This window comes from Apteryx mantelli, chromosome 2 (genome assembly GCF_036417845.1).
Source record: "Apteryx mantelli isolate bAptMan1 chromosome 2, bAptMan1.hap1, whole genome shotgun sequence".
Classification (NCBI taxonomy): domain Eukaryota; kingdom Metazoa; phylum Chordata; class Aves; order Apterygiformes; family Apterygidae; genus Apteryx; species Apteryx mantelli.
This window is the reverse complement of record NC_089979.1, coordinates 169984328-170125436: the sequence shown is the minus strand read 5'-3', so window position 1 is coordinate 170125436 and position 141109 is coordinate 169984328. Positions and strand designations below refer to the sequence as shown.

At 46.0% G+C, this 141109-nt stretch overlaps 1 protein-coding gene across 1 annotated transcript; it reads left to right on the top strand.

Annotated features, from left to right (window-relative positions):
- Positions 1-37328: 37328 nt before the first annotated feature.
- On the top strand, positions 37329-124905 carry WNT3A (Wnt family member 3A). The gene is made up of 4 exons (XM_013946461.2): positions 37329-37399; positions 87531-87772; positions 120815-121080; positions 124426-124905. Exons 1-4 carry the CDS (start codon positions 37329-37331, stop codon positions 124903-124905), a joined length of 1059 nt encoding a protein of 352 aa, XP_013801915.1.
- Positions 124906-141109: the final 16204 nt, after the last annotated feature.

The window sequence follows — 141109 nt, the reverse complement described above, 5'->3', positions numbered from 1 at the left end:
AGCTCCTTTAGGCAACCCCAGGGCATGCTTTGGCATCGGTAGAAAACCTGCCCGTGTCGTTCCCCCAACCCCGGCCCTGCCATCTCGCTCCTGCAAGGCGCTCCCGGCTACTGGGCAAACTGGTGAGCACCCAGTGAGGTCCCAGGAGAGGGTGCTGGCCCTGGCCTGGCACCTGCTCCCGCAGATGGGACATCCTCAGGCAGCGTAAGTGGCCGCTGCTGCTCCGTCAGGCTCTTCCCAGGCCCGTTAGACCACAGGGAAACGTGGAAGGTGACTTCAAGCGTTCCTGCTCCGTGACTCAGCTCTCGAGCTGCTCCCCGGGCTCAGCCTGTGCGCCGGAGCCACCAAGGCTTCCCCACCCCAGAGGAGCCCTCGCCTTTCTCGCTAGCGTTTTTTCTGCAAAGCAGCTTGGCTCCTCTCCCGCGTGGGGTTCTCCTGCCCTTCCTATCGCCCTGCTCCGTGTGCTTTCCTCTGCGGGCAGCCCCTGTTCGAAAGCCGAGTGCCAGCAGCTTCGGCTCCGACAAGTGAGGGCTCACCGAGGTCTTGCAGTGTGAACCAAACCTCTCCAATTCGGTGACTCCAGCTCAGCGGGGCCGTTGAGTCATAGGAGTCCGAGAGGGAAGGAAAATACCCATGAGGTCATCTGGTTCATCCCTGGCTGCCGGTTCTGCATGGGTTCCCCATCGGATATTTGGCACTCGCTCCTAGACTAGAGGAACTCAAGCGAGGAGGCAAGAGGTGGGGACCTCCCAAGGCTTGGTCTCCTTTGGGCAGCTGAGGCTGTGCCCGGGACAGCTGAGAAGCCTTCGGCCTCCTTTCCTCCGGGCAGATCGCCTCGGAGACAAGCCACTCACATTTCCCTTCCTCGGTTTCCTTAATTAGAAGTGGGCACGGCATTTCTCTGCCCTCCGGATACAGCCTGAAATAACAGGCAAGGCGTGGGAGCGCTGCCCGCCCGTGGATAGTCGTTTCTTCCACCGGCTCAGGGATCACACCGTTCAAGTTCCCCCTGCCTCCGCTGCCTGCATTTCCATTTGCTCTTTTTTCACTGTCATGTGGACTCCCAGGGTGTTTCCTCCTCCTAGTAATCATACGTGGGCTCAAAGCCAGGTTCTCACTTCTTTTCCGTCGGGCCTGGATGCAGCTAGAGTCACCCCGGGGACAGCTCTGAACTTCAGTCATCCTGCCCAGTCCAGGGCTTGGGATGGTGCAAATAACTGCAGATGAGGAGCAGCGTGTCCCTGGCCCCCCTGGCCCCACTCTTGCCCTGTGTCTCCATGGCCTCTTTTTCCCCACCACACTTTGCAAAAAGGCTGTCCCCTGCCCCCAGAAGATGGGGGGCCACCAGGTTTGTCCCCTGAGGTCTATCTGCCCCGGGGTCCATGCCAGACTCACAGGGTTACACCTGTTGAGTTTTTGCATGTTCTATGATTCTGCCCCCAAAATGAGTTGTTCTTGTGGAATCAAGCCAGTGACGAAGCTGCCACAGGACAGACCCCAAGCAGGGCCTCTCGCACCAAACCTCAATAAGCAAGAGGTTTCCCTAACCCCCATTCCCATCAGAGATCCCCTCTTTTAACTGATTACAGGACCCATATTAAAATACCTTGAAAGAGACTTAACCAACAGGTCCCAATAGGCATCTGTTACACGGCAGCTAAATCTTATTAAGCGTTAGCAAGCACCTTACTCCTGGACTATGGTAACAGGCTCACGCAGATCCTTTCTGAGCATTGCCAGCTCTCGGTATAATCAGGCAATCTCATAAAATATGTTTACAAGGGGCCCCAGGAGGTCACCTAGTCCAGCCCCCCCCTCCACGGCAGGAGCTGCTCCTTTATAATTATTTAATTTCTTCAGAGCTGTTGTTAATCGTGCCACAAAGAGAAGGGGGATAGGAAACTTTTCAGCTTTCCTGAGGCCCCTCTAGAATTGCATGTCCCTTTCATGCAAGAAGAGCAAGAGGTGATCTTTAAGAGCATTCACCTCTCATTTCTGCTCCACATTCCCCATATTCCACCATCCCCTAGTTTAAGAAGGTACCACTTGGGAGTTAAGTTGAAGGAAGGACCGAGCTCATGACTTTTTTGTTTTAAGTGAGCTCAGGGTGGCTGCACACACTTCCCCCAAGAGGCATACGACCACCACGTGTAGGCACAGAGATGCTCGTGGCTGGTTAATGCCGATGTGTCCTTTGCAAGGACGGTCAGCCCACAGGCCTTCTGCAGGGCACTCCCAGGCTCCTGCCTGCCAACCCACTGTCAGGCAGGTTGGCCAGCCCACCTAAACCCCAAAGCCATCTTTACAAACCTTGACCTGCTGGGTCTGCCAGTGCCCTGACACTTTTGCTCCTGGTCTCTGGGGGGACCTGCAATGGCATTGATCAACCCAGCAGCTATGCAGGCTCCCAAGAAAATCCGAGTTAGGGCAGTCCAACCAAAAGGAGCTCAACAGGCTCCCGTTTGCCTTGTCCAAGTCTCTGCTCTTCACAGATCTCTCCTTTCTGGAGACATTTTGGTCTTTATAGGGATCAGCTGCCTGTCAGCCCATCTCCGATTCTGCCCCACAAGCAGCATGGGCCCAACCTTCTCCCAACAAGGCTCATTTCCAGAGCAGGGTGAGCCTGACCCCAGGCCACTTGGCTCTTAAAGAGCTGGACCAGTCTCTTACACCCCTGTGTCAAGACTTCTCAAAGGCCTCTTCCCATGCCCGCATGTGATGGAGGGACGTATCCACAGCAGGCTGGGTATGAGGGTGTGATCATGATAGATGGGCTCAATCATGCTATGCGCTGATATTATGTGTGTGTGTGAAACAAGGTGTTTTCAAATGTTTTGCTTTTTAATTGCTCTCCATCATTAAGAAAACAGAATCATAAATTATCTCACACTCTTTGAAAGCCCAGTAAATGCTTCCCTTAAGATCCAATCGTTCCTCTCTGGCAGCAAAGGGGACCTCTCTTTGCTGATGTTTCCAAGAGCTGGGGAAGTGATTTAAAAAACATTGAAAAATGGTAATTTTGCCTCCCGCTTCTGTGCATGTGTCTACTGTTCTGTGCTCTGCTCTTGCAAAGGTTTTTCTTCTTATGCCTGAGTACACGAGTACTGTTAAAATCGCCCTTCTGAGGAAATCCAAACAAATTGTCCTTAATGTGGGCACCTTTCTCCTAGTGATTTCACGGGGAATCAGAGACTTTATAATCTGGGCCAGAGTGATTTTTAATGCAATTAGTCCCACTGTAAAATAAGGTCCTTATTGTCTTTATGACAATCAGACATGCTAGGAATGAATGTGTTTTTGTTATATAGAGCTGCAGGAGGTATCTTGTGGGTCTGAAGGAACAGTGCCAAGCAAGCAGACTCTTTTCACATTCTGACGTAGCCCATGCTGTAAATCACAGCGATTTACCGGCCATTATTGAAGGTGTTTAGTGAAAGCTTGGTTCCTTAGGAAAATCAGCAACCAGATAGAAGAGGGAGACATAAATTCATGCACTTTTGAGGGAGACCTCCCCGTGGGAGCTCAGCAGCTCTTCTGAGCACCATTTGCGTGGTGCCAGCCCTGAACCAGCCCGTGGCCATGCTGCTTTCAAACTGGAGGTGGTAGAGGGAGCAATGAGAGGAGGGTAAATTGGGAAATTGAGGTAGTGCATGTGTGGGAGGCCTTAGGGCACCTGAAGGTGAAGCGAGGGTTACTGCAGTGGGCAGATGTCAGGACGCCGGCTGCAGATCCATAGGAAATCAGGCCTCGTTAGCTCTGCTCTCATGGCACCTCTTGTTTACCTCATCCTTAGGGTGACAGGTGCCCGAGGTAACCTATTCCTCTATCTTTAAGGTCACCCACCTTGCCTGTATATCTTAGGGACTGACAGCAATGACCAGGGATATGACCAAGTCAGGGGTCTTTGACCTTGAACATATATTAAACCGGTTAACCAAAGGACATGTGAGAGACCCTGAGAGTGGAAAGGGGAGATATGATAGTGTGGGAAAGAAAGGGAAAGGAGCAAAAAAAGCAAAGAAAGAAAGAAAGAGGGACAGGATCACAGAGATTGCGTTCCTGGAGCCCAGCTGGGCCCTGTTACTGTGTCCCTGGCTGGGGTCACTGCTGTCACCTTGGAGAGGGGTTCAGAGAACCCCATAATGGAGCAAACTGCCCCAACAGGAAATTACTTCAAATCTCTAGAAATTAATTTTCAGCCAATGTCTTGTGACATGCACTGAATCCATTTTCTAGCCATCTTAGTCTGTCTGTGAATATTTCCCTCTACAGCATCCTCACTGAATTCTTCTGAGCTCTTTTCAGCTGTGATTTTCTTGTGATGAAAATTTCCTCTGATTAATCATCGCTCTTAAAAAAGACAAAAATCTTCTTATCAGTTCCTAGTTTCTCATCTCCGTTTCATCTGGGGTCTCTCCTTGCTGGTAAAGGACAAGTTATAGCATCTGCTTTTCCTAGACTCCATTTGTGCATATGGGTTGCAGCATGGGGCCAGACGTGGCTGAGACTGGCTGGTGTGTATTGAATGTCGGTGCCTGCACATGGGAAGCGAGGGAGGGAGCTTGCTGTTGGTCGGGGTTGTGGATCCTGGCTGTGGATCCAGTTCCCTCCATTGGCTCCATTGAGAAGGGATAAGAGATGCTGGATCAGTTTTTAACACGGCAGAGAACAAGGAGACATAATAGTAGTGGATGAGGAACAGATCTGGGTAGTGTCTTTTTGGTTTGGTTTTTTATTTTTAATGAATAGTGAATTTTCTGGAAATGGAGATTCGGGAGGGACAGAAGGTATTCACAAATTCATGTTGAAATTGCGTGGGCATTTCCCTGCAATATCCTCCATGCAGGTCCAAAATGCTGACAGATTTCCTTGGACATTTCCAAATCTGACCTTTTTGTTTGAAAATGACATACTGTGTTTAAAACAAAACATTCCTATGTGGAAAGCGAAGGCAGTGAAGGAAGGAGTGAAATGCCCTCAGAAGGGAACGCCACCCATAACTGAGCTCAAATGGACTTTTATGAGCTGAGCCAAAAGGACATTTTCTGTTCTCCGATTTCGTTTTTGCTAAAAGCCTGGAAAAAACCCTTTGGTCTTTCCAGTCTACCTGGACTTACTTCTGTCACCACTTTCCAGACCCCATTTTTGGGGTTCAATCACTCTCTGGCTGTCACTCAGAAGAGCCACCTCCCTTCACCCCATGCTGGGACCATTCTGATTTGCACGGAGGGGCCAAAAACATTACCCCAAACCATTCAACACCAGCACTTAGATGGCAGACACCTCCCCAGAGACCTGTCCTCCTATGCTCCTCCATCCTTGGAGGCAGATGCATTTATTTAAGCAAAGGGGAAAAGTGCTGTTCCTTGGTCCCACTATGCCCTGTTGGAAACGCTGAAGCAGGAAGAAGCAGCCGTTGGTTGTTTTTAAGCAGCTCTGGGCAGCTTCTCCGAAACTGTTGACAGTTGCAGTGGCTCAGAATGGTGGAATATTTCTAGGAGAACTACTGGAGGGTCATTTCCCGAGTCCTGCGCCGCCGCCGTCTATTCAAGTTGTATGCCCTAGCTAACAAGCCCATCCTATTGAATGCCGAAGCAGAAGGGATCCAGCCAACAGATCTGGCAACCTGTCAGCTGCAAAACAGCCAGAAACAAACTGAGCAAAAATATTTTTGTAGTCACAATATCAAGCCCACCCATCGAACGTGTGTCGGGTATTTTCCAGGACTGCTGAAAACTCTCTCTTTGCTTTTATTTTTAGATGAAAGGTGATTTCGGTCATGTTATTTCACTTTTTGGCCATTTCATGCTAATAAAAGGGTTTTATTTAACAGTGTTTAGCTTTCTTTTACATCAGGGGGAAACAGGCTTATGATTTATTGCTGTAACTGAAATGCCATTGTCTTGAAGGTTGCCATCTGTCTGGTCTTCAGCCAGAGAGTCCAGCAACGGGGTATTTTTACCTGCGTTGGTGTATGCTTAGGCTGCCAGATTTTTGACTAATGAGCCCACTGCTGAAGGGTGTTTTCCATGAGTCCCTGCTCCCATGAGCAAACTGAACATTTTGAAAAAAACTTCAGGCCCACTCAAGCTCAAGAAGATCATGGTCGCTGGGCTGGTCAGCTGTGATGCTTCCAGACAGGTATTTGGCAAAACACAGAAACCCTTAGTGGGATATAGCTCATGGACCCAGATCCCTCAATTTAGAGGTCTCCCATGAAGGTGCCCCATGTCAGCTGAGCACCTGAGCCCCCACTACAGTCTGAACACAGGTGTCTGGTGCCACTGAGCTGGCCTCAGGACATCCATGTGGGACTGGTAGATACGACGCAGAAGCTAAGGGAGACCTGTGTTTTCTGGAGCAGCAGCTGAAGGCCAGCAGGACACCCTAGGACATCCCAAATGTCACCTGATGGCCATGCTTGGATGAATGAATCTCACCCAATTAACTGCAGGGAGTATCTCCATTGGCTGTAAAGGGAGCTCAGACACACAGGTTGCCTGTAAACATGTACATGTTCCTGGGGTTAGGACTGCCCAAGTGAGAGAGTACAGGATCATGCCTGCTGTGCTACCTTTCAGCTGCCAGTCTTGGTTTCTGTCCACTTGCTCAAAGTTTAATGCCCCCCTATACAGCTGGAGTGATGAAATAATCATTTTGCAATGTGCCAGCTACTACTGAGGCTCTCGCAAATCTTTTACCAGCCCACCACATCTCTGAAATTCTTTACCACTTCTTTCCATCTAAATAACAGAGAGAATAAAAATGCCAAATCTCGGGAGGAAACTCTCTCCTGAGGAAATTCCAAATCTCAATTTTGAGCTAGCTGGTGCAGCTGGGGTGGTCTCTAAATGCAGCTGTTGCAATGACACAGAGCTGAACTGTGTGGTATCTTCATATTTAGGCATTCAGACACCTTTTGATGGTGGCACACCATCATGATGACCAAGGATGGTGATACCATGGACTGATTGATCCAGTGTAAGCCCTTACAAGCACACCACCAGGCTGAGCAATGCTGGCTTATTGTTTGCTTCTGTTCCCTTCTTTCTCTGCAGCCCATTGCCTTCTGTCTTCGACTGCAAGCTCTTTACCTGATGTAGCCAGCTCAAGGGACAGCCTGAAGCCCTGTTGTCTCTCAGTACCCAGCTTTGCATGTCCACAGTGTTCTTGCAGCCAGGCTGAACCTGGCCAAATCTCAAATCATAGGAAGACCCCAGGGTTGACCGGTTGGTGCCTGTGATGCGACATTACTGCATGGGCAGACTGGGTAGTTGGTAAGCAGAGCACTGAAGAGCAGGGGCCGTCCAATTGATAAGCTGTCATTTAAGTGCGGCCTATAGGGCAGGGTACTCATCCTAGACATACCAAGAGAGTCACTCCAGAGCTGGCCCTAAATCAAACAGCTGGCATATAATGTTTGATTAATCCATCCAATCCTCAAGTGGGATTCATTGGATTACATGTAGATGTCTACAGTGTAAATACCTCCATCTGAGCTAGACATTCACTGCAGGTTCCTTGTATAGTTATTGGAGATCTTGCCAATATATGCAACGGGATCTACAGGGCAATTTTTCTCCCCTTAGGCATCTCAGCTTTCATCCTCGTCAGTGGAGAACTAATCAGTACAATCCGTATGTGGGAATCAGTTGTCTTAACACAGGCATCTTGTGCCATTTGAGAGGACCTAGAGTATCCAAGATACCAACATATGATTGGCAGATATGACCCAGGTCCTACTGGATCGACAGCTGTAGGCCACACAGGACTGACTGAGATAACACCTCCAGAGCCAGAGTCCTGAAGGCCAGAGCTTGAGAGCCAAAATACACTTAGTTTCTTACAGAGTAACTTTGGCAGAATATTGGCAAGGAGGCCCAGGAACACAATAGAAAGCACAATAACCCAAGCTCCGCCTGACACTGAGATCCTGAGCACTCTAGGGACTTAAAGCATCTTGCAAAATGCTCCTTTAGCCTCCGAAGCTGCAATACTGTGTGAGTGCAGAGTATCCACTGCCTGAGCTCAAGCTGAATGTGCGCTTAACTGTAGCTGTTCATGTCTTTGAAGGACAAGCATGTGTCAGGTTGACATGGAGCCAGGCCAAATTTCTCACCTAAAAGACAGGGGGCAGGGGGAATTGCTGGAAATGCTCCAGCCAGTCTGCAATTTGGGAGGAAAGTATCGATAGTACAGTATAGAAAGTATAGATATGTTCAATACATAGAAATGTTTGCCCTCATTTCTTTCAAATAGATGTTTTGTTAAGTTTCAATTCAAATGTTGAACTTGCGTGGTTTTGTCACTCTCCTCCTTCACAGGCTCAAAACAGATCTCTTGTTTTCTGTTTGCATCTTTAGAATACTAAATATCTTTGGCAATCTGACTCTCAGATACCTTTCAGCCTCCCAGACTCAGTTCTGCCTTTGGGGAACTTCCTATTTCAGTATGCCCTGAAACCTTGTGATATACTAAGGAATATGCCACATACCCAACCTGATTACCAAACTGAAGGAGAAAAAAAAGAAAAGGTATATCTTCCCATCCCAATATCTAGACTTTGTGTCACACTGTGACGTTGATGACACCCTGATGGAAGAGATTCCCCCATCATATCATCACATCACTAGTTTTTTCTTCTCTTTTGAAACAAGAGAGGCAGCAAATTCAGTTCTTCTAATTTCCAGCACCAGCTCCAAGGCAAATGACAGGTAAAAAGTACTGGACGACTGAACATGCATACAGCAAAAACACAGGAGCGATGGTTTGGCTGGGAATGCACCTGACAGACAAGGCAATGATGGTATGCGATGCAGGGATTAGCTAGTAATGATAAGCCAGAAAAGAATGATTGATTCTGCCCCATGCAAGGACTGATGGGTGTTTGGCCAATGCCTCCTGATGAGTAGATCGGTGTACTTCAAAGACCACTGATTTCGGACATAGCATTCTGCATCCCCCGCAAAGCAGCACGGGGACACGTCGTGTGCCAACAGACGCACCCTCTACCCATGGTCAGCAAATGCAGGGGTGAAAAATGAATGGCGGCTATTAAGCCTCCTGGGGCTTGATTCAGCGTACGGGTTCTGGCAGTATTTGTGTCCAAAGTCAACAGAGTGCACATGAAAATGTGGGGAGCACCGGTCTGGGGCACTCGATTGGTGGAACGAGAGCCAGAACTGAGCCATTACATAGCAATAAGCGCAGAGGTCTGTCGGCAGCGGCGCTGACGGGATGGACAAGTCGGGGTGCTTTCTGTATGGGACCCATTGTTCAGCAAACGAGAGGTCCTTCCTATTTGGTTAATGGGTCAGCAAACTCTGTTGCTTTAATGGTTAATCATCTACTTACATTGTTCAACAAGTAAACCCACTCAGATAATGCTCCTTACCTACAGTTCATGTGACAGCCTGACTTCCCAGCTGGGAGCAGGGAAAGTATTTGACACTGGGAGAATGAGAGAGAAGAAAAATATTCAGGCTCTGAGGCTCCGACTTTGAATTTGTGGAAACATTTGGAGCAATAATGTATACATGCATACAATCATAGATGTACGCACATGCAGAAATGTTTGTGTGTATGAACAGACACACACAGAGCTACAAAAAATAAATGTTTCAACCCCAAACCATTTTTCCAACAATTAAACTGACCACAAACTATCAGCTAGCAGACAAATGCCTGCAAGTTTACATGCAAAACTCACTCCAGCCTCTTCTAAGTAGCAAGACAGGCAGCGGGCCGTGACCATTTAGGAATTCAGAGTCTCCAGTAGTATCTCTTGTTATGGTTATTTAAACAGCTCCAGAGTTTTGGATGCCAAACTCGTACTTCCCACCCCTGCACCCTGTGCTGTCTGAACAGATCCAGCAGAGATGTTGTAGACCTCAGTCAGGTGGCGAAGTCCTAATCCCAAGTGTCCTTGATTTGCTGGTGTCATTTTGGAGGTGTCACTTGCTTGGACAATTTTAATACAATGAATACACAGGTATTTTGGGTCTCGGAAGCATCTGGAGTAATCCAGATGAGCTGTCAGAGGTTGTCAGAGTCAAGGCAGGCATCACCAAGTACAATTTTCTGATTTAGTATGTTCATGCTGTCAAACTGCATAGTCACTTCTCGACCTTAAAATTTCTGTCTTTATGTGACAAAGACAATTATGGACCTTAGCTGGTTGAGGATAATGATGATTCACACCCCTCTACCCTAATTTGACAGGCGTTTAATTCTACGTGTAGCCTAAACAGGGCACCGAGCCCCCCTCTCAAGATGGTCACTTCCAGAGCATAGTCTATCCCTTCCTAAAATAGGACTCTAAGAGCCACCAACGCCCAGTATGCCCAGGACACACCCTTTAAAACCGCCCTCAGTATATTTCCATCTCCTTTGGTGGGATGCAATGACTTCCCTGTCTGCTAAAGCACACAGCCTGTCAACCTACGGCCAGGAAAACCTAGCCACTAGATGAAAAAAGACACATCTCAGACAAAAAGGGCTAACAGACCAGACAAAAGACTCCCAAAGGCGATCTTGAAATGCTTGTGACTCAGTGTGGTCAATACACTTCAAGTCCACTTAGGAACAACAGCCTTGACTTCATGTCATCATCTCTAGGATGGTAAGAGGTAATAGCAGAAGGGTCTACAAACACTCGGAGTGTTTGTTCCTGCCCTGCGGATACTTGTCACTTTGGAATTACTTCCAGCCTTTCAGGACACGGATGTGCAACCTTTGAAGTAAAGGTCCCCTTCACGTCCGGAGAGGCGCGCCAACACCTCAGCATCGCCGGCTTTCTTAGTTGTGAAGCAGTGAACGTTGCACCGGACAACGGGGCAAGGTCACGGTGGCAAGGCTGGGGCAGGAGATCAGCGGTAGAAGTTAGTCCTCCTCACCAGGAACAAAATGCATTTAACTCGCATCCTAATGATGGGGGGCATGGGACAGTCTGTCGTTTCCCCAGGGGAAGTAGGTTGAGATAATCACTAAAGGAGTTGACCGCCCCAGCTGACGTAGTATTGCTGCTCTGGGTTCAGACACGAGTCCTTGTGCCAGGTCCCGGCACATGCTGCACGGTGGATTCAGAGAGGGGAGCCCAGTTATTCCAGGTAACTAAGGGATTAGAGGGTAGCCTTATGCCTTCTTCCCCCTAATTCATCCTCCCTCTTCCCTCCTAGCCATGAGGCAGAGCCCTAACCTCTGTACTCCTGAATTTGGCCTGTTTGGCCTCAGAATCGTCTCTTCATTCCAGGGCAATCCCCCCATATCCTCCCTGGTGAAAACAACTCTCAGGCTTTCAGCTGCTTCAAGGAAGAAGGTGATCCCTCTAGAGAAGGTCACAGGACCGCAACCGAGATGAAAAGAGGTCTCAAAAAAGGACCCACGAGGGGCAACAGAGGAATAGACTTGCTTGGTGTAGGGGAGGCTGAGAGGAGATGGGGTCAGCATATCCACTGCTTGGAAAGGGAGGGAATAACCTGTTCATCTAGAGGAAAAGAAACAGCCGACTGCGAATGCAGTGACACAGGCTGAAGTTAAACATTAGTGCAACTCGTCTGCAGGGCCAGACTGGCAGCCGCACGGACCAGGCTGAAACGTGAAGGAGTCACTTATAAAACACCAGTCTGGGCCTCTGACCTCAGACACCTGAGGACATCCAGCTAAATGTCCTGGTGCCCCGTGACCTAAAACTTCCCCGCTAACAAAGGTGAATAAATTAGTTCAACAAGCAATACTTTATTCAAGGGGGGGAAAGACAAAGCTAGAAAGATAGAAAAGCAGGAGAACACACAAAATGCCTCCCAAACACAAAAAGATAACCTATGTAAGATAAGCATGGCTTAGGTCTGCCTGTTGGTCCCCCTCCCCATTTTAGCCCTGCTCCTCTCCATCCGATACCAGCCCAGCCTTTTGGACCTTCTCCCCATGGAGGACACCTGTGATGAGCGAGTTTCTTGGTCTTTTAAGCCTTGGCTACCAGGCTTACATTAAGAAATAATTTTTAACTGGAAAGTCAGTGAAAGACTGGAAACAACCTGTCTCTAGAGGTATTTAAGAGCAAGGCAAGCATATTGCTGCCAAGGGTGCTTTAGGCAGATGTGGTCCTGTCTTGGGGCAGGGCAAAAGGGTTGGTGAAATCCCCAAGGCCCCTTTCCAGCCTGGCCATGTTACAGCTTTGTAAGAGCCACCCTCGTCTTTTCGCAAAGACCCTAACTCACGAAATTCAGTTCAAATTCACATTTCATCTCATTTCCTGGTGATGAGGTCTGAAAGGTAAGGAAAAAAATATGAAATTGAGCCATGCGTCAGTCATTGGGTGAAGCTCCACAGATATCAGTTCTCGACGATTCCCTTCTGAAGGCCTGCTGCTTGCCTATAGCAAATGGTCATACTTGATAGCTTCCTACGCACCTGCTTGGCAAACGCCACTTGTGCTCTGAGACAGTGGCAGCTCTGCTCGCCTCCAGCCGGCTTAAGAAGCTGTGCCATTAAAACCTGCGACACCTCCGGGGCTGTCCAGCTCGCAGGGCATCTTGGTGATTTACTCCAGCCCCTGCAGCTACACACGCAGCACGTGGCAAAGCAAAAGACCAAAACAGCAGCAAACTTGCAAATGGAGTGTTTTCCACGCCAGTGTCTGGCTGTTACTGTGCCAGTGATTCGGGTTCGACATGTCTGCTTGATGCTTTGCAGCTTGGCTAGTTTGCAGATCGCTTGGCCATGCTTCTGCCTGAACCGTACAGGCTGGTCCTGCAATGTTCATGCTTGGCCTTTTCCCATCTGTAGCATGCTGAAGCTCAGACTAAACTCATACCCAAGAAAACAATGCAGAGGTGGAGATCCAGCTCCAGGCCCCAGTTACCAGATACCCACCTGCTTGGCTGTTTTCTTCTCTTTGTCAGTCCACCCAGTTGCTGTGCAAAGCCAAGCTTTGCTTTGACATGCCCTGAGAAATGCCACAGAAGAAAGGGAAAATCACAGTCCTATGGAGGTGAAAAGCACTCACGTGGTTCAGGGCCTTGGCGAGGGCATAGAAACTTTGGGTTCAAATTCTGTTTGTGCCACAGGCTTTCTGCATGACTTTGGGCAAGCTGGTGATTTCCGTGGCAGATGATTCATTTCACCTATCACAAGGAGCGAGATTCAGCTTGCACATTACAGCGCCTAGATTTAGGCGCCTACATGCAAAGGCACAACTCAGTCACTTAAACACAAGCACCTAGTTCCAACTGAAAGGCTCTACGGGATCCCCCACTGGCCTCCAGCTGCCGTCCCATGTGAATGCAGGTGCCCCCATGCTCACATGGACGTCTTGAATGACCCAGGGGTGTCTCAAAGAGCACTTGAGACCTACACTTAGGCAACTGAGTTGAGCCTCAGGGTCTCCATGCGAGTGGACATCTGAGCTCCCACTATAATCGGCGGAGATCTGGTCCATGGCGACTGTGGAGCGGTTCAGCCAGCCGCGGGCAGGTGTCTCTGAGTGAGCTGAACTGCAGATTTCTCAGTGAGTTGTTGCGTGCCAGCTGAGCTGTGGGTATGGTCTGTGCCTGTCTCCTGCTCCCACTGGCCGTGGGGTAGAGCAGCCTGGACTGATGTCGGATGTCGGCTACCGTGGCATTTGCAGCAGTCACGGAGCACGTGGGTAGGTCCACAAGTGGCAGGCTAACTTACGCATCCTTGCCTGATGCCCTTGAATGGAGAAGCCAGTTTTGATCTTGGAAGGAGCCACAAAACAGACTCGCTGTGTGTTCTGCCTTGGCATCCTTCCCAGCCTGCCAGGGAGGTTATGGGAGTCCTGATCACTAATTTCCAGTTTTCTTTCAGGCCTGTCCTTCGTCTTCTGGCTTGGGTGGCTCGGTGCCGGGTTTCTGAAGGCGAGCTGTCAGGAACACGTTCTGGCATGTGCACTGCAGAAGCTGGACGCTAGGGCCTGTTTCTTTGCGTTGCTCAGAAACAGATTCATACCACAACAGCAGACCGTGTGCAGAGTCACAGGCTGAGTAGTTTGCTTGGGAACATTTGTCCAAGTTTCTCATTTTTGCATGGAACTAGCTCTGTGTGTGTATGTGCCTGGAGAAAGGGATCAGTTTGTATATATATGTACATGTGCATGTATGTGTATAAGTATGCAATTATTTGCTAGGGACTGTTCTCTTCCGACTGAACTCTGAGGAAAACATAATTATTGAGAAAATAATATAGTTCTCTTTTGTCTTTGATTATCAGTAATGCCTGACTTCCCACATGGGCACTTCTGAATGTTTCACAAAGGTCACAGTGCTTTTCCTTGTTTTACAAACAGGGAAAATGAGTCACACCTTACTGGACTGTAGGCCACCTCGCTGCCTGGTCAGTGCTCGTAGCATTAGGATGCATTGCTCCGAGCTGTGCAAAGCTATCGGTGCTTGGGCAGATCCTGCCAGGGATCCGGCAGCTGCACCTGCTGGAGACGGCTGCCCCAGCTTTGCCCCTTGCAGCAGCCCTCAAGCAGCCCGAGGCAGCAATAGGAGACAAAGCAGATCAAGAAAGGCACCTGCAGGTGTGTAATCTCCTACTCACACTCTCTGCTCTGCTCAGAAGCGGATTCGGCCTTCAGTAATTAGACATCAAACTGCAGACCTGCCCCAGATCCTCAACAGTGTTGGGGCTGGCCAGCAATGGCTGGACCCCTCTTATATTTCAGTTCTGGCAGCCAACATACTCTCAAAATGTGGACGATCCAGGACACATAGGTGTTGGCTTGACTCTGGAATACCTTTCCTGAAGGTAAGACCTTTGGGGCGAGGAGACACCTTCAGCTGCATGTATACAGCTACGATACATGTAAAATATACCTATGCTAGGAGATAAAATAGAGCCAGAGTCCAGGTTCAAGTGCTGCCCTACAACCATCCACCTTGGCCTTGTTAGTACCTTCCCCAGACAGTTTTATCCTGTGCTGGAAAACACAGTCCAAGAGACCGCCTGGGCCAGGAGCCAGTTTGGGGCAGCCACTGTTTAGAGTGGGGAGACCATTCAGGTATATGGACATACTCTGTGCCACACTGCTCGTCTCAGATGAAGATAACATGCTCCAGCTTGTTTAATTTAGTAGCACAGATATTGCAACGAGGTCCCAGCTCAGGCTCAGGTTGCTGGGCCTGTCGCAAATGGGGGCAGCATCACGGCCAACCTGGCATATGTAAGTTCAAAATGAGGCATGACATTTTTCAGTCACTGCAGGAGTTTTCATGTGATGTTGGTACTTCAGCTCTGTGTTGTGCCATCCGCATGTACAAGGCCTCGCAGGTACACAGACAGTAGAGATGAGTTTTCTCAGACCCTCTCAGAACTCCTGGGTGCAGGGTTCACCCTAAATTCCTCCTGGATCTGGTTCCCCATCGCCCCCCTGCCTTTCCCTGCTCTGTTTCGGTTGTTGCTACACCCAAATGCTGAGCGGATGGGAAGGAATCTGCTCTTCACCTTTGCCTTGCAGAGCTGCCTCCCCAGTGTCAGGGCACCCCACTGGGAGCCTGCACGGGTGCCTGGTGGGTGGAGGAGAAGGCACAGCTGCCAGCACTCAAGGGCATTTCGGCACCTGCAAGTGTGCGCGTGTGTGTGTGTGAGCATGCAAACCACTCCTGGCCTGTAAATCATTGTCGGCGCTCACACATATTAGGCCATAGTTCAGGGACTAACCAATGAAGCATCCACTCTCCAACATACCATTGCACCCCTGATTTATGAGCAGTTGCAGCACAACGCTCCCAGGACTGTTCCTCCTGCAGGCTCAGGGGTGCATCAGGCTGTAGGGGACCAGACATCTTCAGGTGCTCCCATGGGAGAGACGAAATGCATCCTTGTCACCTTTGGATGCCTCGCACAGGGAAGATGCTGATTTCACCAGTGGTGCCAGTGGGAGTGGGGACAAGTATCTGCTTCCCTTTGGAGACTTGGCCCTCAGACCTTCAAGACCTTCATAGACAGGATGGGTGGAAACATAAGGGAAACAACTGTGGTTAGGTAATGGGCTGTTGTCGGAGTCAGGACTATCTGCTGCTAGGCCTGCTCTCTCCATACCTTTCCTCATCATTTTTTGTCATCTTAGCCATGTTCTGGTATCACTGTGGACCCACGGGGCAGAGCAGACCTGGGTGTGACTTCCCCAGCTATCTGGAGCCAGTGTGATGGCATGACTGTCAAAGAATTATAGTGTGCACCTGCAGTGTCTGCCAAGAGCGAGTCCAAAATGTTTCTCAGCACCCACTTGACCACTACGTGACTGTGCTCTCATTCTTGTCATTAGTGTGGGTAAGACATGGGCAAAACACAGTACACCACGGTCTGTCAGCCGTATGCCCGGAGTCTTGTTTGGGTTATCTGCCAGGAGACTTTACGTTTCTTAAACACAGTGTTGATTCTTTAATGAGAGCTGGAGCCAGGCAAACAGCAATGTGGATGGAAAACACAAAGATCACCATGTTCACCTTGCATAAGCCTCTCTTAATCCCCTTCTTAACCTTTTTATCAGCCTAGGTCTTCTCTCTCCTCTGTCCCTGCATTCTTTCTGCATCCCACCTCCAGGCAAAATAAGCATCTTCCATCCATCTCCCCATGTCTGTTCTCACCCCCATACTCAACTAGAGACCTCCTGAGATCCCTCCCAGCCTGAATTATTCTGTGATTAGCAGACAGGGGTACAACAGGGTTTCCACAACACTGTGATGGTGGAAGAAAAGGACTAGACTGGATGTCTCGCTAGGTCTGTGCCTTCCCATGTTCACAGGATCAGTGCAGCAGTTAGGCTTCCTGCAGAGAGGAGTCTGTGTGCCCTTTGCTCCCTTCACTGCAGCATGTTAAAAAGCCAAAGGCATGTGCAGCCTCCAAGGGCATGTTTCTGCTGGCCTATGCTGTCAGGCAGGTAAAAGCAATTCTCATCTATCTTACCCACTTGCTTTAAATCCTCAAAAGTATGTATGAGTTGGCAAAGGTTTGCTGGCACTTTTAGTACAGGCTGGACCTAGTCCATCCTTCCTTCAGGTCCTGTCTTTAAGCGAAGCCGTTCTGAAATTTGGGAGGGCTCATGCAATTGCAAGTTGCAGCAGAGTCTGGGACTGGCGGGCCAAGCTGAAAAGCACTGAAATAGGCCCACAAGGGTAAATGCTGTTATAATGAATGAAGGTTTAGCTGCTGAAGGGAGTCTTGATGCTGAAAATGTCTAGCCTTGTAGTCTTGGCCAGAAGCAATAGTAGGAGCCTTTAGCCACTAAAAGAGCCTGTGAAGAGGCTGGGGGGAGAATCGGTTGGCCTTTAGTCAGGAAACAGGACAAGGGGAGTAATGAAGAGAACTAGGATAATACGATATTCACTGTGGTGCAAAGTTTGGGTGTTTTCTCCCTGAGAAGCCCTAGGCTGGGATTTCCAGAGAAAGAGTGGGAATAAGTCTCTTCTTATTTTTGGCAGCCAGGAAGACTCTTATCTCCAGATGGTGGAAGGGATTCTCTGAAACTTCACCTTTCCCCATCTGAAGGAGCAAATGCAGATTGCTCCTGCAGGAGGGGAGAGTTTCCTCAGCTGAACATTAAACTAAATTGCTAGTGCGCTGAAGTTTGCAGAGACTTATGGTATTGATACGATGCCTGGTCTAGTAGGGACCCATTCCTGCACGCGTATAAAAATGGTGTATGTTTTTTCTCCTGTTGTCCATATGTGTTTGGGTGTTCTTGGGCAGGACTCGTGTCTCTGAATGTGTCTGTGCAGGACCCCGTAAAGGTCTGAGCAATGCCACATTGCCAGTGCTACTAGTGAGAGTTAAATCACATGGGCTGAGCGATTTAAAGTCATCCCTGCACTCAAGGAACGGCTTTCTGACAACGCCTGGTGTTAGCCCTCAAGCAATACCACTCCATCACTCTGTAGGCAATGGAGAGGTCTCCTAGGCCATCTTGTCCAGCTGAACTCTCCTTTCTGATGGCCACTGTGTGTAATCTCTGTGTGATCTTCCTTGGTGACACCATACTCCTCCGTCTTGCTGTGATTTCCAAGTAACAAGGGTGAGCGTGAGGTCTATGCCATGAATGGACTCAAGGCTGGAAATAAAAACACTTTTGCAAGCGTGACTGGCAGTATCCTTATAAAAATATAGGACTAGCACTCACCTGCGCTGCTGGATTATGGCAAGGTGACTCAGACATGCCCTAGGTTAAAACTGAAGCTGACTGGGCTCTTCTTTGATGTTTTTTTACAAGACATAAGCAACAATTCAAAGGTCCAAACAACGAAATCCACCCACCTGTTGGTAGCTAGCAGGCCAGAGCAAGTCAAAGCACTACTTTATTCCACTCAGCCATCACATCATGTCTAAGGGCAATTCATCAGCAGAAGAATTCTGCTGTGGGTGTCTTTATTTCTAATTCTTACATGAAGTATGTTGAGGTCTTTGTGCACATGGGAGTGTCTTTTGAAGCTGGAATAGAAGGGAAGCTCATATCTTCCTCTCCAGCTAGTGCTTCTCCATTTTCCCCACTTCTCCAGATATGGGAGAACTGGGATTTTCCACCATAGTGATGGATTCACTGCTGGTCTTAGATGCCAGCTGGGGAGTCCTGTGATTCCTTGTTGCATTGGGAAAGAGCATCTGACTGCTTCAAAGTACCTTGAGTCACTAAATGTTTAATAGCTTAAGTTTCTCAGCAGGCAGATAACTACATTATCTCATAATTCATTTCATAACTACATACATTTCATAACTACATACACTTCATAACTACATACATAGGAAGCCTTCATGCCAAGCACACAGGAACCAGCTCCCTGTGGGCCCTGGGAAAACCTGCTCTGGTGGACTTGAAGGTAGTCAAGTAGGTGTGGAAATGGCCCCATCTATTGGCCGTAGAACTGGTCCTGAGCACAGTGACCTTCAAACCATGCTGAAAACATGCAAAACTGCTCATCTACCACTGGATAGTCCTTAGTCTCCTGCTTCTCCCGTGATCTCTGTGGGCTTCTCCAAGCATGACCCCCATCATGTGCAGGAATAAGCACACCTGTACTGTACATCTCCAGTAGTTAACTGCAAGTGCAAAGATAAATAGCAATCAACCGTAGAATTGGCCTTGTTATGCCATGTTGAATATACTTACGTCAGATGCTTTTCTCCTTAAGAAAGCAGGCCTTTGTGATTAGGGAATGCGGGGAGAAAGAAGAGGTGGCTTTTTAATATATCCACAAGCAAGGAATCCACCCTGCAGCGTCTGTGTGGACTCCAGAAGCTGGAGGGAAGAGGACAGGGTTAAATCCATCCCAGCCATAACAGCAGTGCTACTGATCCCTGTAGGGCCTGGAATTAGCACACTGCCGACAAGACGTAGCACCGGAAAGGCCTGGAGAGGATCTGTTTGGCAAGAGCTGAGGAAAGGGGAACGGAGCAGCGGGGAGTGTCTGAAACAGCTGAAAGCTTGCAAGCGCGTGGAAATCAGTAGGAATGCCTCGCGCCTGGGGGCCGGGGAGCTGAGTGCCGGCTGAAGGGCTGGTCTGTTCCCGTCTGCCGCTCTCGCCAGCCACCCTAGCTGTTGGCACGCAGGGTCTGTTTTGTCAGCGCGGCTCAGGAGGCTGCCAGCGATCAGCCAGGAAAGCTACTCGTCTCCTCCGTCTCTTCCTAGCTGGAGCCTCTGGCATAGCCCAGGCAGCCCAGCCCCTCTCCCCAGCATTAAGTGTCCTTTAGACCATCTAGACCAGGATGGGAATCACCCATCTGTTCTCTTGCATTAACAACAAGGGAGGTAGCAGCTCCCAGATGCAGGGAGGGGATCTGGGATGTGAGGCATTCCTTACATAGGAAGAGATGCGGGTCTCCAGGACCTGGGCTCCAGCCAGCTGGGAATAAAGCTACACTTGTGTTTTCAATAAGCCAGTAACCCACAAGGCCTCTGGGAGTGTCTTCAGGAGCAGCTTTATCCCAAGCTCAGGAGTCTGGAAGCTCCATGGGACGTGTTGGGATGCACCTGTTCCCATACGGCGCTCTCGTGGAGAACCAGTGCCATCTTCTGGCAAAGAAGGGCTTTCCCAGGGCTGAGCATGGGTTTAGGTGAGGAACGCTCTGGCCTCCTCCAACTCCATAAAGCAGCAGCACAGGGTCTGCAGATCTCGGGCTGATCCATTTGTGATAGTAGTTTTAAGGTTGCTTCTGGCAAAGAGGTGGCAAGAGCCTCCACAAGATGCACCAACATTGTTTGCAACACCTGGCCCTGGATTGCGACTGCATTTTGCTAGGCTCTGTGCAAATATAGAATAAAAGACCGTCCCTACCTGGAAGAGCTGGAAATGAACCCCTTTTCTAAGTCCTTGCCATATTATGTGATTATACCATATTGTTCTAGCTCAGTTTTTGGCTTCTCAGAGACAATGTGATGCGGAGCAATAGCACAGACTCACTTCAGTTTTCATCCTTTCTGGATGAATTATCCAGACAAGACGGTGTAATAGTAATTTCAGCCCCTTTTTGCTAATCCACTTCCCCACAGGTTTTTGAGAGTGAAACTGAAATATGGGGTCTGAAAAGTGGCTTGGGACCACGCTAAAGCAACTAATCTCGTGGGACCCTGAGGATGAATACCTGGGCAATAGATCTCTTAAATCACAGCCCCTCCTAGCAGTGGCTCCCATTTACACTCCAGAAGGCAGCACTTTGAATGCATTTTATGACTTGGAAGGTCTGGTAGGTGAAACCTTTGGATGCACCTATGAGGCTCAGCTCTAGCGTGATCCAAAGGGACAACTGTAGGAGCTGAAAAAGTGCTAGGTACATAGAGCCCTTAATTCACCCTCTCTGTGGGGTGGGACATCTCCAGTTGGGTGCAGATAGCTACTGTGTAAACATCTACAATTAAATCTGAGCATCAGCAGCGAGTGAGCCCATACTGCTGTTGGAGTCCAGGGTATGCTTCAGTCATCTGTAGGCAGACAACTACAACCAGTGAGATGAATATCGCCTCAGAAATGCGCATTTCTCTCTGCAAAGAGAGTCAAGGGGGCCATCAGATGTATGCACCTGTGCTGTCACACCTGAAATTAGAGGAGATGAATCTCAGTCCAGCTTGCGCTGGGTATGAGTGACTAGTCCAAGCCCCCTTAGATGGTGGCTACTAAGGGATGTTTAGTGAAGCCCACATTCCCTTCCTATCTGCCCCACAAATGGCAAATCGGTGCACAATTAAACATTTCTGCAGATGCAACCAGAAATGAGCTTCACATGCACCTACACATAGGCTTAGGGACCTTGTGCTGAGGCTGACTGGTTTTCCTCACTCCCATGACACCTTACAATCGCCCCGGAGAAAAGTTTGCTGGAGCTGTGAGCTGCTTCGTGGTCACTAGATGGCAGTGACTGTTTACATTTGGCAGCTCTCAACAGGCAAGGGGCACCCAGGGGCGAGAAGAAACCAGTGCAACTTGGAGCAAAGACCACTGAGTGAGGACATTTAGGTGGGCTGTGGGAACAGACACTGACTAGTGACACACCGGGACAAGCTACCTAGTGAGACGAAAAAGCTCCTTCTTTGATGGTTAAGAGCAAGGCTGGATCAACACATCAGTGCGAGTTGGAGCTGGAGGCTTTGCTCTCCTTCCCACATCTCTGTCCACGGATACCACCAATAGAAGCAATAGCACTGCTGGCAAGAGTGACCTGCTGGCCCACTTAGTACTTGTATTAGGAGTCACTATTGGCTAGATGGATTTCACTTCGCTTCAGCACAGGACGCTGGGATCCCGGCAGCAGTTTAGACCTTGAGTGTGCACCTTTAGACCTCCCTGTCTGACCCAGAAGCTCTGACAGCAGATGAAATGGAGTGACCCAAGCTCAATCAGTCTTTCTGTGGCACAGGAGACAGAGGCTGAGCAATCCTGTTTCCTTGAGGGTCACGGGTTCAAATCCTTAACATGGAGGTCTAACCTCTTGGTTGGCCTCTCTCCAGTACAGGAATCATATCCAGAGCCACGGATGTGTAAAACCCATGTGGAGAATCACCCATCTGTTCTCTTGCATTAGCAACAAGGGAGGTAGCAGCTCCCAGATTATTTTGCTGGTGATCCTTTTTCCTTCTATAAATTCCACATCTTTAATCACTTTCTGGACAGGTTTGTGGCTAATAGTTTGGGACCCGCTCACTAAAATATTGCAGTACTGTTCTAGACACTAAGTGTAAGATGGTCTCACACTTCTGAAGCCCAAGGACAAGGTTTGCAATACACCATTCACCAATGAAACTCACTGCTGCAAGATACTGAGACAAGACAACTGACAATAATTTAATTCAGTACCAAAATGAGTTGCACATTTCTCCTCATAACAAGAGCATAGGAAGTGTAACAGCAAATGCCACCAAACAAACAAACAAGCATTTTGACAAGGAGAGAAGCACTCTCATTCCGGGACAGAAAGCAACCTGCAAGGAATCCTGCAGTCATCTCTCACAAAATCTTTCCCTAGGAGAGTCCTTAATTGAGCACAGTTTGTAGCTGGCTATGAAATGAAATAGGCACCTAATCTGATCAATTATGGTTGGCCCAATGGTTACATTCTCGCCACTTATGCTTATCTCCTGAGGTATAAAAGCCTCCAGTGATGCAAGGAAACCCTGGAGATCCTGGGCCTCAGGACAAGGAGGTACCTACCTCTCCATGGTTAACCACCACTTTGACATCTTTGAAGAGCTGGGTCTCAGGTGCTAAAGCAACATCAGGTCATGGGGCTTTGCCTTTCTGTTTGAATACCAAGCATCAGTGGAGACTGCACGTGTCACCTCCTGAGTTTGTTCTCGACCCCTCGGCTGCCATAGGTCCTTCCAGCTCTACAAGGAGTGGCTTTCCTCGGCAACCACGAATGGGCCTTGTGGCGCTTGTGAAAGTACAAAGGGCTAGAAGAAGAGAAGATGTTGTCCACGATGTTGTCCAAAGGGCCCTGGGGGATGGAGGGGAGGTGGGAAGGAAGGGGGCTGCTCTCCATGGGCAGTACTGCCCTCCCTTCTGCCAGGGGAGCGCTGTAAGCCCGGCGATCCCATGGCAGTGGCCGATGCCATGTGGAGAACACTCAGGGAAGGAAAAGAGTATTTTCAAAATATTCTTTTTTTGGACATTAACAAAACATTTATCCCATTGTCTATTTTGTTGTTGAAAAAACCTAAGAGAGCTGGAATTTTAGAAAAATCATCAAAACCCAAATAGAGGTTGCAAAAAGCACTCAAGTTGTTTCACAGAGTAAGGCCGTAATTGTGGCCTGGACTGGAGATATTCTATCCTTGGAGATATTCAAAGCCATCTGGACACGGTCCTGGGCAGCCTGCTCTAGGTGACCCTGCTTGAGCGGGGGGGTTGAACTAGATGATCCCTAAAGGTCCCTTCCAACCTCAACCGTTCTGTGATTCTTAAAAACAAACAGTTTCACAGTTTCTAGATAACAGGTGCAATGGAAGCAAAAGTTTAAATACCTCTAGAGACCTCTAAGGAGACCCCCCAAAAAAGAGACTCCAAGCCATGCCAAAGGTATTGTTACAGCATTTCTCCAGAGCTTAATTTGGAATCATTGACTTACCAGTACATAAAACTGCTTTTTCATTTCTGCTGGGAAATGATTTTTTTGTGTGTGTGTGAATCCTGCTAAATGCTTGTGCTGTCTTGTGGCAGTGAGTTCCTCAGTTTAATCATTAGCTATGTATATACAAGCGTCTGCTTTTACTGTTTTTAATTTCGCTGCTTTTAATTCCATTGGGCTGGTATGATGAGTCAGAACAAATTATAGCTTCTTGACTGATTCCTGTCCTGTTCATTTTGTTGTACGTCTCTTACTCACCACCTCTTGGCAATGAAACCCTGATATTTTTAATCTGTTCCTCCTCTTCTCTCTTTTTTTTTTTTCTTTTTTTTTTTTTTGACAGAGGATAACTAGAACTGAACAGTTTTGATGTTCAGGTGATGGTACTCCCAATACTATTTTCTCTTTCTTCCTAAATATACTCTTACCCCCTTTCTCTTTTTTTTAGATCATTCCTGCACAGGCAGCTCCATGGTGAGGACAACAGTTTTTTTGGGGGCGGTTGCAGTCGCTGGAAAGTCCCTGCATGGTGACGATCAACCTTGGTTCTCCAAAGGCAAAATCACCTGCTACCTGCACTGGGAGTTATCAGCCAGTCTGCTAGCTAATGGCCTAGCTTGCTTGATGCTAATCAAAGCCCCAGTTAGCCTGAACCATCACTAGATTTTTACCACTTAGTTACCACCTCTGTGAGCTATATTTCAACTAATATATTGAATGTTTGATTTGAATGGCTCCTTCTTCCTCCATCTCCTTTACCAGGAGACAGGCTTTTTTTCTCCTGCCCAGACATTTTTACCTTTCCTTTTCCATGTCCTTCTAATATCTTCATTTTTCCATCTCCTTCAGCAGAGATCAGCATGTACTTTTTGATTTTGCTAGCCTTTTCTCCTGGACTGACCTGTTCCTCTGCAACAGGGGTCCAACACTTCTTCCATGAACTGTGCTTCTTCTGGGCTCTGAGAAGTCTATCCCACGTTTCTTGGTCCATGCCGAAGAGAGATGGCAGACCACCAGCTCACATACCGGATGACGCAGAAACCTTGGAAATGTTCAAGGAGCCTTTTCTAACCTTTGTTGACTGAAATTATCCCAGGGTCCCAGGGAGGAGATGTGGCGTTGCATCTGTTCAGGCATCCCATCAGTGATTAACTGCAGGGAATGAGCAATGCTGGCCCCACTCCACAGGCCCTTAACAGGTCCATGATGGACAAGAGCATTGTGAAGGGTTGGCAGGAGAACCCAAAAGGTCGCGTTTAAAGTAGGTTCACATGAATTGCTGTGATGTTTGAATGATGGTGCAAAGCTCATGTGAGCATGTTTCCTCTGACCATCCAGGCTAACGCTACATTTCAGACCCCACACAGGTCCAAGACACCTCTCATTTCCTGCAAACCCCATACTGGAATAGGAGGAATTGTCACCTACCTCTCCCTTACTTAAATACCTATCATGCCTTTTCCTCAGCTGTAACCTTACACTGGGAAATACCCATGGTAGCTTTAAACAAGATCATTGGGGCCATTGCTTTAGGGCATTTTCCAACTGTTTAACTGAGAGGAGAGCTTCCTTGTGTCAAATATCCTAGAACTCATGGCCCCTTGTATCCAAGGGAGCTTCAGAGTTTGTTATGTTCAAAAACTGTGCAGAAAGTTTCAGGTAGATTTTGGCCATGGAGGTGTGAAGAAAAGGCAGGCTGGATAATGTGGTTGTTTGTCCTATCCCACCAGCAGCTCCCCCCCCACCTTCCCTTAACTGGCTGCACAGACCTACTGGGGCCTTATTCCAATTGCCACCCACCTCCCACTCTGCAAAAGAACTTCAAGAAGATACTAGGATTGCAAAGAAATGATGGGAGCTACAGCTGACAGCGCAACAGCATGGGGCCTCACCTGCGCTCCAGAGTATTTCACGTGAAAATAAATTTGTGCTTAAAATAAAGATGTTAATACACAAAATTTTGTTTTCTTTTTGACCAGTCTTGCCTACTGCTTCTGAATATAGCTACCACTTACTGCATTTCATGCACTGCTTCTGAATGTTTCCCCATCTTAAGTTAGCAAATATCTCAATATTTGATGGAGATTTGTTTTTTTTCTTCTTAACACGCTAGCTTCTGGAGTCGTTCTATTTTGTGCAAACGTATAGCAAATTCCATGGTGTACAAAATATTTTGAAAATATCTTCCCAGACTATTTTTGAAGTACAGAAACTAGAAAGCAACTCATGACTCCAAATATATTTGCTTTCTTAAAACCTTAGAGTTCTGGGAGGAGGAAACAGAGGCAGAAAGAGCTGACTCCTGAGGTCTGGAGTGCCAGTGGTTTATTGCTCAATGTCTTCTGAATTTGCAGGTTCAGACTTGCATGGCTTTAGCCCCAAGGAGTCCACGAAAGGAGAAAGCAGGGTGAGGAGAGGATGAGGAAGCATCTCAAGAGAGGACTCAGCAGCCTGCTGGCCATGAGGGTTTTCCAAACAGGTTGCCTGAAGAGCTCCCTCCTTTCCACTGCTTCTCCAGGCAGGCAGCACTGCTAGGCAGGATTGCAGCTGTGTCCCAGGATTGTGAGCAGAGCACTCTCTTTTCCAGGAATTGCAGGTTTGGGGATGATGGGCCAGATTCCACCTCCATGAAAGCCAGGACTTTTGAACGGATCCAAATATCCCCCAAGCAGAGCCCTTTCCTATCACAGGGCCGTGACCATAAGGTACCTCTCCCCTCTGGGAAGTCCTGCCTGAAACCCATGTATCAGGGCCAGGAAGAACTGCTGGGAGCTCAGCAGCTCCCATGAGCGAGAATTAGTGGGGCCCACTGCAGGCCCCAGATTTTGCCTTTGGAGGGTAGAGCCAGAGAGAGATTATAGCCCCTTTTTCTTGGGGGGGGGGGGGGGGGGAAGTCTCACAGATGCCAATGGGGCCAAGCCCTGCAGTTGCTACTCCCTTCTTATTCCACCGAAGCCAATGGGATTTCTGGGAGGATCGAAGCCAAGTAGGGCTGTTCGGAGGCAAAGTTCTTCAAGTCCTGTGATTTCCTTGCCATTCCCATGAACAAACCGACTCCAGCAGGGCCAGGCTCTGCGCTCTTGCTGAATCCAGCCAAATACAACCCACATTAAGGGAGTTGCTCTACATTCATATTGAAAAGCTGCTGCTTGCCAACGTTGTGTGCCTTAAACTTCTGGTATTAAACTCCTGAGCAGTGGCCTGGGGAAAGGACTGTGTTGAGGAATATGTTCATGCAGTGCCTGGCACTGGGGGGTTCTGGCTCATGCCTGGGGTTTTTAAGGGCTCCTACAAGACTTATAAAGGGCTGTAATGCATTTGAAGTCTGGTTTCCTTGGGAAACGTGGTTTAGTTGATTATGGTGTGTGTCTCTATCCGCTCATTTCCTCCCCTCCAACTTCTGAACCCCTTGGCCAATCCCAGTCAAATTTGGCAGACAGATAAAAGTTTTGAAGAGATTCAGTTGTATGAAAATAAGTCTACAGGTCCCCTCCTTTCCCCCAGGAGAGAAGGGCTGCAATGTGAGCTCAACCTTTATTAGACACTAGAGAGCCTACATAGGAAGGAGGAAGGCATGGGGGGGCACCAAGCATCATTGATTCCCATTTCCCACTGAACTACTTGCCGTTTAAGCCACTTTGCTTGATGTGTTGTCCAAATGCCCTGGTCTTGGAAATGACCTTTTAAACCAGTGTGAAGAATGGTAGGGATTTTGGTCCTGCATACACAAGGATGTCGGCAAGCCAAAGTGATGCAGCAGTCTGGTCCCTGCTATCACCATGCTCCAAAGCCGTCGGGAGAAATCTCTCCCAAGGGTGTCCACACCGCATTTAACACAGCCCTGTCCTGGAGCACAGCCTTTCCTTGCATGAAGCATCCCATGTGTTTTGCAGGAGGGTCTGCAGACCCACGCTCTGATTTTCTGCCTGCGCGCGGTCTTTGCCATTGCAAAATGGGTGCAAAGAACCCACCACAGCTCCGACGCGCAGCGTTTTGCACGATTTTGACCCGCTTTGATGCTGGGCGAGAAACCATCTGCAGGTGTCACTCCTGCACACAGAGTAAATGCGCTCGAAGAAAGTCCGGGACAGGTGGCCACCCGGCAACTGCATTAAGACATCATAACTTTGACTAATTTGTAAACAGTCTGAAAGAACATCCACCCTCCCTCGAAGGGGGAGAACTGTCTCTTTAAACCCTGGGGATATGACCTCTTGTCCTCTCTGTTTATAAGAAGGAAAAGGAAAAAAAAAAAAGAAAGAAAGAAAGGAGGGAGAAAGAGAGAGAAAGTCGGACTTGCTGCCTTGTTAAAATCTCCCCCACCACCACCACCACCAGCTTTTGTGATGAAAATGGCAAGGAACAGCCACTGCTGCTCCTCCAGCGCTCGCTTTTCTCTCTTTGTCATTCAGGCTTTGCAAGGGAGAGCTCCTGTCTGTTTATCAACTTGCATCCCTTGTCAACACCTCACTTGGCTGAGGTTTTCACACCTTGGTGGAGTTTTGTTTTGCTGCTCCTCCCCCCCTTTTAACTTTCTCAGCCAAATCTGTCTTTTTTTTCTTCGCCTTCCCTGAGAGGCAGCAGATCTTTTCTTCTCATCACTTTTGGAAGAATGCATTTTCTCCCGTTGAAAGAACACTTTTTCTCCTTTTGGACACATGCATTTTCTCTGCTACCAGTATCTCTCACAGCAAAAAATAGCAGTCACCCAGCCCTGTCCACCCTCTTTCCAGTGAGAGCAATTTTTGGTGTGTGTGAGAGATATCACTGCCTTATTTCATTATCACCCACTGCATGGCAAAGCTCTGAACTGGCTCATCAGCCCTCAAGGACTGGCACCCAAAGCTAACAGATTGCGTGACAACTTTGCCACTGTGATATATGATATAAAACTGATATAAATAACTGATGCCAAATAAGCAGATAATCTAAAAATCTTGCTGCTCTTCACTTTTAAAGCACCTCAAAAAAGGATTTAGGGACCTCAACCAGGGTGCTATTGCAATAGTAAGCAGCAGCAGGAGTGCCAGTCTGGGAGATGCGCCTATGTTTTCAGATTGTACCCTACATTCTCAGTTGCTGTTTTTAATATATCTTAATTACCCTTGTTCTTTGCCTGAAGAGAAGACACTCCAGTCTGGGTGGTTTTTCAGACCGGAGCTCGTCAGCAGCATAGAGAAATCCCTGTTTAAAATGCATATTGATTTGCAAGCATAAGACCGAATCCCAACAGTCATGTAGACAGATAGCATCACTTGTTTTTCAAAGAGTGATATTATGACTGAATTCACAAAGGGATACAACTCTGAATCTGCTTTCAATTTTAATTTTTTCTTTTATTTTCACCTGCAGCGGGAGTGTGGTTAGCCCTTTGAAACGGAGTGATTTGAATGGTATTTTAGAATGAGATTAGAAAATTCCAAAATTACTATCTCAGTGGTTCCATAAATAACTGTCCCTGCTATTTATCTTTCTGTTCCACAAACACTGTTTTTTGCTCTCTTGTTTTTCCTTAATCCAACATATAACCCCAAATTATCATTTCTATAAAGTGGGATTGGATGGAGCAGAGAAAAGAAATTGTAATTTTAAAGCCCAGTATGGATTTGGAGGGACTCTTTCCAAACAGCTTGATTTTTCACACCTTGCTTGACTTTAACTTTTTGGATTTGGGCACCTGGCTGAAGGTAGCTGTCTAGGCTCTCTCTGCAGTTAATGAAAGGGAAGTGGGAGGTGGAAAACAAGGACCTCCAAAGGACATTTCATTCCTCCAGTCGAAGGCACATCACTTCCAAGGGCACGAGTTCCCATTCGTTGTGCACCATCAGCACGTTGAGTACATGCAGTTTCACTTTTAGATGCTGAAACTTCAGGAGAGGGATGTGTCCAGAAAGGGCTGCAGGATTTGGCCCCACAAGCAGAAATACCAGACCCTGAAATGTTTCTCTCAAAGTGAACAGCTGATTTTTATTACTCTCTTAGACAAGTATCATTGTACTCAGTTATTAGCATTTAACTCTGCTATGTCCTATGAATAGTTATTTATATACATAATAGCAGGTTTGGGTCCTTAGAGATTATCAGTTTCCACTGCTGATTAATAGGCTTTTATCTGAGTCTGGCCTAGAGAAATTCCACACAGCAAACACACGTTACACACATAGGGCTCAGGTTATGAATACATTTATTGAATTGGAGTCAGAGTCCTTAGGGGCAATTTTACAATGATCAGGTCCTTCAGTTCTCATTTGAGGTTATTTCCTCTGGGAACCTGTAGCACTCAACCTACTTGGAAAAGCAGAAATGGTCCTTATGTGCACAAGGACATAAGTTTGCCTTCAAATGGTCAGACCTAATTACAAAATCTTTTTGATCACCTTGTCAAGTGCAACACCACAGAGCCCCACCGCACTTGGACAGCCCCTTGCCCCACCGGTCCCAGAGACACCACGCATATCCTGGATCTACCTTACTGTCAAAAGAAGCAGAATAGGGTTGGTGTCATTGATGGGCACATTTTCTGGAATAACGAATTGTTTTTTCCCAAGTCTCTTCAGTGAGGAAGAATCCACCTTGTCCTTCATGGCAGTCGTTTGTCAGAGGATGGTCTCCACCAAGTGACTTTGCAATGAGTAAGCAAATGCTGGTGGAGGCCATCCAGAAAAGTCTTCCTCGCTGTCAGTAAATGGACCTACTGAATAAAGCACTGATACCTCTTGCCAGAGGGCTTGTGAGAGGCTCTGGAGAAGATGCTTGAAGGTGACAAACTCAGTGGGGCTGAGGAGGAAGCGACAGTAAAATGAAATGAAATGTTTCCCTGAAAGTAGACAGGTAACAGCTTCCTGCCCAGCATGGATGAATTTGATGCTCACTTCTTGGCTGCTACTGCTGCTATTCAGTAAATAAAGTGGGTATTGATGGAGACCTGGATAGGTATGTACAGTTCCCTTCTGTTGCCATTTACAATGAGGAGAGATCTGGGTGAAGCTCCTATTATTTCTAGGCACTACCGTCACTCTCAGAAGACCTTGTCCCTACCTATGTACTCTTTTCCAGGAGGGTTTAGCAGGGCAAGAAGGCAGGAGACAAGAGGTGCTGGAGTCTCCACTTACCCGTTTCCATCGAGTAGATGATAAGAAAATAGGATGGCTGCACAGTCCCAGAGCACTGATCCCTCCTGAGCATTGTATGGAGAAGACAAGAGAAGACGTAGCACCCACAGTTCATCCCCCCCACCTTCCCAGGCAAGACCATGCTGTCCTTCTGTCCACCAGGCCTCCCTGATACCCAGCCATGAATATAGAGACAAGCCCCGTCCCCACTTCAGGCTCTGCCAACTATTCTCAGGCAAGGAAAGACCACAGCCCTGGTGCTACAGACCCCTGTGCACTGGCTGAATTTCTGGGCCATGTTTTTTTTCCCTCCAGATTTGTTCTCCTGCTGTACCACTAGGTGGGCCAAAGTTACACCAGTGAGAGTCCTACCTCACCTGCAGGAGAGAGGCAAGGCAGGTGCCTGGCTGATCCCTGCCAGCCAGGGGACAGCCAGCTGAGGACCAGAAGATGGAGGGAGGAAACAGAGAAAGGTGTCAGAGAGAGATGAGTTTCAGCCTGAACCTTGTGGTCATTCAAGCCCTGGCAGGAGAAGTCTCCTGTCCTAAAGAAGTGACCATCTCAGGGAGAGCAACCCAGCTGGGAAGTTACATATGCCAGTGAAGTGGCAAACACAAAGTCACATCACAGCTCAGTGGCAAAGCCAAGAGCAGAGCCCCAATCACCAGTTCAAGGCCTGGCCTTACCACTTGCTGCCTTTCTAAACTACCATTATTATTGGCCAGAGCACACTCATCAAAGCCTAGCATGGAAGAAACCTATTCAGCACAGTACCAGCAGGCACAGCTGGAGGCAAAAACAACATGAGAGGGGAACCCACCTCACAAGAACGTTTTTCTTCACTCCACATGAGGTGACAGAAGGTCCCGTGTATAAAACTCCAGAGGACCTGAGCATCGCCCACGACTGTGCACTGGCCTATGCCTGCAAAAGGTCTGGCACATTGCATTACAGCTCTTTGGAAGCTCATCCTCCTTTAAAAAGAATGGCCATGCTCCATACCTATTCCTTTTCATTATTCCCTTGGGGAGATACCAATTCTGGACCTTCTGCACTCAGCCATCCCACATTTCTCTTACAAGCACTGTGATCAGAAGACAACTTCTCCATTATCTTTTTATAGAGATGGTTTGATGGGAAGCCAGAAGCAACCAAAATCCCAGTCTGCCATTGGCATAGAATAACCTGGCCAGATGGCAGCCATATCCAAAGATGTTTTAGCCAGTGGCAAATATACTCCGCCTCTTTGCAGGTGGAATATAGGGGACATTAGAGATATCTTGACCTACAGGGTTGAGACTTCTGCCCTGAATGTGCTCCTGGCTTATTCATTGCTCTCAGTGCCTCTTTAGATCCCAGAGAACAGGCAATGGCCTGTAGGCATCTCACCTAACTTCAACCATCTGAAGATTAGCCACCAAGTCTAAACTAGACACCTAATAGAGAGAAATGCAACTCCAGAAGCGATTCACCCCACCTACCGTAGACAACCATCTTCAGGTGGGCTGAGTTGCTCACGTCTCCATTGCTCCATTGACCACAGAGGGAGCCACGGTTTCATAACTAGGATTTAGGCAGCTAGAGTCAGGGCAGGTGAAACCCACGCTGTTAGTATATTTGGTGCATTTCTAAAACCCTCTCCACCTCAAATATTAGCTGGTCCAACCTCTGCTTCCAGATGGCAGTGACCTTGAATTTCTACAGTAAAACCAGCTGGCCACAGAGAAGAGAAGACATCAATCCAGAAGTAAGATCCATCCTTTCCTCAGTTCTGCTACAGAATCACATCAAGAGCTAGTTGTTACCCATCTTCTGCTTCATTCTCCCCATCTGTAAATCACAGAGATCAATATTTACCTGTCTAGTCACTATTTATACTGCTGTAACACCCAGTCAAGACACACGGATGACACGGATAATGGAAGAACTCAGTCCTTAGGGACCTTAAAAGCCAGAGAGGCAAAATGAAAGAGGGAGGCAGAATGACATGCCACAAGTCAACAGACCCATGGCAAAGCCGGGGATGTGCATCCAAGGCCTCCAGAATCTCACCAGTAATGAGCTTTTCTGACCATCAGTGAGGAGGGGAGGTTTAGTCCTCACAGTGCGTTTTGGAATCTGGGCTGGGAAGTGCAAGGGAAGGAAGCGGTTGAACGGGTTGGTTCCCAATCTCTATCACAGTGAACAGTGGGTGAACAGTGGGTTTGAGACAAAGCAACTCCTAAATGCTATTGGGGTTCCTCAGCAGAGATGGCTTTAGGGTAGGTGGAATACACAGCTGCCTGCTGGGCATTTGCTGGTCCTGCCATTAGCATAAAGTGCTGGGCTGGGGGCTTCTTGTCATGGAATGAAAAATAGGCTGTGGCTTCTTCACGCTGCTGTGGTGGCTGTATCCAACCATGGAGACCACTATGTCCAGAGAGGCATATTCGGAGTAGCCAGTGAGTAAATTTTCAAACAGGGAAGGTTCATCATCTTCCAGCAAGAACTGGTTCCCAGGGGCCATTGCCAAAAGCAGATAATGAATTCAATTTCCCTAGTGGAATTTCAAATATTAAAGAGGAAAGGGGCAGAATTGCACTTTTGTCCTCCACCAAAAAATAAGCAAAGCCTTCTGCCCTGAGGGAGCTTTCCTTGGCTTTGTGTTTGTTGTCAGTGAGGATGGTCTCTCCCATCGTGCTGCCATATCAAATGTTCTCCATGTAAGGAAGAGGGGGAAGACGAGCAAGAGAAGTGACACACAGAATATTTGAGATGTGTGACAGACTGTGCTGCACCCATCTGCCTGCCTTCCTGTCTGTCTGGATCCCTCCAAACCTTCTCTCCTTACCCCTAATTTCTTTACATAGAGTTGTCTGGGGTGGAAGCGCCCTGGACAAGTCATTTTTTGAATATGGAGGAGCACAGCTGTTCCCTCTTGTGACTAACTGCACAGTGAAGCAGTCATGTTTCTAAATCCAGCTCTGTTCGCTCACTCAAGTGGGCCCTGAAGATGCCAGCTGGGCTATCCCCATGAGTAAGCAAGAGAGGACCAGCTTGCAATGCCTTAGGAAGGCACTCCGACCCCATTACTATGAGGCCTGCTCCGTGTCCTCTCCGTCCCCACTCCCATGCCAGCTTGACAACTGAAGCTACCCGTGTCCTTTCACAGCAGGCTCAGAGGGCAAAGGAGCCTGTCCTCATGGCTGTGAGTGTTGGCAAGAGTTTACTCTCCCCTTTGACAGTCAGGACCTTCAGCTCCCAGGAAGGTCATGAACCAAAAGTGGCGGCTGCTTTGCTAGCATAATGCTGGGCATGGTAGAAAGCCTGTGCAAGACAGCCCGTGGGTCCACCAGAACGGAGATTTGCTTTCTACCAGCCAAGGATCCACAACTCTGGAAGCTGGACTTTTCTCAAAACTTCTTTCTGGATGCTGTTAAAAGAAAAAAAAAGAAAAAAAAAGAGCAGTGCCAAGAGCAAAGAAGCCAAGGAGATGTTGAGCTCAGCCCACCAAGGGCCAGATCCTGCCCATTGCAAAGGGTATATCTGCATGCATGCATGCATGCATGAAAGTTTGGGAGAGCTGAGGAAGGGATGAACCCTGTGGAAACCGATCGACCAGCGTGGACGAATTTAGCCAGGTTTTAATATCAGGCCCTAAACTCAACTGTCAGGAGAAAACACTGCTGATTTGGCCAGCCCAATACAAACAGTCCCACATCCATAAAGCCCATGGAAGCCTTTTTATTGACTCTAATGGACTGCAAAATCTGGCCCTTAGGAGGCTCCGGTTCAAAGGTAACGTTGCTAATAGATAACTAACCTACAGTAGCGTTCCTAACTCTGCACATGTCTATTTACACACCCGACTACCTTTTTGTGAGCGTAATTAAAAGCAGTCGGCGTCAGAATCAGCAGCGATGCTGCCTGCTGGAGAAGTGAATACGATCGTGCTTGTGCGTGCGTGCGTGTGTGCGCGCCTATGACAAAGTGGATTATCTCCATCCTCCCCAAATAGCAGCTGCAGAGCTAAGAGGAAAAGGGAGAGTGGCTGAATTTGTACCTCCAGGTGAAGTTGCCTGGTGCTTCCTGCTGGGAGGGGCAGAGGCTCTGGGGGATGTTTAAACCTCTGCCCCGAGACAAAAGGCTGGAAGATGAGCCGGACCCCGGGGAGGGATGTGTGTTCAGCCCCTTCCTCCCCCTCCGCCTCCGGTCGGCGTGGCCCCGGGACCCCGGCGCTGGCGTGTCGGGGATTGCGCGCGCGCGCGTGTGTGTTCCCGTCTGCCGTGTGAGCAATTGCACTTGAAAAGACAGAAGAAATCCCCTCCTTTTGAAAGTCTCGGCGTTTGGTTCTTTCCAGTAATGCTATAATTGGATGGGATTTTCTCTAATACGGAGGGAAAGTCCTTAAGATGATTTTTCACACGCCGCCGCCGCCGCCACCACCACCCTCCTCTTCTCTCCCCTCGTCCTACCTTACGCGGTGAAACTCTCCGGCCCCTTTGGCTCCCCCGGGGAAAGGAGCCGGTAAAGGGGGGGTGGCATTAATGCACTGGATGCGATTGCAGCCCCGACGCCGCGGGGACTCGCTTGGAGAGCCACGAGGAGCATCGGTGCCTGCCCTGGAAGCAGCGAGCAGCCGCTCGGATCGACTCGAGCTCGGCTGCACGGGGCGATTACATCTCGGAGCCCTTGCCAGCGCTCACATTTGCAATCACTTGTCATCCAACCCTAAAGAAAATAATCAGGGCCCGACCCCTGCCAAATTCCCAGTGATTTAAATATCCCCGGATGAACTGCGTTTCCAGCATAATTTCACTAGAACGGATATCTCTCTCCATCTAGCTAAGCACAAACACATCTCTCTCTACATATATATGCATATAAAGCTGTGTGGGGATGTGTAAATAGAAATATTGCCTACTCAGGGAAAACAGACAGGCAATTCGTAAGGAGAAAGAAAAGGCATTTTGATTTGAGTTAATGCAAAAGTTACGAGCTTTTCTCCAACAAAATCGTTAAAAATTGTACTTCTGTTTGTCCCACGGGAGCCACAGAAATTTTCCCGTTCAAAGACAAAATAAAAGAAAGCAAATAAATAATAATAAATAAATAAAACAAATTGCATCCAGTTCTCTCTTTGCTTAAAAAAAAAAAAAAAAAAGGCCATCAAAAAGCAGCAAAAATCCAACAGGCAGCAGCCGCAACAACAACAAAAAAAAATCATGGCAAAGAGAGTCGTCGCTATTATTCCAAGGAGAAAATATCTCTTAGCTAGTCCAGTGCCTCCAACCCCTCGTTTTCTCCTCTCCAGACCCCCTTCAAGCTACCCAGGGCAAGGGGAAAGCCTGTCAGCTGGGCGATGCTCGCCCGCAGATGCAGCAAGCTTTAAACAATATGTTGCAGAGGAGCAGCAAATCCAACTGCTCGCCCAGGCTCAAGGACCTACATCTTTATAATAATTCTAATTATGATCGCTTTGGGGACTTCTGCCCCGCGGAAAACCCGCAGTTTTTGGAAGGGCGCGATCCACCCTGGCTCACCCCCCACCACCACCGCTGAAAGGAGAGAAACGGTTGCAATATGTAGAGAGAGAAATTTAAAAAAGAGATCAATTACTGGTGCCCCGTGGGGTGGATCTGGTGGATGAAGTCGTTTGCAGCGGTGCGGTCGCAAACGCCGGGCTGTGACTCCTGCAAATTGCGATGAGCTGGAGGAGCCTCATTGAAATTTGCCTGGAAGAGGTTGATTTCTTTGCAGATGTCTTCACTGGAGCTCTGGGATATCTGGCTGGTCGGACTGGTGGGGAAGGGGTGTGCGTGGCCGTGTGTGTGCGTGTGTGTGTGTGCGTGGCTGTGGCTGTGTGTGTGCATGCGTGTGTGTGTGTGTAAATCCTCTTTTTTTTTAATGAAAAAAGGAGGAAAAAAAAAAGACTCAACAGAAAGTTTCTAGAAAGTTAGTCTGAATGCATCCCAGCCGTCGCCGTGAGGAAAAGGGGATTTTAGAAGAAGACAGAATGGCGAAAAGGAGCGGGTCGACAAAATAATAATTAAAAAAAAAAAACCTTCACACTTTTTTTTTTTTTTTTTTTTTTGCATTTTAGTAGCTTCGACCCAGGGAGTGAAATCCGGGCAGGTTGTTATAGCTACCCAAATCCACAGGGGTCCCCCCTGTCTATTTAAACCCCCTAAATCTTCCTTCCCCTTTTTAAAACTACATTTTATCCCTTGGCTTGTGGGCCAACGTGCCCCCTAATGAGTATTAAAACACTATCTCCTTGCAATTAGCTCATTCCTGACTTCGCGCTCCTGATTGACAGAACAAGCCAAAGCATCAGAATTCTCCCTTTGGCAATAAGTGCTGATTGGGTCCTTTTTAAGAGAGCTACTTCAAACTTTTTTTTTTTTTTTTTTTTTAATATTTGCCTTCAGTGTCTTGGCTGAGAGAAGAGTTTTTTACCTCTCTGAGATTTTTTTTTTCCTTGAGAGTAGTAGAGGAAGCAAGAGAGGATTTACCTGGTCGGGTTGAGTTCACTTCATTTGACTTTTTTTTTTTTCTTAAATTATTGTTATTATTATTATTAAAATAATCATCCTGCCTCAGAAGAAAGGAAGGTTTTGGCAACTCTGGTTAAAAAAAAAAAAAAAGAAAGACAACTTTTCATCAATGGCCTCTTTTGGATATTTCCTGTTTCTTTGTGGGTTGAGTCAGGCTCTGTCAAGTTACCCAATCTGGTGGTAAGTTTTATTCTTCTTCGTGTTTTTTTTTTCTCTCATTTTCATTTATTTTTCCCCTCCTCTGTTTTCTCTGCAACCCCTGCGCTTAAGATGACTCGAAATTCTCCTTTCGTTGCCACTCAGCTAAAGAGGTGGGATTGTTCCAGCGCCAGCAAGTTCTTAGAACCTGCATTTCACCTCTTTTATTTATGCATTCGCTTTGTTTATTTTGACTGGGTTATACCTGCGCTCTCCTTCTCCTACTGTAAAGGAGAGAGAGAGAGCGAGCGAGCGCGATCGGAAAGTTATTTATTTATTTTTTTTTTGGAAAAAAAAAGCGCTTTGATCCTCTCCTGCGAAGAACAAAAGGCGCTGCCTGAATTAAAGAGATAATGATACAAGTTGACATGAGCATTTCAAGGTGATTTCGAGCTAGTCAGGTGGAAGGAAGCGGGCGGCGGGGGGGGGGGGGGGGAAGAAGAAGGATGAAAACTTTTTTTTTTTTCCCCTTCGCTTTAAGGAATATTATTTAAAAAAAAAAAAAAAAAGGAGAAAGAGAGAGAGAGACGGGAGAGAAAGGAGGTGAGACGGGACGGTGCAACCCGGGCGGGTTATGTAAAGGCAGGGCGGGGAGCGGCGCAGCGCGCAGCGCAGGGGCCGCGGGAGCGCAGCGCGCAGCGGGCGCGCAGGGCGACGGGGACCCGCGCTCCCCCCCCCCACCCCCGGGCCCGGACCCCCCCGGCCCGGCCCGGCCCGGCCCAGCGCGCTTTTTGCCGCGGCTGAGGCTCCTTTTCCGCGCTGCGCCCTACGCCTTTAAGAGCCTTTTCGCTCTCCCCCACAAAAAGCAAATGGTGCTGGGCAAGGCATGTAACTGCAAGACCTGCTGTAATTACCGCGGGTAGGTAATTGGGCTGCGGGGAGCCCGCGCGCAGCTCTGCGAGCAGCTCCTGGGGCCGGCGCGCAGGAGCCGCGGGCGGCGCAGCGCAGCGCAGCGCAGCCCCAGCCCGGCGGCCCCGGGGCGCAGCGCCGAGCACCGGCTGCCGGGGCCGGGGGGGGGGGGGGAGGTTTAGACCCGGCTTTGGGTGCGCAGCGAGCTCGCCGGCTCGCTGCGGACCCAGCGCACGGCGTAAATCCCTCCCCCCCCCCCAAAAAAAAAAAACAAAAAAAAAATCCAAAAAAACTCCCCCCAAAATAATCATCCTAAACAAAAGGCGCATCGAGTATCTCGTTCCGCTGCGGCTAAGGAGAGCGGCCGGGCGGCGGGTTTCGGGTGGGTATCGGCAGCGAGTGGGCCGCGGCGCGGGGCCGGTTGGCAGGGCCGGGCGCGTGGGTCGCCGCGCGCGGCCCGGCGGTGCGGAGGTGAAGGGTGTTGGAGGCAGGCTCTTCAGCTATGCCAGGTATGTCTGCGAGCAGGGAATGCGCTGGGATGGGAGAAAGGTAATAAAATGCAAATGTGTTCTTGGGAAGACAGGCAGAAAGAGCACCTGGACTGGGAGTCATTAAAAAGCAATCTTTTATTCACAGCCCCGATCTAACTTATAATTAGAAACTCCGGTTGCATTCCTGATTGGAGAAGGAAACGCATTCCACCGATACCGACATAAATATTCCCTTGTCACCGGCGCAGGGGCGAGTGGGGCTGCTGGCGCAGGAGAAGCCCAGCCATCCGCGGCCGAAAGCCGGCCGGCACCTGGAGACCCCTTGTCCCGCTCCAGCGGGAGCCGGGGAGGGGGGAAAAGGCAGGGAGAGGAGGTGGTGGTGGAAGGGGGACCCGAGCGGTGGCAGGAGCTCTCACGGCAGTCCTGGGCGTCAGGTGTGCGCGGGGGGGACTGCGGGGCGACTCTTGCTTTTCCCCAACCTGGTGCCGAGCAGCGGTTTAGACATTTCTCTTGCAAAGAGCGCGAGCCCCCTTAGGCCATGGAAATGCAAAGGAGGTTTTGGCTGGGGTGGGGGAGACGCTGGGCACTCCTATATTGGCCGCCTAAATCTCCCCCCCTCCACTCACCCCCCTTTCCCTTTTTATTTATCCTCCAGCAAGGTATAAACCCATCGCCACCCCCCACGGCAGGGGAGACCCGGGACTGGGGTGCCAGCAGGTCGGACAGCCCCGGCGGCCGCGAGCCGGGGACTAGCGCAGGGGTCCCGCGGCCCCGCCGGGTGCATGTCACAAAATCCAAAAATCCGGAGTGCCTTTTCTTTTTCGCTTAGTCGAGATGTGCTCTGGAAGGAGAGCCTGCTTGCAAACTAACTGATTTAGCAAATCGATCGCACTACTTTATTTTATATTAGTTGCTTCTTCCTTCTTTTTTGGACGGGACTGGAGAGAGGGCCAGAAATTTGTTTAGTCCGCTAGTGCAGGCAACAAACATATCGTTTCAACCCTCTCTGTTTAAGACTCCCCCGCTACGTTTCCTGGTAGCTACTTGACCACTTACAGCAGAAAATCTGTAATTAACCTTCCCCAAACTGTGTCGTTCCCGCTCCCCCCCCCCCCAAATAATAGTTTCTAATTAAAATGTTAAGCCCATCCTAATGCATGCAGAGCTACGGATAACTTGCATTGCTTTCAGCTTCGAAACAGTCTGATCACCCAGAAAAAGCAGGGGCTGAGAAAAGTTAGAGTTTGGTTAATTTTTCTCCAAAAAGAGAGAAATCAGGGGAAACATATAGCGTGTATTTGGGGAAGGGGGCAAGTGGGCACGCATCTGTTACTGTAATTTCTGTCTGCCTCGAAACAGAGCTCTTTTCTTGTCCGAGCGAGCTATTTCGGTTGTTATTCCCACCAGAGCGTAGGGGCACCTGCTTAAAATTGGGACACGCATTCACGCCGCAGTGCTGGGTGGCCTCGGCACAGACACACACGCGTGGCCGGGCAGTAAAAAGTTCAGGGAAGAAAAAGGGAAAAGATCCCACAGGGCGGCTGTGCTCTCGCGCGGTGTCCGAATGCTTTCCACCGAGCAGCAAAAACAGGGGGGAAAAAAGTTCTTAAAAAGCTTCTCAAAAGAAAGAAAATCCCTAGGTCGCGTATTTATAGAAAGGGACAAAATAGGCTTTAAAAATAGCTGTTTAAAAATAATAAACGCAGAGGGCACCGGTAGCCGTCGGGACCGAGGTGACAAGTTTCTGAGAACAGGCTGGTGTGATTTATTGTGGTTTAATAACCCCACAGGACCTTCTCCAGCGCAGCGTTGGGCTGTTTGACCTAAAGGAGCCGCTGGCAGCGGCAGCAGGCCGTTATACACCCGGGGCTTCAGCCGCTAAAGACTGGCAGCAAAAAGATTTTGGGTTTTGGGTTGGTTTTTTTTGAATATTAGTGATTTTTTTTTTTTTTTTAAGAAGAGACTGGGTGAGGGGAGGATTAGGAGACTTCAGAAGGAAGACTGACAATTTTGTGAGCGGAGGGGGTTAGGTTTAAGCAGCCCCCCTGCCCTGTCGGGGTTTTTGGCCCAGGCGGTGTCATAGTTGTTGTATGAACAGAAATAAAACTTTCCGGCTTCCTTGCGCTGCCTTGGCTGGGGGGCTGCCTGGGTGCACGCGCAATGGAAAACCCATTTTATTTTATTTTCTAATCAGTGGTTTGAGGCCTGGCTTGGTCTGAGGATAGCCAGGGAGTTCAGAAATGATTCAGAGGGTTTGATTTAGGAGGAAAAAGCAGCAACAGGAGTGAACACAGAGCTCCAGTACTGCGAGTTTTAATACACAGAGACCCGGGAGGCTGGTGAAAGGAGAGATGGTCCATGCAGGAGGGGGTTGCTGAGCCGAATCCCAAAGCATGGGATTGCACAGAGGCTGTAGGAGGCTTACGGCCAGGGAGGTCCTCGTGCGACGGCGTGGGCCTGGCTGGTCCCCTTGGGTACCAACGGGATCCTTGCAATCAACCCTGGCTGATGTAGAAGTGCGCGCTGTGGGCCACCCTGCTCCAAACCCATGCCTGGAGGCTTGGTAGGATGAAGATGGCGTGGGCTGGTCTGCCCATGGGCCACCGAAGGTGTTGCTGGATGCCCCACACCAGAAACGGAACCAAAAATATGTGCAATAGCACAAGGGACTGGTGGGTGAGATGCTCTTGAGCCACCGGGCATGAGTCCTGGTATCTCCTCACAAAGGGCAATTCCTCCTGTCACATCTGCTGTAACACATATGTCACATCTCCAGGGGGTTGGGGCAGGATCAGCCCCATAATACACTGGGTAATGAGATGGGCAATAACCGATAGATAGCGACAGAAAGGAAGGAGCGCAGCTGGAGATGCCAGGCTGGCATTTGGAAAGCGGACATGAGAGACGTGTTTTAGGAATATTTTCCTAGCTGTGGCCTGTGTGAGGCTGCAGGAAATTTTAGCTTTTTATTGTTTTTTTCCCCAAGACTGATCACGGAGGCTCTATGGGTTGAATCATCCATATAGGACAAGACTGGGCAAAGCCCTCGATGTCCTGCAGTAGGCACTCACAGCCCCTGAGGACTGGCCAGTGTGATCTAGCAGCTCTTTCCATCCTTATTTCTTGTGATTTGGGGAATGCAGGAGCATGGGAGTGGGATGGGAGGGAAGTCTTGCCAAGGGAAGGAGAAGGGAGCCCGTGGCATCACTCTGGTTATCCGCAGGTGCGACGCCTGCACGTACCCCACATCAAGTGAGAAGAGGGGCGCACAAGTGAAGTGCTGGCTCGTGCCCCGGTTGAGGTCTCCCCTGGGATCCGACCCCCTCAGGGCTGCTGGAACGGCTCCCGATCCACGCTGGCAGGGGTGAACGCCAAGATGGGCTCTTGATCTCACGAGCAACGCAGTGCTCCTCGGTTGCGAATCCGAGAGAACCGAGCTGAGTCTTGGCAGGCTCCTCGCTTGAAAAACCTCCATTTAGGTTTGGCAGAGAGTGAGCGTGTTAAGTGAGAGATGATCATCCCTTGTTAGCTAGGAGGGAGGCAGAGCCGTGGAAGGTCACCCAAGGGACAGCGTGAGCCGCGTGTGTTGGCATCGGAGCTCCCAAAGCAATCTCCAGAGCTCTGAAGTACGTATTGCATCTACCCGCTCCTCTGCTCCATTAGCCAGAGCTGAGGATTTTGACAGGTCAGAGGCGGTGGCGTTCATCTGCGCTTCCTCTACCGCTGCAGCGGGTTGCAGCGTGATGTCAAGCAGCTGTGGTGCTCCTCTGTAGAGACGGCAGCATTTCGGCCTGACGGGATGTAATTCCTCTACATGCACCCCCTCCCACCCTTGCCCCAAGGTTTAGGAATTGCTTTTATATACGTTATATACATATATATATTACAACCCTATCTTACATGGCCCTGTTTTGCCAGGCACTGCATAAACACAGAGTGGGATATCCAGCCTGTGAGAAAAGCTGATGTTTTAGCCTATTTTCAGGTACCAACTCCTCCACCAGCCTGGATTTTCTCAACCACAGCATGGATGATTTACATCCAAGCAGCAGTAGGGATGGAAGGCAACTGGGGCTGAAGGGATCTTGCTGTGTAGATGTAAACAGTAAGAAACAGCCATAGCCTGGTCCATGCTTAGGGTGCAACGTGCAAAGGGTAAAGGAAATATTCTCCCATCTCCATTTCTCATGGTGAGTTTGGAGAAGCAAATCCTAATGGTATTTATGTTGCTCCTAACATAGTCCAGGCATGGAGAAGCTGTGCCAGCGAGATTAAGTGGCTGGACCAAGGTCACACGAGAAGCTTCTGTCATGGCAGGCCTTGACAATTTTGCGAGGAGTTAGGAAGAGTGCAGCCCATGTTTCAAACGTGAGGAGGACTGGGACTCTCCCACACAAAAAGTCATCTACTCCCTTAGATTTTAGCCTGCAAACTGTGTTGCCTCATTGCTTATTCATGGCTTTTTTTCCTTTCAATTTTAAGATAACTTCATTAGATGTACTAACCTGAAAGCCAGCAACTTGGTATTCAGAGCATTGAACAAAGGCACAAAACAAGCATTTTCTAACCAAGATTTAAAAAAGTGAACTATTTTGCCCCCCCCTAAGGCAACCACTTTTCAGATAGCCCCAGAGGCAAAACGTGTCCCTTACAGATGCTTGAACACCTCTAAGTGTTCAAAGTTTTTCAGGTAGGATGTCTTACTAATACGGCTTGAGCTCTGATATGTGCCCAGGGAGGAAGAGGATGTTTTTTATTCCCACTTTGCAGCTAGGTAAGCAGAGACAGAAGAATTCAAAGGCCCTGCCCAGGGCCTTGCGATGAGCCTGTGGCAGGGTTGGGTGTAGCATCGAGATGCTTGGACGTCTGGTTCACAGAGGGGAGGCAGTTTTTCCTGCTTTCTAAAGACCTTTCTACATCAATCCCATGCCCCAGCTTGATTTCCTGAGTGCTGGTGCAATGTACAGTACCGGAGCAGGGTAAAGAGGCGACTGCTTCAGGGGCAGGCGATGTTAATGAAGTAGGTGGGTCCCGTTCTCCTCTCTGAACTCCTGTGCCTCCTTGATGAGCCATTTCACTTGTGCACCGTCATCTTTTTTAGAGACTCAGCTCTACAGCTAGGCCTGCTGCAGGTAACACCGTTGGCAAGGGGAAATGGCCACAGCCCTGCTTCCTGTTTTGCTACAAAAGCCATTTTGGCCGTCCGCTCTAAAGGGTCAGGCTGGAGGAGCCTTGACTTTTGCTGTGAGTCCGTGGCACCTCCTAGATGAGGAAAGCCAAGGAGTTGCTGTCTCCTCTCCCTGGAGGCACCAGGAGGAGCAAGCCCGACTCGCTGCTGTCTCCATCCCAGATCTAGGGCATCCCTTTTCCCCTCACATCCCCGCTTCTAGTGGGCCAACTCTGCTCCAGCGGAGGCCACCACTGCTGCATCACTTCTGCTCTTCCAGGCAGGGACGGCCAGTCTCACCTCCATATCGCATCTCCAGGGCTTAGCACCGGTATAAAGCAGGCCGTTCTGAGCTGTGCCCCGAGCTGCTCTTTGGTTCCCGTGTCCTGCCCAAGTCCTTGTGAGGAGCAGATGTTTTTGCTTCGTGTTTACAGGAATGCAAGAAAAGCCGACCGGGACAAGCGTGTGTCAATACGCCTGCTTCCCCCTCACTTAGCATCAGCGTCCTTCCGCGAAAGGTACCCACACTCGTATTCCTTGAGTGCATGATTCAAATAACCCGGCCGTATTTCAAAGGACTTTATTGGGCATAATGACAGCACTTAACAAACATTGCACAAGTGTGTCACAGGGGGAATCCTCCGGGCTCTGAGTCACTGGCGCTCCGTTTGGACAGCTGAGTTTTACATGGTGCGTTTAACATGCTGAGTCCACAGTCTCAACCCCAGGGCCTCCTGCAAGCAGGGATGGACTGCCACCCACCAAAGATGATGTCAAAATCCCCTTGCTGGAGCAGGGCTGGGCTTATGTCCTTTCTTGGGATCCCAAACGAAACCCCACAGGGCCAAAGAGCGCAGGCTGGAAGAGGGAGGTGAAGCTCCTGAAGGTCTGGAGATCATTGCTGCAGAGAAGGAGAAGGGCCTTTAGGGTTAAAATAGGCACCCAGTGAGGTCCATGAGAGCCAACGTAGTTCAGTGTGTCTAAACACTGAAGGGAGATGAATACTAAGGAAAGTCTGTAAGGGTAGGAACCCTCCCATGACATTCATAACTTCCAGGGCTTTGCTAGATCGGGACCAGGGTTAGTCTTGCAGAAAAGCCACTCCTGACACTGTCTGTGCAAAACATTTTCATATAACCTGGGTCATTTGTAATGTTTTTCATCCCTTCTGTCCTTTTCAAAGTGGCAAAGCTTGCTTCAAGTGCTGTTATAATGTTAGTACGTGTAAAAATTCAGCTGATCATCAATTCACTGCAAATTCTACAAGTGCTTTCAAAAAAAACAAAAATGGGAGGGGGGAAGAACCGATACATTAACTACCTTGTTTTGAACTCCTAACATAGGGCACTGCTTTTAAAAACAGCCTTTAAACCAGGGGAGAGCATTATGCATCACAAAGACGTCATTTGTCTCTTTTCCTTGTCACCTGCATATTCAAAGTCCCCTGCCGGCTTGGATGTTGCTGATACCCAGAGAGTGTTTTGCATTTGTAGAGCCTGTGCCATCAAAGGGGTTCAAGGTGCCTTTGGTCTCCTCCTCACAGTTTCTGTCCTGGTGTAAATAATAGTCAATGATGCTTTATATTGGCATAGTGGTAATTCTTAGCAGGGATGCTGTTACTCTTCCCCAACATACTTATTCCCCTTCCCACACCACACTGGTGTGAGATGCTTTAATCCTATTGCATCTTTGCCCTCTCTTAGACTACACTAACAAGGTCATGTCATAGCATGTGAACTGGTTCCCCTCAACATCCCAGGCCTGTGTTTTGCAAGGCATAGCAGAGCCGTTTCCTCTTTCCGTAGTTTCTAGGTGTGTTGGAGAAGATTTGCCTTGGATGCTCAGAAAGTGCCTTAGGGCTACCTCAAGCTCAAAGCATGGGCAACCCTCACATTTCTAGCTTGGCCTTGTGTCTATCACAGGTTATGGAAGCTCTCCTCCTCCCCATACATCTATCCTGGTGTTTGGTTTAAGCGTGTCTTCCAGAAAGGCATCTAGTCCCGAAATGAAGACACCCAGGTTTCCAGTCAGGTGCCCACACATAGGTGTCTGCTTCCATTTAATATGCCTGCTGGCATCCTAGTTGTCCTCACAGGGCTAGCAGATATGGTACAGGATCTGCTGATGATATATTTCTTTCAGGAGAGGCTGCTGGAGGCCAATCAAGAAAACCCCACAGCATCCCAGTGGCTCTAGATGCCTATCTACCAGCAACTGGGTGAAGCCTTGGGGTGGAATTCATTTTACCCGTTATGTCTGCAGTTAGGTGTCTCCATCCAAGGCAGTCGCACTTGGCTCCTTTGTAGTCAATGGGGAGAAATGGGCACTTTCATGCAGTGTGATTCATGTTTACTATTTTAGATGTCTACATTTAGATGAAACAGGGCCCTTCACTCCTTTGACTGAGCTTGGCTGGTTAAACCCTCTGTGACTACGGAGGAGTTGAAGCACCTAGCTCGGACAGAGATACCACCACCGCAGGCATCCAGGTTTAGTCAGAGTATTCCCAGGACAGGGATTCCCCTTTGAAAATTTGCTTTTTCACCTAATCCCTAGCTGTTAAAATATGAGCTTAATTTCTAATTCCCATTTCCTGGCATGGTTTCACATGGTTAAAATCAAGTCACGGACTTTTGCTCTGTCCTCTTACTGTATTTTAAAGAGCTCTTTAATGCACAGTGCTCATTTGCCTACTGGAATGGGTGCAGCTGTGGTATGAATGATACTGTGCTATTGCAGGACACTCATGCCATCCAGGTTGGTACTGAAAAGGTAGCTGTAGCCTCCAGACCACCTCTCGACTCAGCAAATCCACACCAGCTTATTTTTTGTCGTGTCTCAGCATACTTGCAGAAAGCCTAAGGAACTTGAGTATTTTGCAGCTTTCTCTGTATATAAAATACTCTGTATTTAGTCCTGCCTCTAAACCAGCGCGCTCTGGAGCACAAGTGCATCTTCCTCATGCTTGCCACCCTCAGCTGCCAAGCACAGCCACAGTCTCCCAGCATCTTCCAACCACATCCACCCATCATTGACTCAAGCTTGTAATAAGGCTTCATCTCTAAACTCAAAATTATAAAACGGTTTTCTTGCTTGCCTATAGCACGGAGAATATGAGAAAGGGCAGAGGCCATCTCTGCTACAACCAAGCCTGTGAAATGAAGCCACACAGCACTGAACAGAGCAGGAGTTTCTCCTGCTTCCAAAAGGGTGCACCTTGTCTAATAGAGATATTTACTAAGGGGTGGGAAGGCAGGAATAAAACTCCTTGAACAGTTGCCAAGCCTACCATTCAGTTTGTCCCTCTGCGCCCAGAATAACAACAATAGCGCCTGTTGCTAGACAATGTTGTGCAGTGTGACAGAAAGCAACTCTAAATCCTTGCAGCCTGAGGGACACACTTAAGGGAACATTTCTATTTTTTCCCAAGATTGCAGTTAGCTTGGAGGAAATGGGGCAGTCTAAGCTCTTGCTGGACAGGTAAGGCCCCCTCCGAAGCCACATGAAGACTGGCAAGACACCAGTGGGCATCACATAAGGTTTGTAGAATTAACTGGGAGACCAGTGTTTCATAAAGGCAGAAAAATCTGGTTAATACTGGGATTTGGGAGATCTAAGTTTGACTCCTGTCCCTTCTGGAGGAAGAATTCTCTCTTAACTTTAGCAGTCTTTATCCAGGTTTCCTTTACAGTTATTGGGCAGAAAAAGGATGCAACTGAACTGATATATATTAGATATTTACTTTTGGATGAGGTGAATCACATCCCAGCTGTGCCAGTTTTCTCACCATTGCCTGCAATAGGATCCTGTATAACTAGGTCAGGTGAAGATATGTCTATTTAAATAGATGAACCCAGCTCCTTTTCTCACTTCGAATAAGATCTTAAAGGCAAGGTGCATCTAGGCATTTAATGATCCACCTAGACATGTAGAATGCTAAAATAGGAGGCTTCAATTGGAAGACCCTTTTGAAAATCCCAGTGGGCATTGCTCTACGTCTTTAGGCACTGAATTACGTTTAAAAATCTGTCACTCAGGTTCCTGGTGTTTTGCTCCCTGTTTGTATAAAGGAGGTGAGCAAAAATCCCGTATCTCAGAAGGGTGGTCGAAGGTGTTCCTTATGGCTTTCTGCATGCTCTTCCATGGGAAGAGCAGACCTGATGCGTTTGCTGTGAAACAATTTGCCTTACCAGGTGAGCTGCATAACTCACCTGATTCTGCATACTGTGGGGTTGCTGCCGCTCTTTGTGGGTTTGCTTTGTGATATCAGTGGAGAGCCATTCTGGAGGCCCTGGGGAGCAGCTGCTGGAGAGTGGCTCTTCTGAAAGTGTACAGATGCTGAGAATTTGGGCTAAGGATATTAGGAAGTATGCACTGATATAGTCTATTTTCTTCCAGTAGTGAGGGATCCTGTCTTCTGAGGGAGTGTTTGAGTGGAAGAGGCAGTCCAGCGTAGCCCATTCACAGAAATAGTCTCGTACAAAGAGTGTGCTGATTTTTTTGAAGGCCTTGATACGCTCTCATTCACAAATAGTGTGAATCTGTGGAGGAGGAAGCTTGGGCTTGGGACCAGTTTTGATGCCATGTTAGCAGAAGCATGGTTTGGTTACCATCTGGAAAGATTTGTTGGTGGAAATGCTCAGACAACATGATAAGAGACTAAGTGGAAAAGAACAGACGGAGAAAAAAAGTGCAAGGAAGTTTAGACTTATGACTCTCACTTATATGCCTCAGACTCATTAATTGAGTGAATTGCTGCAATCTGATCAATTAACTGGTTTTACAGAGCTGCCCCTTGACAGTGGAATTGCAATACCCTTAGCTCATTCTGAACGGGAGAGAAAGTGGATTAGCTTTGTTGCATTTATTAAAGTGCTTATTTCTCTTCACATGCCGTCAAGAGAACATAAGGTGAGCAGCACAAATATAGCCGTCTGACTATTAGGCATCTTAGGTTAGTTGAGGTGAATCCCACTGTGAGTTTGCAGTAATAGGCATGACAACTTCTACTATCATTAAATCATTCAGTCCAGAGATCATCTCATCCATCCTCATGTACCCCAGGCTGGATTAAATATACCTAAATCACAGTTATGAAAAAGTAATGGGTATACAAGGTACCTAGCACCAAGTCATCACTAACAATAATAGCAACTGGAGATGAAAGGAATTTATTGGATCACAGTCCTTTTCTAACAGGACAGGTCATGGATATTAGTGGGATGATTAAAAAACCTAAAAGCCGCTAACAACAGAAGACCAGGGCACAGTGGGATCAAGTTTTTGCCTGAAAGAGTATACAGCCCAGACAGATGTGGCAAACAACTGAGTTGAAAGAGAACAGATAAGAGACATTAGCAGAAGATTGGGAATCAGACAGGGAAATGTTAATTCAGTGGCCACTGAAATCCTTGGTGCAACTTGCCCACAGGCATGTGGGAAGTCTGCAATAGAAACAGACACTGAGTCCTGCTGATGCAATGTGTGGTCTTGGTCCCCTCCTGAAGGAAAGGGTGAAGCTCAGTCATAACACAAGGCAGTGTGTTGTCAGCACAGCTTTCTTACAGCTCTAATAAAATTATAACTTAGCTGTAATGGCTACCAGAAGATTTTCCAAACTGTGGTGTGGAAACTGCTTTCAAGGGTTATGTAGTCCAGCATATATTTACAGCCACGAATGGTGGTAACTGCTGGTGGTGGTGCCTATTGCCTCTGATAGTGGTACTCAGCCAGAATAATTTCAGAACTACTGGCCTACACACAGGCTCCAGGAAATAGGGTGATCTAGGCCCTTTTATGGATCCTTGCATGGAAGAGCCCAATCTTGTCCATTTTTAGTATAAGAAGGGTAGGACAATATGCAAGATCTTGACTGTCCAATGAATTGCAGACTCCTCGATAAAACCAGGGGAAAAAAGATAGCCCAGTGGCTAAAGCACATGCTTAGGACATGGGACCTCTAGCTCATATCCCTTCTCTGCCCTCCACTATTTGGATGACCTTCAGCAGAGGTTCCTCTCTGTGCCTCTATTTCTGATCTATAAAACTGAGATAAAAAACATTGCCCTGCATCACATAGAGGCTGTAATTTCACTAAATACCATGAAGAATTTAAGTACAGAAGGCCAGTAAGGCTAAAATTGCCTTGGTGATCTGCACAGATGAGAATCAGACAGCTGGAAAACCAGGAAAGGCAGTCTACTATGGTCTATGGCACAAGTGGGCTGCTCACATACCATTTCAATGTGCAGCACGAGGTCACTGAGCAGAACCTGAGGTATAGTAGGAAAGGCTGTGCTGGAATTACCTTTGACTCACTGTTTCTAAAAACACTGTGGGTGAGGATATTAGCCAGGGCATCTGGACACTCGTGAGTCAGTACGACAGAGAGCGTGCGTGATGAGTTTTGGTTCATTCACTCTATTGCAGAGATGTATATAATGCCTACACGCTGCAGCCATGCTGAGCAGGATTCATCATAGTCCATCTCAGAGCTGGGCATCTCATCTGAGCTAGTCATCTAAGTGCCCTTTCTAGTCAATGAATGAAGACTGACACTTCCTCACCGTGATTCATCAGGCCTATCTTTGATGCCAATCTTAGGATGCAATGACTCTCTCTCCATAGGAGCTGATCTCCCTGTGTTGGTGATCAGGAGAACCTAGATGACTAGTTAGATGCCTGGCTTCTAAACGAATAAGGTTAGGTCAAATGCTCAAACTCCATCAAGCCCAAATCCCTAGGCTAATCCTGAGCAGAGCTGTGGGACTCCATGGGTAATGAATTTACATTTCTGGAAAAGTCTGTCCATTCCACTTTTCTATGGTGCTAGTCTACAACACAAAGGCTCATTCAAGAAAAGAGCTCTTGGAGAGACATTACTCATTAAAGATATAGTCATTTGGACTAATATTTGGAAACAGTAAAGAACTGCCAGGCAAAGGTAAAGTGACACAGTCCACCTTCAAGGCCAATCACAATTTTGAAACCACCATAACAAGAGTCCCCATACTGTCTTCTTCTGAGCCTGTTGGCAGCTGGTGATTAGAAAGTAGCTTTGATTTTTTTTTTCCATATCTTTTCTCTTTTAAATAAATAAATGAGTGTCATGTTTGTGAGTAAGAGCTTACACACATAATCCTCTTTTTTGAGAAAATGGAAGGCAAATAAGAAGGTTTTATTTTTTCTAGAAAAAAAGAGATCATGTGCCTTTTAAGCCAGGCTTGGCATTTCTAGGGTTCCACTGACCTTGTTATTACAAAAAGACCTGTAAAAATTTCTTCACATAGTTGTGCTGTCTAGTTCTCAAATTCCTGGATTGTAGCGCTTACTGTGAATTCTGCAGAGTTTGGCTTATCTTAAATTTCCTTCATCTTAAAGAGGTCAGGAAAGATTTTCTAAACTGCCTAAATATCAGGTCTGTCCACAGTTTTTTGCTATTAAAACTGTCTGGGTGCTAAGATAGGCATGAACTTACCCTTATGCTAACTTGGACATTATTATTAATATGAACAGATTGATACATGAATATTAGATGGAGACAATTTAGGTGTAATTTTCTGTCAGTGTTGGACCCCTTCCTTGTGAAATTCAGGCCTTTCCAAAGTGTGTTTAAAATGCAGATGTGCAGTTGTGGGGGGAGAGCTTGTGCTAAGGGACTGATGTCCTTCAGGGCATGCGCTTGGTGGGGATTAGGCAGGAGAGCACCAGAGGCTTTGCTAGGCTGGGGGCAGGGAGGGACTCGGGATCTCAGACATGCTGCTCCTCTGCTCTATCTCTTACAGACGGGCGTCTGCAGGAACCAAGGCTTAAGCAACCCCGCTGGCTGTTTGTCCCTCTAGTGATGTTTGAACCCGTTGGCCAAGTGAGCAAACGTTTGGCAGAGGTTCTCAGGGATATTTGATAACCACAAGCCTCACAAAAACTGGACAGCTAAGTAGAGGGGAGATGTCACTGGTGCCCTTGCAGAGGGAGAGCCTGCAGTGCAAGCATGCGTGTGTGTGCATGCGTGCGTGTGTGTTCGTGCACACACGTGTGTGTGCGATGTTCTCTGGACATCAGAGAATCCACGCAGGAGGATGACGGGGAAGCCAGCACTCCCTGCTTTCAGGGCCCACAGAACAATTCCTTGCTCTGTTTTTTCCTCCCTTCATCTTCTGCTTCTTCCCCCTTCTTTTGCATTTTGACCCCCCCCCCCTTTCCCACTTTTCTCTCTGGATATCCTCTCTGTGTCCCTCCAGTGTGGCAGCATTATTGTCTCCATTGGGTTTCTTCTGTGATGAAAGGGGCAGATGCAGAAACTGGGGAAGGACATCAGGACAGGGTTTGAAGACAAAGGCTTTCATGTAGGGCTTTTGACTGTTTCTTGACTCAGTACGTTTCAGTGCATCAGACTCCTTGCACTGGGACACGCAATTTGTGAGAGGAAGGAGGACAGGAGTGGGACATACCACAAATCTCGTGATAGACATATTGCATCGCTGAACTGAGGAGGCGATGAAGTGAATGAACCTTCTCGTGAGGCTTAAAGAGGGTGGAGAATTCGACTTTTGGGGAGACTCTTGCTTTCCATACACAGCTTGTCTCCCACACCAGGACAAGACATACCACGTGTCCCTCGTGTGGGAGATACCCAACAGTACAGCTTGGCATTGCAGGCATTTTGGTAGAGGGTCATGAGACAGAGTGAGTGAAGCTCACCAAGACTGCTAGAGCAACAGGCCAGTTCATGTTTTGTGGGTGCAGGAGCAAGAGAGTTGCAGAAGTGCACCCGCCTCTCTGGTGGAGCAGTATTAGCAGCTCCCAGTGACACCTCCCAGAAAAGTGCAGATAACTACTTTGAGGATTTTTTGGAGCAAATAAATATCTATTATCCTGGAAAACGATTGTATACATATGTAATCTATATGTGTATGTATATGTATGTATGTGTATAGATAGGAACATGCATACATGCTTACATACATATACACTCTGCTCCTTAGCCTTGGCTTCTAATCCAAAGACAGGTGGAAATCTTCCCTGGACTCTAACAGACTTTGGAGCAATCTCTTTGTCTCGTGTCTTAGACTCTAAGCTCCATTAGGTCTTGATCCTGCAAGTTGCTTCACACTTTGATTCGGGGCCAGGGAGGTGCTGCTTAGCCTTGTGTTTATCCTTAAATATCTGGGCCATTCTGCTCATTTTGTATGCACAGGCACCAAGCTGGGTCACACAGTTTGAGATCAAGCCCGAGAGCAGGCAGAGTCTTTCCTGTGTTGGGCTGATACATAGCACGTTATTATACATGCTATCAAGGACATACGGTAATAATGTATGTAAATTACAGACATATCTCTCAGTCCCATCTCCTATCCCATTGCAGGAGTGAGAGGGAACCCAGTTAAGGCTTGTATATATCTGACAACATGTAGCAAAACTTGGCTAGGAGCAAGATGGGGTTTTGGGACGTGCAAAGGCAGCATTGCAGAACTTTTGTGCATATCCTAATGGGCTTCAGCATTTGCAAAATCCATCCATATACCACCTATCCTGATCTGCACCCAGGTCTTACAGGTGTTAAGTCAAGAGCTTCTGCTCTGAGCTCCAGATGCTTCTGGCTGAGTCCCCAGTGTTGGCGAAGACTCAATCAATGTGAATAATTGATTTGGTAGTTCTGTGGAACAGAATAATCTGTTGGCTACTGTGTGCTACTGAGATTTAAGAAACTTGGGTTCAAAACCCTCCTTCAAATCAAGCAGAGGAAACTTATGAAGCTCATTTTCCCATACAATGGGTGAGTGCCCTAAACCACTAAGCTGCTGACTATGAGTATAAAGGGGACATTGCGTCCTCTAACTTCACTTTGGGAATGGTACCTGAGGGGATGGGCACATGAACAAATTACCACGAGGTAAGTTAGGGTGTGAACTAATAAGATGCCAGTTTTTCTGTGGTAACTGCCCGTGTGAATGCTCTTACCCTGCAATAAATACAGGATGGTTCATATATACCAGGGGGTAAGAACGTTCACATGGGTGTTCACATGGCTCACACCCTGGTTTAACTCCCGGTAACTTGGGTCTGTGCCTCTAACCTCAGTATCCTGGAAAAAAAAAATCAAACTTTTCTGTTTTAGAAAAGCCCCAAATCTTCCATTTCTACATTTCTGATTACAGTTATTTTAATGCATTTTCAGCTTGCCAAAAATGATTTGCCATATTTGACTCAACTGCACTGTTTTTGCAGAGAAAGGCTCATTCTGAGAGCCTTGCAGCCAATTTTAGCCAACATGGGCAGATAGTCTACTGACACTTCACAAGCTTTGCCTGCCTCGTAGTCAGAGACCTTCTGGGCACTGACATGATATTAATATGCCTGTTTCTCACAGCCAGCCTCTGAGCCTTGAAGAGGTCTAAACATGTGGAGATATGAAGTTAGGCACATGATACAATATTTAGCCATGGGGAGAAAAGGAGGTCTGGTTGTGAGATGAGCAGTGCTTGTGGGTTGCTTTGAGGTCACCCAGTGCCTGGCGCTCTTTCACGCACATCCCATAGGTCTGGGAAATGGCCACAAAGGACGGCAGCAGCTCCAAAGAGAAGTCCTTGATTTTGCTACTTGGCACACTTGGTCTGAGAGCCTTTCAGGGTTACAAAGATAGACAACTGTGTCTGGGAGCAGGCTGAGTGTAACTGTGCATGGGCCCAAGTGACTGAATGAGGAAAAACGTCTTTAAAACATTCCAGGAACTGGATTCAACATTCCAGTCAAAAAGCACTTGCTTTTGGGGTGGAACCTTTTCTCATGATCGCAAAGGTTGGCTGACGCATGCTATCTTGTTTAGGCATCTCCTTGCAAGTTAAATTGGGAAGACTCAACTCATCCATGAGGTAGCATTCCACCAACGTGGGACACCCCTGTTTGAAAACAGGGCTTGCTCAAAAGTATGAGGAAATCTTCTGTGTCCAAGCATACAAAGAGTTGTGTCCTTACTTTCTATTGGGTGACAGCACACTCCCCTACAAATCTTTGTGGATGGAATTCATCTCACTTAATTTTAGCCATATAATGCTTAAATATCTAGGCCAATCATCTTACCTCCCTCTAGAAAGAGATGGGCATCTTCCATAGGCAGTTCATCCTTCCTGAGATAGGTATCTTTGGTGGATGTGATGAGTCACTGTCTGGAGTTGCTTCTCTTTCTCCATCCACTCTAGAAACAGCCTAGACACCTAGCTAAAGTTGGGAGGTATGACCAAGTGCTTGAACACCCAACTGATGTCATTGATGTGAGGCCAGTTGGTGTCTGGAAAGTTTTTATTCCTATTTTAGGAGTGGCTGATCAGTAACTTCTCTCAGAGGCCTTACATGTTTGTCAGATTCTTGACCTTCCTTGGTGATATTGCCAGGAGACAAGAAGTAAAAGGCCCAAATCCTCTCTGGTGCAAACAGCACAGCTTTTCCAATTTGGGCATGTGCAGAAGCTGAGGCTGATACTGCTTTGCGGAGTTATTTCACGAAAAGAAAAAGCCTGCCATTAAAAAATGAAAACTGAATGGGAAGGCAGGTCTACTCCAAATGCCGAATAGTCCTCAGAAAGAAAGGAAAATGACCTCTCCTGCCAAGGCACCTGAGTTTTGTCTTCTGTCTTGAGGTAGAAACAGAATCTGACAGGCTTTAGCTTGGGGTTGAACAACAGGATGTTAATCAGGCCAATAGCTTAACAAGATTCAAGAGAATTTGTTAGAGAGTTTTTCAAGAGAATATTTACAGAGAGATTACAAATATTCAGGACTGTCTTAATTAAGGGCAATAAGTATTTTGGGAGCAAACTAAACCTTTTATTTCAGGGCTTAAGGCAATTTCTGGCTATTGGAGACCAAAATGAGATACATGCAAGGAAACAATATTCCACATATGTCTTGTCCTCTGGAGCAGCTAGTTCTGGTCACTCTAGGAAAGTGATACTCATCTGAGGTCCGGTAATTCCCCTCTTTCTATAGAGCTGGAGCATTGTTACCAGCCCAGTGTGTAAAGTGCTGCTCATTCATGGTTGCATGGGGGCAGTAAGATTGTTGCAGTGGAAAGAAAAGCAATATTCGTCATTGCAACTTTCAGAAGGTCACTGATGCTTTGCAGATGGCAAATGACCCAGTATAACTTTGACAATGTTTTGGTGAATTATTGGGCTGAGTTGCCACCAGTAAGTGCTAATCAAGCTGAAAGGTGATTTTTAATCCTCTCTCAACTCTCTTGAGTTTTTTGTGGCTCACAAGAGGTGTAGGATTCATCTTATCAAACCTTTGCCATCTAAAATTAGACATGAAGTTTATGACTATCATGTAGGCTCCCTTTGTAGGGACAAACTACTCCAAAAGGCAATTCAGCCCACCTATCTTAGACACCTATCTTAAGACAAAACGACTAGCCCTATTGAGGTGCTGATCTCTCTGTAATAATGACGGAGGGGGCCTAGACCATAGCCTTAACTATATGAATAACTTTTAGATGATTAAAGAGAGATGAGATGAATTCCACTGTAGGAGACCACTTTGGTTTGAGCATTGGCTTCTACCATGAGAATGCATGAGACTTCAGTTCTGTTGAATCTAGAGGCTTTGGCAAATCCAGTGAAGTCCTGCAGCCTTGAGAACCTGTTTAAAGCTGAAATGGTGTGAACTGGCATGACTTTATAGCCTAGAGGATGGGGACCACAGCTGACAATATCACAGCAACAGTATTACAGTGCAGAGATGAAATATAAGGTCATTGTGGCTGAGGAAGCTACGGAAGCTGCTTGCAAAGTGTTATGACTTGAGAAGTTTTCTAGTATCTACATGTCTTTTCAAAGTCTAATTGTGCTAACACTATAGCAACCCTGACTCCGGGGAAGTTTTTAACCAAGCTATGAATCTCTGGAAGCTTCCTTCTTGCTTTGCTTCAAACCTCCACAGTGAGAAAGTCTCTGTCTCCAGACTGATTTCATAAGCATAAACCTTGGCATTTCATTAGGCTTTTGTGGCTGCGTAATCAGATGAGGCAACCTGGAAACTAGGAGATTTCCTCAGAACATCCTGAGCAAATGAGAGATGTTATTGCAACTAACATGGCTTTGCAGAGTATGGACCTGGGCTCCATTGACCAGCATTTTTTCTATAACAACTGTCCTATTCTTATTGTTATCACAAAAGTGATAACATTTGCATTTCTAAGTAAATTCAAAATTTCAGCTTTGCAAAATTTAAACAAAATGGACCTCATTTTTGTCTACTTGAAATATTCATCTACTTTTCAACAACTCTGTGATGTCCGAATACTTTTCCCTTCACTTATTTTCTGCCCTTTGTGTTGTGTTTCACCTAGCATTTAAGAAACTCTTTCATTTGTTGCTACAGTAGAATTCACACATATGCATTGCTTAGGAAGTCCAAGGCAGTGGCAATGGTAGCCAGTTCAGCCTTTTAGCATAACATGGGTCTAGCATTTCCAAGGTTTTCTTATGGATGCTGGAGAGTCTGGTCCCAGAGGTGGCTGGAGACCCCTGCAGTCCTAGATAGTTAAGGTGTACTTGCAAAATACTTTGTGTGCAATGGGTACTGTAAAGCCAGAATTAGAGTTATTAGACATGTCATTTTTGTATGCTTGAAAAGCAGCCATTTTTCTGAAAAAGTGACTTATTTGGCACAAAAATATGTATTGTGCTCTTCAGAAGGAACGTGGGCTCTATTGTATGTAATAATTCCCATATCACAGTGAACTCTGGGGAAGGCTTCAGCTCACAGACTAAGGCATATAAACCTTGATTAAGTTTTCCCATACGTATGCATCTAGAGCCATTTGGGATGCCCTGAGATATTCAAGACATCACCACAAGTCTGGCAGATGTGATATGAGACCTACAAGAGATCCACGCCTTTCTGGAACAGTAACTGACTGGGATACCCTAAGGGATCTCGAATGGCACTAGACACCTGTGTTTAGGCAGCTGAATTGCAATGTAAGATTTAGACAACTCTTTTACATGTAGATGTCTACATGTATGTGTCTCAGTCTGTGAACTGAGTCCCATCCTGGGAAACTTTAGCATTAGCTGACTGATGTTTCAATGCATTTGAAAGCAATAGAAACTTGCTAAAGAGCAAGTTCCCTGGTGAAATTTTCCTTACACCTATTTTGACATCTTTGGTACTAAGAAGTTGGTAATCTTTTAGGACTGTCTAGAAAATAAACATGTGGGTCTTCCAGATCTTAACAGTTAGATTTGTAGCTATTTGACACAGAGTATCTGTTAATGTTTTAATCTGGAGAAGCATTCCGGATTTTAGGTTTTTGATTGTGGCCACTGTTAGGTACTTACCTTTGTGCAAAATAGAAGTATTCAGACAAATATGGACTGAGGCCCACCATGTCGTAGTACCTCCCAGCAGAGAGGGGTATCTGTGTGACTGCTCCCTCTCCTTAATCCAACTTTTAGTCATTTCTGTACTGCTTGAGGCTTTAGTTGAAATTAGAATCCAAGTCTAAGAGTTTGCCTGTGCATGGAAGTTATAGCAAATTAAACTCGTGATCAAGTTTCTGCGGTATAACAAGTTACCACACATCAGCTGACCCTTGGTAACTGTCTGTGTGTTCACTCTTAGCCTGCAGCAAGTGAGGTAATTAGACTTTGCTTACCCACAATAAAAAAGGGTTAATTTAAATCACATTCACTAGCATTTGCTGTAGGCTAGGAATCCACATACGTAGGATTGCTGTGGGTCAACCAGCACATAGTAATTTAAGCTTCACTAACTTGACCATGAGATTGAACCCTAAGTGGAGATTTGAATTTTTCATGCAATGATGTCTGTGTGCTGACTCCTTCAGGAGGCACTCTAGGATGTCCATGTTTAGACATCTGCAAGAGACATCCACTTTGGACTCCTTCATAGTCAACAAAGAGGAGAAATGGATGTTTCTAGGGAGCCATTTGTCTCATCCTAAGGATTTTTTTTTTAAAAAAAGGGACATATGAACTGTGCCCTAGAAGGGCCTATTTCCTTTCATTGCTGGAAAGGAAATCTGGATGACTTGCTCGAATGTAAACCTCTACATTCCAGATGTCATCAGCTGGACAAATGAATCCCACCTCCCAGTGCACACTGAGAGATCAATTTTGTTGCAGGCACATAAGCATCTAGTGCCATCTGAGTGGCCTCCACCTGCCTCTCCAGAAGGTCTCAGGTCTCCCAAAAGTCCTGTGTCATATCTGCCAATCCCAGAAGAGTATCTCAGAAATGTCATCTCAAATGAATAGAGCCCTAAGTGTGAAGTGACTTATCCCCTTTCAGAGAAGAACAAGTTACTTTTCACAAAGACATTCTTAAGAGAGATTATCCAAGCACACATAATGTTGACTATCTGTACTCAGAGTTAGTGAGGAATAGATAGCACTCAATATATTTACCATCCAGGTTGTTATGCAAAGACATCTTATGTAGGTAAATCATTAGTGATCTGTATACACATTCTATAGTGTATATGATGACTCAGAGAACTGGAGAGTCTCTGCATCGCGCAGAGAATCCTATCTTCTCTCAAGCCATAATAATAGGGGAATTGGTCAAATTCCAAGGTAGCTGAGTACCTGAGTCAAATAGAGATGAACAGAGAGCGTGAGAGTCATACGAATAATGAACTGACCAAGTATTTTTTTAAAATCAGTATCTTTCAAAGGCTTGTACAGTGCTGCAAGTTGCCTTCCCTTAACACAGATAGCCCTTTCCATAATCCATAATCCTAAGCAAAGAAAAAAAGGAGGACTTTAATCCTATGCTGAATGTAGGGAATTTTGGAACTGAGCATTAATTATCCTCACTAAGAGTTTGATACCATTGACTAAACATAGGTGTCTAGAGCTATTTGAGATCTCCATGGAGTCCAGGTGCTGCTTCAGAAGGGAATAGGTCTTCCATAAGTCCCATATCATATCCACAAGCCTTGTGTAGGCATCTCTGATACTCAAAGGACTCTTGCATAGAGATATTTAGGCAAATCAATTGATTCCTGAGCTTCAGATTCAGACATTTGAATTGGGGTTTCTACAATATAGGCATATATGCCTAAGCTAGTTATCTGAGTCCCACTACAGTTATGGAGATTTAAGGTTCAATATAGTTACCTACACATGGATGTGCAGTGCCTTTGGGGATGCTCTATGTTATCTGAGGTATCCATATGTATTATATGCCACAGGACCTATGAGAAAGTCATGCCCTTGGAGTGGTAACAGAAGAGCAACTAGGATATACTCTAGGGCATATCAGCATCTACATAGACATTTAGTGTCCCTTCTAACAGCCCATGGCATTCAAGACACCCAAAGGAGCCTGGCAGATATGATACAAGACCTGTGGGAGATGTCTGAATGGCAGGTTGGAGCCAGGTGGTTACTGTAAAGCATCTCATATGACATTCAACACACTTATGCTTAAGCAATTGAATCCCATCCTGAGAGTTCAATATGTGATAAACTAAGGGGGGGGGAGGGGAAAAACAAGATAGTTTCATGCAGGTCAATACAATTTATCCAAAAAAAGCAGTTGTTAATAGGCTTGTTTCAGAACATGTTTCCCAGGAAAAGGTGGTAATATGTAAAATAATGTTATCTGAAGTATGTGGAGTAATGCACATTTATCCTGGTAATGGGTAGTTCAGAGGCAAGACATGGCACCCTTGACTGTTAGAGAACATCCTGGCAGTCTTATTGACCATGGAGTCAGTGGGACCAAATATGGAAGAAAAGAAGAATAAACCGTCCTCCCGTGTTTTGGTTCCGTTCATTTGGATCAGGTTTAGCCTATGTTCAGGGAAGGGGAGGTTTACTTTGCCAGTGGATCTGTGGTGATGAAAGACTAACACAGTTTCCAAGAACTAGTAATCTAGCACCAGTCACAAATTTTAAATTGACTTTAAATTCTTTTCACTTTGAAGAGACATCCAGTATTACTGTTTGAGAACTGTGTCTAATTACTATAGAAGAATAAAACAACTAAGATCCTGTTAGTCTTACCTGGAAGGAATAGTTGCACTGTGTCACATCATAGAATAATCTTGATTTTACTGCCACAGCAGCTAAACTGAAGTTGAAGACAAGTGGATTATCAAGCATTTAATTTCACTTACGATAAAAAAATGCGTCACCAGACTGAATGCAATCTAGTCACTGTGGCTTGACAAGTCACCAGCCATCAGCAGAAGTGCAAAGCCTCCTGGTATACATGACCTCAACTCAATCTAATTTCGAGGTGAAAGGAAGAGATTTAAACGTATGTCTCCCCTCCCAGCCGGCGCAAGCTAAGAGCGCTCTCATGGACAGTTGGAGCAGCTCCGCTGGCAGGCAGAAACTTGTCAATTACTTGATCTCATTCATTGTGTGCCAATACCTCACTTCTTGTCACCTTGGTGAGTAAACAGAGGGAGGTAGAGCCCCTGCCTCCACGTTTATGAAAAGTGTTGCCATGTCAACATGCACAACTTCACGTAGATACGAGTGAATAGATCAGCTACGCACAGGCATGCATCCGTAAGCCCAAATGTGAAATGCAAGGTGACGGGAAAGAAGAACCCGCATGATCCGGTGCACTGAGCCCTTCAATTGAATTGATGTGATGTTATGGCTCCAAAAAAAGTGCACCTGGACTACTGTATTTCATCCCATGCTCATGCCAGGAAGATCTTGACAAACTGGAGGGTGTTCAAAGAGCCAGAGGGCTGGAAGGACTGATGCTGATGAGCAAAGATTAACAAGTACTAATCCAGGCCAAATAAGGATATGATAACAGTTCTCAGATATTTGTCAGGTGTATATAGTAAAGGAAAGTAAGGAGGAATCTACATGGTACCAGTGGACATAACTAGAAGTAGGGAAGAAAGGGGAATATCAATTAAATATCAAGGGAAAGTGGGGATCCCCTCAGCAGGGATTAATATCAGGGAAAGCAATTTGTCTAATTTCCTGAAAATGTGGGAATGTAGAGGAGTGTTTTGGAAATGGTGGAAGCACCATCATTTGACTTATTTAATATGATCTCAGGCAAGACCATGGAGAATTTGCACCAAGATCTCCATTTTAGGAAGAGGGTAGATGGAACCAGGGTAAATTAGCAATTTTTTATGGAATTCAGTGGAGGCTTATCTTCAGCTGCTGTAAATCACTATAGCTCCACTGACTTCGGTGGTGCTGTTCCAAATACCCTAAGACATAGAAGAGGTTACTGAAGAGCTGGAATGGAGGATCTGGTTTTGCAGACATGAATCTTTTTTACTCAACCTGAGGACTTGGTCATTCACCTTTTTAGATATAAAGTGGTGAAATTGCCAATCCATGGCTTTGTCTACCAGATGTAACAAAGTGTGTAAACTCATAATTTCCCATTGACTCCAAACATTTGTTTTGAGCAGGCCCATGTGTCTTCACAGTGTTAATCATGAAATATATCTTCTATCCCAATAAGTAATAGTATTCCACAAATGGGATTTTTATCACCTATGTTATATTAACTCAGATGCGGTGTGTTGAATTGCCTCTTGGAAGTGCCTTTCCTTCCATCAAATCTAGTAAACTGGATGATTAGGTGAGACTAGATATCTGTGGTTTGGATGGCTAACATTAGGTGAGACGGATCCTACCTGAACTGCAAATGAGCATTTGAGAAGCATTAGAGTATGCAACAACACACTATAATTTGTCAGAGAGCTTACGGTTAATGCTTTACTCTAGATTTTCATAAGTGAAAATGAAGTGATCTATTTCCCCTTGCTAGAGTAGGGCCTAGATATTCCCGTCTTTTGGACACACCCTCAGTGAGATGGTCATTTTCTCCACTTCCCAGGCTTGATGAGGGTGTAAGGGCTGCACCTACATAAGATGTAAAAAGGCAAAGACCATTAGCATCAAGACTGTTAAGGCAGTGTGCTGCTGCTCTCTTTTGCATCCTGCTAAAATGTTTGGCAACCAGCATTCCCATGCTATGAAAGAGCTGGCATTAAAGGATAGGATCCTCACAGAAGATGTAAAATGGTCAACAGAATGGATATATATGGGGCAAAGAGTCAGAGCTGAGCAACTTGGCTAGAGACAGATAAGAGGAAGGGAATATGTAACTTCGAAATTCATCTTTGGGGTCCCCAAGACTGTGCTGAAGTTCCAGTATCCTATTAGCTGTGGAGTTGCCATCAATGCTTAAATCTCTGTGTAAATGCACAGGTATGCAGCTGGAAGGAAGGAGGAATGGTTTTGTCAGCACAGTTAAAATGGGGTAGGTATCTTGAGAGACAGACTGGCTGCTAAATGCCTTTAAGGACTTGAGTCCTAGTTTTCTGAGAGTCCATGGAGTGCTGCTGTTTGACACTACCTGAGGATCTGTCTTCCCTCAGCACTGATAGAAATCATTGGATTTCAGCAGTGTTGTCATGTTACATTATGTACTGCTCCAAAATGCCTTGGGATGAGATTTATACAGAAAGCTGCAGAGGACAGTCTAGATGAATTATGTCTGCAGTGAGTTCCTTCCAGCTGAGACAAGCTCAGGAGCAGAATCTCACTCTTCCCATCCAGCTGGCGGCCAAAAACATGAACAGAATCCTCCCCACCCCTTCTCCCAGCATTGGCTGGACTTCATGGCTTATGTGCACGTTGCACGGAGACCCTCATGGTCCTTAGGCAGTAACTCTATTAGGTGAGTCAAAAATGGAGCCTCCACCCCGTTGGCCAAGCTGTGCTGAACTTGTCTCAGCTGGAAGTCACTGTTTGCATATTTTACCATAGCTACTGAAATATGATTGATTCCAGGCTGAGGCGTGACATGCAGGTTCCTAGTTCATATAAGCAAATTTGCCTAGTGAATTTGGATTGTCTCCCAGCTGCTGAGTTATCCAACAGATATATATTTTTTCTTCACCTTAGTGATGTTGTATTCCAGGATTTGGGGAACACTAGCAGCCAAGAACTCAGACACCCAACATTTGGGTCTGAAGTAATCCTTTCGCTCAGTGTTGACCCATCAATCCAATTTAACTGACCTAATACCTCCTCTCGCAGCCTGAGGTAGAGATTGTGTTAGGAGCATGGCAAGAATTTTGCCATGCACCAGCATTCCCCAGATTCTTGGGTCATTAAACAGCTCTGAGAAGTTCCAAGGTTATTATCAATTATGCTAGTATCTAGATTAGTCCCTGCTCTGTCACCATATCAGTAACAGAGTCATAAAGTTGGCCTTTGTGATTCTTATCTCCTCACTTTGATCAACCCTCTGAATCTTGATAGCGTGCTATGTTGATCTTGTCTACACAGTATGGGTATCCAACAGCAGTTAGCAAACAGAATCTATGCATGGGACAGTGTGTAAAAAGATGGAAGGATCCATGACTGGGATCCTCCTTTGTTTTTGCCAAAGTCCTGGTAAGACTCTGAAGCCATCCCTTGCCAGGAGATAATGCTTTCACTGAAAGCAGATTGAGGTGATGAGAATGAAGTGATTAGAAATGAAGTGATTAGAATGAAGGGAACATCTTTTGAGTAACATGCAAAGTACCTTTTGATCTCCATTCTTCAGAAGTTGAGCTCCTGCTCCCTGGGTCAGATGAGGACAGCCTGTTTTGGATTTGTTTCTCTTGGGACAGTGGATAGGACAGCTGTAGACACCTGAATCTGGCCTTTCTCCCAAGGGACAGCTGAACCACATGATTCCTCACCTGTCTCTGTTTGTGAAAAAGAGAAGGAATAACAGAAATGCAACCTCAGGACTGACCTTCCAAAAAATTAGGGTGCTTGAATTAGCTACTTCAGTGGGTCCTTTTCATGTATGCTTTAGGAATAGAAACAGTACCGCCCAACTGGTTTCAAAGGGGAGCTGATAAGAGAAGACACAAGAGTATGTAGGCCACAAGCAACAGTGGATAAAGAGAGTTAAGTGAATATGAGGGCTGAGGACTCTTATCCTTGCCTCATTTGTGTGAGTACTTTGAAGGTCAGTGTCTGCTCAGGGCTCTTGCCCTCAGCTCTGGGAGAACTAGATCTTAGGCAACCATGGGCCTCTTCTGGTCTGAGTTCCCTGAGCTGCTACTTATTTGTACTTTGCAGACTGAATTTGGCCTATGTGCCATCAGTGGAGAAACCACTCTAATAGAAAGAATAGGTGAAAACATATCAGTTAAAATATACATTCAGCAAAGACACAAACAGGTCACCTAGTACTCCCACTTCCTAACCCCGCCTACTCTATAATGCTTCTGTTTGGGCTCCCCTTTGAGCCAGCTTTAACCAGCTGCAGAGGCAGAAGTTTTTTAGAGGTCTCTACTCAGCGGTAGTCTTTGTACTAGTGTGGATCAGGCTATGGGTCAAGCTCCCTCTAACAGAAGTGCGTGGTGTGCCCACCTTTGCCTATGACTGCTAAAACCTCCCCATGGGTCTTTGCTGACTTAGAAGAAACAGTATACAAGTTATGAATGAAATCTTTAAGGAGATGATTACTGTTAGTTAAATAAAGCTCAATATAGATTTATTGCAAGTTTTACCTGAACCAGTGATTTTTTTTTTAATGTGTTTAATTCTTTTTTAACATTTGGTGGTTTTTCAGTTTCACCAGACTTTTAAATTATGAAAGCCTTGATTTAAAATACAATGGCAATTTCTTTGGGGTAGGGTCACCTCAAACATCTTTCTTTCTAAATGCTGTAGCATAGCCATTACAACACCTAATACAGGAAAACTTGGGTCATGCCTAGAGTTACTCATTTTTATTGCACTAAACCTAATTCTTTCTCCATGAAAGCTTTGGTTCAGCCAAGCACTTAACCACATATTTAAGCACCTGAGCCATGCTGTCCTTACATACTTGCTTAGGTCTCAGAATCACAGAATCACAGAATGGTTGAGGTTGGAAGGGACCTCCAGAGATCATCTAAGTCCAACCCCGCTGCTCAAGCAGGGTCACCTAGAACATGTTGCACAGGATCGCGTCCAGGTGGGTTTTGAATATCTCCAGAGAAGGAGACTCCACAACCTCTCTGGGTAACCTGGTCCAGTGTTCTGTCACCCTCACGGTAAAAATGTTTTTCCTCCTATTCAGATGGAATTTTCTGTGTTTCAGTTTGCGCCCGTTGCCTCGCATCCTGTCGCTGGGCACCACTGAAAAGAGTCTGGCCCCATCACCTTGACACCCTCCCTTTAGATATCTATATGCATTCATAACATCCCCTCTCAGTCTTCTCTTCTCCAGGCTGAACAGGCCCATAGCTTGGTTAGGCCATTGGGTAAATCAGGACCAAAGACAACTTGAGAGTCAGAGAAGGAAATTACCAGCTTCCTACCATATGCCATCTGCAGTAAAGTGGGTTGAATGGGGAAAAAAAGGAAAAAGAAAGAAAGAAAAATCCACCAGTAGTCAGAGAAGGCTCTGCTTGAGCAGTAGAAAAGAGCCCCTTTTGGTGTTGTTCTGAAGGCAGCAAGGACAAAATTTTTGAATGAGGCAGGGAGGTTCTTATATAGAAGTGAAAGCCTCTCCCACCCAAAATAGTGCTCCTAGGTGCCACATTGACATCACCAGAGTTGGAAGTCAGGTTTGCATACTGTATCATAGCTTCTGTTAAACAGCAGATTAGAGACTGAGATATGATGTACATCTTCCTGGCCCACCTGGAAGAGCATTTGTTCAATGATCCATCAGGTATCTTCTATTCTTATGCTCCTGTGGCTGACATGAGTATTTATGAGTATTTACAGTTTACCATTGTAATATGGCTTATTCATTAATAATCCATACATCTATGTGTTCATGGCTTTTAATTCCTTGAATACCTGGTTATTTTCAAGAATATATATGGCAATATTTTTCCCAATTTGCAGATCAGAAATTGAGGCAAACCAAAATACATGATTTGTCTCAAGTCCCACAGAGGATCTTTTGTGCAATGAGCTGTTGAATCCATAGTCCTTAAGTCCTAGACTTATACCTTAATGACTATACCATTTTCTCTAGTAATTAAAGTTAGTCACGGATATAATTGATCCATGTGCATGCTGGAAGGATTAATATCTTAATCTATTATCTAATGTCAGCTCCATTAAGGACAGGTTCATAAATCACCAGTCTTTTGGTGTTGAAGGTTCTCCATCTAAAGCAAGAGGGCTGTGAAGCTTCATTAGTCACTGCTTGTGAAGTTCCTATCTGTGCTTAATCCAGAGGTGGGAACCTGAAATTATCAGTCTTACAGTAAAACACAAACTGAGGAAAATCTGCTGCAGTTCTGATTGGTAGTGTTTGATGATTAAAAATATGATTCATCCAAAAACAACCCACGCCTTTTAGTCTGTTCCCAGAGCTCTGGCGCCAACCAAATTCTGGGTACCGAAGAGACAATTCTGTCCTGTCACAGCAAGCAGCATATAAATTGCAGCAGGGCAATTCCTTTTCTTCTGCTAACACAGGGTGTCTTTCATAAGAAGACCCAAACTGAGTAGAGTAGCACATACAGGGAGAATCTCGGGTGCAAAATCCTTTTTTGAGCAGGATGCCACAGGACAATGGAACGGAGAAACCACAGCTGAGATGTTCCCAAACAGCATTTTAGTTTAGGGCCTCTGCTGATAAGTGATTAGAGGCTCTAAACAAAAAGCTGGTGCTAAAAGGATCAACAAGCAAAGTCAGTGCTGAGTGGGAGCAATTTGCTAGTGAGAATCAACATCCTTATTCCTGTAAGGCTGAAGAAAGCTAGTAATTTCAAGACATAAATCCCTTTAAGGCTTGCCACATCCTGGTTCCAACCAACGTTGGGACGGGTTATGCTTAAAGCAGGAGGGGCAGCATTGTAAAGTCATGATCTTATCCAACTCTCATCTATCCAGCTATTTATATGGTTGCAGATATATTACATCCCATTGTGTAAGGCAGATCTTGGTACTCAACCCTTCGAGAGCTTATGGTGAATGCTCCTCAGATGAGAGAATTTTATAGCACTTGGTGATAGGGGACTTTATGGCCCGAAGCCATAGACCATCTTGGGCCTGATCGTGTCAGATTCCTTACCCAAAACAATAATGAGATTGAGTCATTGGGTGGGAAGCCTTCAAGGAAATCTAAGTATAGTTCTGTCTCTTTAGGATCATTATGACCATGATTTCTGAGAATTACACTCAGTCACTCCTTCATCAGGTCTAATAACTTGCGTTTGAGCTACAGCATTTAGAAAGATGTTTGAGGTGGCATTTTCTGAAGGTCCTATAGTCCACATACAGGTGACTTTTCTTAGACCTTAAAGGACCTTGTAGGTGCATACTATGGCATCTGAGATCAAGAAAGTAATGAATAGCTCAGTTCAACACTCTAGCTCTCTATGAATCACTGGAAAGAAGCTTTGGTAATATTCAAAGCATCTCCTTTATGTGATCAGCTTCAATCCTGTTTCCACTTCTCATCATTGTCTGTAAAGGGAGGAATGATGTAGCAGCTTTGGACTGGTGTGAATCATTCATTGCTCTCCCAAATTTAGACGCCAGAGTACATATTGCTGACCCTCTAAGGTGCTGCAGTAAATTACCTGAATCCAACATGTGTGACTTGGACATACAAGTGCCACAATTTTCACTGTGGCTTGTATGGTATTTTAGGAGGTTCTGCTCTCCCTCTGTCTTGAGAAAGGAAGTCAAGCAATGAAGACTCTGCCACATCCATTAGCAATTGGTCTTAGTAATTACAATGACCCTTGCTGGCACAGATATGCTCAGTAGCTCCAAGTGTGGGTTTTCCAAGTTCTTACTGCTGCTGGTAGATGAATCTTGTTACTGCTTTGTCTGATGCATTAAAGACACCTCTGACATCTGAAATTCTTCTTTTTGGTGTTTTCAGACTGTGAGCAGGTCTTTGTAATTAACTAAATAAGCTGACCCTTTAACAATTCTCTCCCTCATAAGACAAAATGAGGACGGTCCCTCACTATACTCTTTGCACCTCCCTGAACCTTCTGCAACTTTTCAAACATCTGGACACAGTATTTCAGTAATGTCCTCACCAGCACTGTGTGCAGAAGTTATATTCTCCTCTTCTGTGCTCACTGTCTTAGCCAGACCGCTGTTGCTGGTTTCACATCCAGGGAGTCCATCGCCCAAATCCCTGCATCCCCTTGGAGCCAGGACGCAGCTTATGTTACCCCTGCAAGCCTGACTTGGCATCTGGGGCACAAAGGTGGCTTTACATGGACGCATCTGATTCCTCACTTTGTATTGCTGCCATGTTCGTATCTGTCACTCCCACCTCCCCAGCGCTTGAGTATCCTACAGGCTTTCAGTAGTGATGCTATGCTTATTTTGGACCATTGGCAAGAAAGTTAAATAGCACTGAGATGATCTCAGAGAATCTCCGTTAGAAACAGCCCCACCTGATGACAATGCCTTAGCAGAATGATACCGGAGCACTATCAGCTCTGCGTCTATTTATTATGTGCTATATTTATCCCATGTATTACCACTCTGAATTCTTTATTCACTATTATTGTTTATATTCTGACAAGAATGTTATATCAATAGAATCACTTTTCTCACTCCTGTTTAAGAATAACATTTAAAAATTGTATGAAATTAATTTACAATATAACTGTTTACTACCACTAATATATTACAGATCTTTAATTCTCTGTGGATTCAGTCTTGTATCATCCACTTCACTTTTTGGACTACTAACAGATTTGCAGTTATCCATTTGTTCTTTAGCAATGCCAGTAGTTTCCTAAACAATTTTGCATTCTCTTGTATTCCATCGTCAGTTCAAGATTTATTACAAATGTTAACAGCAGTGGTCCAGAAATATCCTAGATTCCCTTCATCCTTTATCTGTTTAATTATTTATCTGGCTAATATATTGTTAGAGACTATATATGTATGTTTGTGTGTGTAAATATCTCTATACATTCCCTAATAGCTCCCTGGGAACACTAGCAGCCATGGGTTTTTCGCTGTGACTTTAGCTTCCCTTATCAGTTTTCTGCCTTACGTAGTTCTAATTTATGTTCATAATTTCCCACTCCTCACATTGCTTATGAGTGCACATAACAACTGAGTGAGCCTGAGATTCTGTGAACTGATGGGTGACTTTAAAACCATCCCATGGGATTTCAGATGCATTGTCATTTTTATAAGAGCTGAGGTGTTTGCTTTGGGGAATTACATTCATTTTACCTAAACTTCTCATGACACTCCACCTGGACAGACTTTTTTTTTTCCCCCCCCCTTCCTGTCCTAAACTGTAGTTCAGTGGTCCTGTGTCACATCTGATGTAGGGAGATTAAATTATTTTTCCTGTATACAGCTAGGACCGGATTCATCACAAACCTGGAGTCATTCCATAAAAGCCTAATGGTTTGCTCCACTTTCATTAAGAACAGAATTTAGCCCATTATATTTGGAAATCATTGATCCAGACAAAATCCATGCAATTTTAACTGTTCCCCTAAAACACTTTCAGAAGAAATTTAGACCCTTCCCAGTCTCTCTCAGTCAATCTTTTGTCATCTCACATCTGACCTTTCAAGATCTTTCCACTTATTTATTAATTGCAATACATTAGCAGTTGCCAGTTCCAAGGAAGAGGAAAGACTCATTGTCCTGAGCACCGTATGCGCATATAGTGAGAGACAGTCCCTGCCCTGAAGCACTTCAAGCCTAATCTAAAGAGACAGGAAAAAAGGTGGATGAAATGAAGAATTATTAGTATGGCACTATGCTAGCAACTCCTTACCCCAGATCCCTGGCAACTTTCCAGCCCCAAAAGGGACATGACTGTAGATGTCTCTTCTCAAGGTCACCAATGCGGCAAGAATAATGCCAGTTTTGTGGTGGAATGCTGATTTTGCCACTGAGGAGGGATTTGCTGGGTATTTGGCACAGTTGGAGCAGAGCTCCATCGGTGAAGAGGAAATGCAGTTATGCAATGGTAATAGCAGTGATCGGATCTGAATGCGGCTGTTGAAGGTTCTTGCACTGCTATTTCAAAAGATCCACATTTCTACAGCTGGGAAAGTCAAGGGAACATTCCCCTTCTTCCTGCCGAGATTTGACATGTGTGGACACAGACGAGGAGAGAGGTTTGCTTAGGCAAGGCACCAGTGCTGACTCCTGCTATTCTGCAAACTGCTCTTCATTTTCTACTCGCTTCTCCTCCTACCTTGTTCCTGGCCCCTCTTCTCTGCTCCGTTCACCCCTTCATGTCCTGCCTGACACGCAGACCGTGAGCTTTCTGCAGTAGGAACCAACTTCTTGACATTTCTCCATAAAGCTCTTAATACAATGGAAGCCTAATCTCAGACTCAAGTTCAAGGCGTAATAGTAACAATTATTGTTATTATAATAATAACGATGGAAAGATTTAGAGAAAGCAGGAAAAAAAAAATGTTGCTAACAGCAAGAAAAGATTAGCCTGATCCTGGAAAGAGGTGTGTATCAGCAACTTTTATTTGTCAGATAGCCTTGCTCTTCTAGCATAGTACGTCATTAGAGACAAGGAGCTCCAGTTGTGCTCCGGGATGGCGCGTGTGCTAGGGGCTGTGCGGACAATGAGGTGCAGCTGCAAAAAAAGGTGCAGGGAGCTGCTTTACCTAAATGTAGGTGCACATAAAGCTCGGGAACTGACTGCAAGCGTGCGTCCAGGTTCATCAGCAGAGGGTGGCCTAGACCTCGTGTAGACGGAGGTCGGTGTTTGGCCACTTACTGGTATGTAGCACGGGGTTAACAGCCAACATGGGCAGGTAGGGCTTTCTCCCTCTCCCTTGTTTCTCCTGAGCACACCAGATAAATAGCTCGAGGTGAAGGCCTGCACATTCTTTATGAAGCAAAACGTGCTGTCGGTGTAAGGAGGCGAATCTGTGGCCCGGGGCACCATGTGCAATGTAATGTGTCTCGAGTCCCTTGCACGGGCTTGTTTGAAATATGTGTCAATAACACAAGCAGCAGCAGCTCGCTGCTCAGAAAGTAAAAGGAGGTTAGCGTTGCGGGGAGCTCAGGGGAAAGCCGAATTGCGGGGGGGGGGAGGTCCCCGTCCTACTCCGCGAGCCACCTTAAACGGTGCAGACCTTCCCCTCCTCCCCACCACAGACTCCCTCTTCAGTTGGTGAGATCACCCTCATTAAAGTGAACACCCGGCAGAAGCACTTCCAGGAGAGATTTGCTTGCAAAATCATTTTCAGCAGAAAGCATAAATGATCTCTTGCAGAGAGTAAGTGAAGCCTCTAATTATTCTTTTTACGGAATCAGACCAAACCCAGATTAATACTGGGGAGGTGGGGAGGCTGACTGCCTTCACCTCCTTGCCTCTTATTCTAGATGAGCTTCAGGTCCGGATGATTTCAGTGGAGTCATCTTAGCGCACGCAGGGCCTGTGTCCGGCAGGCCATGTCCCCTTTCCACAAATCTCTGCACTGCAGTCCAGGGTTGCCACCACTGCCACAACCATTTGGCTTCAGCACAGGTAGCAGCTCTTACCAGTGACGGTGGTTAGCCACTGGAGCGCATCCCTGGGGGAACTGGTAAATTCCCCGTCTCTGTCTATCTTCACGTCAAGACCGGGTACCCTTCTGAAGGAGGTGACTCAGCCAAACAAAAGCTATGGGGTTTGCTGCAGGTGGATCTAGTGTGTGAAATGCAATGTCCAGTGATAGAGAAAAGTTGAGCTAATGGGTGGCCTAGCTTGGAAATACATGAGCTGATAAACCAGTAAGATTAAAATACTGTTGAAGAGAAACTCATAAGAGCCTATTCTGCTCCTTAAGAGTTTCGGAAGAGTTCCTAGACTTTTGTGATTATCTCTCACCAGTTTCCCTGTCCCAGTTTAAAAAAGCTATCCTGCAAGGAAAGTGAAGGGAAAGGTCCTGAATCTTCAGTTCATAACTTTGTGTCACACAGAGATTCCCTGAATATCTGTTCTGGCCTGGGCTACCGTGGGAATCGCTGTATTTGGGTCTTTGTTACTGTATTTGCTGCATTTCCCCAGGAGGAGGCTCCTGCCCCGCTGCAATCCCCTTTCTCCTCTCAGCAAGTCTCTCTGGAGCTCCTCTAGAACCGGGTCTTTGCTTGACTGAAGGGTTTGGTATGGGCAAATACAAACCTCCTGTTTATCACTTGACACCACAAGCCTGAGTTCAGGGTGGATTCATGTCCTTAAAAGCCTGCGATGTCAGAAATTCACATCTGAGCTATTACTCTTTTGTAGCTGATGGAGGCCAGCACATGACTTAACTTCATCTAGAAATAGATATCTAAACTAGGCCAGATGACTCACGTCTAAATTGTGCCCTTTTCTCTCCATTGACTATTTGGAAATGTAGGATGATTATTTCAGGTCTACGCCATAGACTTCTACAGGTAGGTGAGATGAGTGCCAGTTCAGTGGACCACATTTAGGCACCCAGTTGTGTTGTTGATTCCCTACGGAGTCTGAGACATTCGTATAGGATGGATGGCAGCTGCGACACAGGCCCTTCAGAAGACCTGGTGCAGCAGCTGGAAGCCAGGTAGGATCCCCAAAGGTAACTGGAAGGCTGTGAGATGCCTGTTTGTGGGCAACCACCCTAACCCTCCCATGTCTTGAAGTACTGCCCAAGGTTTTGGAAATTTGGCCCGCCTAGTTCTGAACTTCTGATTTCCAAATATTCTTAGTCAATATTAGTAGCAAAAAAAGATGTAAGAAGGAGTTCCTTGAGGGCGTTCAAAGTTTTTGATCAATGCTTGGGTGCACTAGAATGGAGAAATTTTAAATCTTACCTCCACGGACAGAGATGTGTCAATAGGTGTGTCTCTGCGTGTGTACACGTAGAAAGAAAGGAAAGGGAACAGAAGACAGAAAACATCTGATGGTGGGATCAAGGATAAATAAGTACTTGTGTTCGTGGTTTTACTTGCATTGCCATGTTCAGCCTTGCAGTCCAACAGGCCACAGCAGTTAAGGCCTTAGTAGTTTGTTCCCTCCAAAGAAAGTGTTCTCTTTGCCCTCTTAGTTAGTTATAAATGGGGTAATGTCCTGTAGCTGGAGTGCTTAGAAACTTTTAAAGGCCAGGCATCCTCATGCTGTCAAGTGTCCAGGCATTCTTGTTTTGTGTAAAATACCTGATCCTTTTTAATTCCTGGTAAACTCTGAACCTTAATGATAATTTGTGAAAATGAATTACATTAATTAATTAGTTGAACATTGTACAAAATAATTTCTTGCAAATTGTAAAACCCAGAGATGTGCAGGGCCTTCTAAGGTAGTAGTTGTAACCTCTGAGTAGCACTTAAGAAGTTCTTCTTGTAAAAATCCATGAAAAATGAACTTTCTCTTTTTCAGGCAATGTGGAGAGTTGGAAATTTCTTTATTTCTAAATCAGTATGAGTTGCTAAAATTCTGAGTAACTCAATTAAATATTTCAAACCAGTCAAAACAAATCCTTTGGATTTCAACTTTTTAAGATTCTACTGCATGCAAGAATATAATAAATAATCATAGAAGTTGTTTCAAAGTGGAAAATGCAGAAAATAGGCTACTTGCATTACAACAAATTTCTTCATTATTTTTAATTGAAAAATAAAACTTTAGCAAAGCGGATGTCTTAACCTCATTGTGGAAATATTTTCAGGTGGAAGATTGTTCCACTAGGAAGGAGCAAATAGGATCTACTCCCCCAGCATGGGAAAGCCAGGAACTGAGGAGAGCAAGCAGTCCGGTGCATTGCTCCTGCAGTTCTCCAGTGAGGCAGAGCACAGGAAACTGTTTTATGAATGGGAACAGCTTCTTGGCAAGCAGAGAGCTCCTGCTGCAGAGGGCTGAGTGGTCTCTGTGGCTCACTACATCTACTAAGGCTCTTTAGAACCAAGAAATGTCCACAGGTTCCACGTGAGATCCATGGGGCAATTTGATTTTCTCCAGTGGAGCTTCCTTCCCACAGGCTCCCATTGTCACTGTTCAGATCTCCTGAGAAACCTAATTATTAACATTGCATAATCCCGCAGATACATCAGTGCCTCGGTTCTGCGGGTAACGAGAAGAAATCCAAGCTGGAAGGAATCCATCTGTTAAGCTGAGTGACCCTGCAGCTTTATTATTATTATTATGAAGAGGAGGGCCCATCTCTGGTTTCTAAAGTAAACACAGGAGGTGTCTTGGCAGAGGAACCTGCAACAGAAAGCTGGGATTGCGTTCCCGAATTCTTGGCTGCTTCCCTTGCTGCATGTCAAAGCTGGTATCTTTGCCTAATAGTGATCACCCCTCTACTAGCTGATCACTATCTGGCAGGCTGTCTGCATTTCCCCAACCGCTTTCAGAAAGAAATCATTAAGGCAATGCGGAGCGGTCTGGAGGTGCGGCTCTTGGCTGCTGACACCCCGTAGAAGTCATTCTGCAGGAGGTTCCCGATCCCCAGCACTGAGTTACCCTAATAAACCATGGCAGAGGAGCCCACTGCTATGGCTGTGGCTCTTCACCCAACACCTTATTTCATCCCCCGCGTCGGAGATTTGCATAGTTTCTCCTGCTCCAAGGACAACTCCCTGCCCTCTTGCTTTCCTCCGAATCCTACCCCTCCTACACGCTTCCTCTCATCCAAGTTTCTTCCCCATTCATCAGCCTGACCACCATCAATCTTTATTCAGCTAGGCACTGAGTCACCCGTCACGCTGAGAATTGACTAGGCTGGAGAAGAGTTACGTTTTTCCGAGGAACATCAGGGCACCGCATCCGCTGAGTCACTTGGAGAAGAGGCTCTTTGAGCCACGGCTCCCGGTGTGCGAACACCAAACCCTAGCAGGTTTGGGGAGAGGAGCCTGGAGAGCACACCTCAGCCCTTCCCTCTGTGGTCTCGTGCCGTACACATGGTGCTGTAATTCTCCATCGGTGTTGCAGGAAATCAGGCTGGGACTGTTGCTTAGTCGCTTAACAAACTGGAGGAGTTTTACACCCAAATCACCCACTTTCGACAAGAGATCTGGAGACCCTTGGAGTAGGTGGCCTGTTGCTTAAGAGTCCACAGAAGATGGCTAAGGAAAGCAAGCTGATTATGAATAGATTCATATTACTTGTACAGGGCTTCCCATCTCAGAAAAGATTATTAGACACTGACCAAGGTCAGCCTAGGAAGTTGTGGCGTTTCACTTAGCGGCCCAAGAAAATTAAGCTGACATCCGTGCCTGTTCCATTCACATCAGAATAATTTGGGAGGCTAAAGGAACCCCAGTACTTCCATTTCAGCAGACAGGATTTATCTAAAAGAGTGATAAAAGTCAGAGCTGCAGAGTGAATGGAATTTTTCTCTTCTTTTTCTGCATCAGGTTTTTATTGCCATCATTATTCTTTTTGTTGCCAAAGATGAGCTCCACAAAGATTTTTTTTTTTTCCTCTCTCAGAGAATATACAAATGCCAGGACATACACTGGCATTTTTCCTTTACCTTTGAGCGACTCATCAGTCTGTGCCTTCTTAATTTTATCTAGATCTAGCCAAAACATGTCAAAAAGCCATGAGGGTTTTTTTCCAATGCAAAATAATTTCTTTGTAAAAATACCCAGTTTGGGGGAGGGGAGGGGCTGCTCCAAGAATTGCAGTTCCATTAAAAAAAAAAAAAAGTTAGTTCCATAAGTAGCAAACAAAACCCCAAATTTGAGAATTTGTATCTCATAGCTAGATCCTCTCAAGTCTTGCAAGGGTTGAGCTCTAACTAAGGCTTTTCCTTGGGTTGGTGTGTTCCTGGCGGCCTTCCCCAGTGTGGATTCTCTGTTGTCTAGCAGTGGGTGATCTTTTGCTGCAGCCTTCCCAAAGAGGGGGGAAGCAGAAGCTTAGGAGGTCTCTGCCCTCGGCTGCTGTCATGTTCTCATGAAGCTCTCACGGTGTCTAGCATGTATGAACTGTTCCAGTACATTCCAAAAAAAAGACTCACAAGCAGATGCATGGACTAGCACATAGGTACGACACATGGTAGTATATCTTACTTCCGCTGGAAACCTAGATAAATTGTGTGGAGAACACAGTATTGGGTTTGCTTGCTTGCTTGAGCTGGTACTTTTAAGCGCATGATTTTGTTGCTGCAATTTTTTCTTAGAAGAAAAATGCAGTCCTAAGAAAGTTCAATGTATTTTTTTTTTGAGGAGAGAAGTTTTTGTTTCCTGACCAACTCTTGCACCCCTTTTTCTCCTGTTTGTTTGGACCAAGATCCAAATTCTTGTTTGTCCTAAATCCATCCTGCGTACAGAAATGGCCCTCAAAGAGGGCATAAGGTGTATTCACACCTATGCAGAGACTTTGGGACAGTGCAGAGTTGATTTAGTATTAATCAGTCCTGGAGCCTTTCAGAGAGATTGAATGAAAGCAGTACTGTGACATTTCAGACCAGAAGAGGAGCAGACTCTGTGATGAATCCATGATGAATGGATGATATGAAAGGAAGCACAACCATAATTTATTGCAAAGTAGTTAAATGGTATTTTGATGGATAGTACAACTAGATTAAAAGCTCTTTGTGTGGGTTTTTTTTTTTTTTTGGTCAGTTCAGTAGTTCAAAATGAAAGCACCTTTTTTCATGTTTGGAAAGTCAAGCATTTATAGGAATATCATTCCAAGTAGATCATAACTTCTTTTTCCACAGGAATCAAAACATTTCATTTCAATTTTGAGCTTCTGAGGATTTTAAAATAAATGTAAAAGATATTTACACAAAGTAAAATCTTATGCAAAACAACCCCCCATAAAACTGTATTTTGGGAACCTTCAGAAAAAATGTACCTTTTTCTGAGTGCTTGGCAAATGTGGCAAGCTCCATACACGTGCAAAATGCTCAGGAGTTGTCAGAGTTCATTTTTTTAAGTATATTAAATACATTTTTTCATTGGGAAATGGATTCATGCAAAAAAAATTGTGCCCAGCTCTAACTGGCAGTTTCAGCAGAGCAGATGAACAAGTCTAGGAGAGCCGGTCTTCTGCTCTTCCACAGATGATCAGGATTCAGATGCAGTGACAATATATGGGTAAAAATGGCAAAATTCCTGTTGCAACTGGAGCTGTTCTGCAAGTCTGAAAAGGAAACGATCCCTGAAAAGGCTCAATCAAAACTTCTAATTCATTATTGGTAATTAAAAAAAACACATGCAGCTGTAACAAAAAGTTGCTCACTAAATGCCTTGGTGCAAGGAAAGTATTTAAACACAAGCTCAGTTTTAAACATGTGCAGTGTTAACCTGAAGCATAGACTGAAACACTTTTCTAAATCAAGGCTTCTTGCACTTCCCTTAACAGTATTTTATGACCAGAACAAAAAGTAGCTACAGGATTTATTAAAGGGAGAAGGGGAAAGAAAAAAGAGAGAGAGTGCAAAAGGAAGGAAAAACAAAGAGGAGGAAACTTTATGGCTCCGTAAACAGCTGTAAGCAATGTCTCTGGTCGGGTCAGACCGGTCTGAGTTGACAAGGCAGTGTCTCCAATTATATAGCATGCTGTAGCCTGTAAAAATGAAATCAATTTGTTATTTTTCTGGGAGAACATTATAGCGTGAGTTCACACATTTGATGAGCCTGATGACTCAGTTAAAGCCAAAGAAGGAGCTTGCAGACGTGTGTGTGTGTGTGTGTGTGTCTGTGTTCAGCGTGACCAAATGCATCTTCAAAAGACAACTTTGGAGGAAAAGGGCAAGAAATATGTGTGTCTCTGTGCATTAGAAGACTGGGTAGGACCCTGAAAACCATGCTGTTCACACAGGGTTACCTAAACACACTGTTAATGAAGAAAAATGACAGACCTTCACATCCATGGTTCTCATTTCAAAATTAGCTTCAACGCTAAGTAGTTTCAGGATAAAATTCCCCCAAGCACTTAAGCATTAAGCAATTTAGAAGCCCAAATCCAATCTTCGCAAGCATCTTAGGTCTTTGAGCCCAGTCCTCAAAGGTATTTAGCACTGCCATAGCTCAGAACGGACCTCAGTTCAGGGGGATGAACATTAATGAGAGGTTTGAAACCACAGTACATAATTTATATTGCTGATCATTTAAAATAGGTTCAGGTCTGGATGCTCTGGGAGGTGGGCAAATTAGAAGGGATAAGACCAGCCACACTCCTAATTACTATTGAAATTCATAGTAGGAGTCTAAATATCTTTAAAGACTGCAGGCAAAGTCATTTTTGAAAACAGGACATAGGCTCCTGTCTCAGTTCGGCACTTTTCAAGTATTTGCCTAATATGTTGCCTTCTCTTTTCCTTCCATCCCTCCAGTTTCGCACAACTGACACAGCACATCTGGCCTATTTCCATCTAAAATGTGTTTCCAATGCCCAAGATATATGAGCATTATTCCGGGTATAAACAGGCAGATTCTCTTCCAGGCCAGCCAATCTTTGCATTGCAAACACACATACATACATACTTTCCATTTGTCATGAAACCCTGACATATTGTAGGCTGGGAGAAGTCACAAGTAAGGCAGCAAAGGTGTTTACATGAAACTTTAAATTACTCTTCTTTCATTTGCAAGTAACTGTTGTTCCTCATCCCAGGTAAATTTGTCCATCAGCAATATCATTAGATGAGTTCATTATAACCACGAGATTTACAGCTCTCATAAACTGCAGTGTAGGTGGCAGATTAAAATGTTAAGGCTTATACATCTCTAATACCCTGTACGGAGATCCTGGCAAATTTTACAAGATAAATGGAGATGGATGGAGGCAGCTCTCAGCAGGGAGACCTCCGTGCAGAAGCCCCGGATGTAGGATGTGGTGTGGAAACAATATCAGGGTCTCTGTGTTCTTGAGCCAGGCTTGAAAATAATGGTTTGAGGGGCCATTATTCTGCTGGATGGGTTGTTTTTCTGATGGCATGTGTAACAGAAGAGTTAATTGCCTAGGGTAATTAAAGAGTTCCTGAGACTTTTTGCAAGCAACTGGGTTGTTAATACTCGTATTCTATTCTGTTCTATTCTATTCTGTAGATCCTAGGGGAAGACAAAGTCAAAGAAACTGGTCTTGCACTTAGAGTGGAAGGTGCTGAGTGTTGTGGTGTGCCTTAGTTCCTGTGGGAATTAACTGTCCTGGCCAAAACTCAACTCGGATAATTATACACAGCTGTCTTAGCATCCACTTGAAGTTACCATCAAGTCTGCTATTTTCCAATTCCAGACCCAAACTGTTGCTGTGTGTTGTAAATAAGCTGCCATACTCTTCATTATAGGTAGCTGCCTTCTGCTGCTCAGCAAAGACTTCCCTTGGTGCCTTCTTGCCAGCTTTGCAGGGATTTCTGAGATTCAGCTAAAATGGGTGAGATTCCTGGTTCCTAGCTTTAGCTAGCTAAAAACAAGGCGTCTAGTTTATGCTCCTCACCCAAGCTTCTCTACAGCCAGTGCAGCCTCCTAGGCATCTCCAGTGATTCAACCCACCTATCTGAGGCACCTATCTTAGGGTAGGCTGAATTGCCCTCTGGAGGTGCTGATCTCGCTCCACGGACTCTAGTAGACAGCTACCTTGGCCAGGATGCCTCACTTTTAAATGGTCAGAGTCGGGTGAGAGGAGTCCCACGCTTAGAGATCCTCTGATGAAAGGTACTAGAGAAATATAATGCTGCATCATCAGCAGCAGCATTATTATTAATGCAGGGCAAGGGTGAGGGAATTATACATGGGAGAAGAGTTACTTCCATGCCTGTGTGTTTGCAGGATCAGACCCAGCTACAAAATTATGTGCATACTTTATGGGCTAGAACAGAAAAAGAATTTAAATATAGCTCTTATGCTCTACTTTAAGATGAAAGAACAGATATCTAAGAACAGAAGTGAAAAGAACAGTAAATTTCATAGTTTTCAGTCCTTTTTTCAAGACTTAAAAAAAAAACAATCTGGAAGGACAGACACCTGCACAGTGAATTTTAGCTGACTCACAAGAGACTTAGATTTCTTAGTTCTTTTTGTGGACCTCTTAGAAATAATCTGTGGATATCTAAAAGCTCAGAGACCAGAAGTTGAAGACTCGCTAGAATCAATTGCACAGACACTTATAATTTCTGAACTACAATATGCCACTTCTGGGTTTACTGGTAGAGAGCTAAGGCCTTTACTGGGCAATAGAGAACTAAAAAGTCCAGACTGAAAAATACTTTTTCCTGATAATCAGTTACTTGATTCATGTCTTCTAGAGCTAATCCAATCACTTTATTGATGTGTGTTACGGTGGTTTTCAGTTCTTCAAGATTTCAGCTAAAACATTTTGAACTAAAACAGTAATTAAAATTTTTATTATAGCTCACGTTTTGTGATTGTTTGGGTTTGGGGTATGGTTTTAATGCTACAGAAGAAAATAAAATCCACTTAGTAAGGACATTAGTTAGCAGAATGATTCCATTTTCCATTTAAAAAGATGGGATTTGACATTTTCCCTTCCCTTTCTTTTCCACCCCTTCCCTTCCCTTCTAAAATTTCTCCAGGTTTTATTTTCATTTTATTGTGAAGCTAGAAAAATAATCACAATATATTCTAAAATATTTATATTTTCTGGTAAAAAAAAAATGCCATTAAGTGAATGCAAATTATTAATTTTTCTAAGTCCACCAACCTGACCTCTGAGCTGGTGGTTCGAGTCTCTGCAGGAGGGTTTCAGGGAGACTGATGTATGTTACGGGAATGGAAAAGAAGACGCAGTAGGCTCAATGACCTCTCCTAAGCATGGTCTCTACCTCTGATGAGGTTGAGATGCTCTGGGATGTCATACCCAGCCTCCAGCTGTCACATCATACCATAGCCACCATGACCATAGTCGAACCATGTCATGGTCTACCATATCTCTTCTGTCATGCATGCCAGCCCTGTGCAGTGTCCTGGGTGCGAGGGGACCAAATCAAGACTGACAGATAGATCCTATCCTGTGAGTCTTTTGAACATTCAGGTGCCGTTGTCCATTCGCAGCAGTTTCCATTTGGAGAAATTTCACAGCCTTCTAGTAGCTCAGTTTGCCCCAAGCGTGTTCTTACACATGTCCTCAGACGTGTGAAGTTCACTCTGCTTGATCTTAGCAGCCCACAGGAGATTACGGTTAGGGCAATGCAAAGGGCCTAATTCTGGTGCTCTAGAATGGAGTAAGGGCTACCTGCTCATCACCGGCAAGCAACTTTCCTCTGAGCCCTTCTGACCTAGTACCAGGAGATGTGAGACAATAGTTGCTGGGTTTTGCTTATAGCTTGGCAGGGCTTATGAAGACTTCTCCAAGCCACATTCTTCAACCCCAGAGGCTCCTTCCCATATTTAGTGTCATAATACCAAGGGTGTGTTGTGAATGTACATCTTTTGGATCAACAGCTCTCTTCAAAACTTGCCCCCTTCTTCATAGTAAGGGTGAGATTTGTCTTCAGAAGTTAGGTGTTGCACCATGGGGAGGCAGCAAAAATGAGAGAGAAAGGAAAGGAGTGGGAGGTGAGCCTCTTGAAATCTGAATGGATTATGGGAAAGCATTTGGAGCTGGCATGACATCCTCTTGTAAGGGGTCACCATGCAAAGGGAGCAGCAGAAGAACATAAATGACTTCTACCATAAGGAGGTGGACATCTTTTAACATAAGTCAGCCTCTGCACCAGGACTGACTGCATCTGTGCCTTGCATCTGTGTGAAAAGACAAAAGGAGCAGTGCCACTGCTATTGCTCAGTTCTCAGTATTCAGCAGGAAGTTAAGTATTCTCTGCATCTTAGGCTGGGTCATTGCACAGACGAGCTTCACTCCTGCTGTACAACATTAATAAATGCAATTATTTTACTTGTGTCTGGGACCCCAGAAGGACCTCCACTGAGGAAGCTCTCAGCAGCACTCAGAGCTGGCAAAGGGCCTCTCCAAGATGAATAGCAAAATAGACCTCCTAGAGAGTTCAAGAATAATGGAGTTCAGGAAGAAGCAAGTAGGTGTACGCCCCTGTACATGCTGCTACTGATGTGTCAAGGGCTTTTGACAACCATATTGAGAAGGTAGGAATCTTGAAAAGGCAGTAGAGTGGTGCCAAGAAATTCTGCTGTACAGCAAAGTCATCCAAAACTGAAGTCTTCTCTTTTCCTGAAGAAACTATGAGCATATATTTCTTGCATATTTTTCCTCATAAACTGGCTGTGGTGTCCATTCCAAGAGGGAGGGTACATGTAATTTATTAAGAAAGTGACTGTGCACTTACTTACAACTGCTGTGTTGAAGGAGCAGGTAGACTGAGATAAAGGAAATGAAGAGCTCTCTAGGTGTGTTGGCAAAGAAAAATGCTCACTGAAGGCTGAATTAAACACTTCAGGGCATGCAAGGCTTAAAGATAAGACAAGAACCTTGGCTGTGGACATACAAAATAGTACTTTCATGGTTCCTCCTGAGCTCATGGTAAGAAAAAACTAATTGGTTTGAAAAAACAGCTCTTTGCCCCTTTGTCTTGCTTCAGACTTAAGCAGTACCTGTTGGGCATAAATATTTTTGAAAACTCGAATGCTTCATGAATCCCCAGTGAAAAAGAAGAGGGTGATGGCAATGTGTCCAGGAAGTGTTGGTACTTAAGAAGTTTGAAGGCGATGTCTGCTTACATCACAATAGTTGACACTTGGCCCATTTCTCCACAACACAATTTCAAAATTACCAACATGCAGAAGACAGTTTAGAAGCACATTGCAGGAGAGTGGAAGATGCAAAAGACAGATTTGATCAATGGAAACAGTGAGAGAAATGAATGATGGGAGCTACTAGAAAGTTGAGTAACAGTGAAATGAGATTCTGATCTTTATAGGCTTTCCCAATCTTTTCCAAAGGTTTGAGTTTTGTTTTGGGGTGGGTTTTTTCATATCTCATGATCAATAAAAATAACAGAAGGCTGAAAGAACTTGGTTCTCCTAAAGATAAATTGACTTTAGAGAGAGAGAGAAAGTGTTTTCATCTGGATGCTGGAAGCAAAGTAGAGACCAAAAGAAGGCGCTCCGGTTGATGTTGTTGCACTTTGGAGTCTGCAAGTGAATTAGGAAGAGGACTGCGCTTAGCTGTGTTTAACAGCAGAGGCACTGTTCATGGAGAGATGTTTTGAGATTCCACCCTGTATCTTCAACTGAAAGTCAAGTGACTACACTCTCCTCCATGAAATGCCAAATTTACATTACACTATCTTAGTGCCTGATGACGCCTTGAGAACAAGACTCTTGCTGGAGATTGTCTTTTGCAGATTAAACTTTCCAGACTGTAACACAGATCAAAGCAAGGTGTGACTGTTTCCCTACTGTATTGAGAAGGGAGTTGTGTGAAAAGCAATTAGAAATATTTCTACTTTTTTTTTTTTTTTATCTTAGATGATCTTCCCAGCAATGGAAACGAATGGTTTAGGGCACCAGCTTATAAACTGCTTTTCCTGTGGCTGGTCTTTTTACCATACCTTTGCTAGCCACTGAAAAACATAGACATGGGCATGAGTACGACTGTTCACATAAATTAGAGTTTATGAGACTGGAATCCTAAAACTTCATCCAGGTCCTATTGAAATAGATCTAGAAATTCCTCCTGACTTCACAAGGTGATGGATGGAGCCTACAGCGGACTGGTTCTACCTCAGTGGAAACTTTGCCTTCAGAGGGAACTGGATGAGGCTCTCTTGAATGTTTTGGAAAGGATGCTGTTGGCTTTAGTTGATGTGGGAATAGGCATTTGAAGTAGCCATCCTAGCCTCCCTCTAATCCCTCCTTCTAGTGGAGGAACTATTCTCTGAAGGATGTCAGAGCAACTAAGTTAGCGCTTATTAACTTAGTTAATGCTTATCTATGGATAGTTCACTGAAGGTATCTATTTCTCCCCAGTGTTTATAGAAGGAGATTAAGACAATCTAATTTTCAAGCCTAAACTTAGCTTCAGTGAATAGCTCCTTGCTCCCAGTCCTCAGGGGGTTTTATGGGCTGAGACTTAAGACTCCACATATGCAGTAAGGCAACACGCAGCAGGTCCTCTGAAGCCCAAAGCAGAACTTTAGACCACTTTCCTTGGTCCAAGAATGTTTTGTATATAACTTACCAGTGAAACAAAAATGTCACAGTGAAGTCAAAGCAGAAGCACCCTTTGGCCTGGCGTGGGATGTATTACACAGATGCTTTTCTGTCACTAGTGGTTCCCTTAATCCAAAGCTCAAGAGGACCTGCATCAAGCCACATTCATAAGGAAAACAAGTTAGCTGGTTCCCCTCTTGTGGGCTCCTGCAGGAACTTGCCTGTTTCCTACAACAGAACTGAGCTATTTGCATGGGATCCAACACAGCACTTAGCTATCCTGGGTAGGACTTTTTTCATCCAACTTAGCCACCCCAAATATTAGGTATCATGGCATGATTCATCTGGAGACTTTTGCAGTGCAGACATATCCTACTCAACCAGTCACCCAGGCTGTCTTAAAAGCCAATGACGTCTAGTCAATACGGTCAATGGAGTCAAGTGCATGATTCACCTCATTGTACAGCAGACATCTAAAATAGGGCAGATGAATCGTGCTCTAGAAGTGCCTGTTTCTCTCCACTGATTACAAAAGCAGCCTGGGGTGAGTAGTTCAGCTGGTGATGTCTGTGCTGCAGAGATCTGAAGGTAGGTGAGATGAACAAAATTCCTAGTCAACATGAGCTGCCTGGGTTCCTTTTTTAATGTGATGGAAAGAGAGAGGCACTTCTAGAAGGCAGTTCATGCTACTTGTCTCATACGCCTTCCCTAAGTTAGGATAGATTTTCCTCTAATTTTAGACGAGATGAATTTTTCCCCAGAAGTGCAGCTGATGTGGAATATAGGTGACTAAGTTTAGGAACAGAGCTGAAAACCCTTTGCTTTCCCAGGCACCTTTTGTGTCTGAAGTTCATTTACTGGGCAATGTCTTGAAGGGCACCATCTTGGCGGAGCTGATTATCTGGGTGTCAGTCTACCTAGGAGCATTTGGGATCCAGAACTGGATAATCCCATGTCCCACCTGCCTGGAAAGGACTGATTTGTGAGGCCTAGTCTATGCACACCTAGAAAAGCCACTGAGCTCAGCCTAAAAACCTTTGAAGTGATGCTGGCAGCTGAGCATCTGGATGTCGATCTCCTTTTCACATCTGTACCTTCATGGCAGGGTACCCACCAGGAGGGCAGTTAACTGGCTACAAGTACCTTTCTCCCCATAAAGGGACTGACACTTTCAAACAACTTTTACCCCTGTCAAGAAAAGTTCTAAAGTCAAGTTAATTTTCTTCTGTACTCTAACACTGAGAGAACTCTTGTAATTTTTTTTTAGTTTGTGCAAAACAGAGTAAAGGCATATTCTTTGACTGCCCTGTTGATAATTCAAACACACTAGGCTGCTCCCAAATGAAAACCACACAGCAAACAATTAATGTAAACAAAAACGCGTACTGCCCAAGCAGGTTTGTTTGTCATTAATTCTGAGCAGAAAAGTCAATCAAGAGATTTAATTAGAAGAAAAGGAAATTATATTTTAAATATCCCTTCAGTTTTATTAATCAAGGTTATTATTAGAAGCACCAGGAAAAACACTTTAAAAACTATCTAATTAGTTATATATCTGCTGGTCTGTCTGCATAGCTGTCTTGTCTGTCTCTAAGGCTTCAGCCAACATAGTGGTTCATGGACACTCCATTCAAAGCACATGCCTAAATTAAACATGTATGGAAATACGTTGATAAACAGCAGAAAATCTTTTCCAGACCTTACTTTCAGGGAGGTTACAAATATGCCAGCCATGGCCCCAACTTTCATGCACCCATGCATGAGTATTTCTAGTAACGAGTACCATTTCTGACACAAGGAAATAGCATTGATATTGGACCTGCACTGAGCCACAGAAGAATCTTTCCTCAAATTATTTCCATTCCAGCAGGACTGTATTTCCATCCCTTTTCCTCTATAGCACAGGAAATTTAACTGCTTTTAAAAGTGTCACGGGGTAGTGAATTTACATATCCCTCCTGCAGTATCTGTCTCAGAGCCAGTCTTTTTAAGCTCTTGAGGTCGAAACTGCTTGAATCTTTAGGGGCAGTTTCAGTGCACAGAAGTTACTTGGTAAGGTTAATACACATAGGGCACACTGGTGAATTTTAAGAGAGTTGTTGTTTTTTGGTGTTCCCCTCTCCAAAGACTTGGAGTTTGGTCTCTTCTACTGTTGGTGTTATTACCTTGTGTAGCTCTGAAAGCACTTTTGACTTTCTAATCCCTGGGCTTCCTCATCTGCAAAGATTTTTTTTTTGTAAAGCTCACCTGCTCTTGTACAGATGGGCTTGGCTTTCAAAAAAAAAAAAGTATGGTTTCTGCCACCTGTCTGCAAGAGAAACTTACTGTGTGAGCAGAGCGTCTTTGGGAAGACAGAGCACAATGATGGATCAGGGCTTTGAGAGGACGAAGGAAAGGGAAGGAAGGTGTTGAAGGCGGAGTTTCTTGCTAAGCCCGTAGGAGATTTCAGAAGATAGATGATTCTGTTTTGGGGAGGGATGGTGGTGGGAGGGATGCTCTCTGCAGAAAAGGGAGGTACAAACGAACTGAAAATGTGGATTTTCTGTCCTCATAGCTGGGAACCAAGTATGAAGATCAGTCAGCCTGATAGCATCCCTTTTTCCTTGTGTTTTTTTTTTCCAGGTCCTTGGCAATTGGTCACCAGTATTCATCCCTGGGTACTCAGCCCATCCTCTGCGGGAGCATCCCAGGACTGGTCCCCAAGCAGCTGCGCTTTTGTCGGAACTATGTGGAGATCATGCCCAGCGTGGCAGAAGGGGTGAAGATTGGGATCCAGGAGTGCCAGCACCAATTTCGAGGGAGGAGGTGGAACTGCACAACCGTCAATGACAGCTTAGCCATCTTTGGGCCCGTGCTAGATAAAGGTGAGTAAAGTGCTACAGGTCTGGTGGCAGCAATGTCCATGGAGGAGTAACAGCGGAGATCTCTAGAAGTCAACTGTGACTCATGTTTGCTTTTCATAACGTGTGAAAAAGGACCATGTAAAATGGACTAATGAGGGCAAGCGTTGAGCTTGGAGAAATGTGACACAGGCAGGGAAAATTTTGTTCCCCCCGGGACCCCATCCAAGCAATTCAGGCTTGATCTAGAGGGCCTTTTCTAGAGGCAAGGTAACTAAGCCTTCTCATAGAAATAGCTAGTAATTCTGTGCCTCCCCAATGCAGGGAGGGTGGCGACCCACCCCCTCTGTTACAGGGTGAAAATTCAGTCACAGGTAACAACTATTCCAATCTCCAAACCTCTGCTGGGATCGTATGGGTAACGTGGAAAACTGGGTCATCGCTGACCCTGCTTGGAGCAGGAGGTTGGACGAGAGACCTCCTAAGGTCCCTTTCAACATGAATTATCCTGTGATCCTATGACCTGCCCATTGTGAGGAACACAAAGGAACGGGCTGATTGTGTTTTCAGTGGTCAGGCTGGACGTCTGACTTCTTTCCTGACCCCATGGCATTTCGTGCTGCCTTTTTAGGCTCTCTCAGTGACTGCAGAGGGGAAATGATAGGTGGTGACACACTACATTGCAGGTCTAAACTCCGTCCCAGCTGGAGATGGTTCCTAGGGACTGGACTTAGTGTTGACCGTCAGCACATCAGTGTTGATACCATAGTGGGATACAAGGAAGAACAGAGGCCTGAGGAAATCCCCCTCAATTAACAGCTCTGCTTTCACTGGTCTTGAAAGTGGCAAACTAAGACAGGGAGGTAATTCAGGCAACCACCTCTGATCCAGCTCAAACTGAGATAAGTGGGAGATACTAGTGATGTTTTGTCCTAAGCTGTTGAATGCAATAGCATTTAAATACCTGGCTAACTCTGAGTATCTGGTCTTTTTCCCCAGATGTTAGTAGGAGCCTATTTTAGCCCCAAAATACTGTTTTATCCTGCTTTGCTTTTGGAGCCTGACTTTTAAAATCCCGCCTGATCCTGCTGGCTTCAGCATGTCTGGGTCAGGATCTGCACTTCCCACTAGCACAAGTGGGTTCATCTGAGAGACAGACTTGCTTTGCTTTTAATTCCTGCCAAGAAGATAAGTCCAGAGGCCCTATGTAAAACTATAGAGGAATATGGCTGCCTTCTCTTAAGAGAGCGCCAGCAAAGAAGGCTTGGAAATCCTCTCTTTTTTTTTCTTTCTTTTTTCCTTTTGGCTCCAGTTACAGCTCCAGAAACAGTTACGGGTTTCTGATAGGGCTGACACTTGAAATCGCTTTGTCTTGAATAGCAAAGTGACACAATTTGACCTTATATGAGGAGAGGAGGGAACGTCTGGGATGCGTTTCAGGGAGCCCTTCTGAATCCGTGCGTGCAGCTGATCTCCCACGTTCGCCGCGCTCTTCCAGCGCTCGCCGTCAGCAGACAGGGGCTGTTACTGGGGTTTTGTTTGTTTTTCCCCTGCTGCGTTACTCAGAAGAGACTTGGACATTTCCTCCTGCGTGAATTTTAAAAAATACGCCAGAGAGCATCGCGGCAGCCAACGGGGAACAAAGCCTTGATTTGTATCATGGCAGGGCCTATTGTGGTGGGGCTCCAGCAGCCCAAACAGGCATTTTACATGCACGCAGCAGGAGAACTGGTGATTTCAGCTGATGGGCTGATGCTGTTATCCTGTTATAGCTGGGCAGCCGAGACACCGCGCTAACAGTAGCAGCACTATTTTGGTGCATCAGTGAGAGGTCACACCAAAATAAGAACTGCTGAAGGGTCTGCAGTGTGGGGCAGTTAGTTAAACCCATATCAAAGTGTCTTACCAAAATGCTTTGCTTGCAATTAAAGCACCTGTTCTGGGTATCTGACTCTCCGGTGACTATAGCACTTGAATTTGGCCGGTGCAGCAAAACTGAGGACTTCTCCCATAGGCACAAGTCCGAGTGACTTGCCCAAAAAGCATTCACTGGGTCTGTGGCACAGTGAGTAAATGAACCCAGGTAGCTTGGTGCCTTCACCTTGTCGCAAGACTGGAGGCTTTCATAAGTGACATGTGGAGTGTCTCACGCTGCCAGATGCTCTCCGATCGGATGCTCCACGTCTCCTGTAGCATGAAGGGACGCGTTTACACCTTGTGCAGGAGGAAAACGATCCTCACCTCCTCACTGACCACAGGGTCCCCGATCCAAACAGCCACCAAATGCTCTTGTCTCACAACTGCATTGACATGAAGGGTCTGTCCCTTGCTTGAGGCCCGGAGATTGCAGGTTTTCGGTAGCCCGGCTCAGCAAGGGAAAGGAGGCTGGGACGATTTCATAACTGAAGAATGTTGTTCCTTGAGGGAGAATCAAACCACCCTTCAGTTTTGCTTCACCTACAGCAGGAGGGGGAGAAAAAACAGCTCAGTCACATTCTTGTGCGGCAGATCCCCCAGGGTAGGAACATATTTGAGCTACTAACCAGAAAGAAAGAAAGAGAGAAAAAGAGGGGAAGAAAGAAAATAAAACTCTATTTTGTAGCTCAAAATTTAAGGCACCTAAGATTGGAGTTTCTCATCTGAGTCAGTAGAGACCCTCAGCACAAATCAGTTGCAGTCACTACAGCAACTCCGCTTTGCTCTACACACATTATCTGGACTTTTCTGATTGCAAGGGATTGATTTTAATGCCTTCAGGAAACATTTTCTAGACCCAAACCTCACTGAAGCTGCCGCAGTGCCTGTGCTGTGCTCACTGCTTTGGTATCTCATTGGTAATTCAGGGCTAGGCTCTCTCTCGCTGTGATTCAGCGGTGCCAAACTGTCACCAGACTGGTGCTGTTAAGAGCCATATTCTGATATCTCGCCTGAAACGGGACTCTTTTTTACTGTGAGCCTGCATGTGGGTGTCCCTATGCAAGCAAGAAACACCACCTGTTTTATCTACAGCTCTATTTATATATACATATATTTTTTTACAGAGCCGTAGTTGGAACAAGTCAAATATTAAATAGCAATGGTATTCATAACAGAGGCTGGCTACTAGGGAATGGTGATGTTCAAGGGGTCGAGACCTGCTGCTATGCGGAGACAACCCTTGGCCAGGCTTGGCTCCATGTTCCTGTAGCTGTACCCAGGCAATATGAAGTTCTGCATCCCATCCGGCTTGGTTACGTGGTTTTGTCTGTCCTCGTCAGTGGAATAAATGTTCCCTGTTCAAAGGGAGTCGTGTTCCCCACTGTCCTGTGCTACCTGCGTGGAGAGAAATTTGGGCGTTAGCTGGAGGTGAAGTCACTAAGGGGCTGTTGGAAGAGGGGGTTTTTCCTTCTTTTTTTGGTCTTGGGAGAGTACGAGCAGCTGTACAGAGCTGGGGAGAGAATTTCAGATAGGTGCCACTGTTGGGCAAAACACTAGGAAATGGGTGGCTTAGACATCCTAAACTATTGGAAATGCAAACAGGACACCTGTATAGGCAAGGGAGTGAGTCTGATCTCCTTCCCTCCTCTCTAAACCTCATTATCTGTCTGTCTAACCATCATATGTAAGGGGCTACGCTTCATGTAATTTCTAATCTCCCAGAAGTCCAAACCTCAACTACTGTTGAGAGAAAAGACCCCTTCGCTTAAACTTTTCTAACAGAGTGATTTATAGGGGAAAAATGCTGTTCCCGTTTGTTTCTTTGTGATTGCTAATGGTATTTCATCCACGCTGCGTTAAGAGCTGGAGCAGAATGTGGATCTAGCTAAGTGACGAAGATAGCCATGGTCTGTGCCCAGCTGCTTGACTAAGAGGTCTGGCCTCTTGTAAGGGAATTTCCTTATCTTTCAGTTTCAAGGAAACTGAAAGGAAATCAAGGAAAGATTTTTGAGCTGTCTTTAAGAATATACAGGGTAAAACTTTGGAGAATGCAGGAGAGGCACACGCCTGCACTGCCAACAGAAAGGGAACTGTGCGACCCAATAGGCATTTTCCGTCTTGAACTTCAGTGACTCTGTTGGGAATTGGGTTTTTCCCCCGTCTCTGGCATTTACAGACCAAAGACACTGACATAGAGACATATTTCAGTCGTGGTGCATTTCCTAGTCTCACAACGCAGCACGAGCTCTCTTTGAATCTCTGGGCAAAAATATGAACCAATCTTAAGAAAAGCAATACAATAAAAGCTTATCATGGTGCTGCCGCTTTAAAAGACCTAAGCACATAATTAAGTCAAAATAAAAGTTTCCTCCCTCTCCTCCCCCTTTCAATAAAAGTAAATTACCTCAAACTATTTAAGCCCCCAGTTCGTTTAAATTTAAAAAGGGAGCCCTTGTCTATCTATTTCTTTCACTCACTCCCACCTCCTTCTGCTAAAGACTGGCTGGGGCTTTAAACCTGCCAGCTGGACTGAGAAATGGTTAATAGTTATTGTGGAGGAGCAGCTTTTAATGAACTATTGAAGAATGATACATTGATGGAGTAATGGGAGTTTAAGTCGCTCTGTAATGAAACAGGTTCTCAGCGCGGACCCATTGTGGTGTAAATACAGCACGTCTCTCCCACTGTTTGGCCAGGGCTAAATAGCAGAGGCCAGAGGGGGGTCAGCTTATGGGGTCTCTGCTTTAGTTAATCAATCTGATTGGATTAGGGTCACCGCGATCCCTAATAATGTCAAAGGTTACGCCAGGCTGGATTAAATGCTTTGTTGAGAAGGGCTCAGATTCTTTCAGCTTTCCCGGACGGGGCTTGTTTATTAGAGTTTAACACTCATGCCACCTTTGGAAGCCGCGCTGTCCTTTTTTTTTTGGTACGTCGGGGTGTTTGCCGGCGCGCGAGGGGGCTCGAACGAGGTGGGGCGTGCGCGCAGGCGTCTCGCGGCTTTGTCAAGCGTCCGCGCCCGTCGGATGTGCCCTCTAAGGACATATGTCAAATTCCCCACTGGACAAATGAGAAGCTAATAGGTGATGCCGATGTTTGGGGGCATAAATTGTTGGCCGTTGCCCCTGCTAGAATGCAAATGACAAAAGTCATGAAACCAGTGGTGTCACCCACTGGTCATGTACCCCTGGGCTTAACCTCCTGCCTGGCCAGCAAAGAGATGCCCTTTCTGATACATCTCCTGGTTGTGTAGTTGCCTGGATGGGCATGATATGAAACACAGCATATTCAGGACCACATGGTTGCTTCCATATTAGTCTTCTCTTCCAGCAGTTTGGACAAATCAAGGTGGGATGGGGTATGATCCCACTGTAATCTTATCTAGGGAGACCCTGAAACCATGAATGGGCTTCATTCATGATGTTTTTGCAGAGGACACTGTCTTGTAGACATGGCAGAGTATCCTTCAGAAAATGATACCAAATCATCTCCTTGAGGGCCACCTGGCACTGGATAGCGGCAGCAATAATAACATGTACTGATACAACTATCAGATCACTGGATCTCAAAGGCCCCTACCCTCCTCCCCATTTCTTTCCTTCCTGCAGTAGTGTGCACACTGCATGTGTTAAGGCCCATCAGGACTGTCAGATTAGCCAAGCAGACTTTTTGCATGATGCAGACTGGAGGATTTCACCTCAAGACTTCTGGAATGAAACCAAAATCTGAATTTGACCAGGGCATCTCTTCGCAAAGGACATCTGTTCTTGATATACCACCAAAAGACAGAGAATCTACTACTCCTCTTAGGAGTCTCCTCATTTCTAACTTGACACTGCTCTGGTGTTGACAACCAGCCACTGGCTCTTCCTATACTTTTCTGTGCTAGATTCAGAATAACTCTTCTAGAATAGACTATTTTCTTTCTGTACAGGTACTTGCACATTATAAACAAGTCAGTCTTCGATATCTTTCTGATAAGCTAAACATGTTCCTTGGGAGAATGCCCAGCATTGCTCTCAGCCAAAGGAAATTAAAAAGTTAAAACTGAGGCCTACAGAAGAGCAAACTGTGATGCTGCCTGCAGCACTATACTTTCTCAGTATGTTTGCCAGTGGGTCAGCAAAAGTTTGGGTCCATTATGTCAGATGGTTAGACAGGTTGAGGGAGTTTCTTCTGGTGCTGGGGTCCCCTGGGGCATGATTCGGCCAATGCATTTTAGATATTTAGTATTAAATTGATCACACTGTAAAGTTTCTATGTTTTTCCATCAATTATTGAGGGAATCCAGGGACACTGGCTCATTTGGTCAGAGGACTTCTGCTCACTGGGAGTACATGAGGAGCAGAGCAGGCATTAGTCTAGCTCGCGAGAAATGTAAGATTCAAGTCAAATCTAGTTTCATATGTGATGCCAGGCACTATTACCTTCAAAGCTAGGTTTAATTTGGGCTCTATCTTTCAGCAACCAGCTCCGTTCTTCTTCTCTCTCTCACAGAAAGGCCAAGATATAACTATATTCATGAGTTCAGACTCTTTTGTCCCTGTTACCACTGTGAACGAGAAAGCTCATCTTGTGCCTAGTGAAATCCATGTATTTCCCTTGGCTTAGCAGGAACAGAGCAAGGATTTTAAATTCAGTTATAATAACTGGGAGACACAAGTCTCCTCCATAATTTTTTTCTTGCTGTGTTGTAACAATTCTGCTCCACAGGCTCTCAGATAGGGCTGATCTCATCTACCCAAAGTTAGATGTCGAAGTCTGAGCTAGTCACCCCAGGCTCCCTTTGTAGTCAGTGGAGAGCAATCGGCATCTCCAGAGAGCAATTCATCTGACCTATCTTAGACACCTATCTCAGGATAACATGATTCATACCAAGATGTTTATTTCTCTCCATTGACTATAGAGGGAGCCTAGGGCTACAGGCTCAGACTTCAACGTGTACTTCTTAGAGGCCCGATCTGGGGGCAAATATTTCCCACCCCAGTCTCTCTCCTGCTAGAAAGCAGTTCTGACATCTATCCTTGGAGAGGCCATTTTAGGAACATAAGAACACGGCACTGAAAAGCATGTCCTGGACCACTGAATACAGCCAGCCCCTTACTATTTCAGGCATAATCCCATCTCATAATGTCTTGCATGATTTAAAATTAAGATGTTTAGCAGATCTCATTGTATTTTCCTGATGGCATTCTGGCATCTCAGTTGTCTCTGTGCCAAATGCTTTCCCCCTCTTTCCCTGCTCTAGATCAGACTTCTCCACTTCTGCAATAAAGTAAGGCATGAGCAGAAAGCCACAAGATACTGATCCATCCAGGAGGTTAGTTACATGTAGGAGGTACTCTCTGCTCTCTCATGAAACTCTTCCCAAGAGGATCTGATTTCCAACCACACCCCGTCTACCTCTCCGCTAATGGCAATTTGGGCAGCTGCCCTGGTATCAACAACGGAGATCTACAAACTCTACCCTGTAACTATGGGGAAGGAAACTGGAAGGATCAGGATTGAAAATGTGACTATGCAAGCTCCACTCAGCCATCAAGATACATAAATACAGTAGGCCAGAGACTTGCCAGCGCTGCTGAGAAAAAGACTGGCAGCTCTTGGCTCGAAACAGAAGCATCAGTTGTGTTTAGCATCGGTGTAAATTGAGTTTAGAGCTGAGGATTACTCCAGGAGATGAGACAATAATAAGTGCAAGTATATTACTGCACTGCCTGAGTCCATGTTCCAGCTCACAGGTTCAGGACAGCCCATGTTCATGGTTGCAGCATTTCTGAACTGACTTCTCCCTAGCTGGCTCAGTACAGGCAGCAGCAGTGGAGAGGAAAGGCAGTTTGTAGATGGCTGTATGAGCTGCAGCCACATCTTTTTTGTAGCCCACATCAGTACTGGGAGATTAGCAGCTTCCTCTGAGCCTTGGCAAGAGCAAAGCTGCAACAGCAGAAAACAGAAGATGCTGAGGAAACTTGATGATGTGTTGGTCCTTCAGCCTCTGGGAGAGGGATACCAACGAGATGGTAGAGGAGCTCCCTTCTTTTACTGCAAGGGCTGCACAAGGGCCAGGTGACCATCAAAAGAGATCAGTTTGGTCTCTTGTGACTTCAGTGGAGTTCAAGGACGAGTGTCTGGCAGTCTTCTGGGGTAAGATGACAGGACAGGCTGCCCAGCAGCTCTCAGAAGAATATGGTTAGCATCACATCTGGCTGCATTTGACTCTCCCACCCAAATGACTAGGTGTGTTGACAGAGAGCTGCCTTTGGCTTGTGCTTGATGGGCAAAACAAGGCTGTATTTCTTAGCAAGTCTTGACCTTATCACCTGTCCACCTGCAAAGTGATCTCAGGAAGAGGACCTGGCTCTTGTGCATCTGTAGAGTCCCCTGGAGATGAGACAGCCCATGTAAACAGCTCTTTCTGTAACCAGCCCCCAGATGCAGGCTGCAAATCTGAGAAAGCAGTAATGGTAAAAAGGAAAAGCAGCAGCCAAGCCAGGAGTTGATCCTGTTTTGCTCTCTGTGCTTCATCTGCCTTCCGCTCCATCAACCCCCAGCGGCCAGCCCTGACATGGAGATTTTTCTGGCGACTAAAACATTAGCTGGGGGATCAAGGAGGGGAGAGGGAACAAGACAGCCCGTGGCTAGAAAACTGGTGGCGTTCTTCCCGGCGGCGGGAGGCGCTGGAAACTTCTGCCTCGGGTGGCTTGCACAATGCGATGGGCTGGCAGGCAGAGAGCTGCGCCGGGTTATAGATTTATTTCCTTCCCCCCACCCTCCTCCTTTCCCTGCTGGGTACATTACATTCCCCAACTGGGCTAAGGCTGGTTGCAACAAGGAGCTCCCTCTGCCGCATCCCAGAGTGCCAAGTCCAAGCGTGGGAGCTAGTCCTAGACAAAAGGGAACAGTAGAGGGAGCTGATTAGCATCCCTTTGTCCTGGGAGAATCCCGGCCCCGAATGGGCCCTCTGCACACAACAGGCTGCACAAACACACACGCATGGACAGGAGCCAGGGAGGGAAGAGGGGACGGGGGAGGCCTGGTTGCGTCCCTCTGCAGCGGCGACCGCAGCGGGCGCTGGGGGAAGGGGACGCGGCGGATCGCACTGCTCAGCGCCGCTATAACCGCCGGCGCGGCGGGCTGGATCCCGAGCCAGGGTAAAACGGGCTGTTGTCCGCAAGGGTGCTTTCCGCCAGCTGAGGAGGAGCTAGCCCAGCATCTGCCCACGCTCATCTGTGCAAAACAACCAAAGCCTTCTGACAAAGATGCCCAGGGATCCGAATCCGTGCATCTGGCTTTTCTTGCCTGTGAGATGTGTTGTGAGCTGGCAGTGGTGAATAGACGCAGGGATTTTAAGGCCAGAAGGGGCTGCAAGAGAAAAGGAAAAAAGAAAAAAAAATAAACAAAGCAGTTAAGACTTCCCTGCATAGTTCTTTCTGCCCCATTTACCTGTGTGGTGGAGGAGTGGATGTGACACTTGCCTGACGGGGTTTCTTGGAGCACAGTTATAACCACGGCCTGTCTCCCACATGCACACCCCTCCTTGGCAAAAACCAGGACAGGGCAAGCAGCTGGTGCGAGCGGCTGCAGAGCGGGGACAGCCAAGGCACTTTTTGCTGAGACAGAGGGTAGCTCCCTGCAAAGGTGTGCTGCAGAGGAAGATTAACTTGTCTCATTCCCTGCTCCCTCAGCCCCGTCTTTCTGGGAGCACATCCTGCAAAGGAAAGACTCCCTTGCCGTCTAGGAAGATCCATAGAATTAACAAATGGAGGTCAACAATCAGGGAAAAGGAATGGTTAAAAAGGATTGTTATGGCTTTGTGTCTGTTTCAGCTGTGCGTATGAATGATGTGCTCATATGAGTGACTAGGGCCCTGTTACGCTGGGTGCTGCACAAACAGATGGCAGAAGATTGTGAGCACTGAAGACAAAGCAAGACTGGAAGAAGAAAGCAGGCTTTGGAGGGGCTCCAAAGTCTTGGGAGAGCCAAAGTCATGGAATCAGAGTGACTTGCGGGAGGAAGCACCCAGCAGAAATAGGCAAGGACTTCCACCAAGTCAGAGCAGGCAGAGATGCTGAACAGAAGAGACGTTTGCTTGACAAATAGCAAGAGGTGGATGAAGCCGAGGTAGCTGAGGACTGTGTGAAATGGGTCCCAAGACATTAATCAGGGAGGTGTATGGTTCACCTTCTCCTGCTCAACTTCAGCACGCTCCTATTTGTCACTGAGACACTTCTGGAGAGGGTAGCCAGCAGGTCACCATAAGAGGGAACCTCTGCTACCCTCTGGCTTTTCAGTTCGCGGGGGGCTGCCTTGCCCAGATTTGCTCTTGCTTTAGTATTGCCAGGCACAGCAACACACCGGCTCATGAGAACGGCAGCAGCTCCCCATGAGCTCCTAGCAGGGGCAATGCTGGTTGTTGTACAAGCGCACAGAAGGAAAAGACAGCCCCATCACAAAGCACTCTTGCATTTATCGCCCTGCACTATGGGCGTTTTACTGAGGGTTTTAACTTCAGAGCCTAGATGCTGTACTCCTATTCATAGATGGCTTTTATAAGGAGCACCTCTGGAGTGTGCTTCACCTCATCTGAGGTCTGAGCAACCTTCTGGAGGTGCCTCTCTGACTTCACTAACTACAGAGGGTGGCTAAAGCAACCAGCCTCAAATTAAGGCACTGTAAGAGTTATAAACACATCACAGCATGGATATGCTTTAGGGAAGGACTTGAAGGAGAATGTGGTGGCTTTGTTCTGTTTTTTGGAGGGGCTTTCACAGTCATACTCTTTTAGGAAATAGGATAAGGCATGGTGAACCTCAAAGAGGCACTGGAGCTTTGGCTGTAGATGACCCTAAAGTCTGAAGGCAAAGAGCAGACAGAAAGCCAGAGTGTCCACCAGTTCCTTGGGAAACACAGAGCTGTCCACAGGGCTTGAGGTGAACAATCAGCAGTAGGTATAGGTTATGAGTGGAGGAATGGAGAGGGTCTTTCACTTTTATTTCATTTCAACTCATCTCACCTTTCCTGGAAAAGAAAAACAGAAAGCATATTTGTTATTTGGCTGGCTTCTCCAGACTCAGCCCAGGCCAGTGACAGGGGGCAAGGCAGCAGTTCTGGTTCTGGCTTTACTGTCAGCATTGGCGAAGACAGCGGACCAAATCCTCTTTCTTCTGTATCTCCATTTCCCACGGAGTGCACCAAAGAGATGACTGGATACTTCAAAGACAGTGATACCAAAGTAGGTCATATGTAGGGCCCTGCAGCCCTTGCAACATAATTTAAGTGGTTTTATTGGCCTATTTATGACTGTTGCTCTCAAGTTTGATCGACAAGGCAGTACTGCTTCATGGAACACTTCCTGGTAGGCTGCAGTTTGTTGACTAAGCATCTGGCACAGTTTCCTCTCCTTTATTTCCAGGTGCTAAATCACATTAAATGATAGCTAATAATTATGGTTTATCCTTTCCTAATCATGCTACTTTCCCAGGGAAGCTGTTGCCACAGGGATGTTGTGGGAGTGTGAACGGGTGGGGAGGGCACAAGAAGATGTTTCTGTTCACCCGGAGCCATAAAAAAGTTGGAGACCCCTTAGGCTAAGCATGCAGGATCCAGCCTAGGAGATATTATATCTTGTCCAAAATGCATTTATTTATTTATTTTCCAGGCCAATTTTCCATCAGAAAAAGCAGCTGCATCAAATTGGGGATGTTTTGCAGGACCCCTCAATTTCAAGGCAAAAATGTGCAAGACATGGTTTAAAAAATGCTTTCTCCTTCTTGTCTTGTTTTGTATGTTTCAAAGAGTTTCATCTGAATTCATGAAAAGAGATTTTCTTCAAACCCATTTTACTTCTTTTCATTTGGAATGTGATCTTATATCAAAATAGCAAGCCATTAAACTATTGAAGAAGCACATTGCTGCATCTTTAATATTTTATAGAATATTGAACTGTTTTGATATTATTGAAATAGAATGTTTTTATCTTGTAAAAAATAAAATTCCAACATTAACAAGATAAAATGCATCAACAGCCTAAAATAGATATATTTTCAGTCTTTTATAACATGGACAAAATCAGAATCTCATATTTTCTGTCTGCTTTTCAACTCTTAAAAAAAAAAAAAAGAATTTTCCATAATATAGAAATTTGATTTTCTGGACCTCTTTACCAGCCTTAGGCATGATGTACTCTCCAAATGACTCCTTCATCCTGACAAGCTGGCTAAATCTGGATTCTCTGAGAGTGAAGTATCAGAAATGTTCTCATGAGGACCCCCTAAATTAATAAAGCAGCCTTACAGCTCTGTAAAATGAGGGCTGTGACAGATAAGCACCAAATCCATGACTCATTCTCCCCCATGATAAAACATGGAGTTCCATCATGAAAAGACTCCAACAGGAAACTGCACTTCTTTTTTTAGAGAAGAAGCAAAAGGTGGCAAAATATTCTAGTCGTGTTGACTTTTGGTGGAGGAAAGGTGTTTGTGTTCATACAGTCTTTTCTACCAGCTTTCCTAACTGCATTTTGATGTAGCTTCTGAGACAGCTGAGGTTGAATATGTAAGTGTACCTGGAGAGCAATAGATGGGAGCTCTGTGGAGCACGTGCAGTCTCGGTTGGATGTTCAGTGAGCGTCCAGCACAGCAAGGCTCTAGCAAGTTTTGTAACACAAGTAGCATTTTTGTCCAGCATCTGAAATGAAGCATATTGTCTATGTTTAGCTCTCCTGAGCACTGTGTCTTCTCAATCAGAAGTGACAGTGCACATCACTTGTGTCTGAACACATCAGAGAGGGCTTGGTGAGCTCCTGAAGGCAAGACTCTGGCAAATAACGGGTTTTGCAAAATTCTCCGTATGTCTTCATTAATAACATCCCTGGTCCAGACATATCCCTATATGATGTCATTGATCCAATGACACTGATGTCATTAACCAGGAAAGAGCTGAAAAGGCTACAGATGTCTTACTGTAAAATACCTCATACATCCATTGAGCAACACAATGCCATCCCTCCTTCTTGCTTTGGTTCAGAAGAGGACAAATGGATGCTGTAGCTATTGAACTTCCCAGTCAACAGAAAGGCACCGTTTTGGTTTTCAGTTTCATTTTTCCAAAGTTTGTCCTAAGGTATCAGGAACTAATAATCAAATGAAAGAGTTAAAAACTCTCCCTAAAACCTCCCACCTTCAACGCAAGCCAACTGTTAACCTTCAGAAAATTTCTGTCCCATCAGTCATTAATACATTTCTTAATTATACATGTTAAGACTATTGTGGACTTCCCTGAAATCTTTAAGTCAGCCTAACATAAGACCAGTGTTTTCCAAAGCACAGAGAAGGAATAGTGAACTAAGGAATCCAAACATATCTCCATGTTTAACCTGACTTTTGAAGTAGGTATTTTAGAAATGGATGATACTCTGCTCTAACAGCCAGGGTCACCATTGGAGCTCTGGTACAAGTCTCATACGCCAGTGCTGGCTACTAAAAATATTGACTCAAAGTCTGCAAAGGAGTAAAGATGCAATTTAAAAATATATGTATCAGCGTTACAGCTCCACTGGAAAAGAGTCTGTAATCATCAGTGTTGCAACTCAATGAGGTCACTGCATCAAGCACCCGGAACTATTAACTACACACATTCACTTATTTTATGGGGCTGACCACTAACTTGTTTGACCAATAGCTGAAAGTATATTAGGCTTGTCTTGCTAGGGTGGGGTCTTCTGATTTTTGTGACGCGGTGTGGCTGACTGCTAGCTTGTTAATCAATGCCTGCACCTTTTCTCATTATGGTCACACCTGCTGATGTTTAGACTTTCGTTTGGTTCCATCTATACTGCCAAGAGAAGGGTGTCCTTAATTCAGATTGGGCAACTGAATGAGGCAACCTGACTTAAAATGGCAGAAGAGCTAAGCTTGACCCTGATTGGGGTCAGACAGCTTGGTACAGCCCCATGCAAGATAGCTGGTCTTCTTGACTCTACAAGCTGCATATGACATGTATCAGAGAGTCCAGGGCTACCAGTGTACCACAGTACCTCAGATGGTGATGATGGCTCCCTGGAGCCACCATACCCTGTTGCTGCACAGGACCAGCCCAGGCAAGCAAGCTACATCTCAGAGGAATAGCAATACTGCGCTTTCTAACCCTCATGCAACATAGCCCTCCTGCTAACCACACAGTGGTGAAGAACTGTACGACAACCCTGGAGAGCCAATGTGATTCAGGAGCCACTGGGGAGCCACTCCTGCCCTACCAGCTTGAACTTAAACTACTCACCCAAGCTAATACCCAAACCTGCCTTAAATGCTGTTTTAACCCAACTTAGCTAACTGAGGTTAACCAACCTAGGTGAAGAATGTGTCTTCTATGTGTAGGGCTTACTGTCCAGGAGCGCTTCATTACTGTGTTTGGTCTCTAAGCAACTTTTCTGACAGTGAGAATCCATAGATGACAGGCACTTTGTTTTTCTTGTATCAAATGCATTTATTAAACAGGACTTGGGCCTTCAAAAGCTGACATGCTGCAGTTTTCTTTAAAACAAGGGCAGATGCAAGCCCTGAAATTTGAGGAATAGCTATGGCTTCTCACCAAATTCTATCCTCTCTGGAGGAGACCACATCTCCATGGCGAAGTGGAATCCCAGTCTCAGCTCTGCTTGGTTCCTAACCTCTCTGATAAAACTTCCTCCAGTGCCCCCAATTAGCACCAGTGTTGATGATGCCTGTAACACCTAGGCCCATCCAGACTAGGAGGCCAAAAACTCAGACCAGAAGAAGAGCATACCAAAATCTTCACCACAGCTGAGAGACATACCAGAAAAATAGCACTTACTCAAGAAAGCCAAGAGGAATGGGAGACCCAAGAGTGATTTACAGGCAGGGGATAGCAATTCTTTCTGGCATTGGCCTTGCTCCACTGCAGGATAGGATAGGGCAGGGTGTGCTGGGTGACAGCACCAACTGGCTGACTTCTCCTCGCATCAGGAGGTCCAGCAGCCTCTGCAACAGCTAAGCCCTGGTCACTGGTGATAGACCTAATGTAGAAGCCATGCCTGAGTTTCTGAAGAGTAACGCTCAGGTCAGGAGCTACAGCGTGGTCAGTTATAAGGCAGGAATCAATCCTGATTTCATATAGCCCACTGACAGCTTGCCACCCTCCCCAGCTCATATCCATTGTGAGCAAATGCAAAGACGCCATATCCCATTGCCCGTTGCTTAATCCATTCCTTCCTGCCCCACTATCAATACAATAATACCCCATTGAGGAGACCCACCCACCGGGAAATCCCCCTTTAACACCCTGCAAAGGAGCAGCCAGATTTATCTCTATTGCTGTTCTGGAAAAGTAAATGAGGACTCATCTGCTGTAATCCCCCCCTTAAGACTTCAAGATGAGGCCTGTGTTAGCATATTAGCATATATAGCAGCTCCTACGTGTGAAGTGCCGAGCTGTTTCTCCATGGAGGTAAATCACCTACCAGCACATTCTTCAGGTACCCTACTATCTCTCCCTGAAGACATAAATGACTGAGTCTTTGCAATGACTTGATAAAAACGCCTAAAATGAAGACATGGGCTTGAGGATCTCCCCAAAGAACGAATCTCATGAGTCACTGACAGCCTCCAGCTAGGGAGTTTGGGGCCCCTCCTTAAATGTAGTGACACACAACATTTCCATTGGCCTTGTTTTCTCCATGGCAGCTATGACTTCCTTGGTGTGGCTAGGAAATAGGTTTCCAGTTTGAGGAAAATTCTGAGATTTCTGCAACTGCTTGGGGCCTGCACTGGAATGATAAGGAGACCTTCCAAGACTTTCACGAGAAAACCCTGTGGACAGATGCCATCCCTAGAGCAGCTGAGGGCTCGGGGTGAAGGTGTTTGCTTGGCGGTCACTGCTGTTCTTGAGGCTTTGCTGCTCCACACTGGAAGTCTTAAAATTTCTTAGGGAGCATTGGGAGGTGTTTTTGTGGCTTGTGGTGCACAATGGGGGGCTAGAAAGGAGTAGGGAGGCCACTGTCAGCACTGACTGGTGTGGCATCCTCTTCTGAGTCACACAACACTTTTGTGTCCTCGCTCTTATACCACCCACTGCGCACAACACACCCTGCCTTGCTGTGGAGAGCTGCTCTGGGCAGACTTTTGAACTAAACCACTATTACACAGTTACTTGAAATTGCTGGAGACCAGACTTTCTGACCCAGGTTGTGAATCAGATCTGGATGATGCCAAACTAAAGACTGGGTGATTTGATCTCAGCCTTTTCCCAAGACCCAAACCAAGTTGGTCTTCTTAGCAGAAACAAAGTCCAGATAATGTTTGCTCTGCTTTTTTGACCACTATTTCTGTGTGTCTCCTTTATTTTGGTAGTCCCTACCCATCAGGGAGCAGGAAATACTGAGGCATCTGTTAAGCTCCTGAATCAGATTGTCCACTGTAGAAACTTGTTGTGCCCTGCAATTTGCAAATCCCAGACTTTTTACCCCTCCCAGCTAACTTTGAACAAACATCCATTTAGGGGGATGTATTTTCAGGCCCATAACCATCAGAAACTTCATTCTGCCAGCACAAATCTCACTGTTTCCATACTCAGTCCTGCAAGTCTTTTGCTGGCAAGTCTGGAACTGCACTGAAGAAGTGAGCCATTTGCATGATTAAAGGTTGCAGGACCAAGCTGATTAGAAAGTTTCAGCAAATTCTCCAGTCGGAGCATTAGCACAGATCCACTAGGTGAGGAGCTGGCTCTAGGTACGTAGTTGGCTTCTCCTCAGAGACGTGGAGTAACTTCCACTGGTTTCCACCGAGAGCTGGAAGTTCTCAGCTTCTCTCGGGATTGATCTCTGCACCTGCAGAACAAATGCCTGTAAATATTGTTGTGGTTTTGGTGGCTTTTTATTTATAATATCAAAACTTGCTGCTTTGATTAGAGATGGTGGGGGGAGGGGGAATCTGACAGTGTTTTCTGGCATTTAGTCCCTAATTGGAATATTCCCTTTGGGTATTTAAAAAAATATTAAATTGGCCCAGATATTTTTTTTATGAATAACACTTTAATTAAATTTTTACATATTAAATGTACATCAATCGAAATACTTAGACAAATAGCACAAGTGTTAGTCATGTATAAGCAGAAGGATGAATCAGTCTAAGACTGTGTATGTTAAAACACCCTCTCCCTCCGCTGGCGCATGCGAGAGGCTGAAAGGCAATGGAAATGAACATGAGAGATGGAAACCAGTGAGAAGAGATAGCATAGGAAAAGGCCAGGAGAAAGGAGGGGTACCCAGTGGGATTAGTAAGGTATGGGATCCCTTGTTCATGCAGTGACTCGGGCACAAGACACGGAGTCAAAGGACCCGAGCTCGGTTCCCAACTCTGCCACTGACCTGCTGGGCAACTTCACGACGTTACTTCATTCTCCTATCCTTCTTTCATTTCCACCTCCTTCTTTGCTTTGCCCGGGTTAGTTGGACAAGTTCTTCTCCGTGTCCACTGGGGACAGAGCAAGAAGCCATAGGCTTAAACTGCAGCCGGGGGATTTTGGTTAGACCTTAGGAAGAATGGTCTAACGGTAAGGGTAGTGGAGCATGAGAAGAGATTGCCTGGGGAAGGGGTGGAAGCACCAACCTGGGAGGTTTTTAAGAACAGGTTAGACAAACATCTGTCAGGGATCGTTTAGGCAGAGTGGATTCTGCCTGTGGGCAGAGGGGTGCAAGGTCCATGTCTGATTTTTGTGATTTGAAGTTTTTCCGGAGCAGGGGCTGAGCCTGCGTGTGGGTTAGCGCAGTGTCTCCCTCTCAGAGCAAAGTGCTGACTTCAGTGGGGGAGTCTAGACATCAGTTTCATACAACATAACAAGAAGCAAGGTGTCTCAGTAGAAAAAGTAAGGGTTTTTTTTTGTGAAAAAATTATGCCTATACCTAGATGCAGCCCTAATAATGATGGTTTAATTATTCTGCCATTTCCACTGAATCAGATAAAGGATTTTTCTAATTTACACCAGGCCAAGAGGAGAAACAGGCCCAATGTTGTTCTGCTGATGGCCAAAATACATTTTTTACTTTACCTGAATTATTCAGGAACTGATTTTCAAAGGCTTTTCCTAAGGGTTGGTGGTTGTTCTTTTTCTTTTTTTTTTTCTTTTTTTTTTTTGCACTTTGGGTATCACCTATCTCCGCTCATTACATAGGGCAGCAGCAGTGTTACCACCATGGGAGTTTGTATTTAATAGCAAGAGAAGAATCTTTAGCAGCTCCCATCCCAGGAGATCGCCAAATGCACAGCTTTGATTTTGTTGCTGTAAGACAGGCAGGGATGAAAGTGATGTGCACTGTTAGTAAACCCTTAACATACTGGGTTCCTCCAGCAGTTTGGTGAATGCTTTCCACTCCCATTAAAGTCACTGACAGCAGTGTATGCAGAACAGGTCATCACCCTTCCCCTCCACCCCAAGTTAATATGTTGGATAAGGAGTCATGCGTCGTTCCCACCAAAACTGGAGAGCACACACCCATAGCCGTGGGGTGTGGATGCTGTTTAACAACCCGAAGCAGAACTACACCAGCATTTAGGGTGCAACGTCAAGCACAACGTTGTTTCCAGTTGTCAGATACGAAGGCAGGGCTGACATAAGAGCAAGAAGGCATTTAGTGAATTAAAAACAGCAAGAATGAGAAGTGCAGGCTGGCAGGCTTAAGGTTTCTTGCTATCGGAGTGGTGAAGTTCTGGAACAGCTTCACAAAACCAAGCAGAAGAAGCAAAAATACCCTGATGGCATATAGCCTGAGGAAGGGAAAGCTTCGTCAAAGCAAATGTTATCATTTGGCTTATGACGGGTTAATATAGACGAATACAGAGACAGAGGCAGAAACAGGAACTCTACATTTCTCCTATGAAACAAAACCCACAGCACCTGCCTCTTCTTCCACTGGTTCGCTACCCCCATCTCCCTTCAGAGAAGCTTTAATCACCACCTGGAAGTTATTCACATTCTGGGTGCCCATCGTTTTCCTTGCCTTGGAGGGTGAAACCCATGTGTAGTTCAGAGTGGAAGAGATCGTCTCCATAGGAAAGAGCCTCCATAGTCTGCACATGTACGACTCCTCTAGCCAAGAGGGCTGACAAGTGCATGACACGGGGCTGGGCAAGAAAACTGCATCTCTGTAATTAAGTAGGTGGGCGTTATGCAAACTTAAGAATCCTGGGCAAAATATGGCAAGCATAAGATTAATGAAACTGGCTCATTTTATGAATACAAATGATGACTGGTTGAGAAAGAGTTGTCTGGAGGCGTTTGGTATCCTTTGCTTCTACAGCAATTCTGTTTTGAGGTCAAGTAGCTACCTCATGCTGCAACAACTGCGCTCTAGCTCTGACTTGGGAAGGGATCATGTAGTAGGGGACTGAGACTTGACAGTCCTGGCATCAGTCCACAATTTTGAAGTTGTTTTGGGGGTCACTGGTTCAGAAATCTGTGTGGCTCAGTGAGGAGCAGAAACTGCCATGTCTGAGAGCTTCTTTGTGGGCATCAAAAACTCAGACCATTCTCCTAATCCAGGTTGAAAGATGGTTCCTTGTCCCATCACTAAGAGTATGTGGCACTTGTCTGCATCGTGAGATGAGACCTGTGTGTCACCCGCATCGGTGGTGTGGGCACAGGCACACAGGTGGACAGTCGTCCACAACAAGTAGCCCATCCACAGTAGCGGGGGGAAGGTAGACAAGCAGAAACTGGGTGGGTTTTATGAATAGTGGAGTGGCTGTTAGGGATCAGAAGAAAAAAGGAAGGTTTTGGTACTGTACTAATATAAAAACAATTATTTGGGTAAACACTGAGTGTAATTTCATTCCACATCTATGATCCAAAATAGTTTGCTTCAGTGTTTTAAATCACAACTAGATACAAGTCAGGCGTTATTATTATTATTATTATTATTATTATTATTATTATTATTTAACTCCTATCTATAACTTGAAGATGAAGATGAAGGAAATGTTTCCATTTATTGAGTTTCTGTAGTCTTACATTCACCAAGAGCCCAAGCTCTTTGCCTTATCCTTAGGGCAACAGATCACCAGGTGGTCTCCTCACCAAGCATTAACCAGGCATGCTTTTCTCAGCCTCCCAAATCAAACAGAAGACACATTTTTAGTCCACCGGGATGATAGGCTAACTCTTTGTGGTTGCTAGTGTTGCTCTTCTGATTTTGTCTTCCTAGAATTGAAAGATTTAAGGGAATATCTCTCAGAACATGACTGTTAGTCCTAAGAGTTTCTGCAAAGGCTTGGTTGTGAGATTTATGCACTGCAAAGCTTGGGATCTGCACCAACTTGGCCCCAGTTGTGTTTATGGGAAAGGCCAAATATCCCTGGAGGGGCATAGCTATTTCCTCCAGAAAGGACGGTGTAGTGCAGGTCTTGTGGTTACTTTTTTGGTTGATTCAGCTGATAGATTTGATAGGTTGCCCACACCTAGAAGATATGCTCCATTCTGTAATGTCCTCACATGCACTCATTTTATGACGGGCAAGGACACAGCTGAGTGCAGCGTTAGACAAGTGCTCAATACATTTAGCTCCCTTTTCCGCTTGCAAATTATACAAGAGCTTCAACCGTAATCAGAATATCTGTCATCCAAAGCTTATCTCTTGACATATAATTGCCTGTAAATCATCCAGTTTGTGTCCGGTCCTTTTCAAATTTCTTATTCCTCTCTGTCTAAGTAGGATTGCAGTCCCCATTGCTTCACCAGCTGGCTGCATCCTTGAGCACTTGGGATCAGACAGCAGGAAAAGGATGATTGCTCTCTATTTCACAGGTGGGCAACTGAGGCAGAGGCAAAGGCAGGGCAGAGGAGCTGCTCCAAAGCCATGCCGCTGTCCTGCCCAGAACTGAGCCCCTTATCCCTCAGGAACCACAGATACAGCCTCCAAACCATGCTTCCTCTCAAGGGCTATTTATAAAGTGGCTTTTGTGCTCTGGGAGTTGCATAAACTTTTCTGCCTCCTCAACTGGGTGAAACTGAAACCCACAAAAAAAAAAAAAAAAAGCCAAAGCCTACTCCAGGAGGGTGAACAGTTCCCCTGCAATTCCACCAGCACCCCAAATCCACTCCCTTTCCCAAATCGAGCCTGTAAAGCAAAAGCTTTTGCAAGCAGAAAAATTGCTTAATTGCCTCAAATTGATTCCATGGTTTTATTAAGATATTTGCCCAGCTCTATTATGGTTAATTATTTGTATTACAGTAGACTCTGAGGCCCCAAGCAGAGATCAGGGCCCCATTGTGCTAAATACTGTACAAGCACATAATAACAAAATCACTCCTTGCCCCAGATAGCTTACAATTACATGGAGAATTGCAGTGGAAACATACCACAGTTGTAACGCTCGTGTGAACACCCTTCCAGAAAGGCAAATGTGCATTTTGAAAGCCAAAAGGGACCTTCATGAGGGTCTGGGTTGCTTTCATTGTGCATGCACCTTGCAGCCCCTCTTTTCTTGTCGAGCTCTGGTGGGAAAAATCCGGGAAGAATATTGACGTACAACCAGCGCAGGAAGGTTTTGTGGTGGATAGGCAGGGCAAAACAGAGAAGAGGAAAGAAAAGAAGGGGGGAAAAAAAAGTTCCTGTGCTGTTTTCCCCCTCGTGTTTCACTTCTGTGAGCCTCCGAGCTCTCAGCTTGGAAGCTGGGCTGCGGGAGGTTCATGAGGGAGCTTGTTTCCCTGGGGATTTCCAGCCTCATTTTGCAGACTCAAAGCATTTCTCTGCTTAGGTGAATGTTAAGAGGAGCACACAGCTTTTAACCAACCCCTTGGAGACCCTGCACCTGCTGCCGCTGCTGTCCTCCACATCCATGCGGAGGCACGGAAGAGGAGCAAAAGTGCAAAAGGGGAACCCTACCCTTCACCTTCCCCCTCCCCTGCTTGTCTCCAGAGTCGAAGCTCTGCGGCTGAATCCGTGCATGGGAAACCTCGCAACTTGAGGGGTCCAAATTAGGGGAGCTTTCCCACACCTGCACACTGCCAGGATGGGGCGAGCTTTGAGGCCTTTTTAGCTTTGCTGGAGATGGTCTCCAGGGCTGGGAGCGTGGCAGTTTTGGGATGACTCAGGGTCTTCCTTGCACCCGAGCCACTGCTGAGCACTGGATGCCCCTCTGGGCTGCTCGGGAGGCACCTTGTAGAGAGACGCGCGTCCCCGTACCACCAAACTGCTGTGCTTTCTGCTGCGTTGCAACCCAGTTCTGGTGGGAGTCTAGGGCTGAGAGGACGTGAAAGGCAGCAAATTGTACCCAAAAACAAGGGGAAAATCCAATTGTTCCCAAACACTAAACTCAGGCCTCAAGCGGAGCGGGAAACTCCAGAGATAACTCAGTGTGTGTGTGTCTGTGTGTCTGTGTGTAAAAATGGCCTTGCAGAATACCCCAGCTTTAGCAGGGCTTTGAAAAAGATCTGGGTGGTGATTCAAAATCCAGGTTATGACCTGTGACCTTTGGATGAGAAATTGTTGCCATTTAGGATGTGTTAGGAGGTCCATCCTTTTCATCAAATGCGTGTTTCTTCTTGCTGCGGGAGGCAATCACACCGGTATATCATTAACTCGCAGAAAAGGAGGCTGTAAAAGAAGTTGATGGGGGACCTTAGCCCACACCCTGCTGGGGTCTGCTCAGAGCACAATATCCCAGCGACCATGAGATTAAGCTAAAGAGAAAAGTGAAAATGCTTTTCACGATTCACACGCCCTTTAGATTGTTTTATTAAACCATTTGAATAGGGATTTCCCTTTCGGCCGACAACGGGGCCCGGCCAATGCATAGTTCTAGGTTGCTATGACTTAGTTGGTGCTGGCTAATCACAAGTGAGGGCAAATTTCATATAAAATATCTCGGGCCATTGTCAACCTAATGCGGCGTGACAGTGGCAGCACAAAGGGGGATTCATTCACCCCAGCAGGTAATAAGGACGATTTGCCATACCAACCAGGCAGTCTCGAGGGGGGCTGTCAAACACGATCAGAGCAGCGAAATGGAGCCTCACATTCCTTTCTCAGGTGGGCGAAGGCGATCCTTTTGTTCGGCGATGTTGCTTCTGATAACAGAATACAATTATTTTTTTTTCTTCCCCGTATCCTATTGACCGGCGGGGCTGTTTTGCATAGCGGTCTTTGGCGCTTGCCTTTTTCTCTCCCGTGCCTTTTTTTTTAACGGGCAGAAGGGACCCTGACGATCCTTTAACCTGATCGCCTCTGGATCGCGTCCCAGAGAGTTTCACCCTGGTCCTTCCCCGCTCCTTTTCCGCCTTCCCCTTTCATTAAGGAATCGGGATTGCCGCAATGAGCACGCTGTAGCTCAGCTAATAACCTCCGATTGGCACACAGCTTCCTTTTGTCTACAGCCTTCCAGGGACATCAGGCCATTGGGGAGACCAGGGGTCGGGATAATTCAGGGAAGTTTGACGGGCTAAGAGAGCTCAGCCATTTCGGGACTCAGGGCAGAGATGCAATATTCAGAATAAGGCACTTAAGGGGAAGGGGGGGGGGTCAGGCGGAGAGCGTTTCACGCATGACCAAACCAGCAGAAAGACAGATAAAACGTGCTTGCATTAAGCAGGGTAGGTAAGGAGACATACATGGCAATGATTAGATAGACAGAGAGATAGGGCGATAGAGAGCGAGATAGAGGGATGTTTGCTTTGCAGGTATCAGGCTTGGGTTGCTGATACCAGACTGTCCCTCCTGATTTGCCTATCTTGGGGGTCTGGTTACCTACGATCACCTGGGGTTATTTTGACAGTAGCTAATTAGCGAGAGCATTCCAGCCCTCAACCTACCCTGCCTCCACCGGGCCCTGCCGGCTCGTCGTGTGCACTGGGCCCTGCTCCCAGTGCCACGCACGAGACTCCTGGGCTGCTCCGGCATTGGACAATCTGGCTCTACCTGTTCCGGGGGCCGCGAACGCTTGGAAGAGCCAGTGCCGTGCCGGAGTTTGCAGCGTGGCTGCTCCATGCAACAATAGCAATAAGCAACCACCGCCAACAACAACAACAACAACAAAAAACCCACCATTCAGATGTTTTAGGGGAACTTGGCCTCCAGGATTTTACAAGCCATGTTAATCCGACCTCCTTCAATCCAACATTCCCTCTTATCTGTATTGCCTTCATGTTCCCTGGCAGGAATTGCCCACTTAATAATTTCCCTCCGATGATCTGAAACACAGTTAATCTGATCAAATGTCTTTTCAGAGCCTTTCATCTTCCCAGGGATGTGTTGACACTAGCACATTGGTTCAGAGGAAACAAGAACTCAATCAGAACTTCATTCAAAACACAGATGGGACCCAAAGCTAACCTTTCCTTTAAGATATGCAAAAGTGTGGTTAGCTTCTTGTTATTATGTTCTGCATTTGCATAAGTCTTTGCATTTGGGGGCCTGATTTTTAAAAGGATAAAAAAGTCAGACAAACCCTGGAGCTGGATTTTGATGAGAAAGAGAACAGAATCAGCTGGGCATGGAGTTGGCAAGGCTCTTGGTGAAGAAGGGCAGAGACTGTGGCGTCACACAGAGCCAGGCATGGGGTTTGGGGGGAGCTCCTAGCTGACATCACTTGCTGCAGTATATGTGTGCTGAATCCTGGCGTGAGGGAACTACATTTCTCCCACCACCGCTGCCTCTGCCTTGGAGCCTCCACCACTGCATTTCATGGTCAGATCTAAAGTCTCAATTACCTGCAGCCCCCTGGGCTTGGGGTTTTGCAAAGCAGGCTTCCCCAAACTTATGAATCCACTTGGGAAACGCTGCTAAAGATGAAGGGACAGACGCGAGACAAGCGTGCGTGCCAGACAAAGGCTGCAGGTATTTGGGTCTCACCAATGTATGGCTCCGAGCCATTCAAGTCATAGTCTGTAAGGCTATGCTGAGATTTCAGTCTTACAAAGGGATCTTAGGGGAACGGACTCAGTGCTCTTTCTGCGTTCAAGGGATCCCGTGCAATCATTTAGGCCCTGCTAATATGGAAGAGATTGATGGGGCTTGCATAGCTCTGGGCACATCTTCTCTGTGCAATGCAGAGCTGCTCTGGAAACTCCTGTAGCTACTGTCAAGACCTGCAGTGGCTATCATGTCAGAGGAGGTGCTGATAAGAAGGTAGCCCTATCCACATAGCACAGCACACAGGCAGATTTAGGTACTGATATTGTCCTGGAAGGCCCTACTCAGAAAGAGTGAGCATCACTCCTGGGGTAATAAGGCACCATGCTCTGCTGGGTGAAATGTCCTCCCTTTTGTCCCTCTCCTTTGTAATGTTGTAGACGGGAAGAAGACTCAGAGCTCAGGCTGTAGGTGGTAAATTCATCTTTTTCCCTCTGTCCTGTATGGACAGTATGCCAGATCTGGTCCGTGGTGTGAACCAGTAGTGATATAGATGGATTGTGAGCCTGAAAAGCCTACAGCAATTGCCATTTGAATGAATCCATGAACATTCCTTGATATATGTGTTTAGTGCATTTTTGCAAAGAGAGAAACTGAGGCAGAGTTGCAGAGTTGCCCATGTCTTTGCTTAGTGGCTGTTGCCACTTCCCAAAGCCTTCCTAAACCCCCCAGAGCCATCTCACCCTTCACTAGCCGCCTTCCTGAGTGACGCTGCTGTGATTGAGCAGAAAATCAGAGCCAGGGCACTCAGCTACTTTGTGTTTAGACTTGGAGGGACACCAAGTAAAGAAATTAAAGCTTTTAACAAGCTCAGGTTCTCTTCCTACCACTCTCACTCTGGGAAGCATTTTATAGTCAGTATAAATATAGCACGTGCTGTTGAATTTGGGAATGCGCTCAGCGCAATGATTTACCCTCCCACCAGGAAGCCTGACTTCTCCCCTCCTTTCTATAGCCCTTCTGTTGAACACATTCAAGGCCACAGCTCCCTCCCCTCCACCTTCCCTAGTGGGTGGAAGGTGCATCTTTAAAAATAAACAGCGAGCCCTGCTCAAAGATCCCCAAATCAGCTCCCCAAAGATTTTGAGGATCCTTCGGTACCAGGACAGGAGATGCTGTTCCATGAGTAAAGGCGCCCAGGTTGGCAAGGCTGGGTTGGGGGAAGTATGAACGCGGGAAACAGGGGTCTCTTTGGAGTGGAGCTAAAGCAAGGTTGAAGCTGAGCCAGCCAGCTTATGTAAAACCCTTTCAGTTGGTTTATCTGAGATGGGATCCTCTATTGCTACAATCGAGAGGAATGTGGTGAAACTGAAGCTCGCCTGCCTCCGAGGCCGCAAGAGCCAATATTTTGTTTCCAACGTTCCCAGTATTTTCCCCACAAGCAATGTCAGGCTCACAGCAGCCGTGACACCTCTGTGATCCTCCTCCTCCTCCCTTTTTACGATGGGAACGACTCCTGTTCCCCTCCAGCGCTTGGGCACTGTCTCTGCGGCATGGATGGATCTGTCAGCCGGCATGTGCTAAGGGGTTCCTTGTCTGCTACAGTGTTCTGGGCTGTTCTCCATATTTGCCTGGTGCTGTGCCAATACTTAGTAATTCTGATTGGCAAATGATTTGTGTCTTTGTGATCATAAAAAAGTCTTTAACATTTTTTTCCCCCGTCCCTCCTCCCTTCCCTGGGGAGAAATGTGTCCTGCACTCTGAGATATGACCCCTACTTCCGTTCTTTGTCACGTTTTCCTGAGGAAATTGGTCTAGTGAGAGCATCGTAAGTCAGGACATCATTCCTATGTCCTGAACCCCTGGTTCTTGCTTCTGAGGGACCTGCTTGTTGGCAGGTTTAGCAGAGAGGCCAGCTGGGATGAGGGACGAAAGTATCCTCTTTCTCCTGATATCTGGGACAGGCAAGGCTGCATTGCTGCAGGTGGGACTTGTCTATCCTGCACACAAATTTTGGGGTCTTCAGGCAATGCCATTCATGTTAGTGCAAGCCAATATCCATCTCTGTGTGTATTTTTGCAGCTCCTGTGATCTCTGACTCACCAGCCCTGCTGTATTTCACTTCTGCCATTTAGAAAGTATCTGCACTTCCAAGGCTGTCAGTGTGGGCCTAAAGAAACCCCACTTCACCAGGGTGTCACAGTTTACTGAACTTCCAATGAGGATTTGGCTCAAGGGACCTCTGAAAGCTGTCCTTCAGAGCTGAGATCTTCCTTCAACCTTGTCTTCAGTGCAGTTGCAAGCAAGAAAGTGGCACTGACTTTTTTTTACGTTCATCAGTACTTCAGCTCTTGCATCCATGGTCAGGAGCATTTGGTATTAACCCCTCCTGGCATCCTCTTTTTCCATCCAAAGTGGTGCAACATGGCCTTTCGTTCAAGCCCTTCTGGTTTAGCTTTTATCACGGAGGTGTTTATGGGTGAACCTCCCCACGAGGGAAGGATGTAGCTTGAGTCACTCGGCTTCTCAGACTCTCAAAGCCTTCTTCACTAATTCCTCATTGTCTTCTTCTGCTAGACAGTGCTCTCCTCCCATTGTAACCCCCTGATCTCTAACCTGAGAGAAGGACCCCTGGCCACATTAATCAGGAGGGAAATGAGCCATTAGGACAGGTCTCCAGTGTGAGAGGTCATGCTGCCTCCAGATACAGTTACCCCAGAACCACAAGCAATAATGTGCCCCCAGTTTTGCTTCCAGTTTCTTGCCTCTTAGAATTTGTTTATTTTTTGTGCATTTGTCTGTTTGTTTCAATCCAGATCCTATGTGATGATTTGCAGTCACCCCACTGCAGTATCTTTCCTATTGTAGGCCTAGTAGTAGGATCCTTTATTCAGAATAAAGATGCTAATGAAGGCTGGGAGGAGTGGCTAAGGTCTGGGGTGAGTTGTTTTCTCACTCTTTCCTTCGCTATCAGCATCCCCAGAAACAATCTGGGCCAATTCTTTTCTTTTTTCATGGTGTTTATACATCATCCAGCCCAAAGAGGCCCCAACTAAGTGTTTCACTACAAGGGCCATGTTTTTAAAAGGATGGTGATAAACTGAAGTAATCACCAAAAAACATGCGGGGAGAAGAAAACTGCTAGCAGAGCCATGATTACCCACTGAATGGGCATGGCAGGTTCTCCCATGTGTGAAGTCTTTAAATTAAGACTGGAGGTCGAAATCTCCAGAGTCCATATATCATATAGGAGTCTGAGTTCCACCAAAATCAAGAAAATTAAGATTGCCCATAAAGGCTCCAGCCAGTTTAGGAGTATAGCTGGCATCAGAGGTTTGGCTCTGTGGCCAGTGGGAAACCATTAGAGCAAGGCCCATCTATGCTGCTTGGCTATGTGTCCTCCAGGCTGCTGAGGTTGGCTTCTTACAGCCCAGAATCACCTTAGGCAAGACACCCTTCTTTCTTTCTTTCTAAAACCATACGGGTCTCGCGGCTTTCTTTTAAAATGTGGTCAGTGGAAACAGTGGTGACCCCTTTCTAAAAAATTGCTTAGTGCTTAGAGCTGTGGTCCAGGACGCAAGAGTTGCAACTTTTGCAACTACTGCGGCTCCCAATGCATCTGAGAGTGGGTTGCATTGCCCCATCCCAGAAGCCTGTTGTAACCACCAGGCAACTGCACAGAGAGGCAAGACTTCGGGGGCCAAGAGTGGAGAGAATAGCGCTCAGAACTATGGTGCAAAGGTGGTAAGAAAAGGACTGTAGGTTTTTAAGACCAAAATATACCATTATGTTCCTTCTTCTGCTTCACCACTGTCCTTCTTCCCTCATATCTGGGACATCTGCCTGATGTAGGGTTAGTCATTCAGAGAAAGATTCAAGGAAAATAAGTCACTGTCTGAGCAGCAGAACCCACAAGGCCAGGTTTCGTATATTAGACAGTACAGATATTTGTGTAGTTATTCATTTGCCTTCCTCATTCCTCATCTTGATGACCCATTGTTCTGCTCCAACACCTTCTAGCCACAATTCTGAAGACATCACTGATTTTAGCATTGCAGACTCCTGGGCAGATAAGTAGGATTGTCTTCAGGTATATGGATAAGGAAGTAGAGGCACAGACTGACTAAAGGATTTATGTATCAAAGATACATAAGAAATCTCTGTAAAAACAGGAACTCAAACCTTAGGACCTCATCCTCTGGCCTCTGAATTCTCATTATGTTACTGCCCAGCCATGACTTTTCACATCCTGAGATGTCTCTGCTGCTGAGACAGGGTGCTCAGAAGTGCTCTGCATGGGATGTTCATGCTCCCAGTTTTGCAGACCAGGCACTTAGGAAACTACACCCCCAATTTCCAGAAGTGACTAGTGACTTGGAGACATCTCCTTGTGGGCACATCTATAAATAATGCATTCTGCATTGCAGAAGGCCCTCTTTAAATCTCAACACCCTTTTCACTGATAGTCAACCCCTCTAAAAGGGCACAAAATTGGATACCTCAGAGTGCCAGCCATCCAGATCTCTAGGCCTTAAGGGAAACTTGGGGGCAGGCAGATATTAGACAAGCTGAAGCCAGAGGTTTGGTGACCTTGTGCTGCACTAAAAACAAAGTGGTTAAAATGCTCTTAAGTCAACATCCCCATGAGGTATTAGTCTCCATTAACCTTCTCTTGCCAGATGACTTTCCAGAAGGTCTCTTCAAGTCATAACGAGCTGCTTGTCTCCTGCTACCAGAACCACCCAGAGAGGAATGAGGCGACCTGACAAATATACTGCACTTTCCTGTTATCTTTGCTAAGTCTCTTGCATTTTTATATGGCACCTTAATAACCCCTCATTTCCATTACAAGTGCATGCTTTCCTTCTGCTTATCTGTATCTCTATACACTCCTTCTCCATTCCTGCAGCCACACCGCCTCCGGCTACAACCTGGGGAGCACTCCAGAGCTCAACAGGGTCAGGTCTGCTTAGTAATCAGAGGGACAGTCCTATAACTTAGGTGGCAGGACGTGATTCACGCGATGGCGCTCTTCCATCTGCGTCAATATTGAACCCGGTGCCGTAAGTTAGGGGCAGGAGATGTAAACCCAGTGCCCTAATTTCATGAAGTCATTAAGAGATCGACGGCAACTTTCTCAAGAGACAAACTCCTAACCTCGGTGCCGGAGGCCAGATTTCAGCTTCTTTCTGCCTGCCTACATTCCCCAGGTAGTTACAATCAGATACAGCGCTATTTGCTTCCTGTTGTGTGCTGTTAAGTGGTGGCTGCACTCCACCCCAGGGGTGGCTGCATTTCAAAAGCGGAGTGATTACTGCATATACAGGCTGTAAAAGCCATTGGGCTCTTTCTGGGAAGAGGAGCGCCAGGTATAATCGGTGCTTCTTAAGGAAAATCATATCAAAACCCTCCTGGAGCTGAAGGCTGTCACTATGGGCTAGCTCCAGCAGAGAATTTAAGTAACGGACTTGGGATTTAGGGAGAAATTGGGTACCTACGTCCCAAGCTGTGATCCTGTAATCCTCCGTTCAGCTGTTACCAAGTCCTGGAAACACTGAAATTCTGCAGACCCTCTGGCTGAGTGCACTAAAGCTCCCTGGGGTTCGGTGCCGAAACACCTCCGCTGTGAATTCCTGGGTCCTGCTGAAGCCCAGGGGAATCCTAACCCAGGGCCACCCCTCTCATGCACACGCAGGACAGGGCTTTCTGCAAAACACTGTAGGTGCAGCTGCTTTCTTTTTGTTCATAGCATGGCAAGGCTCTGGGGCTCTGTCCCTGGCCTTGGCAAACTTCAGTTCAGTGGCTACAACACCTACCCAGGTAGCCTGGGATCAGGTCTCTCCTCCTGAGGGGAGGATACCCCAGCAATGGGAGCTAACCTACACAAGCAGTGTGAGCTAGCCAGCACAGCTATTGGGTAGAAGGGGGGAACAAGAGGAAGAAGCATTGTCTTCCTCTTCTGTTCATGGCAAAGCACCATGTCCAAGCACTCACCGATTCCCTGTATAGGCACTATACCCTCCACCTCCCTACAGAGGGCAAAGGGATTCATCCCACTGACTTATCCAGCTGGTTTCTGTGAGAAGTCTTTGCCTTTTACGGACCCCAGGGCTGATCATAGACATCCTTGGAGAACACCATACCAAGCCCCCACCCCAGAGGCTTAGTTTGTGGATCCCACCTGGGCAAGAGCAAGGTGCCAAGCCCCCAGTCCTTTTAGAACTGGGGCACATCTGGTCATGCTCAAAAGCTGAGCTTTCAGGCAACTCAGGAACTGTATGGTCACCAGCTGCAGGACTCTGGGTTCCTCCAGGCTGGTCAGATGCTGAACAAGGGTTTTTCAAAATCACGTTGTGGAACTGAGGGTTCCTACATTTTCCTTTTTTGGTTCTAGCCCTCAGTGACTTGCTAACCTCACGATGCACATTGACATTATGTTCCAGGACATTGCTCATACCTTCGGCTTGTAAGTTCATGCACATTATTTGATTTGCATATTGTTGTATTTGGTAGTCTTCCCAAAGTGAAGCTGTGATGCACAAGTTCTTGCTTAAACCTTCAATCCAGTTGGGACTGCTCTGCAAGCATGCAGTTTTGATTTCTCCCCAAGAACAATGTCGGCTTTTTGGCTTGGCATATTAAACTCTCCTCATGTTAGTAAAAGCTGGAAGCATCTAGAAGGTAAAGGTTAAGCCAAAATGCCCAGGGAAAGCTAAGATCAGCAAAATATAGTGCAGGGAAGGTTTAAGTGGATTTGTGGAGGCACCTCATGAGCTGATGCAAAGATCAGTTGAAGTCAGTAAAGTTGCATCAACTGAAAAACTGACCCTCTGCCTTCATGGCTCCATTTGTTCTAGCCCAACCACCAAAAGGTTTCAGAGACAACATGCTTTCTTAGCTGAATGACCTATGGACAAGAGGGGAGCTTGTGAGGGGGAGGAAACAGGATGTTCAGGGAGGCAGGTTATCAGATTCATTCTGTCTTCTTTGAGATGCCTCTAGGGGTTGAGAATAGCCCTTTTCATCATAAAAATGTCATGTGGCTGAGGCCAAAAAGCATTACACTGGTGTTTTCTGAAGTATGATGTTGAACTCTGAGGTCATTTCCAGCAAGTGAAGAAATAGAATGAGACTGAAACTGAAAACCAAAACCTGATGCTTGCATATATTTCCCATCTGCAAAGTGTTTTCAAAGGTTTGGGTTTCATTTCAGCACTGTGTGGAAAGAGCATAGGAAACCAGGAAGCTATGCTAACACTGAGCTGTCCTTCCACACCCAGGTTGAGCTAGGATGAAAGGGTGTGAAAGAGGTTTTCCACGGAGATCAAACCCCCTCACTCTCTAATCATGAAATCTTTTGGCTGATCTTATCCAGCATCCTGAGGTGGTGGGCAGAAAAGGAAAACAGTCCCCTTGGCAGAGGCCTCAATTGGGCAAGTGAGCAAAGCCTTGAATAGATGCAAGATGCCATATATTGAACACTGTCTCCAAGTGAGTCAGACAGCCTAGGAAAAAGAAGGTGGCTTCAGGATGGATGATGGGGGTCAAAGTTTATTTTACATAGTGAGGACCAGGGAGTGTCTGGCCATCCTAACATTTTCCTACCTTCCAGCCATCAGCAGCTCTCCCATTCAAGAAGGAGTAAGTGCTTTACCTGCTGCCAGTCACACAACCAAGGGTGGAGACTGGCATTCACTGGAGATTGGCACTTTCCAAGTTATGTGAATGTGGCCCAGTTTCTGTTATCTGAAGCAAAGACTTCAGCTCTGGGAATGGCTAAGTGCTGCAATTCAGGCAGATGCGGCTGCTGCCTTCTGCCCAGCCGGCTGGACAGAAGGCAGCCCTAACTAGGGGCTGTGTGATCTTAGTTGTCCAGAACTGTTAACTTCTGACTCTCTGCAAGATGCAGTCAGCTGATCTCAGCACCATTCTGATTTGACTACATTATTTCTGGATGGCTTGCTAAAACCAGGACAAGGTCCTGATTGCCTACAAAGTACCATATACCATAGACCTATAGATCCGCTGAAACCCATTTCTCCACTGTTTTTTGTTTTGCCGTGGCCCCATCCTAAGACCTTAGTCAAAACTTCTTGGATGACCTCAGTGGGCTTGAATCAAGCCTTATTTCCTAGTGTAAGAAAATGTCCCTGGAGCAGGTGGAAGTCAGTCCACAAGGAAGAAAAGTCCCTGGCGTACTGCCATGTCCTCGAGAGAAGGTGTTCACAGTGCTGATTGTGGCCACACATGGTCCTTCACTGACAGCTATTCGTGGTTTCTCTCTTTCACAGCTACCAGGGAATCAGCCTTTGTCCATGCCATTGCCTCTGCTGGAGTGGCTTTCGCAGTGACCAGATCCTGTGCTGAGGGCTCAGCCACCATCTGCGGCTGTGACACACGCCACAAGGGCTCTCCTGGAGAAGGCTGGAAATGGGGAGGCTGCAGCGAGGACGTGGAGTTTGGGAGCATGGTGTCTCGGGAGTTTGCTGACGCCCGGGAGAACAGACCAGACGCTCGGTCGGCCATGAACAGGCACAACAACGAAGCTGGAAGGACCGTAAGGCCATTTAGTTTTACCTTACTCAATCTCCCCTTACTCATTTCCTACCTGCCACTTTAGAAACCTGTAATGAATAGTGGGAGGGACCTGAGGGGAATAAACAAACCTAAATCTGGACTGTTTTCCATCACAGAACAATGTTATGTGCCCTATGATAGTTCTGGACAGGGAGTTTATCAGTGGTTCTCTGTGCCTGATCTAAGGAGCCTAAAAGTAAATTCACCCACCCAGATGCTAACGAGTACCTCTGAGTCAGTTGCCCATGCCCCTTTGTAGTGAATGTATCAAAACAGACAGTGGTAGGATGGGATTTCATCCCGCCTTAAAGTAGACATTTAAAATAGCTCAGCTGAATGAAGCCCTAACTGAGCCTGTTCCTCTCCCTTGGCTGTAAGAAGGGGGTGCGTCGTTCAGGCAGAGATGTCTATGCTGCAGACACCTGAAGTTAAAACAGATGGGCTGGAGTTTATGGGCAGGATTCAGCAGCTTAAACACAGGCATTTAGTGTAATGTGAGGTATCCTAAAGTATCCAGCCTGCCCTCAGCTGCTACTGTGAAAGTTGGTGGGTCTCCTGTAGGTCCTCTGCCAGCCCTGAGCTGGTGCCTTGGACTCCCCTGGAGCTCACAAACGTCACTAGATGCCTGTCCTTGGGCAACTGAGTCCTACTTTGAGTCTTCTGCAACTTGCAGGCAGGAGACATGGACCCAGAACTATAAAAGGACTTGGCTGCCTGAAGTGGGACTTAAGTACCCAAGTGTACAACTGCAATATCCTTGATTAATTACACAGACCCATACAATCTGCATCCATCTCTGGTTTTACATCAGAGATCCCCAAGTGTCCATACCATACTCTGGCTACATGTTGTCCAAAGGCTGTGCAGGGTGGAGAAGGCTGAATTGCTGATGTCTGAGGAGTGTAATACCATAGCTGCCCTTGCAGCCTTGCCCTTGCCCTTGGAACCTGCTGGATCAGGCTGTATCCCCCTGGAAGCACCACCCTGCTCTGTAGGCTTGAAGGTGATGAAGAGCAGGAGACCATTTCCCACCCCTCTTCTTGACACTGTTCCCAGGTTGTATTTAAAGAAAATGAGAGGGAATGTGACTCCGGTGCCTTCTGATTAAACCTGGACTCAAATCCATGCCCCAAAGCTGGTTAATGTTTTTTTCACTTTAGTCATTTGACAAAACAGATAAAGAGCTCCTTAAGCAGGAACTGAAAATACAAAGTCTTACCCACATCGTGGTGACTGCCTCATAAGACAGTGAATCTTTTCTGTAAGGTAGAACAGTCCCTATAAGGGGGTGGAAATTGACTTTTTCGTCACAAGAATAGCCCATAAATGCCAGCAGAGCATGCACTCTGGGAAACAATTTGTGAAATTCAGTCACAAAACTCTTGCTAATGAAGACCATGCTGCAGCTCCTGTGAGATAGCATTTTTTCTCCAGTGGTAAACTAAAGATATTTTATCCCTCAGTGAAAGAAAGGTACCTCACTACAACCAAAAGAGATTAATATCATCTCATTCCCTCAGGAGCAGGCCTTACACATGCCTAGGAGGACACACGACTGTGCAGTGAGCCATAACAAAGCCACCACAGTTGCATTGTGCTGGGAGACCACTGTCCACAGACAGGCTAGGACTTCAGCATGAGCTCCTCAGATGGACATGGTCAGAACCCTGTGGAATTTTTCCACCTCACACCTCTGGAGAGCTGGTCTGAAAGGGGGGATACCAACCTTTGAAATGGAAAACCACCAGAAACAAGAAGTGTCTGCAGTGAAGATGAATACAAGAAATAATGTGATTTCCTAAAACACTGGCCCATATTGTCCCAGGTCCCACAAGGTATTGTGCATTTCTGGTGGCAGTTACTGGGCAAGACTGCTGAGGTAAAGAGGACTGTGGGGAAGTTGGATAGAGTGGGAAGGAGGGATTTGCCTTAGATTGAGAATCGCTGGAAAAATCAAACTGTGAGTAAACATCCCTGGGATGTCAACCCTGCAGAGGTCTTTTTGCAGCAAGTCTTTTCACTCGGCGCTGAGTTATTTTTGGACATTTTGCAGATGTCAAAGATTAGAGAGTAAATGTTGCAGCATTATCTGAAATCCTACTGTTTTATAAGGTACTGGTATTTTCCATTCTCCCCGTACCAGCATTCATGGGAGAGGTGTTTCAGGTCTCCATGCTCAAGTGTTTCCAGCTAAACCTGAGCCATAGGCAATGTTGCATATTAGTTCCCATATGAACTCAAACCCTACCACCAGTCCAGAAGCTTTGATTAAGTTCAGCATGATTATATGAACCAAACATTTTGTGGTTCTCTCTCATCACTAATTACAACCTCCTTTGCGGCATGTGATACTCCATAAATAACACAGGAAAGCACCTGGTGAACACCAAGGTGCTGATTCATGTCAAATATTTTGGACTCAGGCTGGCACTAGTCTGTTCACATACCCAGAAATTTGCTGATCAGTCTGAAAATGCAGATTATTGAATAATTTACATAAGGCTGTCTCCCACCTCAGAATACTGGAGGGCAACCCCCTCTAGAAAACTTTGGAATAATTTAACAAGAGGTGAAAGCAAATAGCTGTCTTTTGAGATCAATAATCATGTTTCCATTTATCCCAAGACAGAATTTTATCTTGGAGCTTAAGTCTTTTAAAATCAAAAGTTGGACTTCTAAATTTTTCTTTGAAATGGTTTTAGAAAAATTGTAAAATTGGCTTAAAAATATGAATACATTACTTTTCTGTCTTCTGAACATAGCCACCAGCAAGGCTGGAAGTTTGTTTGCTTAAATAAGCACAAAAACATATGTTAAGGATGGAATACTGGGCTAGATGGTTAGGACATTTCTTATTTCTTTCATTTGCAGTGGAATAGCTGTATATTCTGCTTATCGTAGTTCTGTTATTGTTTTAGCTGGGTTTTGTGTTCTTTGCTTCTCTACCTAGATGTGTCTGAATTGCATTCTTGGGTGAAAATACTGCAATATTCACACATGAGCATTGATAAGATAAAAATTAATATGTACAGAAATCACTTCAGCCCTCAGTGAAAGCACTTTATAGATGCTTAAACTTGGAGAGGGAGTGAGAAATAGTTACTGAAAACAACAACACTACCGAAGTTTATATCTGCCTGAGACCCAGCATCCATGCAGTGCATTGGCTGAGGGATAAGGTGATTCTTGTTCACGGGTATGTGAACATATCTATAAAAACACTACAGTTCTTTAGGAATCCTTGATAAATAGCAGAATTCGATATATGTTTTGATTACAGGCTAATATCTTCCTTCTTCTTTGCCTTTCCTTTCCTTTTTTTCAGTCCATTATTGAACTCATGCACCTAAAGTGCAAATGTCATGGCCTCTCCGGCAGCTGTGAAGTGAAGACCTGCTGGTGGTCTCAGCCGGACTTCCGGGTCATCGGTGACTACCTCAAGGACAAGTACGATAGCGCCTCTGAAATGGTAGTGGAAAAACACCGGGAATCCCGTGGCTGGGTCGAGACCCTGAGGCCCAAATACAACTTCTTCAAGGCTCCAACTGAGAAAGACCTGGTTTACTACGAGAACTCACCAAACTTTTGTGAGCCCAACCCTGAGACAGGTTCTTTTGGGACCCGTGACAGGATCTGTAACGTCACTTCCCATGGGATTGATGGTTGCGACCTTTTGTGCTGCGGCCGCGGACACAACACGAGGACTGAGAAACGGAAAGAGAAGTGCCACTGTATCTTCCACTGGTGCTGCTATGTCCGCTGCCAGGAATGCATACGAGTCTACGATGTCCACACGTGCAAATAAAGCAGGCAAAATCCTTCCCTGGGCTCCAAGTGGAGAAACAGATTTGAGCCTACTTCCTCTGAGGTTGCAGACATGAGAGAAGTCTACTTTTTTTGATATTAAAGAATAAAAAATTTAAAAAAGGCTAAAACTGGTTGGATAGAATAGGTCTAATGACTTCTGGGCTATCCCAAGGTACATCTGGCAGTCATAAAGGTATGCCCCAATTATGCCTCCTGTAGGAGACAGCGGTTTCTTTAACTAGCTGATGATACAGACCTGGAAAGAAGAGAATCAGCAAGAGCATGGATTTGCCCTGCTCTCACCCACCTGAAGTGACTCATGTGATTAAGTGTCCTTTGAAAGACTTGCATCTTCCTAAAAATCTCCTTTTCCCTCAGCTAGGGAGAGGTTATGTTGGACAACAGCACTAAGCTTTCTGAGATGTATCTACATATCCAAATGGCCAGATTCTGTATATAATATGAGCAACAACAACAACAACAAAAGAAATACAAACAGATAAATTAATGAATTAAAAAAAAATGCAAATCCTCCTTTGTTTTTGCCCTGGAACCAGAGAAGTCTACAGATATATTATAGAGCTGTAGAGTGGGCAGGCTCTTCGCATGAACTTTTTAGCATGGTAGCTTCTGCCAGATTTGACATAGGATGCAGTGACACCTGTAGAGATGGAGGGAGAGAGAAGGAGAGGGAGACAGAGAACTGCTGATGGTTTCCTACAGATGCCCTATTGGCACACACGTGATGTGCATGCTACGGAAAAGGTCTTGTGCCTGATATGTGAAGTGAAGAGGACTCAGCATATGCAATGAGAAGGAGACAGTCCCATGACAAGAGACATTGCTCCGGCTGTGGCTTGATAGGTGACAGCCCATGAGCCTTTTTCTGAAACATGCAGTGCAAAACGAGTCTCCTGGGGCTGAATGCTCGCTGCTGGGAGTAGGACGCCTGGCTTCTCAGCATCCCAGCTCATTCCAGCAGAGGAGGAAAGGGAAAGTGTCCACCCTTCCCATCTCATTGGAGAACACCATAACTAACAGTGGAAAGTGCACTTAGTCCACTCCATCCACTCTCCGCACCTCGTGCAGGCTTCCCCCCGGGCACTTAGCAAAACCCTTAGACCACAAGTCTGCCTGGAATATCACTCTGAAGGACTGTTTGTCACCCATTAATTTACACGACCTTGAACAAGCTCCCCCTACAAGATGGAATAGTTTCAGACTCTAGCCAAATTTGGATCCACATCTAATTTCTGCAACCATTCCGGTCTATAAAACTGGCACAGGTTAAAATACACAAAACTCCAGACTCTGTACCAGCCAAGTTTAGGCAAGTTTGGATGCAGAGCCAAATCCCAACTTTTCAGCGCAGCCCCATCTCTGCTGTTCACCTCTGTCTCCCCTTCTTTGCGTGCAGCTCTACTTCTGATTTCAGATCAGGATTGCCAGTTTACACATCTTAGCTCCTCTGGGGGAATCAGTGCTTCCTTCAGCTACACAGGTGTCCAGGCCTGAACTTCAGCCTGTCTCCTTCGGTATTTACAGCACTGTAACTCTACTCGTTGCTTGAGTTACTCCTGAATGATACAGGCATAAACGAGTAGTGACTCAAGCACGGAGCCTTAGCCTGTCCAGCCTCTGACACACTTGGCTCTTGTCCTCTTTGCCATATCCAAATCTTTGGGTTCCCATCTTAGGAACCCAGTTATCCAGTCTTAGGATATTGATGGACATTTTTTGTTTCCCTTTAGTACAGGAAGGGAAATGGGGCATGATATAACTCCAGTAACCCATAAGAGTGTTTTCATGGGTGGCAGGGCAATATGATCGGGGCTGTTGGTCAGTTAACATCTGGACATCAATGCAGTAAGCAATAAGAGTGCTCTTCTCTCCCTGTCAGCTTATTTCCTGGAACCAAAGGAAGGAGTATGCAGAAGAGGCAGGGAGCAAACAGAGCTTAATCCCATCAGCGAGAAAACAGGAGGAAATGATGCCTCCAAGGTCTGACTCTGAGTCACGGCGTCTCCCAGGACTACTCCTAGGCTGGTGCAGTTCATGCATCATCATTTGTCTCAGGGCTGTGCCCAAGGGTGCAAGCAAGTTTTGCATGTTGATGGAGGCACTTCTATCAACGCTCAGCAAAACAGCTGCAATGAAACGAGAGGAGAGACACAGAAGGGAGGGAAGGAGACAGGGAGAGACCAAGGGAGAAAAAGAAAGAAATGGGGAGAAAAACAATAGTATCCGTACATATTATCATTGCACCCAATAAATGGCCACACTCCTACTTGGTAGAAAGCAGTGGATCACTAAAAGCTCAGAGGAAGATGCACCAATGGGTGGATTCACAGCTGTTTTTATAATACAATCTGGGGGAGGGGAAAATCTGGTCATTTTGGCAAATTGAGAAGGAAACCACTGCAGGGGAAAACTGCCTCAGTAACCAATATTCAATCACAAGCTGTCAAGAAAGAAAACGCTGAAGAAAGCCACGTATGAGGTGGAAGGCATTGATAAATTGCAAAAGACGGGACAAGGGAAGTCCAGTTTATTTAATATGATTCTGTGTCAGCAGTCACAGCACCAGATGTTAGATGCATCCAAGCATGGACTTCTGTCAGTGACTGGTACCCCAACAGTAAGGATGCAAATCATTACAGGTCACATTCTCTATCAACCCATTGACTTCACCAGGGTCACACCCACAACTAACTTTACCCTAATACTTTTGAGCAAGGTTGTTTCAAACTCCTCCTTTTATGCCATAGCAGTGAAGAAATGGATTGAAGGGTTTGGCTTTCTGTCATGCGAGCTGGATTCTGGCCCCAGCCCATTCCACAGCTCACTAATATCAACAATTTCTTCTTTTGCACCAGCATCAATACCAACATCACTACCAGGTGAAGTTTTTTAGGAAGCACAGAAAAAAAAAAAAATACACAAAACAAGGTGTTTGCTGAGCAATGGCTTATTAAGGTGAACAAACAGACTTTGACTGCGGTAGTGGAACTTATTTCACCTGACTATGTCAAAGTTAGGCATCTAGTCTCAGCTATTTATCTGTTTTCTTCTGCTAAGATCAACAGCAAGAAACAAACAACTCTAGAAGGTGATTCATCATAGCCTAGGATGGTATCTTAGCTACTCTCTGGATGTAATTCTGTGTTTCCTCTGACCTTAGCTGATGAGCTCATACTAGATGTTGAACTTTTAGATGGGTGCACTCTGATGATGTGAAGTCTACCATGACTCAAGGAGGTGAAGCTAGAATCTGATCATCAGCTGAGATGGGCTGGAAGATGTATTCCTTCAATGCTGGGGTCAGATTTGAAACAGCTCAGTGGTCGGGGACTTCCACCCCATTCAAGGGATTTTTAATGAGGCCTATGCATATTTGTTGGTTTTATTATGTAATTAGTCATCTGCCAAGATGATATAGTGTGAGGGGCTGAGCAACTACTACTAAAGGCAATGAAAAACACCTGTGTGAATTCTGTTACTCACACCAAGTGCATCTGAGGGTCCTAGTCCTGGGTATGATCTTCCTACCCATGTGGAGGGGAGAAGGAGATCCTGCTAGAGGTCTGGGAGCAAAGGACTCCTGAGTGCACACTTGAGCCCTGAGTCTGACTCCATGGCTTTGGATGAGGCACTTGGGCCATCACTAGCTAATAAACATGAAATCAGGAAGCGTATGTGGAAAACTAGGGTCCCGCTCCAGTGCCTACTCGAGGTGTCTCACTTAAAGGTTGCAACTGCAGTGGTATCAAAGATCAAGTCAGTGATGAGTGAGGTGCTGTCCCTCCCTACACATCATGATGCCTACATAAGGTATCATTTAGGAGGTGGTCTAAATACAACCCAAAACCTTTCTCTGCCTCAGATTCTCCAAATCTGTGAAAATGGTAGCACCTTTCTCATGGAGAGGACACATTCATTGCTTAGGATTTGACTCAGTCATGCAGGTATCTAGTGACATTTTAGGTGCCCTATAATATCCTTTTGGATCCAGTTGTTTCAGAAACTTAGGACTCCCAGAGGTTCTGTGTCAGACATACTAAATCTGGGCAGATATGTGAGAGACTGTAGGGTGTCCAAAATGGCACAAGATACTTATATGTAGACAGCTGAATTGTCCACTTCCTGTCTGGAAATGGTTTGCTGTAAAATTTCCCCTCCAGCTCAGTTTAGCTGGGTAATGCACCACTCTTTACTAAAAAGATACAAGATCATCCATTTCCCATAAATGGGACCTAGTTTACTCAACCTCCCAGACCCGTCGGTGCCCTCCCCTTGAGTCTTCACTTGTGACTAGGTTTGTCCTCAGGCAGATGGCTTGTATCATATGTCTGGCAGTACCAGGGAGAAAGGAGAAGGTATCATCCAGCCAAGTAACACAAATGTAAAAAGGAAAATAAGAAAGAAAGGAACATAATTTCTTTCCTCTTACATGCTGCTATCCAGCCTTTCCTTTAGCTGAATGGATGAGTTTGATAGGCCCCATCATTTCCACATTTCCATATCCAATCCCATTAAAGTCAGTGGAGTTATATGCAAGGGGTGAATTTGGCCTGATGTCTTTTCTTTCTATGAAAGAAATGGAAAGTTTAGGAGTTGTTGTTGTTGTTTTGGTTTAGTTTTAGGATTTGGGTTTTTTCTTTTTAAGAGAAAAGAAAAACATGGGGAGGGAAATGCATAACATTTCCTATTACTTGATCCCTAATGTACCTCTTTTAACTGAGAGTATTATGCCAAGCACTGAAAGTCTTCTCCAAAGCATTTTGAAGTCTCCAGAATTGTTTCCACTCCTGACACGGGGCTTCATGTGCAGAATTGCAACAGTCAGGATTTGATCTTGGAAGGGGACTGCAGTGACATCCACACCGCAAAATGCAATATGAAAGAGAAATCTCTGACCAGAAATCCCTGTCGCTGATAGCACCAACAACATTATCTCTGCAGAAAGAAGTGCTATAGTCTTAGCTGTGCGTTGCAGGACTTTTCTGTTAACCTCTGAGAGCAATTTCTTTTGCCACACCATCTAAAGTCCTTTTTGTGCTGCACAGTTCGTTCAGATCTAGATGTAGTTATCGGCTGGTGTGTTGCATATTGCCACAGAAATGTCCATGGAGTACAATACCTTTGTCACGTGTATTCATCTGTTTGTCATGCCCCCATCCTTTAATTCACATACAGGAGAACAACTTACTCGTCTTACCAGCTCCAGGTCACTTTTTTAGCTTCAAGGAGAGCTTTCAGTGCTGACAGCCTGGGACTTGGTGCTCCTGGGGATATTCAGGTTATGGCATGAGCACTCTGCAGAAGCTGGGAGTTGTGAATCCACTCCTGGGTTTTGTGCTATGGAAATTACTCTGGGCTTCTCTTGATGCCTCAATGATATGCTTCAGGAATTAAAAACAGGGGCCACTAAAAAGCACGAAGTCAAAATGACCTGCAGACACCAGCTATTGCACCCAGTTAAAACTGATAAGCAGTTATCAGCTGCCTATAGGAAAAAGACGCCTGGCTCTTCCAGACACCCCCAGAGCTGAGGCTGCCGAGAGGGCAACGCTCTTCAGTCAGTGGAGTGGTGAGGGAGACAAAAGGTTCTCTGAGATCCTTCAGTTGTGTGGCCAATTGGCTGTTTGTGAGAGGAGCTATAGAGAGCATTAGACGATGGTGAGAAGGTGGGCTGGGTGGGAGGATGCCCTTTCTGCTCTGCTGAGCTGCATTTCTCTCAGTCACTACCTCCCTCCAGGCTAAATCTTGGCTCTTGTAGTAGAGACTTCTTAGTACTGGAGAACATCTCTTCTAGATTTCCCTTTCTCTCACTGGGCAGCAGCAGTGGGATCTGGCTAGCTTTTTGCTGAATTATTTTCTTTACAGCTTAGCCCTCCGTGCTCATGTTTCCTGCCCTCTCTCATATGCTCCAGCTACTGATCTGTGCTTCGTCACTGCTAAGCAAGGGGACACGTCTGCTGCCTGGGGCCTTTGTTAGCCACTGCAGGGTGCACATGTTTGCATTTCATTGGAAACAGAGGCTCTTTGGCCTCCATTTTGGGAAAGAGATGTTTAGTCCTAGTTCCTGACACTGCCGGTGGCTGCATGGACCTGGGCAAGTCAGTCTATTCCCACTTTGCTGCAGTTTCCAGAGGTGTCTTTGATGCATCTCCACTTTGGAGGGGGAGATTTTCTAAAGCGCAAATAAGAAGCCATGCAGTGGTACCTGGGGGTGGGATTCAGGACACAGAGTGAGACACTTAAATGTAGGTATCAACATGTGAGCGTGTGCCTAAACTCCCATACCGTCGATGACGATGGGATCCATTTGCCTAAATGTAGTGTCTAGGGCTGGATTGAACTAGTGAAGATAAGTGTCTAGAGCTATTTGGGATGTCCCAGGGTACCCCACTGGCTTCTAGCAGCTGCTCTGGAAGACTGTGGGTTTCCCTTAAGTCCCACACCATATCTGCCAGCCCCATGCAGATGCCTCAGAAACCCTGGGGCATCTCAGATGGCACTAGATGCATGTGCATGAGCAACTTACTCGAGCTGCTAGTCAATAGGCAGTGGAGGCTAGAGACCAATTCAGATGGCCAAATGTAGGTGTCTGCTATAGAGCAAGCTGAACCAAACTCTGGGCCCCACTGACTATGTTGACTAGGTCTCCATCAGATATGGGAGCACATAATGAAAATGGACAAGTCCCACCATGTTCATCTACAGGCAAAATCCTGCTGTTATGAGAATATCATCCAGACAGAGAGATCTCCTGAGGCACAACAGTCACAGGGTCTTCTCCACATGACTTTGTCTCCTCCTCTAGACCTTGCTTTCCTTATTCATGTTCTGTGGATCAAGGGAGGTCTTGGACAGCCCTGAGTGGAAGTGGAGAGTGGGAAAGGTGTGAGGAGATGCTTTCCTCATTGTCCTTTCTTTTTCCGAGTTTCTTCTCCTTATTTATTAGTATTTATTTATTTCTTAACACTCACTCCTCTCCACCAAAAAGCCTGAAGGCACATCTGCTACAGACATAGGCTAGCAAGCAGCCAAGTATCACCCGTGTTTTTGAGGGAAGGCACCATTTTGCCAGGGCTCCTTCCCAACATGCACTTGTCACCCGCTGCTGCTACTTGGAAAGCACAAGAGGCCCAAGCCTTTCCAAGGCAGACTCCCAAAACCTCCCGCATGTGATGAAATCCTCCCCCCTGAAACCCTGGTTCCCACTGACGTGCGTGCCTCCGGACCTGCTTACCCCACTGCCAGACTGTCCCCGACTGATCACAGTTCAACTTTACACCTCTTATTCTCGGTGGAGCCCCACTTGATCTAGCTGCCTTACAGCATCACTTTCTGTCACTCCAGACCGTGCTCTGCCCAAACAGGACCTCTCGTTGCTTTGGACTATCTGACAAGCCCACCAGCAGCGTGGAAGGGATAAAACACAGCCCCGTAACACCCCGGGGAATCCCCCATGAGGCAAAACAGGCTTGTCCAGCCATCAAGGACAAGCATCTTCTTGTGGGTGGGTTTTTCACCATTGCCTTCCCTTCCCACATACTGTCTGCCTGATGACTTCACCCTGTTCAAAGCTACATCACTGTCTGTAACCCTTCCCCAGCCTGTCCCTGCCCTCACCCCACCTGAATACCCCTTTGTACAGAATGCATGTATGATACAACCTGAAATTCCAAAGCTATTGTACAAAGTAGGATTGTCACCTTTTTTTTTCTCAGTATTTTGTTAAGTCTGATGATTTTTTTATGATTATTTATTTTATGAATAAATGTATATATTAGTAAGAGTATATATTTGCGGAAATAACTCATCGGGACAGTGTTGTTGCTCTGCTGTTGTGCTTGTGACCTCATTGGCTTTTACCCTATTTTCTACTGACAGCACACTAGCGATGTCTTGTAACTGTTTTTTGTTACCCGTTAAGTTTGATAGATGTGTTAACTTTATAATGAAAATTAAAAAAAAAAAAGCATTAATTTTAACCTGTGTCAGATATATTTTTCCCACCACTCCGCAGTTTCAATGAGATAATATTGCATATCATAGCCTGAAATACCACTGGGGAGACGTAGTGAAGAAACGCATCTTCCCCTTGCAGGGCAGAAGCTGTGTGCCTAGGGGCAGAGACACACAGCAGAGCCCACTTGAGTCAGTGCCATTTAACACATGCCCCGCTACTGCGGTGGGTGACAACCCAGTTGCGAGTAAAACACATTCACTTAAATCCCCATGAATACATTTCCCAGCTGAGCACCACTGGGACAGGGAGAGCCAGTTTTCCTCCCAGAGTCCAGGTGCAATGTGGAGAAAGGCGGCCAAAAGAAAGACACCTTGCTTCGGATGTGGGGTGGACAAAGAGCAACCACGTAGGCAGGGACACTGAGAGCTGCTAACATGGTGAGACACTGCTACCTCGGCTTCTGACTACTACAAAGAAATACTCCTTCCACAGAACAAGAAAAGACTGACATGGGCAAAACACTCACCATTTTGCATAACGGCTCTGGAAGTCTGTAATAAGTTTTGTGTTTGTTCTTCTCATTTTCTGCCATTTTCCTCCTCCATCAGTACCTTAGGTTGGGAGCTTGTTGGGTGTAGTGGTTCAACCACCAAGTCTGTAATCATGACAGAAACATGACCGGATTGCAGGGACTGAGCAGCAGGATGCAATTAGGTGGAGGCATTGCTGGCAGGCAAAGAGGGGCACCCCATGTCCTTCCTTCCATTGAGGTCTGCACCATGGCTGGCCATGGACTGCAGAGAGAAATCTGCCTCCAGAAGAAACCCTGCAAGAGCCTTTCCCATTGCTCTGTCCTTGGTAAGGGAAGGCAGTCCCGTGAAACGGGCTCATTTGACTCAGGGAGCTGCACAGACTCTCTTTAAGGCTTTCAGTTTAGCTGAGTTGGCTGCAGAGGTGATGGCTGCTGGCACAGGGGGCAACATCTCCAGCAGGTCTCCTCTCCACGTTTGTACAGACAGAAATCAGCCAGGCTCTGCTCTCAGATGCCAGGTTACCGACTGCAGCGGTAGAGAGCCGGCTCATCCTGTCCTCTGCGGTATTGGGGTAGTCATGCCCTGCAGGTAGGCAAGCCAGACAGCGGGAGGCAACAGTGCTCAAATCAGTGCACCTCACCCCAACAGGGCAATGGATCAGACCCCATAAGTATTTTTGTAACCTTGGCCATTCACGAAGGAGAGGTTCAAACCAGCCAGCTTTATCCATCGCAGACTATGCATCTCCTCTAAGCTCGTCCTGGCTGATTCCTTTTTAGCCAACGGAGGGAGTGGGAAACATCCCAACATTCATCCAACTTGTTGAAAACACAGAGCCTAGGTGGGTTAAATAACTTTCTGGAGATGTTTGGTTTTCTACAGTGACTGTAAATGAGCACATCTATAAATAGAAAATGCACCTTTCCTGTGGGAATGCACAGAGAGGCAAATATCAAACTGTGCTGCCCCAGACAAAATATTCCTCCCACATACACCCACACCTTGCTTCAAACAACATAGGTCAAACACCACAGAGAGCTTTCAGCATACCGGACCCAGCATATTTTTCAGAAATAAATGATAAACATTCTTATCAAAGAGCCCTTGAGATAAGCTTATTTGTCAAGCTGTGTTGCCTGGTTTACCAGGTTCAAGCAAGTAATCTTTTTTGGATTAAATAGAAAAAAAAAAGAAATATGTGGACATCCCAGTCTCCCTTACCTTCTCCATGAAACCGTATGTATTCTTAACCCATATGGGACTAAAGAAGAAAATCTGGCATTGATAAGTCATTGTTTGCCCCATGACCAGGACTTTTCACCATCAGCTGAACTATGGAGGTTCTCTCTTTTGCAGAGCAGTCCCTTTCCTCTCTACAGTTAGTCAACATAGCAGAAGGTCACATTTAAACATGGCAGTGGACTTTGCTCGTGATAACCTAACCCAGGGAAGTCACCTAAAAGTCATTCCACTACCAAGCAGCAGGTATTTAATACTCAAAGCCAAGAGTCTAACCCTGCCAGATACTGCATACCCAGAGCATAATTTCAGGACTGATGTGCACAGGGAATTAGGCACTTAACTTCCTTGTAATCGGCAGAGTTGAGAGATTAACATCTCTTTAAGAAATAGGACACTGCATTTGGGAGAAGGATCATTTCCCAGCAAATCGTCTGTACTGGGCTGACTGGAGCACTCCTCCTAAGCGAAACCAGAGCATGTGCACATGCCACACTGCTGATAGTACTGCTAGTGCTGATAGTACTACACTGCCTCTCATGAGTGTTTGTCATGCACAAGCAACCTTGTCACATATGAACAGTAACTCAAACCAGTCTGGGATGTGTCAGGCCTGTAGCACTCATGCAAATTGATCTGTACATGCACGGTGAGCCCAAGGCTTCTGAGAGTCCCCACAGCCTTCATGCCTGTGCAGATCGCATGCCGAGGACCAGTCTGGTGGGAATAAACCATCTATGATCAGACGAATCTGCGTGTGAACAAAGCATCCAAAGCCTCCAGACTTGCCACACAGGCTTCACTGATCACAAGGGGTGGGATTCAACTCGCAGATTCAAACACACAAATGTAGGTGCCCACAGAGCCACAAATAGGCATCTTGATCCACAGTAGGTGCTCTAGAGTGTCCTGCAGGTACTGTTCCAGAACTTCATGGGTCTCCTGTAGGTCCACGTCATGTCTGGCAGCTCCATCTAGATGTCTCAGATACTCCAAGACATCTCAAAAGGCACTAGACTCATTTAGGCAAGTGAATTCAGCCCCATGTCCATGCATTTGAGCTCTGAGTTTCAAGTTCCCATTAGTATCAGTAAAGTCTAGAGAGGGATTAATTTCACCATAATGGAAGCACACACATCAGTGAATCACTCTCTAGACTCCACCAACTGGTAGACCAGAGGATCAGTCAGTTGCCTCATTCATTCACCTACAGCTGCCTGAGATCACTTAGGACATCTGTGATATCTCATGGGCTTGGCACATATAATGCAATAGACCCTTTTGGAGATCCTTGCCTTTCTGGATTGGCAGGTGGGTACCACGAGGAATCACCTTAGATGGTACTGGACACCTATGTTTAGGCAAGTGCACAGAGACTTAGATTTACACTGGATGTAATGGGAGTTTAGATTCTCCAAGCACATGTAGAGCTCACCTACACACTGCTGCCTAAATTTAGGAGTCTTAATCAGCAAGTTGAATCCCGCTTGAGCAATCAATCCAATGCAGCATCCTTTGAAGCTGCAAAAACCAGCAGAATGCAATTACTGACCAGCAGCTAACCAGGCCATGAAGAAAGAAGCTGTGACCCAGTGTAATTTGAAAGCTTTGCCATTTCATTTCTACCCAGCCTGGCTTTGGAATTTGCTTACTGATCTCTTTTATTTGCAGGTGTGGATTTTTTTTCCCCATCATACAGTCATTTGGAGGCACATAGCCAGATTTGCATTCCACAGGGCTACAATCCGGTCTGGGATTTGCCTGCGAGTGTCAACAGGTGAAGTGTTAACTAATGAACTTGGTGGTAGTGTTAAGGTGAGGTCAGCTCAGTTTTTCTGCAAGTTGGTTTTGTGAAAGGACAGCAGAGTTAAATAGATTTTAACAGTGATCTAAAATAGACCTGTGCTCTGGCCCTGACCCTTTGAAACCTTGTTCAATGGTCTCTGGTTCATGCACATCCTGACACCCTAGACTGCCTGCTCTTCCATCAAAGATGAGGTATTGCAAGGCTGTGGTGAATATCCCTTGTGCAGCACCTGACCTCCAGGAAAGAAACTGGCTCTATAATATTTTTTTCCTGGGACACATGAAACCACGGTTGTTCCCAATTCTGCTGTGCTGGTGTGTGTGGGCAACAGTGGTGGTAGTGGTGGGGTGCCACCTTGTTATCGTGAGAATTTCTTTCATGCAAGCATCCAAGGACGGTCTTGAACCTGTTTTTCCTGCCCTAATCCATGCTGTTGGGTTATGCAGACAGTGTCTTTCATCCAAGGAATATCAAGGAATGGAATAGCCTCAGTGGGAAACCCATCCCAGAACGGCTAAGCACTGAGGACAACTGGCGGCATATGGAAATCCAAGTGCAAGCCTCCCCTCCCTATCAGGCAGAGTATAGACTTGAACCTAGAGCCAATATCCTGGCTGAGTCACCAACAGTGTCTGAGTGACTGATAACTCTGGCCCAGTCTTGAACAACCTCGCTGGAATTTTGGTTTCAACAAACTGGTGCTTTCCAGAGTAAAAATGCTTCCTCCAAAATTGCTGCTCCCTCTGTTTCTCACGCTGCTCCCTCACAAATGATACACCTGAATTCCAAGTGCTTTCAAAAATAAAGAATTAGCTTGGGTCCCACCCAAAACTCACAGCAGAGATTGCAGATAAGAGTTTGGCTAGCTGATGTGAATGGAAACGGGTGGATTTTCTGACAAGGACTTTCCCCTGTCCACTTGGACTGAAATGACACACAGCCCATTCAGACACCTAGCAGATGGTTTTATCTTCCATATTGCTAACCGGGGTCAGAACAGCAGACCGGATTTTGCAGATTTCTCTCAGGCACGGTTTCTGCAGTGTCAGCCGGGACAGTAGAGTGTCTCAACTGAGTGGAGAGGGCAGGACAAGCAAATAGCTCTGAAGTGGGTAAGCAAAGGACTTTGGCTGATATGAAGAGCTAAACCAATAAGCGCCCTTGTTACTGGTTCAACCATGGAGTGGGAACACCATCCCCCAAGCTTTCCATGAGTGGCAGTCACCGGGGAGGAGTTTGGCACATGGAGGGCTGGCAAGGAGCTTACTTGTTAATGAATGATAATTGAGTGGTCCTCGAGAGCTCTGAATAAGTTCTCCAGCTGCCACTTGCTGTTACAGACTGGCAGGGACTGCTCGACACACCTCGCCTCAGCAGCAGAGGTTGTTCCTGCTGAGGAGAGGAAGGTTATACATTAAAAGGCAGCAGACACTTCAGATTAGTATGGAATAAAATGCAACCTACAGGCTGACTGTGCAACTTCATTGAGTTATTTCTTCCTCCCCTTTGATTAGGATGTTCTGGTATCAGAGGAACACAATAAGATCCAGGTGTCGTTATTGTTATGATAGTCTCTATCCTAATCACACTTGTGACAATCTTGTGATATACTTGTAACCATATTGTGATGGTTTCTGTGGTGCTCAGTCATGGTTGAAGACCACCCTTAGTGCTAGGTGATGTACAAATACAGAACAAAGTGGTGGACCATGTCTTAAAGAAATTCCAGCCCAAGTGGTCTGTTTTTACCTAACACTGTTTTAATCAAGCAGGGATGCTGACAAGTCAAAATAGCTTCTATCCATCACTGTTGGCTGCCCTGGCCCGTTTGCATGTAGACACAGCAGCCATACCCAAGGAGGCCACAAAGCTGTACATATCACAAGCAGATGTCTTGCAAGTCATCTGAGTGCAAAAATAACATCAAGTTAGTGACAATATCTGACTTAGCTAGAAAGAAAATGAGGTCTATCCTTTAGTGTCATTTGTCAAACATGTCATGTTGAGGAAATTATTTTTTTCACTTATAGCTTGGCATTAACACAAGCCAATAAAAAAATAACAGTTCTGCTAGCTCACCAAGCATGTGGCAAGTTGTACCTGGCTAGCAGAAAGAAGGTGGGAACTGCTCTGTAAGCGGAGGACATAGGGTGAGAGCTGACATGAACTGCAAAAGAAATCTTAGGAGAAGCCAGGCCTGGGGAGATGATATGGCTGAGAGGCAAACAGAGAACAACTACCAACCATTTCTCATAATATTAAAACTAGAAGTTAACAGGTCAAAAACATCAAAAAAAGAGTGTTTCTTCAACTGGGGCATACTTAAACAGTGAAACTCACTGCAACAGGAAGCTGTAGATATTTAAGTTTACCTGGGCTTAAAAAGCAATTAGACAAATTCACAGAAGAAAAATACAGATTTTTTTTTTTAATTCAGAGATACAGCTACTCAGTCAGAAACCTATGAGCCAGATATGGCTGGGAGTTGGGTCTATGCCAGTGGAAGTATCGCCTTATGTTTGTCCTGTTCTGCTCTTCCCCAGGCACCTACTCTTGGCCTGTCAGAGACAAGATACTGGTTCAAAACAACCTGCTGTCTCATCCAGCACAGCTGATCTTATATTCACTGGGATGCAAAAGTCCATGAGACAAACTTGTGGACAGCCTAATATTCTTCCTGCATTTCAGAGGGGATTAACTTCAGGAACAAGGTGATTTATTCTTTCAGCTTGGGAAGAGAATCTGAAGATGGAAATCATTTCATCCAATTTAAAAGGTTTAAAAGTTCAATAAATCTGTCTGAGCTAGTCCCTGAGGCTCCTTCACAGTCAGGGAAGAGAACAAGACACGTCCAGGAGGTGATTTGCATGATCAACCTTAGGTGCTTGTTTTAAGAAGAGATGAATCTCCCTCTAGGGGTGACTCTTCTCTCCCTTGACTACAAAGCAAGCCTGGGCTGACTAATGCCGACCCGGGCATCTAACTTTTACAGGCCTAAGTTAAGACAGGCAAAGCCCTCCCAAAACTGAAAGCCCAGCTTCAAATTTGCAGGATTCCCAACTGTGAAGAGAAAATGGAAAAAGTGCAAACAAAGTGTTAAGTGTTATGGAAAACACCCATATATTTCAAAATCTGTTTGGATGGGCCAACTAAATTTTGATACCAAAAACTTCTTTTGGGCTCCTTAAGCGTACATGTCAGCTCCCAGCCCAGCAATAGTCTCACCTGAGAATTTTAGATGTCTACAATGTTTTCATAGAAAGGAAAAGCTCTTGATAGCCATAGGAGCTGAAAAGTGAAGGCCACTTCTAACCAGGGAGAAACGTGTAGAGGAAGATACCAAAGCAAATTCCATTTCTGACCAAAAAATGGCCTTAATGTCCATCCAGACCATGAAACAAAATAACCCTAATGGGAGTAAACTGAACAGAGTCTACTCAGCTGCTGAAGAAGCACAAAAGGTTTGAGTTGAGTCAGCTGGATTTTGACTCTGTGGTTTCAAGGAATCTAGGTAGTTCAAACCTAGCACTCGGGTTGCTAAGCCTTCCTGGCGTAAGGAGTCTTTCAGAGCATGCCAGCAGTGGTGAGTGGACTCCTTTTTCAGGTGCAAAGTCATAAGAGCTGTGCTGTCTTTTCATTTCCACAAGAGAAGGGCTCCTTGTCAGATTAAGGTGCCAGCTGTAAATCCAATTTTGGGGGAAATTTTGAAGAGTAAATTTAGAGGGCTGTAACCCTGCAAGTGCCACAAACTCAACTCAAACTAGAGTTCTTAAAGAAAAACATGACTGCAGTGTAGAAAAAGAGAGAAAATGCTTTGGGACTTTCCATTCCTAGCCTCCAGTATACTGACTAATAATAATAAAACAATCTATTCCCTTGGGAATCAAAGTCATTCACAATTTGTGAGGATGTAGGAAGTTGTGTTTATTTATTCCAGGTCCATGATCTCTTAGTGACAGAAAAGTACAGTTGTCCCTTCCTTTCAGAACGTTCTGAAATGTCATGCTGACATGATGAGCTTTTTAACTGTCAAATTCTCAAAATAAATACAAGGGGCAAGTTGCTTCAGACTCCAGACCATTTGAATATAGGGTACTTGAAGGATGCAAAGCTTGAAAATCAGCAGTTTGGAAAAACAGTGCATGCTGAAAATGATCCTCTCTTGGCTTGTTCTCCATGCTCTAAATTCATGATGTTCCTCTTTGACTGCTCCACTTCGTCATAAATAGTGTAAGTAACAACAATACTTTTTACCATATCTCACCTTTCATATTTACTTAGAGGCTCTGGGCTACCAAATGACTTGCACTCTCCATTCTTAAATCCCTTCATTAAAAGCCATCTCTTCTATAAAGCCCCTCCACTTCTGTCCTCCCCTGTGACTTTCTTGTTGCTAATCTTTCAACACTGCTGTCATGTATTGCCAGGGGCAGACAAAATTCTTTAATTTACAAAGCTCCGAAGAATATTTATTCTAGTCTCATCAACCCAGGGAGATGCATCAGAACCCACCCCGGAAGCAAAGTGTCTCTTGAGATGGTGCACAGTCCATTCCCAGCAGAAGATGTTTAATAAAGACAACAGTTACAAATGATCAATGAGCATTTTTCCATGTGACTTGAGTTCCAGTTTTGTCGTCCTTGTT

What these genes read in the sequence shown, in the direction of transcription:
- WNT3A (XM_013946461.2), top strand. Translation starts at nt 37,329, where the DNA reads ATGGCCTCTTTTGGATATTTCCTGTTTCTTTGTGGGTTGAGTCAGGCT. An exon ending in TCAAGTTACCCAATCTGGTG is followed by an intron (nt 37,400 to 87,530) that starts GTAAGTTTTATT and finishes TTTTTTTTCCAG; the next exon opens with GTCCTTGGCAATTGGTCACC. An exon ending in TGGGCCCGTGCTAGATAAAG is followed by an intron (nt 87,773 to 120,814) that starts GTGAGTAAAGTG and finishes TCTCTTTCACAG; the next exon opens with CTACCAGGGAATCAGCCTTT.